At 39.6% G+C, this 144179-nt stretch overlaps 1 protein-coding gene across 1 annotated transcript; it reads right to left on the reverse strand.

Annotated features, from left to right (window-relative positions):
- Positions 1-11575: 11575 nt before the first annotated feature.
- Positions 11576-101167, reverse strand: BICD1 (BICD cargo adaptor 1). Its single transcript, XM_027679611.1, has 9 exons — positions 101156-101167; positions 98900-99112; positions 62146-62298; positions 58240-58677; positions 51481-52575; positions 44904-45055; positions 37961-38278; positions 36819-37009; positions 11576-17411 (listed from the first exon to the last, which is right to left on the reverse strand). The coding sequence occupies exons 1-9, from the start codon at positions 101165-101167 to the stop codon at positions 17179-17181; spliced, it is 2805 nt and encodes a 934-aa protein (XP_027535412.1). The 3' UTR covers positions 11576-17178.
- Between the last annotated feature and the right edge of the window lie 43012 nt (positions 101168-144179).

The following is a 144179-nucleotide window of genomic DNA, read 5'->3' on the forward strand; positions in this document are numbered from 1 at the left end:
ACCAACCCGCTCATCCTCCTCGCGCAGACACGCACGGCACAAGTTGATACCTTCTACTTGTTCAGGGGGGCGAAGAGGCGGAGAAAGCCCGTGGGACCCAGCCCGCCCCCGGCCCGCGCGGCAGAGTGACCCTGCCGCTCCCTCGCTCCCCCCGGGATGCCCGGGATGCCCCGGGACCGCGCTGCCGTCGGTTTGGCCGTCGGGGCCGTTCCTTACCTGCGGGCGAGCTCCGGGCGGGCGGCCCCGCGGGGCAGGTGGGCGCTGCTCCGCTGGTGGCTGCGGACAGGGCGGCGGGAGCGGGGTTGGATTTCCTGCGGATCGCCACCCGCCTGAAGCGCGCGCCCTCGGCTCCGCTCATCCTCGGGGCGGAGGAGAAACGGAGAAAGGCAGATTGAGGCAGAGGCCGGGGGGTCCTCAGAGTCCCCCCCGGCCCCCGCACTGCCCCGAGGGCAGCGCCTCCCTCGCCGCCCGCCTGCATCGCGGCGGCCCCGCACCTGCCCGTCGCTCCCCGCCCTTCCCTTCCCTCGCCGGCACCTGGCCGGGCGCCGCCTCCCGCGGCCCTGCCCCCGCTACCTGCCCAGCGGCCGCCGGCCCCGGGCGAGGTCCCTCTCCTGCATGGTGAGCCCCAGCCCTGTGCTGCCCTGCCCGTCTCGTCCAGTCCCGGGGTTGCGCGGCGACTTCCCCGAGCGGGGCGCCCGCGGAGCGAGTTCCCCCCGCGGCCGCGCAGGGAAGGGGATGCCGCGGGCTCCGCACCTGCTCCGCTTCCTCGCCGGGAGACCCCGTTCCCCTTCCCCCGGGCGGCTGCCAGGAGTGCCACCTGGACCGGCCGCTCACCCCGCTCACCCACGGCCCCACCGCGTTCTTGTGCCGCCTTCTCCCACTGATCGCCCTGGCAATGCCTGTCCTGAGAGGGGAGGCCCAATTCCTGCCCAGTGTATCAGTGAAAGCATAAAACAAGTTGGCCGTAACGCAGTCCCCCGTGTCCAACATTCTCAAACGCATCTGAGTCCTTGCACTTAAAAGCGAGTTTTGGTGCCAGGGATGGAGCTGCAATGCTTTCATCAATAATGATTCCAGCTAAAATGATTAGTTCAGGCCAAAGCTCTTGCCTTTCTCTCTAAATTTTCATCAGTGTTAACTGAGAAAGGCAATCAGAAGTCTATGATGCTGTGAGATGTGGGATGAGGTTTATTTATACAGCAATAGTGTCTGAAAGTACCTATTTACCTGTTTGACCAAGACACGATGTTCAGAGGCAGAACCTGTGGCCATTGTGAGAATGGGTAACAACAGCCTGTAGAGAACTTTTGAGTCTGTCAGGGAGATTGATGTGATGCAGTTAGAGGCAAACTAGTTGAGAAGCACTGCTCCTACCACACAGGGATTTTTCAGGCTTTAAAAACCCCAGGTTTTAGGGCTTCTTTCAAGGTGGCCTCCTGTTTCACAACATGCTGTCTCATTTGCCATCAGCCGTAGTTGGAGGATTCCCTCATGAACGACAAGTGCAGTCAGCTGCACTCCAGGGATGTTACCCCTTTGGCAGTGGTCCAACACAACCTTTAGTTGCCAGGAAGTACATGAATTGCTGAGTCTAGGAAGAAAGTTCTGGGGAAGTACCCCTTCGTACTTGCCCTGCTCTTACATCTCTTTTTGACCACTGTCAGAGATGGGAAGTGGGCAAGTGAGACCTTCCATTTGACCTATACAGCCACTCTTAGGCCCTTACACATTCCGTAATAAGATTTCATGGGCTGCTTAGGCAAGTTGCTGATTTCACAGCTTCCTTGTCTCCCAAGGGAGAAGGGTACCTTTCATCAGTACCCAGAGAGTCATGTATGCAACATGGCCACATCTCCGGGGAGGGGTCACGTGATGGGACATCAGCTTCCTCCAAAGTCCTGTGCTATGGTGTGAGGCTCCTGCTGAGTTTTTTCCAGCAGGCTTTCTTGGCATGCAGAACCTGATGGTAACACACCACCTCCTGATGTCAGGGAGCTACCTGTGTGAAGCATCAGCCGTGTCTGACTCACAGGAGGCACAGAAGGAGAGAGAGGCCGGGGTGGTGCTTCCCATAATCCACACGTAGCAGGGAAGGATGATGAGGCAGAAGTCAGATGAATAAGTCTGTTGCTTTTAGTGTCAGAGAGCAGGTCAGCAATGAGCACAGGGAGAGAACTGGTACAGCTGGGATATCTGCCACCATGTGCCAACAATCTCACTCTTTTCGTCTCTGTGAAATCATCCTCTTCTAGAAGAGCATTGATATCTTACAGCCTCCCTTGTCAGTTCCCACTCAAAATGAAGCAGATCACCTCCTGGATTCTTTTTGTCTGCTTGCAATTGCAAACATCAGGTTTTACTTTTGTAAACATACAAAAAACCAATGACTCAGAGATAAAAGACTGATTTATTTCCTGACTTTGGTCACCTGACTAGGGCTGGGCATATGGAGATGCATATATCACTTATTACTGAACTTTGTACTTGCCTCTTTAAACATGGAGCTTTGCTCCTGAAAGAAAAACAGCTAAGGAAGCAAGGGCAAATGCACACACCCTGCAAGTCTTAACCAAATGGTAGGAACTATGCTAATTTTGTTTTCTGCGATGTTATCAGTGAGTAGTAACTTATTACAGTGCCACTCTGAAAAATAAAGGTCACCTCAGAAAAGAGAATCATGCCAACTCTGCAGAATCAGGAAATTGGTCACAAAGCTCCTTTTCTTGAGAAAATCCTCCTAAAGCACACTGACGTATTTAAAGCGGTGCGGTGACAGCCAGTGATAGAAGAAATGCACACAGACAGTAAATTGGAGGTAATTGTAGAGCATTTGTACACTGCAGTGCAGCACCAGCTTCTCAGAGTAGCTTATTGTCTCTCTTCTTTTCAGTTAGTTACAGCACAGACCTGGAGCAGCTGGTTCAAGCTGGCTCTGAACTGCTCTACACCAGCAACTGGTCTGTTCCGCCTGCTTCGACACGGTGAAATCTGTCCGCCCCTTCTGGCATGACCTTCCTCCTTTTCTATACACTGCTCTCAATCTCTCTTTTTCTCCATCTCCGGGGAGAGTCAGAGAGTCTTTATGCAACATCAGCAAGAGGAAAAGCATTTTTCTAAGTGTAAAAGGTCAATCAGAGACAGATATGATCTTGGAAAACATCTACCTTAATGATTAAAAGATTAGCGCAATAAATGGAGAAGGGATCTGAGAACAGAAAAATAAGCTTAAACGTAAACAGTGCTGCCAATACTGCTTAAAATATATCAAGGTCAGAAAATGGCACTGCCTGAATACTGCAGCATACCTCCCACCATAGGCAAAGTGCAGGAAGAGTTACAAACCCCTCTGCTGCATGGTCACCAGAAAGCCCCAGCTAACCCATTCAAACCCGGGCAATAGCTGGGCCATCTGGCTCCAAAGCTTTCTGGGGGAGTGGTGTGAAACGCAGTGGTGGAGATTTGATTTAATTGTACCTTATTTGCATGTGGGAGGAACAACAGGAACCCTATGGAAGCACACAGAGGTGTAGAAGGAAAGCAAGGACAGTTGGCAAGATTAGCGTCAAGAAAAAGTTGAAAGAGCACTTCTTCCAACTTTCAGGTCTGTGAAAGTCTTGGAAGCATTCATCTCATGCTGTTGGAGACTCAAAGCATTAAAGGAAATAGGACTTTATAGGCAATCTTTGTTTAGCTTGTCAGAAAAAAAAAATCCTGCACTTTGCATGTAAACCATTGTTCCTCCAGTAAACCTCTTTGGATTGACCTTTTCCTAATGGAAACAACCTTCAGAATACTTGGTTTTGACTAACTCCTTGAGCGAGTGAGATTGTTTCTGTTGTTGCCTCTGGTCAAGATTCTTTATTTCTGCTGGAATTTAGCTTTATTTTCTCCATAGTTGTACTATAAATCTATTCCAGGATTCAGTTTATGGCCTCTAGCTTTGATGTCTCTTGAGTTCTGCCTTGTGCTGTACCCCAGAGCAAATCTTCGTAATAACATATTTTTAGAGCATTAATCTACAAGACCCTGAGAAAGAAGATGCATAAACTCAGCACCTAACAGAAGTACGTTAACAAACCTTTCTAAACATTATAAATATTAACTTGTTGGGAGTAGCTTATTTAGAGCTGATTTGGACAGTACCTTCTCAGAGATCTGACAGAAAAGTGCCATTCTCTGTTAGATATGAAACTCCAAATAAAAATTGAATTAAAATGTAGCTTATAATATAGGAAGTCCATACTTAAATAGGTAGCTAACCAAGTCAAGTCCTGCCTAAGTTAGTGTACAGCTCATCAAACAGTTTGAATCTTCTGTGAACTGTGTATGGTATAAGCCACAAACCAGTTCTGCCAGCAGGGAAGTATAATGAAGAACAAGAACCGGTATAGCAAAAGAGCAAGTAGGATACTAATTAGAGAAGAATCTCACTCATCTCAGACCCTCATGCACATTCCAGACGAAAAGTCTCTTCCAACAGCAGCAGCAGTTGTGATCCACAAAGCAACTGCAGCGTGTGAAACAGATACACAGAGTAAGCAAGCAAATTCAAGGCAGATACTTAATCTCCCTTAAATCATGATGCAGGCAAAGACACGATATGACTTCCAGCCTGAGGCTGCAGACTCTGGCTTCTTAGCCTGGGGAGTGGCTTACAAAGATGAGAGGGACTCAAGCCTGGTGCTTGTTCCCTACACAGCACCCAGTGTGTGTGTCAGAACAGGGTGGGGACCCTGAATGTGTGACATTATCTCGGTTTACACCAAAAAATGCACTTGGGCTCTTTTGTTACTTACTGATGTATCTTAGGAATGGCTTTACTTCCCCGTGAGAAGGAGCTGCAGGGTCAACAGCAGGAACTGGGAGTCAAACATCCGAAGTAATTCATGCCAAACAACCTAAGAGAGGTCAGACAAATCCTAAGTATTAACTGCTGGAACAAAAATGGACGGGTAAATAGCCCTCAGAAGAAAATCCATGGCAGCTTTTTTTCGTCCAAACAATGCTGCTAATAAAAATTTCTGTTCTCCCTTGAATGCCTGTGTAAGAGGGAACAATGTTGTGCTTAATCTCCCTGTTTCTGCCTGTGTTTCTCCCTGTTGTCATTTTGGGCCCCATTGAAAATAATTATGGGGACTATCCAGCAGCAGGTTTTGTCCACTTCCAACCACTGTAATAGAGAATTCTACTCATACCCCCTACAGCCAGGTCTTCTTTCCCTGTCACACAGAGGGACACCAACATGTAGCTGTAGCTCTGCAAGAACAGATAACCGAAGAAGAAACATTCCTCTGCGTGTTGCTTTGTTGTTAATTTTGTCTCATCCCTTTTTTGCTGCATGAAAGCATTTTGTCTATTGCAAACAAATTCTTGGAATTTATTGAAAACATGTTGAGATAAAGCTATCAAACATATCCCTTAGTTTTACTGAAGGACTGCTCCTTAGAGGGAGTAATTGCTCCCTCTAATCAGTTTTGTTAGGCAAGTCTTGCAAAATAGCACTCATCTAACAGAGACTGATTGCTTTCAGAAATTAGAATATTCTTCATTATCACCACCACAGATTAATGAAATGTTTCTCAGTATCCAATTGATGTCAGACATTTAGATACCATTAGCAACAGTGCTTTAGCTTTGATTTGCATTAATTACAGTGAAAATAAACTTCCATAAGGTCATGTTAGCAAAAAGGACAGAGAAAGCAAAATATGCTTGAGAAAATGTTCTTCTCTTCTCATATATTTTTTCCTCTGCACTGACAACAGCCATGGCTAAAAAAACCCCAAACAAACAAACAAAAAAACATGGTAATTTGAAACATTTTAGTGGGGTCTGATTCCCAGGGCAAGAGTGACAACTCTTTTAGGTGTACTCCACATCCAAAATCTAACTTTTTGCCAAATCAGGTTAAATTCACTGTCAAACACTGTGAATTAATAAATTAGGGAAAACTGCTCATAATATGGCCCACCAGTTCCTTGTGATCAGACAGGAAAATGCATGCCAGCAAGATCCTGGGAGTGTTTTTCCCAAAGGTGGCTGGGGACCTGGTGGTGGGCTGTGCTAATCTACTGATAATGGCAGCAGCCAGCTCCTACCCACCATCTCTTCTTCTCAGAAACTCTGCAACTTCTCCCTTTTCTTAGAGGGGCCCATGCCTGGTGATGGGACAGTTGGTAGTGACTTCTGGAGAAAAGAGGATATCTTGTCTGGAACGAGTTAGTTGGTGGCTGCTATGAGTTGCTCCTCTGGCATTTTCCCTGTGTGGGACTCACAAGCTCTGGGATGGGCTGATGCTGGGAGCAGGGGCTCTGTCCTCATGGAAACGGGTGACCATGAAACTAAGTACTCTTTGCCACTGCTTTGCATTTATTCCCAAATCCTGCCCTCTTTCATTAGTGCTGTGATGTATGGGATTGTAGAATCATAGAATAATAGAATGGTTTGGGCTTGAAGATGCCTAAAGGTCACCTAGTTCCAAACCCCCTGCCATGGGCAAGGACACCTTACACTATATCAGGTTGCTCAGAGCCCCATCCAACCTGGCCTTGAACACTTCCAGGGATGGGGCACCCACAACTTCTCTGGACAACCTGTCCCAGTGCCTCATGACTCCCACAGTGAAGAACTTCCTCCTAACATCTCATCTAAACCCACCCTCTTTCGGTTTAAAGCCATCACCCCTTGTCCTATGACCTTTTATAATGTCCCTCTCCAGCTCTCTTGCAGAAGCCCTTTAGGCACTGGAAGGTGCTCTAAGGTCTCTCAGGAGCCTTCTCATCCCCAGGCTGAACACCCCCAACTCTCTCAGCCTGTCTAAAGAGTCACGTACTGCTAAGGTGCTGTATAGATTAAACATCAACCACTCTCTCTCTATAAATGCTTACCTAAAAACAATAAAGCAAAATGTTTTGATTCCCTGCTTAACAAATCTACACCCGAAGAGCAACTGGCTGATAAAACATGTTGTGAAAATAAAGGCGTAATTATTACTTCCAGCTCTGTAAGAAAATATACCAGTCTCAATATTGCAATACTGCATTAACTTTCTTTTCCTTGTTGTAAAAACCAAGCTGTCAGGTACTTAAGATTGCATCTAACGAGGCATATGGTACACGCACAGGAGTTCCAGCGTGCTTCTGAATAATTTATAGTGACTTGAAACAGAGAGACTTCAAAGTTGTCGCTGCATTTGCAGAGTCCTCTAAGTTTTCCTCCCTTGATTTCCTTCGTTTTGTTCTGCATTCCACAGATTCCTTTGGATCTTTCTGGGCTGAAATGTGATTATTACACGACTGTGAAAAGGATACAAACGCTGCTTATATTCCACTTAAACTCACTATTTTATCCTTAATCTCAAAAATAGCATTCTATTCATACTTACAATTTTAAAAATGTATTTTTACCTCCAGAGACCTAATATTGTCTAATTTTGGAACTCGGTATTTCAAACAAACTTTATAGTGTATATATCCAAAGCTTTATGCACTGCAAACCATAACATATGTAACTTTCCATAATGAAATGTGCCATGCATTTATATTCAAGCATAAATAGCATTAAGCATAACTGCCCAGACAAGGGTCTGAAACTTCAGAACTTTCAGAATCTTAATTTGGGCTTTGTCACAGACTTATATTCATGGTTTTGAATACACTCTTTAAAGGGTTGTAGTCACTTTAAAGGAAATCCAAGCTGTCTACCAGAAAAAGAACATCTATATTTTACTGAGCTAACACTGTCAGGGGAAGAAAAGCTTTCCCATGTTTAGGCAATGTTTTCCTCTTGGGTCCAGTGAGTCAAATTGCCATTTTGGTTTACAGGCCTGGCAGACAGTCAGAAGGAGGGCATAGTTCTACAGAAATTAAAACCAGAAAGTGGATGTTAAACTTCAGCTATTTATAGTGAGGATCTATTAATATCAAGCACTGAGGAAATACAGAACAAACTCTAAACCAACTCCAGCACTCAAGGAATGCAAGTTCTGGAGCAATGTATGCACCACATGGATTAGATAACTCACCTTACTGAGAGCATCTGGCCACTGCACCTAAAACCACTTTGGTGTTTGTGTGTGTGGAGGGTGGAGAGGTGAAGGATTACATGTAAGAAAACTTGGCTCACTTTATTGTGTTGATGTTTTCCCATCACAGTCTTAATTTGTCTATCTGTAGGTGAGAGATAACAGTACTCAATTTGCAAAGATGTTTTGGGAATGAATTCATATGCATAGAGTGCTCAGAAGTTAAAAAGAGTAACTTTGTAGTTGTCTTAGATAATAAAAGCCTTTGAAAGCAGCGGTGGCTTCACAGAGGCATTTTCTTTTTAAGCAGTGTAGGAATTTGACATTGTTGGTATTTGTATCAAGTGCATTTATATAAGTTCTAATTTTACAGCTTGCTTGGCTGAAGTTAAATCACAAGCTGGTCACAAAAGCATTCATCAGTCACATCTTCACATTGTACAAGATAATCCACGCTATGGCCACAGCCCTGCCATCTGCTCTGTGTACGTAAACGCCCAACATCCAGACAGAGCCCAGTAAAGTCCACGGCCTTTACTCCAACCCACGGATCTCTTTAAATCAGATTTCAAAGGAACAAACAATGGCAGGTCCACTCATTCAGGTCAAAGCAAGTTTCCCAACCACCTGTGAATGGCATTGGTCAAACTCCACCTGATTCTAAGGTAACTTCCCTGGTCTAGGACCTGATGGTGCCATCCATACATCCATGAGGAACAGCTGCCACGTCATCTTAGAGCATTGACAAGCAGTATCACTATAGAAAAAACTCCCTTGGATGGGTCAGCTTTGAGCCATCTGACATTACCAAGGTCTATCTCTATCTCTGACAGAGGTTTCTTATCTCTATAGCAAAGCTATAGAGTCTTGTATAGGGGGATACAAGATGACCTATGTGCTTCAAAAACAGTAGCTCTTTTTCTCCTGTGATCATAGGTCTTTCCCATCTCTGTGGAGAGGACAAAATATTGGCCCCCACAGCCTCTACATTCAGATTTTGATCTTCAAGAAAGCTTTGTACTGATGTCGCTCTCCATATTGTATTTCCAATCTGAGTAAATAGCCTCAGTTTTAATACCTTAACCAATGTGATGCCATTGAATAGCAAAAATCAATTTCCTTGAAAGATATAATCAACACTTAAAAAGATGAAAGCCATCCCCAGGTTGGGGATCCTATGAATTAATTTTAATGGATACAACCGTCATTATTTATTTCTAAAGTTTCCTGATAACTCACTTAAGGGATATGAAAGGCCTTCTTTTCCCCCTCATATGGAGCTTTCTCACAAATAATATTTTCTCAATCATAAATTAAATATTTTTTGCTCTAAAACCAGCCAACAAACCTTATTCCTGAATTTCGATACCTCCAATATAAAAGAATTTATAAATAATAATGAATGAACTGTGTGTTTTCTAATACACTACTCTAGTCAAGAAGGAATCATTCTTGCGAAGGTCAATATTTTTTACTGGGTTATTAGGCTTCTGCTGAGTTGCCAACTATAGTACTGAGCCTTATTTTTGTGCAAAGTTAGGGCTTTCTTCTTTCAATCAGGCAATCACTCAGACCTTCCACTGAGAAGAAAGCAATTGTGCCTGTGCCTTTACCACAAAAAAATAGATGAGAACTGGCTTTATTCCAAATATTTTTTCCCAGCATGCGTATAATTAGTACTACCTATTTTAGCTCCATTTCCCTCCCCGCATTTGGTTCTACATATAAATCTTCTTTTTCATGTTTGTCTGTCATGGGCTGCTAGAAGATGTGACTGTCAGGCCCTTGGATATGGCCCTCTTCATAATTAGTATCTCTGTTCTTACTACTGGTCTCATGAAACGCAGTTTTCAACACTGTTCAAACTTATGCAGTAATTTTTCCTGCTTAACCTCAGTTGCCAGTGGCCCGTCAGTGTTTTATGGTGTTAAGAGAGTCAAACTACAGCTCCTCCTGCCCTTAGGTATAACTGGGAGCATTCTGCATTTCTTTATACATAACTGCAGGATTTATTAAGGTATCCAGAAACAAAGACTTGCCGTGGCAGTCACTGTAAACTTAAGCCTCAGCATCTTTGCCATTATCATCTGGTATATATATATATATACACATATATATATGAAAAACAATAGTTCATTTGTCAGAAACCACCTCTTGCTCCAGAATAAGGGGTAATGGTGGTTCCCAAGTGAGAAATTACACACAGGTGTTTTCTTTGGAGACAAATTTTATTTTGAAAAAAGAAATTAGTTTTTTCTTCTTAGTTTTGGTTGGTTGGTTGAGATTTTTTGGGGTTTGGTCATTTGTTGGTGTTTGTGTTTGTTTGTTTTGGTTGTTGTTTGGTTGATTGGTTTTAGTGTTTGTTTTCTGTTTGATTGGTTGTTTGTTGTTTTTTTTTAACCCAGACTACTCCTACCATTGCCTCTCAGAGTGTTGCACAGGACCAGCTGAAAGGATGATACAGAGGAAGGGGAAGGAGCAATATGGGTTTGAATTTTTTCAAATCAGCTCTGAAATAAGAATGTTCACATAAGGAGAAACCCTCTGTGAAACTGATTTCAGAACAAATACACTAAGAAAAGCCTGCTTTCCCCTTCTTTTTTTTTCTCCTTAACTCTTAAAAGAAACTCTTTTAATTTAAAATTGAAGGAGAGGAACACCCAGTGTAAGAACATTCTATCCAGAGCAGTCACACTCCTGCTAAAATGATCATGGAAGAGTGTTGCCAAAGGCACTTCTGCAATGAGCACAGATAACGTGTGAGACCTCCCCCAGTTGGATGAGAAAAAGGAAGAAAAAAGAGAAGTGGAGAGAACTTAGACAAGCAACAGCTCTTGAACCCCACTTCTGTCACCATGCACAAATCATGTTGCTATCCAATGCACCTCTCCAGCCAGCCAAAAACAAACCCAGCCCTCCAATAGTTCCCATTGAGTCAAACACCACAGAAGGCCTGGAGGTGTAATCATTCCTCCAGGCTCTTCCTGACCGATTTCTGAAAGCTGGACATTTTCAGAGACCCTCAGAGACCCTGCAAACAGCAGCCACCCTCCTGCCAGGGCTGAGCTCCTGGATCAGTGTGGAGGGATTTTCACCTCCTTGCATTCAGAACATGGTAAAGGATGTTTCTTACTGTAAAAAAGTAGGTATGGTACCCTGCACACAGCACTCCCAAGCCAATTTTATGCCAACTTCAGCTCTTCCTTTGCTTCCACATACCCTGAGGGTGGAGATTTGCATCTTACAAAGCATTCTTCTACTGAAACTTTATGCAGATGTTGCAGCATTTCAGAGATGACTGAAATTTGTTGGAAACATTATATGGGTAAACAGTATTTTAGTATCTTCCTCCAACTCAGAAAACAGAGGAAGCATCTTTGCTTTAATTTTTAATCCCTTTTCCTTTAATGTTGACTTCCATTCTTAATTTCCTGTCTGATGCCTTTTAGACTTACAATTAATGATCTTTAAAAGCTAAATGATTGTGAAAGTCTAAGCCAAGTCTAAGCACTGCAAACTGCTGTAAATAGAAGTAGACCAGACAGAATGGTGTTAAATGAACAAAAATGGCCAGTTTATTCACTGGAACAGTTATGCATTACACTGTAATTTTAATTGGAACATAAAGATGTAAGAATCAGTATATCAGCTTCTTTTAATTATTTTCTTCATCACTAGAGTGTTTTTCCCAACCATTTGACTGCATGATCATATTACACATGTACAAGCACAGACTTTATGAATCCCTCACAAGGCATTAATCTAGGATTGTCTACAAGGACAAGGAAGAGTTAACATGGGAATTACTTCAATTTTAAAAACAAATGATGCACTTTTGGAAACAAGAATTATTTAACTTTTTTTGCTTTTAGCATAAAGTAACAACAAGAAGAGTTTCCAATACTCAGTCTTTAGCAAATGAACATATATACTTTTATATTTTCTTCACCACCTAGAAACACTTCATCATTTAACCCCAAGAAGGCAGGACAACATAATGTCAATTCAACATAGGAGTAGCTGAGTTATTACAGCAGTAAACATACAGTATACAAATTTGTGTTTGTCACAAACTCCACCAATGTTAAAACTCTTTTGAAAGGAACACAGCAATCTGTATGGTTCATTAGATACAGAACATCATGCAAATGGAAACATTCAATAGATTACAAAAGTCACAAAACATCAGTTTTCTTTTTTTTTTTTAATTGTTTACAAAGGATCAAGTTAATTAACCCTTTAACAGTCAAACCACAGGGCTGATAATAAACAGGGCAATAACTAATAAAATGGACTTAATTTATCCACTGGCATAGCACACATAGCCATATCTGTGAACAGAAGAAATAATAATAAAATAAGCTAGATTACTCTTATTTCTTGTTCATAGCTGATAAAATAACAACTCGGCTAGTAAGCCAGTCTACTTGAAACTTTTATCAAATTCTTCTGTTTATTGATTTCCAACATATTTCTGAAATCAAGTAACCACATAATAAAAACTCAGAATACTAACGTGAGAAAAAACATACTCTTATCCACCCTTTCTTTTACAGCAGATCATAATAATCAAAACAAATACAGAGCTTCGTAGAGAGACATTTTTGAAACACAAGGCTCTATCACCCAGAGTCTGCCTGCACATCAACTCCAGCCACGAAATGTAGGATTTTTCCTTTACTTTTTGTCAGTTTGTCACTTGGTTGCCATTACATTTCACAAAGGGGATTTTCAAGAACTCCGCAGGAAACAGATTAAAAACCAATAAGGATTTAAGCCGTGCGCCTCCAAGTGAAAGATACAGACTCTCTGTATAGTTCTCTTGCCCTTCTAGCAAGAGGAATAAGCATATCACACAAGAAATAAGAATTTTCTAGCTTAGTTAAGGATAGGGAGAAGCTACACGATGTTAACAATCTCATGCACACATTTTACATTGCATATTTTGATGCATTTGTGCCTGACGGCAAAAGGCAATTGCTTTTTTATTTCTTTTTCCACAGGATGCTTAATTATACTAAAAAAACCCCTTAATGGCTAAAAAAGTCTGAATAGTATATATCCTTTTCAGACTCACTGCACACACAGCAAAGGAAAACTGAAGAGAAGTGATGACTGGAATTTCTAAAGAGGTAACTATAGCAATTATCTTACTTCAAAGGTAAAACATCAGCGCCTGCCATTCTCAAATGAACATTTCTGAAGTACAAAAGAAAGAAATTTACTGTAACCTCAATGGATACGCATCTTCTGCCAAAGAAAGGAACAGACCTCAGAAAGGCTGATGTAATCTGTACCTTATGATGATGATCATCATCAATCCAACTATAGCGGAATTGGTAGCACAACTACTGACTTTGGCATTGCATGATTGAACAATAAGGTCGGTATCAAAATAAGGGCCTGGACTCTGGGTGTTGTTCCCAATGCGACAAGGACTGGGTCAGATTTTACTAACAGTTTACTTAAGTATTTCCAACATAACTATCGTGAGCAGCCTTCATAGGTGAGGTCATATTTCATGAGTGAGGTTATATTTCATAACATAATCTCCTTTATGTACACACATCAATATGGCAAATGGCTTAAACAACGTTATAATTTTTTTTTAAATAAAAAATAAACTGAAAACCATCTTGGCATTAAAACTTGCAGCGTTAATTACAGTTTCATTCTACGAACTCTACTGTATAACTATGGTTACATTAATTTACTGTGGAAAATGTGGATAGAGAAAGCACAGAGAAGCCAACCTGTCAATCAGATCAATCAGAAAGAATATCACTATTGCCTCCCTCTAGAAGGCAGAAAATTCTATACGATTAGCATAAAAAAATGGTAATATGTCCTCTTTCTGTAAAACCTCCAGGTAGCTTCTGACTGATAGAAAATATATTTTCCATACTATTACATTTTACAATTTATTTCTTCATCTTTTTCTGCCTTTATATTTGATTTTTTTTTCTTTTTTTTTGTTTTTTCCCCACACATTTACTATAAACTTGATTTCCAGGAGCAGATCATTTCACTGAACAAGGAATATTTTTTCACTACAGCCGAAAAAAAAATCAAACCAAAATGCCCCTATTTTGACCTAAATAACCCTATTTTGAGTAGCTATTTCAAATCCAAAGAAATTTCAAGGCCATCATAGAGAACAAAAGCTGCATTTCAGACACAAAAGTCAGAGCAGGATTTGAATTGCTTCCTTACTGAGTATGACACATTGCAGTGCTTCTGAGTATATTCAACCATTAAAAATATATGTATAATTTTTCTTAATCTTTAAAAAGCAGAATAGATATCAACACAACATAAATTCACTTTAAATGGGCAAAATATAGTATTTTGCAACCCTTAGAAATCCCAGGTTTTTGTTTCTGGTTTTGTCTGCATGTAAATATTTCCTACAAAATCTCTCACAAAGTTTTATGTCATCAATCAACATGTAACAAAGAATAGTTTATCATCTTAAGTTCAAGGCATGTATTTTATTTTGTATGGATTAACTGACAAAAGTTGTCCCAGGGACCTATATAGTTTTATAACTTACAATGCAATAACTACAACCACTTGTACATTTAAGTTGGCTTTTTTCTAGTTATCTTACACTTCCAACACTTAAGTTTTGCTACATATAAAAAAATGTAAATCGAAAACTTAGAAATTAAGAATTTAAAACTTAAGATAATAAAAAATTTATTAGTTCTATAAAACGGGGCCACAACTTCTATAGCACTGGATGCTGTTTCACAACCCTTGATCCACATGGACATGCCACTACAATGTTTTGATTTCCCAAAGTTGCTCTGCAAATCACAACTGGATAAAAATATGTTTCTAAACTGTCCAGATACAACATTTTTTCCCAATAAATTTGTATCTGTATAGAAAGGAAATGTATTTCACTGAATTTCTGCTTAACTAAAATGGAGGGAAAATTGATTTGGATATGAAAGTAGGAAAAACTATTCCAAGTGCAGTCTGTGGTAACTGTATTCAAAGTGCTAGGAAAATTCCTTTTCTTTTTAACAATATACAGTAGCTGTCTCTGTTGGATGCAGACATGACCACTGCATGATATTCTTACACCAGGCAAACAGGGTCAGGAATCTGAAGATGCTTTTTGAAGGCTGAATTTGCCTCAGACAAAATATTGGGTTTTTTAAAAATAGCAATCAAAATAGCAGCTAATCTCAGTCTCAGACATTATGATAGAGCTGAACAAGGTTTCACTTGACTTTTCTATGACAAGACAACAGTTTAAGAATGATGCTAAATAGTGATGTAAACATCTATGAGGAGAATCATGCGAACCGCATGGAAACCAAAGTCGAAACACTGTTGAGTGTTGTCTGTTTGATCTGATCAGAACTGGATATCAGTTTGTTCCTGTTTTCTCTACCTCTGGATGTTTTGTTACAATAGCTCAGCTGCTTTGCCAAGGTTACACGACAGACGTTGATGACATAGAATATTTCTATTTACAGCACCTTCATTACTGGTACTATGGTAATAATGATTTGTTAGGCACACTGAGTGGTCACCGATTCTCTCCTCTGCTGATGTTTTGTGTATTGTAACATTTGGTAAGCACTGTTACTAAAAAACTGACTTCATTTTCTCAGCTCCAGGCAGAATTTGAAAGAGTTGTTCCAACCACACCTGCAGCAATTGTTTTTTTCCCCAGCTGCTCTATACCTCAGGCTGTACTGTGTTTCCCACTTGTAGGTCGTACGTGTGCTGCAGAGAAGGAATAAAGACATGTGGAAGTATCTAAGCCTTTCTTCTGTAAATAAATTAAGGCCACCTGACAAAACAAGGAGCCTGCTAGTTACCAACAAGTAGGCAGGTAGGCAGTGCTGCAGACTTGTTTTTCTAGCTGATAACCGGACGGGAAGCCCAGAGATGCTGAAACACAACCCCTTATTTAGCCGCTTGCCTTGCTGCCAGGTACTGTGCAAAATAAATTCCTCTATCCTTGATTTTGTTCTGAAACCCACTGCTTTTAAGAAAAGAACAGGCTTACTCAGCTTTTACAGGAAAGAATCTTTAACTAGGAACACTGTGCACTGTTGCGATAAAGTCTGCGTAGTGTAGATCACCTGAGTATTTGTCATAAACTGACATGAGCTAAGGTTCTGTGTCTGTTGATTTTTGGCAAGGAAAAAATGCACTACAGTAAAGTCCTACTAACTTTGACCCACACCTTTAACCCTACCTGCATGAGTTCTTTCACCACAGAATACTTCACACGAAATGCATATGACTTCACCATTCATACTAAGCCTTCCCTGGTAAGGCCTCGAGCTAGGATCCTGAATATGGGAGTGGGAGGAAAGAATGTTTTTAATTAGCACACAGCATTTTACTTGTTTTAGATTTTCTTTCTCAGATACCAAATAGAAAGTAATCCCAGAAAACAGCACCAATTCATCTACTTGTCTGAAATGCAAAAAATATAATTACAATGCAAGCAAACAACTGAAAACAAATCAATACATTATCCTTTCATCTCCTTCTTAGGCTTAATAATTATCTTTCAGTGAAGAGCTAGAACAAAACCAGAAGCTAGTGTAATAGGAATTAAAAAAACAAGTGCATAAACAATATCAGTGCAGCAGCAAAATATACAGTCATTGTTAACATTTCAATTCAACCCATTTCCAACATTTTTGTGCAATAAAAATTGGCCATATGCTGGCCAATGCAACAAGCCTCTTTTTAATATTAACACAGTCATTCTTCACTGAAGCTATTTCTGCTTGGTTTTAAAAAATAAAATCAGTTAAATACAACTCTCACAAAAAAAAAAAAAGAAGACTGTATTTTATAAACACAAAATTCTGGTGCAAATAAAATAAGAAATAAATATCACACCCTTGAAGACAAAAGGAAATTTGAACTGGTTCCTATGGCTGAACTTGGAGTATGTGAGGGTAGGATTTTTGTAACATATTTTTTTTAACATTGGCTTAAGTCTCTCATGATTTCAGAGGTAAAGCCAAGCAGCTGGGAGGAACATTTTTGTTGAGATGTTAAATTTCACTACACTTCAGTTGTGATAGCACAGTTTGAGTACAATCAGAGGAACCATAAAAAGTCTTCTTGATAGGTTGGGCTCTGTGCTTTGTGTTCTTCTTCTCAACCTTCCCTCAGTTGCCAGAGCAGGGGATATGAATCCAGACTTGCCAATGCAGCAACAAGGCAGGATTGTCCACCTGCTTGCTGGGAACAACCCCAACTTTTGTTGCACGAACTCCACTCTGTTTGCATTTTCTCTTATGTTGCATATGAAGATTAGGGCTAAGGAGGAGGCTTAGAGAGACAGTTGAGAGGGGCACACTGAGAGCTGGAATGTGGCTGCTCTTCTGGAAGAGCATTAGGACTGAAAATTAAAAAGAAAAGAGAAAAAGTGCTTAAAATACATGGCAAACGTTTTACATCCACGTAAATAGTACAGGGCTGGAAATGAACTTTAGAAGGGGATGAAGCCTCATCTCTAAATCCGTATCCTCAGACACACAGTACACATAAAGAAAATCCTCAGTGTGCATGCATTCAGTGACACCTGGATGCAGATGTGAAGTGGTCCAGATATCACACTTGCGAGTTCCTGTACACAAATGCTGTTTGCATGCTCTGATGAGAAACGCTGTGTGGAGAAAAGAATGCATGTGTGAAATGGGAGAGCAATTTTGAAGGACAAGATGCAGGTGCCATCTTTATGTGAGTATTAAAGATTTTCTATATGCAGCTGATTGATTGTTTGAAATGAAGGACAATGCCAGGATGGAAATCAGGTTTCATAACTTTGTGAAAACGTGATCTCTTACTGAATGGGACCTACTTACTAGTACATCTGTAAAAACACAGTGTAACCTTCTTCATCAGGCAACACAAGCATTACATATTTTGTAATTAGCACTCCCAAAGGGTGGGGATTTTTTTATGTTTAGTTTTGAGTTTTGTGCTGTTGGGATTCTCTTTATTCTGTCATATACTTCTGTCATTTGACTGTTTTTCATGTACAATTTGTCTGATAACAGCATTCACTGATAAACCTCTAAATGTGCATTTGTAGCATTCGCTGTCACATTGTGTAGAGAGGTCTGAACCAGCTTTCAGCAAACCAGGTGGGGCTGGAGTAGCAGCCAAGATGAGGGGCAGCTAACACAAACACACCCCACTTCTTGGTGCAGAGTTCCAAAGCAGCAAAACAAGATACCAGAACAAAATGCAAGTAAATGTAGTTTATAAAGAGAAGAAAAACAATGCCACAAAACTCAGATCTTTAATGTGTCTAGGAAGATTTTTTTTCCTTAATGCTTCAAATGTTCTACAGTCTTGAAGTTATTCCAAGCTCAACAGTGTGATATACGATAAAGCACAATCATTTATGTCTCTGTCTTCAAGAGAATTTGCCTTTTCTGTGTTCCTTCTTTAGAAACAATTCTTTTATGCTTTTACATATTATCTCTGCAGCACAGACTATTGGAGCACTGGCTGAAGGAATGCAATTAGTCCATTGCTGGAAATGAATCAATTTGAAATGCCAGAGGTATTTGAAAACCTGCCACTGGAAATGCCAGTGGTACTGAAAATGTCTTTAGTTCCGCATATAGCATTTACTTTAAGAAACAAAGAAATGACACTGTGTTTGACTGAAGACAGAAAGAAGTGTGTGCCATCATCATTAAGTTGATGGCAATGTCCACATTTTCAGATTCGAGAAGCCTAGGAGGGTATGACTACAAATCCACAGGTATTACAATTCAGCAGGAGCTACAGTCCTTGCACCTCTGAGCTTATTTGAAGATCACAGAGTTGCGTGTCTTAATTTGATTCTGTTTCACATTAATGCTCCTGAAGTTTCCCAATTGTAAAACGGCTGGTGAGAGTGTTATACAAGTTCAGGACCTCACAAGTTTTGTTTTATGCTCAGCTGCCTGAGTAGTTCAGCCTCAAAGTGTGTAGTGTCATGGACTAAGATGCCTCAGTTTATATATTGATTTAGTCTAACTCTAAGCACCTAGGCATAAATATTTAACCTAAAATATTTTCTTGAAGTTTAGTAGTTGGACTTGTTTAATCAAACACTGAGAAGACATTAAACCTGTACTCGCTAAGTAATTATTTCCATGGCTATAACTATCCCTTTCTCCTCCCATATTCTGCCACCTGCAGATGCAGATACAGCATCTAAAGAGAGATCTGACTGAGATTTTTGCCTACTCCACACAAACAAGTGTTTCAGGAGTGACTGCAGATGGACCCAAAAGGTCTGTATTTGCTCTCAAACTCATCCACTTATCAAGAGCCAGCTCCTGGTTTCAGCACCTCCTAAGTTCTCAAGATAGGCTTAGGAGAAGCACTACTCTTAAGTCCTTCAGAGATACAAAAGTGAATTACAACTTTAACATCACATTTGCGGGGGAAAAAAAAGGAGGTAGTCATGTGACCCTACAAGGACTGCCTTACTCACCTCCCTTGCTGCCCCATTTCTTTTTTAACAGGTCTCCTATAATTGCCAGAAAGGAACAGAAACTCAACACACACATTCCTTGTTCGTTAGCAGACATGTGTTTGTCTTTTGGGGCTTCCTTCCCAGCTTTAAAAATAAGCAACAAAAGACATTTGTGCTCTGAGGGAGAGGACTGGTGAGGAAATGGCCATAGTTACAACTACTTATGTACAGCAATGGCCTGAAAGAGGATCTTTTGAGACACATAAGATTCTCCTCTACACAAATATACACAACCATAATAATATGGCATGACCTTCAGTACAAAGTCAGCCCTGACTGTAAACACTGTAATACAAACTATCCCAGGCTATGCTCAGATTAGCAATTCTAAGCACTGTCCTTAGAATTATATTAATTTTCTCTTCATGGTAATTCTTCATTGCTTCTTACTTTGAAATACAAGCACACTTCTATGCACAGAAGAAAGAGAAAACTCTGTCTCACTATCTCCTTTTCAACCAATAATAAATATTAGGTGAATTAGGAAGAGAAAAAAAATTACAAGGCTATCAGACACCTTTATAGCAACATATATAACCATGTCACTTCTAGTCCCAGTAGATTTAAATCTTTTCCTATAACTCTACAGTTATACGATGCTCTCTTCAGAAACATAATACATCCAGTTCATTAACGCAGATTGCTGTAGCAGTATTTAAACCAAAAATACATCAGAAATATGGCATTCAGTGTGCTTTTCAAGCAGGATAGGTGCTCGTGGCAGCAGGTCCTGGAGCTAAGCTATCAGGCACATTGACAGTTGCAGGCAGTAGAGGATGGCAGGTAAGATTAATAACACAAAGCAATAGAGAGACATGGAAGAACCTGAAGCTGTTGACTATTAACTGAGAATAAGGAAGAACATTGTTACATCCCTCCCATGGGATATGTGCAGCTTTTAAAACATTAGGTTTTAACAGACATTTTTGTAAACATCTCTATATAGGCTGGTATCATTTGGGGATCTATTCATTCAATCGATGAAGAAAGTCTGTGTCGCTTTTTTTTGTGTCAGTATTATTGTATGGTTTTGGGCAGCTCTTTTTTTCCCGTGGCACTCAAAATGCTAATCACGTATTTCTAAAATCAATTGGAAAATAGTGTGCAAAGCACTTCAGTGTTTGTGAGTACGCTGTTCTCTGTCTTAACAATGCCATTCACATGCAATATTGTCTGGCATTGATTGTAACGGAAAAATAATCAGCAATGGAAAGTATAAACAGACCAGTAATATTTTCAGAATGCAACCAGTAACATTTTACATTATTTAAAATTTATTTCCTATTTTTTATAAAGAAAAGCATTATTTCTTATTAAATGTGTAATATTAATTTCATTTGAAGTATCAGGAGATTGTTTGTTTTGGTTTTGGGTTTGGTTTCATTTTGGTTTTAGTTGGTTTTTTTTCTTTTTACTAATAGATAACTTGGGTCTAAAGTTTTGGCTTCATTCAACTTGAAACTGTGTACAGCTTATCTAGTGAGACCTACCAAAGCCTATGTACTGGAATCACAACTACTAAAAATTCCAGAGTTATACGAGTCCCACTTGCAAATCAGTATAGATAATGGATGAGGGAATACTCTGTGAATCTACCTGTGTTATGGCCAGGCATATTAACTAGTTTGATCATGATTAGACACTGCAGGATGTGGAAAACATCTGTGTGAATCACAACTTTTAACAAGCTCTTGTTCAGTCCTGACTGAAATGCCACTGAGGGGTCACATTACCTCAAGGATTGTGTCAGAGACTTTAAAAACAAACATACCCCTCTCTTAAAATACATGACTTCAGGGCTGGGCAGAGCTTTCATTTGCCTCTTGGTATCACTTTGTGATTGAAAGCATGCACCACACCTGCACAGGTTGTCAGAGGATGAGGAAGGCAGGACAAGCTCCTATCTTCCTTCTCTGATGCATTTAGAAAAGCTGAACCTCAGTAAGTCTAACTGGTTCTTTAAACAACTTCAAATTTTATTTTATATTTCAAATTTATTTAAATAAATAAATAAATCTTTATTTAAAGAACTCAACAATTTATGCCATCATGCTGGCTTGCTTTTAATCTCTTGTTATGCTTCACTGCTTTACAAAGCTGGGCAGCTCTGTGGTTGAGGCAAGCAAGGCAACAAAGTGAATATACCAAAAATAGTGTGTTGTTTTCACCTTACCTGAAGAATACCAGTCTAGTAAACCACAGCCACTTGACAGTCAATTTTTCAGCTGAGTATACAGGTACGTTGTTTCTAGGATGACTGATCTGAAGTTTTTTAAAATTTTAAATTTTAAATTATCAGAAGTTAAGGCTTGTAGACAAATGTATGTCAGTAGCAAACCAGGTAGGTCTTCCATTCTGAGAAGAATTTTTAAAATTGCAGAAGCAATTGTTTGTTTACATTTAAAGAGATATTAACATTAGTAGTAGAGCATATTCTTCAGAAGGAGAATAGCTCTGGAAAGAACAGAGTAGAATTTAGTGTTAAAATAAGGGTTAAAATTTAGGGTTAAAATAAGGCTTGTTGACATTAAGCTTCTATGTATCCAGAGCATCTAATGATAACCTCAATTTGCTGTACCATCTAAAATACAGCAGACATCACTTCACAGGCATTTTAAGGATTTTAAATGTAACTTATAACTTTTTTTCAATGTGCTGTAAAACTCCAAAATGCAAATCAGTAAATGATACTTATCAGTTATAATGAGCTTACCCTACCTTCTCAGTAAAATTTTCATATAGTAAGGAAGATAATAATATTTCCACTTTGTAGGCTTTAAAAGAGAGGCACTAATGAAGCAGGTGTTTAAGGCCACCAAGAGACCCCCTGTGATTGATATGTGGTCTGAAAGCTGTACCACACCCCTTCCTCAGTGGGCACCATGGCAGAATTCCCCACAGGAAGTTTAGTGTAGCACTGTGTGGGAAATAGTTTCATTATACGTTTGGCTATTTACCAACTTGGTCACTACAGTTCAGACTAAGGTCTAAAATTAACGTAACCTACTTCAAATGACAGCATCAGCATAAGGAAATATATGCACAGAGTGTACCATGAACTGATAAAGAAAATCATTGTATCTCTTTTTGCTTAGGTTTGGTTTTGTGCCTTGATTAACTCAGCCGTCTGAGAAGCATGATTTGGCCTTTGCACCACCTATGAGCAAGGACACCAGGCGTTTACTTTTAAAAACAAGATTAAAAACTGACTGCATTGGGTCTGAGTTTCCAAGTCAGGGAGAACTTTCTTAGAAGTGTCTGCTAAAATCTCACAAATGCCTTTAAAATGCCACCTTGTGAAAGGGAAGCCTGAATCTACCCCTAAAATTTAAAGCCCCCTCCATTTAAAAAAAAATTATGTAGCAAAAAATAAAATCATTACTATTTTGGCATGATTGAGAAACTGCCTGCATAAAAAAATCAAATGAGGGCTGTAAGATCCAACTTTGCATTTTTTTCCATATTTTTACGTGAAAGCAAGTGCATGAATGCCGTGGTTCGTGTTTGTATTGTCACTGCAGGAATTATCACTGTTCCTTGAGCTGTTAAAAGTTTGCTGTTAGAAAAGTGTAGTGAAGAGCTTTTGTATGAGGAAGAGGAGGGGAGTCGCAGGCGTGCATGCAGCTATGTGCAAAGAGAAGAGAGTTAGTTAAGTTTACCTGACAGTCTGGCAATCTGGCCCCCTGGCTAGTTGTGAGCCGTGTGGCGGTATGGAGGCAGCAGGCTGCTGACAATCTACAAGAAACTGATAAATTAGACATATATACAGAGAGATTACAGAGCAAGGGGTTAGTAACGGTACTACACAGGCTACGCATCTGATGGAGAGATTTAGTGAGGAATGTGTTCTTGGTTCCTTATCTGACAGAAACACCTTTTTTTCTGATAACAGTAACATTGGCTGTTTGTTGCCTTTTTCCTTTTTTCTCAAGAAGCAGTGGAAGAATTTACCTTTCTTTCCCTTAACACTGGCAAATTTTTGTTTAAACAGATAGCAATAATGGGCTGTATTCAGGGTCTGGGTTTAAACCTTGTACTTCTCATTCTTCTGCTCGTGATGAAGTTGTTTTTCTTACATCTAACACAAACCATGTCAATAAAGCTACTCAAAATTTATCCAAAAAACTTACATCCATATAACAACTATTACAGATGCCATCTCATTATAATGTTTGAGAAAAAGCTAATAAGAAAGTCTTCACAACTTCTAAACAGTGCTTGTGAGATTGGTTTTTATTTTTGGGGAAAAGGGAGAACTCAATACAATCGGTTTCACTGTTCTGTCTAGATTATTATATCAATTCCCTGCCAAAGCAGTTTCCACATTAATCACTTGCAAAGCTGTATTCTTGTTCTTAAATTATTAAATAACAGTAAAGCCAAATAATCCTTCGTTGCTATGTTTTTACTGTGATATTTGAAATATGAAGACAGCTTTAAACACAATAATATTTGTGGGGCTTCATGAAAGTAGTTGAACAGGACAATCTTGCTTTCTAGCTCACTAGTTTCTACTGAGATTTCCAGATCTCAAGATTTGCTCATTTTCCCTACAGCAGTCTGGCCTTTCATTCCACTGTCTATGTGATTCAGATTGTCAGACAACAGAGTCATCAGGGTCCTCTCAAACATTAAAATCTATGGGTGAAATTCTAGCCATATGAAAAACTACTGGAGATTATTTTTTGCCTCCAATGGGATTTGCAGCAGACCTATCATCCTTTCTGACTGCTTCAATCTGATTCTCAACCTGACTCTTTGGTGGAATGGAGTTACTTTCCTCTGAACCTTAAAAATGAGACAAGGGGAACTTCACGTACTTGGAAAGAATTTGATTCTGGTGTTTTTTCAATTGGTTGCAACTTAAGGAATCATTTCTCTTTACAATGTAGATGTTTTCCAAAACCCCCTTCTATTCTTTGTCTCAATGAAGTGGAAGAACGTGCACATAAATTTGCTGTAAGGAGTCTTGAGATGACACCAGGTACAATGCAGAGCAACACACCTTCCTAACAACACCAAACATCACATCCACTATCATAACATTTCCCTTTCATATCAGCCCAGAGTGCTTCTTCCTAGTTCCTGAGAAGATCTGTGCTGACCTCCAGTGGGTGGAAGCAAGTGTACCCAAACTGCTGGTTTCTTCCTACTTCAGCAAATAGGAGAGGGGTTTGGCCTTATTTTCTAGTACACAGGTATCCACATTAGAAAAATATGTGCAGTTAATGCTGGCACCACTGCGTCCGGAAGCAGAAATGATACTCTGCCATTCTTTCATTTACCAGGGTTGTCACTAGAGTCCTCAGTACATCTTTTAGCAGAAGAGTGCATGAGTATTTGAGTCATGAATAGAAGAGTCTGTCAGGTCAGCACAAAGCTCAATTAAAATAAGAGGTGTCTGGGAAACAGACAGACGAGGCTAACTGCAGGAAGAAAATTATTACTGAAAAGTAAAAAAAATTAATGTCTTATTCTAAACAAACTAGTTTGCAGAAGTCCAAAGCAAAGTCATCCCTGACAGCTCATACAAGGCAGTAGTCAGTGAGGAAAGGAATAAAGAATAGAATGCTGTGTAATGAAAAGGTGTGGACAGATTTCGTAAATACAGAAGAAATTGTTCTGACAGGCTTTTCCAGAACAACACAAATGCCTGATTTTTGATCCTATTCTAATATCTCAAACATGGTGCAAATATTTGATGTTGCGTCTTCATCTGCTACATTTGGCAGAATGCACGAACAGCAAGCCAGATTCTGCCAGCATTATTCAAGCTGGATAGTAACTGTTTCGGTGAGAACAGACTCCCCTGACTTCATATGAAACAACAATTCTAGCTGGCGTCAGCAGTTCACATGCAATCCCGGCTCACACTCACATCAGGACCAAATCTAGTGATCCACGTGTCTTAAGATGATTGAATCGTGCTCCTACATCCTCCAGGAGTGAAGTTTTTGAGGATTATGCTAGGAAAAAGCTAAGCAGAATGCATATGGCTTACATAGACACATTTCAAATTCAAAGGAGCTTCTTATCTACTTATGTTCAAGTAGCTGTGCCAGAGCTAACTTTATTCCTTCTATATTTAATCCTTTTAAGTATTTTGGAGGGTTTATAACGTTATTCTCTAATGTCATGACAATCATAAAATGACTTCTTTCTACTAAGGAACTCCTGCTTGTTTCAAGTCAATGTTTTCTTCTTTCTGAAATACTGTGCTGAAGGCTAAAAGTTTCAAAGATGTCTTTACTAATTCTGTGGTCAATGTCACATGCCATAAAGACAAGGTAGGAGAGACATGCTTTACTTTATTAGAAAAATAAAAATAAATTTTAAAATTACATTGGAAGAAGCCTGTTCCCTGTATTTTTCAAATCTCAGGGACCACCAGTCAAGCTACAGAGTGAAAGGACAGTTTGTCATTTAAGTAGAAGATACTTGGGGAATACACAGATTACACTTTCTGGGGTATCTTCTGAGACTATGAACAAAAAAATTATTAAGAAAGTTGTTAAATAAAGACTATCTTAATTCTCCATCATCTTCACTTACTGTGAGGAAAGAAACTACTTAGGAGCAGCAGCTGGGCTGCCTGATCCCTTTAGAGTCCTTTTACAATTCTATGAACCTTATAACAAAGAAATGAATTTTAGTGATCATTTCAACCACAGAAGGCAAAGAGGAGCTATTGTACATTGAAATTCACATGCCAGTTTTCACTGAATTCAGCAGGACTTGAGGCTGCAGAGTCCTGTGGCAGTATTAGACAACATTCACCACTGGATCTGTTGGAGCTTTGAGGCTTGACTTGTGCTATACATTAGTCCTGCTTCGACTTTCCAGTTCTTACCATTTTAGCCATTTGCTGGCAATGGTGGTGTAAAGGGCTCAGAGATTTCCTCTCTCACTGCTTAGCCACTGCTGATTTTTCTTTGGAATCTAATGCTTAGTCCTAATCGGGCTAATCAGCTCCTGATGTAAGAGCATTAAAAAAAAAACCAAGCTCAGAGAAACTACATCTGCTCACATGAGCACTGAATGTGCTGCTATGAATTATGTGCTGAAAGCAAATCTCACCAAAAAAAAACCCCAACATATTTTCCTGTGCTTCCCTTTGGCTCAGCCACAAACCCAACACATTTCCCTTGTGTCACAAGGTGTGCTCTGCCCTTCAGTCTGTGAACTGGGTGACTCTAATCAACACAGGTCTGCTTTACTGGGTTATTACTGTCTGGGAGATGGGCATGCCTTCTGTTGACATCAGCAATGTCCCCAGTGAAAAACCTACATGCAAGCATTTTCAGTCCCACCTGCTCAGGACCCAGCACACTGCAATGGAACATTTCAGCACATTTTGTCACTCAGTAAATTATTAATCTCTACACAGTGCTGTCAAAGACCGCAATAAAAAGCTTTCTTTTTTCCCCCCTTTTATCTGAAAGGGTAAAACTGAGAGTCAGAAACCAAACCAATCAACAGGTACTGTTACATATTTAGCATTTCTGACATGAAAACTTTGGGAAAAAATCTGTTCTTGATAAATGAAAAGCTTATGACAAAATATGAGATTGAGGTTTTTTCAGTCTGTTAAAACAAACCTTCCCTAGAATCCCATGGACCACATCAGGCCAACAGAAACTCCTTCTTTCCTAGTTAAAAGTTCTCAAGCTACCTTTGTGTTACACTACCCAATGTCAATTGAACTTGCTCCATCAAGCTTGAGGAATTTGATAACATGTCTATGAAGTTGGTATTGGCAATGTACTTGAAAAATAAGCTGTCTCCATTAATATGGTAATGAATAGTTTTCTTCCCTGAGGTGTCAATTTAATGGGAAAGAATGAGTGGTTAATAGCATGAGCTGAAAGTAGTGGGCAAAGAACAAATCTGTAGTCTTCTAGTTGTGCAGAGGTAGAAACAGAGTGAGACCTACAAAGACAATAAATCAATCCTCTTTGCTCAAAGACGAAGAACAAGGAAAATTTCAAAACCAAAAGACAAATGTGAGATGTCAAGAAGAATGGGGTAGAGGGTACTAAAATATTTGCCCTCCTTGCTGAGATTTGTAGAGATGCTTTCAAGCTGCAATCTGATAAGATGAAAAAAGTCCCAAAACTGTTTATATTCAGAGGTGATGGGGATATAAGTTTATAAAGTTCTTTGACTAGCTAGTTTCATTTATAATTTATCTTCATTTTTCTAATGGATGCCAAGAAAATTGACCTTCCTCAAGGCTAAGAGGAACTTTAGGAGGTAATGGTCATCACAAAGAACAGCTAGTGAGGGGACAGATGTGACACCTTCAGAAAAAGACACAAACAATGGTACAGGTCAAAGATTAGAAGAGCCTCTCCCTTCTCCTATTTCCAGGGTCAGTTTGGGTCTGGATATAACACAATTACCTCTGCCCTACACACAGCCCCAACTGATCAGTCTGTCAGATGCAAACTGGATGCAGCTCTGTGTTTCTGCAGGCTGCCACTGGAAGGAGAGGACTATAGTGGAGCAGCCACAGGGATTCCATGCAGAGCCCAGCTGGCCTAACTAACCCCAGCTTACTCACAGCAGGATTGACTCAGCTTGTCCCGGCCTAGGAGCAAAACTAGAAGCGCGAGAGGACTGAGCCATTGTACCATCCCACGAGAGCCAGCCCTGTCCCGGCACAGCTCCACACGGGCAGCTTAATAAAGTTCACCAGGTGCAAGTTAGCTCCTGCACGTTTCCCAGCACCCAGATTACCTGGGATTTCCCACTGTCTGAGTTTTACTTCTGTTCCTATTAAACTGAATAATGGATGACTGACTGGACATAGACAAATGTATCAACCAAATATTAGTTTCGCTTTTCTTCATGGTAAAGCTAATCTACTATTAAATCCCTATGACAAGTCTTGCAAGTACCCAGGTGACTTCACATCTTAAGCCTGCTACTCAGAAAACTTGGTGTCTCAGATTACTTTTGTTTGGAGAAGTTTCAACAACAATCAGTTCTTCCACTATTTATTTCTTAGTCTTCTCAAAAAGTATTTGAAGAGTAAGACGTGAGCATGCTGCTGAACTCCCACTATCTACCAATATCTATATATTGCCCTAAGAGGCAACAGAGCAGCAGTAGGATGCATCTGAAATCCTCATCTCCTGTCATCTCCCCGTGTCCATTCTTTTTCTTGCAAAGGAGGCCCAGGAATATCCCACTGTTTCTACACTCCCAAGTTCCTTACACGGGTCCTTCTTTTGCTCCTCCTCTCAGGTCTTTACCTTTAGGACAAGGTCAGACAGAGTTAACGTAACAGGGGGCTTTCTGTCAAATGCTTCTCAAGAGTAAGAGCAGGTAGGGAATTTAATTGCTATTTGCTTATGGCGTTTAGGGAGACACTATTTATCTTGCTGATTTCCACAAACCAACCCATGGAGCATCACTAACAAGTTCATGCACTGCCTGGCACACAACACTGACAGACATGGTTTAGTAGGTCACTGGTTCAGTGGTTTTCCAGAACATGTCAGGTCTCTTGGCTATGTTCTAGTGAGTTCTTTCATCTATACAACAGCTACACTATATGGAGTGCTTTTCCAATTGATTTATTTATTCTGCATGACTTAATTTCTACTTTTTTTTTAGACTTGAATTATCCCAAATCTGTTCCCCCATCAGTCTATGTTTCAGTGTTAATGTGTCTGCTAGCTCGAAGTACAGTGATAAAGCTATATCCCAGCCTTGCCCTCTCCTGTAGCTTGTATTAAGAATAACTTTTAAAAAAGAAATAACACCTTGTCATTAATAAAATTAGCAAAATGCATTTTTCTCCAGTTAAAGACTAAGAACATTAAGAGGTTTCTTATCAGCTCTGTATATTTTTTCACATTTTCGATGTCACAATGTGTTTATGTTATTTCTCAAATGGTTTCTATGAATGCTTTAAATAATTCCTCATTAAATCTACTGAGAAGCTAAATAATGGGTTAGTAAAATAGCAGAAATGGAAATGGTAGAAGCAGAAAAATATATCTTCAGTTCCTTTCTTTTATACAGTTCATAAAAGCACATTTAAAAAGGTCTGATGATTCACGAAATACTTACTAAAAGACACACACATTTTAAACATTTCAAAAAGGGAAAAGAAAGGTCTTAAAATTACACAAATCATCTCACTTTGATCTTGTTATTTACCATGGAAACGTAAATCAAGGATACATTTCAGATGGTCACAAAATCATCCAGACCAAAAATGCTTGCACTATTTTATGGGGAAAGAAGGGCCTGATCCAAAATTTGAAGTCAGTGGGAATGGTAACTTTAGTAGGCTTTGGAAGAAACAACATAAGTTACAATTTTAAGGTTCCATATCCCTAAAAAATGCAGACAGAGAGATACTTACAATCAAGGATACTAGTCTTGATTAAAGAATGGCGGTGAGCTTACTCCATACACCACAACATCCCAAGGAACTGCTCTATTAGAGAGCTAAAATATCAGCATGTCTATTTAAACAGAGACTCATTTCAGCTTTGCCTATTTTATGAGGAGAGAAGCCCAATATTGAATATTCCTGTGCATTTTAATGGCAAAAATCAATAAGTCATGAAACCACATTAAACCTTGTCATAAAAGAAGATAAAGATGGATGACTTTTGTTGCCAACATTGTCAAGATATTTCAATCTCTGTTTTAGTTAATTGCTGGGACTGGACTCCAAAGCCCAAAATTTTCATAGAAAACAACAAATATCTGGAAACACACCTTAATGATCTGATGTGTCACCTGCATACCTGTTTAGTTAGAAACAACCAGAAGTCTAATAAGATTTATTGGAGAACTTCAACAAATGATGTTAATATTAACCATTCCATCCAGCAATGATGTCATAGCTTAGATACAGAGAGAAAAATGTCAATAGCCTTTTAATGAAAATATACAAAAGTAGGGCATGGATTTCACTGCAATCTTTTTGTTTCATTGTTTGTTTGGTTGGGTTTTTTATGTTTTTTCAAACAGACAGGAACTTCTATTAAAAATAGGTTTTGTTTTGGAATTGCTTTCTACATATAGTGAAAAAACATCAGTAGAAATTAAATTAAACTTGTAGGACTGCAGTGAATTCATGCAATAATAGCTAAATTATATTGAAGTAGCTAAATTATATTGATCAGCATGAAATGTATGGGTTTGGTCTCATCAGTGATAATTGGAGAGCTAAATGCAAGAGAGGAAAAGCACAGAGTGAAAAGGTCCTGTTCACAGTGGCACCAAGAGGTAAAAGTACATTTAGCCAGCTGAATCCTTCATCAGTTACAGCCAACTAATGTCCTCGGCAAGGACATTGTTCTTCAAATTCAAAACGGCCTCCACAAGAACAACATACCATGCTTGAAATGACATAAATATGCAATGCTCATTAAGCTTAGTTGAATGAGCATATCGAATGCAGGACATGGCCCTGAGAGCAGGAAGATATGTACATATATCTGTATATATGCACTAATACCGCTCATTAAACAATGAACACATATATACACAAATATGGCATGTTTACAAAACCCACAGAAAACAGGACAATGCAGAACAAAAAAGAGAACATAGATAATAAGTAAATAATGACTGAGTTATCCTTTTCGTGAAGAGCATCATATTCGGGTTAAAAAAATTCTTACATCTGATTTTTAAAAAATCCTACTAAAAACATATAAAATCCATTTTCCATGAAGAGACAGATTAGGCCAATATTGCAGGAGTCTTACAACAGCCAGTAGCCTGCCTAATTGCACAAGCTCAGAGACATCTTGCAGGTACAGGATCACCATCAATGCAAGTACATTCTCAGTAGGTAAAATACAACATACTCATAGCCAAGGATTCAGAAGAATCATCCATGGATCTCTAATGAAGCAAAGGGCAATTTGCACTTGGATAAATTTGCATTGCCAGAATAAAGTTGTGGGGTTTTTTTAAAAAAATAATGGTTCTGAAGAACTTTCATGCTTTGGATTGCTTGGATGAATCAAAACAAACTTTCCTGAGTGAACAATTCAGAGCAGACTAGCCTGACTAGTTATATATTATATGTTTCCATATCCTATTTAGTAGCTGTGCCTTGGTTAATCACCTATCCTGCTTTTCAAGAATAAACTGTTTCACCTAATATATAGAAAAACTCACACTGTTTGGAACTCAGAATAAAATTATTTAAGATAAAATCAGCATAGAAGGAGGTCTCTAGATCCTAGTCATGTTGATTTTCCTCTTCATTAATCTATAAAATTCCTCCACAAAGGAGAAGTAAGAAATATTTGAAACTCTTCACTGGGTGACCTGAGCAATCATAAAGATCTACAAAGCACCCTCCTGACAAAATTTAGTTCTGAGTTGTTAGTGTTCCTCAAAGGACTTCTTTCATAACCATTTTTAAAGGAAGCCGTGCTTTCCTCTGTGTGCAGATTTTTAACAGTCCTGCTGTTTCAAAATTGAGAAGTGCCTGAAAAAGCGAAGTTGTGGTACTGAAGTAATGCCTGTAGCAGCAAGATTTAGAAATCTGTGAGGAGCTTTCTGACATTGGTACCTAAGCTCAAAAGCAAAGCTTCTGGAACTATTTTTGGCAAAATATTCCTAAAAAAAAAAAAAGTGCACAGCTAAAGACCTCTGACTTAAACCCTTTTCAACACACAATGAAATGCTATAAAAAAATTTGTTCCCCCTGCCTTTCCAATGGTGTAAGGTACACAGGCACATGTCTACAGACAGCCTCTGCTGTGCAGAGTGGTGTCAGCCTGAGCCTCCCTGGTCATCTTCCCAACCCCTGCATCCAAAAGGGGAGGGTAAAGAGAGCTTCATTTCCTATCAAGTGCTTCTACTCACTCCTTTTGAAGATGCTTTCCCGCATCTTCACACTACCTAAACAAGGAGGAGCTGAAACCAACAATCTTGCCCCACATGTTAAGTTCCACTTTAACGGTATTTTAAGAAAAATACAGAAGAAGGAACATGAGCTTCTGATTACACAGAGAGTAACCTTTCACAGAATATTTCTGAAAGTCACACCCTACACACTATACCTTGAAAAACCTCAAAATCCAGAAAGAAAAAATTAAAATACCATTAGTGTATTCCTCATCCCTTGAGCTAGGAGAGGTTACTCAACACCTCACATGACTTATTAAAAGCCCTTAAGTCCTTATAACACTAAGGGTCACCCTACTCAGAAGACCCTGTTAAATTTTGTTTGTGCTACATCAAACAGATCAGTGCATTCCTAGGTTTCTCAGCCATTCTTCACATGTTAAACCAGTTCTAGTGTAAGTGACAATTAGCAAAGACAACTCTTAAGCAATTTCCCTTGAGTTCCAGCTGAAAGATTCAATTATAAGACTTCTTAGGACCTCAGCACTTGGGTGATTGACATTTTGTATTTTCATTTTCCTTGTTAGCTTTAAAAAATACTGTCTACCTACAGACTGTGTAAGTTAGCTCTTGGTGACACCCTACAGGAGTTTCCTTTGGGATTGAGTTTTTACAAATTAAGTTAAATTTTAAGGTAAGAATGCAAACCGACAAACATTAGTCATTTGTATCCTATTGTGATTCATATTTGATTTGCCTGTAAGCATAGAGCTACAGCAGAAATTAATCTTAGAATACTTTTATAGTAAGAGTATCTATTAAATACTATAAATTATGCATGATAGGTGATGAGTTTAGTGCTTGAGCAGTTGTGATACTGTTATGTAGCATTCCTTGAGTTGTCTTTGTCTTCCCCATTAGTCTCATCTTGTGAGAATTCACTGCCAGGCTGTAAATCACTCATGAAAGACATCTGAAAAACAAGCAGGCTTTCAGGTTTAATGTGCTTTCAGAAATGAGCAACTCCATAAAATTACCTACTTTTGCAGTGGTTTTTATTTTTAAAGCTTTTAGAAGAGCCATTTTATGAAATGCTCTTGTAACAATGAAGAACAATAAAATCTAAACCCTACGAAACAAAAACTTGGGATTGCAGTAAACTAGCACAGTTCTGTTGAAACCCATGGGGCTAGACTGGCTTATGTCAACTAAACACCTGACCTCAGCTGGGCTTGGAATTTGAGAGAAATGTGTCACATTTTAGGGCTACTTTCCTTTTTTCTATTTTGATAAAATGAAATATATGACCATAGAGAATCCTCTAAAAGGAAAAGGATTGCCCATTATGATCTGAATTCCTTCAAAATATGAAATGCTTGACTTTTTGCAGCGTTTTCCTGTGTGGGACTTTAAATACCAGACATAAACAATAGGGAAAGAAGCATCTACCACAGTTTGTTTGGGGGGCACTCCAACAAAGGAGACTCTCAGGTGGTTTGTTGTTGACCCTGTTTAAGGGAGAATGCTGCAGCCACTGGTTATTGTCCATTTCATAAGCCTGTTGGGAAACCTTTTTCTTCAGGTGCATCATCTACACAAGGATCTTGATTTAAATTTAAGCTAAAATAACAGAATTTCCATGCAAAAATATCTGACAGAGAAGAGTGATGTCAAAGCAGATACTACAGGAGACCTTTTTTGGCTTGGTCTTTCCTTGAAGAGGTTGAGAGAATCATATTTCATATTTGGGACAGTAGTATATTAAGAGGCACCTAGTGACTGTATATTCAAGGAGTTTGAACACAACTGCAAAGGTAAGGTCATTTTTCATAGTGTTTCACACTGATGAACCAAGCATTAGGCTTTCTATATGCCCTGACTTTTTCATGTAGTTATGAAAACAAACACAAACACATGCAAAGGTAGGCTAGAATTGTGCTGGACACGTACGAGCTGCTTCTGCCTATCAGAAGAATAAAAACTTGAAAGTGTAAAAATACATCTTAGCAGAACAGAAGCAAAAAAGTAACACACAGCAAAGCCAAGTGCTTACCATTACCTAGGAGAAATGGAACATGATACTTTGAAAAAGGACTGAGTGGTATTTTTAGCCCCTGTGGGCACTTAGGAGCTATTAGTTCAATTAGAAAGCCCAGATCAAGTCATGCTGTCACAGCTTGATGTCAGAGAGACATGCACGCTGATTTAAAGGTGAGGGCAATCAAACAGAAATTGATGAGGAAATGAGAATCTCTTTCTTGAGAGATCTTCAATTCAGCTGGTCTTCTTCTGAAAAAAGCAGCAAAAAGCAGTCCAGCTTTCCCTTTACTAGCAGTAGTCAAAGCTGGGCCCAGAGCATAGTGAAGGCAATCTCTTCTGCCAAGCACCAAGTCCAGAAGAAGGTGCCAAAGAAAGACAGGCACAGCTTGCTACTGCATGGGGAGCATGGGGCAGGGGAGCCTGCCGGGTTTCTCCCTCTGCCAACTTCAGCTATTTTGGCTCTTGGTCTCCATCAAATGCCTTCCCAGCTACAGCCTCCCAGTCCCCACAACACTGAGAGCTAATGAAAGGACAGGGCATAGATTCACTCACATAATATGGCTGAAATATTTGTGTGAAGGAAATCGTTTGCAAATTTAAAGAAAAAACACCAAAACATGCTTCCATTTAATGTAGGTTTGATTCATTCTTGCTCCACCCCTGAGGACTCAGCCTCAAGCCAAGCTACACTTTGCTCCATAGTGTTTGAGTTTGGATGCTGCTTTTTTGCACCCTCTCTGATGAAGAAGCAGGTGTGGGTTGCTACATTTCTTGCTGGCTTGCTTGACTGCACAAGTCATCTGAGAACAGAAACTCCTTCTGATACAAGGCTTTTAAACTTTCTTTGTAAAGGCAGAAGAATAACATTCTTCACTGTTCCTTCACGAAACAGATAATTAGACAGATGGCAAAAAAAATCCTACTTGGTGCATCATTCCTTTCATCTGTTAACAACAGTAAGAAATCTTCCAGAAACTGGTAAGAACTGAAAAATTCACTACTTAATCTTCAACCTCATTCTAACATGGGCCCTGCTAACACTGGAATCTGAGTGCTCATAAAAATCTCAGGTCTGAACCTGTCACTCTCACAAGCTGAGCCTAAGGCCATGTGATGGTGTAAAATTCTGACAAATGCATTCAGAAAGCTGGGACTGTTGTAGATTCCTAAGGACAACCATAACATAAATCAATAACTCTGTCTCAAGACCCTTATACTCTGAACATGTAGAGATGTACCTAAAGTGACAGATAAGACTCCAGGCAAACATAATTTTCTGGACAATTCTACTTTTCAGGCTGCTTTATCCTTTGGCCTCTCTTACTGGGAAAAAAAAACTGTGTCAGTGTTTCTCAATCTGTGGTCCACGCATCTGTGATGTTCTATAAGATGCTTCTTTCCTGCCACTTACACGTTTTTCTCCTCAGGAGACAGCTCTTTTGATTTATTTTCTGCAACACTCCTTAGGAAAATGTCTTGTTTAGACTGTCTGCAGTTTTACACTTTTCTTTGGAGTGGGTGTTACTTACATGGTTCAAAGGCAGCTGTGATATTGATGGCACTAGGTGAGAAATTTAACATACTATAAGGTACTGCTCAACTTTCCAGAATAAGCATTTTTTTGAGCAGAAACCACTTTAGGGGTTTAGCTTCTATGTTTTCTACTTATTCTTTTTTGTGTATAACAAATTTCAAAACAAATAATGAAAAAAAAACCTAACAACCAAACAAGACTGAGCACCTTTAAAGGCCAAAGGTTCTGCTCAGGCACAGAAGAAAAGTAATTATTAGCTTGTCTGTCAAGCAAAGAAAGATGTCTCAACCTTTGAAACGGCATTTCCTTTCTTCACCTTGTTCCATGCGGATACTACATTTTGGCAGGAAATTAGGAGCAAAAGCTTCCTGCAAAGATAAACTTCATGATTCAATTTATATAAACTAAGCCTTCTGTGAGTTTAACACTACGCTTCAGAAAAACCTGACTGAGTGCTCCAGGGTGAGCTGCATAGGCTCCTGCACACTGCCAGTCACTCCCTCGCTGGCCCTCACACATCTGACTCCTCTGTCCTGTTGGGTTTGTGTCTTCCAAGGGGACTACCAACATGACCACCAGACTAAGCTCCACCCAGGCACAAGGGTGCAGCCCCTGCGGATGCCAGTGGGACTGCACCCACCTAATACCACAGCAGGACTTTCCCCACTGCATCTGAAACCAGTTTGGGCCGCTGCCAGCAGAATGTCATCTCCTGCCACAGGTGACGTAGGAGGAGATGACATTTTTGCTTTTCAGGTCCCCAAGAAGATGCCCAAATTAGATTGCATCTGCAGTGCTGGGAGGGTTCCCTGCTCTGCTAACCACTCAGCACCACATGCATCCAAGGAAAAAATGTTTACCTGGTATGGCCACGGTTAACCTTTTTTCCTTGCTGAGACGGTGCCCATGGATGAATTCACTCATGGAAGGGGGGCCCCTCAGAAGATATGATTCTGTGGAGGCGGGATGAGGGGGGGCTCTTAATAATTTCTGGAGGTAGGTCCCTGAAGTCCTGGGATGGCTCTGATCACAAAGGGAAGGTGAGAATAGTCTTGCAGGAGATCCAAGAAAAATACATATGGAAACAAAAGAGTTTTACTTTAATTACCTTTCAAAGCCTCACAAATGACAACATCACGTTAACTTGCTTAACAGGTAAAAACCAACTAGTGTTGCCACCCAATGTCATTTCCAGAGCAGGACACCTTGCCTGCCTTGGAAATACTCGTTCACATTAGGGAAGGAGGAGATGAGGTTGAGTTATATATCAGCATCCTGGAGTCGACATGTACAAAGTTCCCTGAATGTTCTCTTGGTTTTGCATTGTGATTAGAGCATATGAGAAAAGGGAATGATTATCTGTACTTCTCTAACAGAGATCCCACACCTACAGAGCTTTGTCAGGGCAGTCACAAGACAAGAACTCACTGCTTGAACAGAAAAATATTTGCATTAGGTTATGAATGGCAGCCATTCCCCTTCAAAAGCTTGCTTGCTCCCATGTAGAAAAACTGATCTGAGTGAACACATCCATATCATTTTGGAACTGATAAAGAGCAAGTGAGCACCAGAGCTTAACAAAGAAATGCAGTTTCTTTTGTGTTAAGCACTGAAATTCTCATAGAGCACAATCCTTTTTTTATTTCAGATGCTCGTGACAGAAAACTTTAAGGAAAACTGAAGGAAAACTTGCTAAAGAAAATACATTCACACTTAATATTAAAGACATACAAGATGCACTGAGACACTGACAGAATATAGTTCGGAACACTGCATTAAGGAGGAGGAAATAACAGTGAGTAGGTGGATCAGAACCACATGTTGCCAGGCTTTGAATTTCATATTCACACCCTCCCCACCTCCTTTTCCCCAGTCAAAGTACAAAACCAAAAAATTAAAATAAATTAGAAAAAAAAAAGAATCATTATGTTTACAATTCAGTGAACGACTTTAATGAAAGTCTGGCTACTGCACTGTACTGTAAAGATCACTGCATGCATACCTTTTCCTCTGAGTGCCACTGCTGACCAGTAAGTTTGGTTGCTGTGGGCCCTGACTATGCAGGAGGAAAGTGTCTATGCTTGGCACGGTGGCTGATGCCTCCTCACTTACTTTAGGGCTGCCGATCTTGCTCTTTCCAAGCTTGCCTTTGCTGCGTCGGGACTGCTCGTGGTCGAACTCTAAATCCTCCAGTCGCTGGGTAAGGGCGAGTTTTTGCTGGATAGCCATGCGCAACAGAGAGTTTAGGGTCTTCTTCTCATCCTCCGCAGCTGCCAGCTGCCGCTGCATCTCATCCAGCTGTGTGACGTACTCATCACACCTGGGGGAACAAACAAGGCAGAAAATCTGTGGAAACGGTCCAAGAACCAGCTCTACCAGTGAGCACATTCCTGGGCTTCATTTACAGAGGCAGATTCAGATCCACGCGTTTGCTGACCCTAATCCCGGAAGCAGACAGCCTGAATTCTTCTGTTCCCACTTTGAATAGATTTGGTCTTGGATCTGAATGCCAACACTTCCCATTCAGCAGGAGAACCTGTATCTATATTGACAGAGTAGTCTATGATAATGTACTACATTTCTAATGCAGATAATAAGCAATTGGAGGGGAGGTTTGGGATTATCTCCATGTTAGACCACAAGTAACAATTTTGGGTGCTGGTTCTGATAGTAAGTCATGATAAGAATGTCTATTAATTAGATAATACTATTTTTCATAGACAGTAACATCCACTTCAAGAAAATACCACAAAAGAAGGCTGCAAGTAGTGTGAACACTTGACACATCAGATTTTAGAAATGAGAAGCCCTCAGTTATTTGCCATTGTTAACTTATTAAAAAGTACTATTCAGAAAACCCCGCATCTGGAATTATTTCACATTTACTGTTGAATATTTTGGAGGTGTGCTCAGATGTTCATCATGGTCACCTACTCCTTTTTAACTCTCAGCCTCTTTTATCTGCATGAAAAACTCCCTTCGTTTGCTTTTGAACTCTGAGAACTAAAACCACCTTTTTTATGATTTTGTTAATATCTAAGACCAAATTAAATTTAGTTCTGCTTTAAGAAATAATTCCTAAAGTTAACAGGAAGAGTAAGGCATTTCAAGATAGTCTTAAGTCATTTTTTGAAGATAAATAGCTTCAGTTTGCTAGCAATAGACCATCTAATCAGTAAGAACCAAGAGCTATAAATGTACGCCAGCAGAGAGATGATTCAGAGATAGCAATACTGTCTGACCATCAGAGATTTGTGGCAATATCCAAGGCATGTTAAATGATGCAGCTTTTGCCAAATCTCCTTCCCACGCAATCTGTATAAATCTAAGTAGCTTTGCTGTGTAATTGCAATTGTGTAATGGATGAGGATGTAACTTTATCAGTATCACTCACAGAAAACAAGCATAGAAAATTATTTTAGTTTTCCTTATCAAAATGTGTGATGCACTAAACATGAATTATTGCAAACTGAGGGATGGAACTAATTTCTCTGAAATTTTAATCTTCCCCTTGGGAAACAGAAACAAAGTATACTTGAAAATTTGCTGTTATTCTTCACACGCAAACACTTACATATATATTGCACTCTCCTTTTGAATAATTCAGGCACTGGAAGTAAAATTACTAAGACACAGTTTCATCTACAGTTTCAGTATTACCTTACTTTCACAGGACCTTAATAAGCATGACTGTTGCTATTCAAGCCTTGAAGTAGAGAGATGTTTATGAAATGCTGGTTGGCTTAAAGACAACTTGCACACCTATTTCTGCTCCAAGCCATGAAATGTCTATTGATGCTTAAGCCAGCTTCCTTGACAGAGATACTAGAATGAAATCAGCATTCTGCAGATTATAGTAATTCCTATTTCAAATTAATTGACTTTAATGTCTGTGTTGCCCGAGTCTTAAAGACTTGTTCTTGTAACCAGATGGATCCTGTATCCACCTCTTATTCTCTCCCGCTTTCCTCTTTGCCTAGGAGACATCTTTTTTTTTCCAAATAGTTTTCTGTTGAAAATTTTTAAAAGTAACACCTGGTTTGTAAAACAGCACAACTGAACAGTTAAGAGACATAAGTGCCATGAAGGTGGCTATTAGTAAAGCAGACTCAGACAAACACGCTTTTTGTTGCCTGCTATGAACTATATCAAGCTGGCTCAAGAAATCTGTATATACTAGATGCTGTTAGCTGGTTTCATACTTGAGACAAAACTAATCACATTTTTCAACCCATCTAATTAATTATATGTCCTTCCTAGAAATCTCCCCATAACAGGAATCCCACACTTCTGGCAGTTCACTGCAGTGTTTGGGTGGTTCCAGTCATCTGACCTCCACCACAAACACACAGTACCTTGTCTCCGGGTTTTGTTGCTCAAGCTTTTTTTTTTTCTTTTTTGAGAAACAGCGTTCAGAAAGGTTAAACCTAAATCAGTCAAATAAAGGCCATAATTAACTTTAGAAACTGCTGAATTAACAGTCTCAGATCTCCCTGAAGTTTGCAGCATTGAAGGTTATTCCATACAATGGGAAGTAACTACTGCCTGCAGCCATAGCATTTCCCTTCACTGAAATATTCCTAGATATGTGCAAGTGTGAGATGAAAAGAGAAGTGTTTCCAATTAAAAAATAAAAAAGCATTACACACATCCATATTGCCTTTCGCCCACGTGTTTGACAAACAATTGTGAAGTCTCACAGGATAATGAAGAAGAAAAAGGTTAAGAGCTCCTCAAAGACATGACTTCTGGCATGATACTGACCACTGTGTTCTGAGCAGGGCTCCAGGATGCTCCAGGGCTTTGAACAGTCTTTCAGAAGGACTCAAATAGTAGTAAATAACAAAAGTTAAGTTATGTCCTCCCGAGTCAGAGCTCTTTCCCAGTTCTTCCCTCACCCCAGGACAGGTGTAGTCTACAAGTGACTATTAAATAACCAGCACTGTTATCTTGCTATCTGCTGGTCTACTCATTGCCAGAGCAAAAGTCAAGGTTTCACCTATTTCTCATTTCTCTTGTCTCAGAAAGGAAGCAGACAGACACATAAGCCCACTTATTTTGTATGAACTGATCCAAGAAGCTTATATAGGATTTTAAGGGATTTCTAGTTGCATCTCCCTCTCTCGTCTAGGAATGTAAACCAAATACCGAACCAGGCTTATGCGTAATTTAGGTAACATAAATCACAGCAGAGCTTGAGCTAAAACCCGGTGACAGTGACAGTTCCCTGCTCTAGCCATATAATCATAACTCTCTTCCGCTCATAAAAGTTTCCTCATCTCCAGGACCTGTCCAATCTTCCTAGTCCATCTCTTCAGCACACTTTTTTCTTTAAATATTAATCATAAGAAAACATCTTGATGGATGAAGAATAAAATCCATGTCTGCAGTGTCAGGACTATGGCAATATCGGAAGTAATATTTCCTGTTCTCTCCTTTTAAGTATCTCCTTTTAGACTAGGAAAGCAAGCACGTGTAGGGACTCAGTAAAATCAGCTTCCTGAATCCCTTTGGGTTCCTGCTTTAAAAGTAGTTCCTTCTCTCCTTCAGCATGGGACTTCCCTTCCTCTCACAGGGCAACATCTACTCTAGACTGGAAAATGAATGTTTTAAAGAGTTTATCCACCCCTGGATGAGTGCTGCTCACTGCTTCACACTCCCACAGCTCCCACCTTGGGTCAGCAACTCAGGGGTGGAGTGAGGGGAAACAAAAGGAGAGGCAGGAAAGGCTCTCACCATTTTCTCTGGTCTGGGAATACCAGAAGCAGCCCAGGATAAAACAAGCAGGCTAAAGGCAGAAGCTGCAAATCAGGTAGGCTACACATGGCTCTGGCATGAAATAGAACCTTCAACTCTGCTTTGCCAAACCCTTATATCCCACAGAAGAGATTTTTTATGGGTTTTTTTTTTCCTGAGACATGGTAGGGGAAAGGAGAGCTTGAACTATATTGAGGACATATTCTTGACAGGTATGAAGTAAAAAAATTCCAGAAAGGGATCACAAAAGTGAAGGAGGAAGCTGTAGAGATCAGAATCCGTTTTTTGGGTTAAAAAGGAGTCCCAGAAGGAAAAACAGAAAAGTAGAAGTACAAGCAGGACAGAAGGACTGTTGAGAGGAAGATGAACTGAAGAAAGAAATTAAGAAGTGGAAGAATGAAAAAGTGTCAGGGAAAAACACAGAAAAAGGAGGACTCCTGCTTTCTGCATAAGGGAGCTTTGGAGATAAGTGCTATCTTTGCTGTTCAGACCAGAAACAGATGTCCTGTGCTCTCCTTATAACATGTTGTGACCTTTATTCAGTGCATTTAAGGAAGAAACCATACAGTTCAGCACCAGAATGAACATCCATTTGGCGACCAACTGAACAGAAAAGGATGGTTTATGAAAGTGAAAGGATATTGTTCTATCAAACAGTATATGCAATCATTTTCAGATTTTTAATACAACCCTACTATCAGAGGGATGATCTCCCTATGGTACAAATTTCTGGAGTAAGTACCATGTGATGCACTGTAACCATGGAAACCACTGTTTTATTCAACTAAAGATGAAACAATTGCTTTTTTATGCTAGAGCTATTGCATCTAATGTTACTGCACAAGAATCTTAAGTGTCCTGTATTTTCAAACAGATTTCTCTTCTTCAACAGACTTCTAGAATATATCAGCTTACTGTCATTTAAACAAATGCTCTTCGAAATGGACTATTTGGAATGAGTCAATGATTTGAACATTTAGGAAGACTGATTTAATTATAAAGGCCATTAAACTCCACGCTAAGGAAGGAAAATGAATATATTACAATGGAAAAATCTATAGGAGCACGCTGATGTGCAAGACCTTGTAGTGAATAATCTTTTATAACTCTGCTCAGAAAATACTTGGCAAAACTTATGATCTCAAGGGCAGGGATATGTTCCATAGGCCATACACTGAGTGTTTAATCACTACTGCATGGAGTTTACCAACAGCACTAGATGCTTTGATTGGGGGTTATCTCTGATAACATTGGACATTTATAAAGTGAATATCTGTAACTCAGCAAGTCACTCAGACTCCCTTTATAGTTCATTGAAGAGAAATAGAAGCTTCATTGCATCCTACACACAAGACATCTAGAAAAGGTTCCTGGATCAATGGCATCATTTAAGCCTAATTCTCATGGAAGAGATGCTGCTGTCTCCCACCAGCTTTAGGATATGCCTTAAACCCACATAAGTCTGCACTCAGGATGCCCAAATAAGGTAAGGAGCATTCAGTACACCAGCACTCTAACATTCCCTTTAATTAACTTCTAAATCTTCGCAAACTACTTTTACCTCGTAGGTTGATGATTTATGCTCCATGCAAGACACTTGTTTGCTTTATGCTCACGATGCCACTCCTCTCCTCCAGAGTTAGCCGCCTTCCAGGGAGTCTTACAGAGTTAGTACATTCATGTATCTCCTAGAGTAATGAGCTTGCAAGTAAAGATCAACACATGCATTTCTAATACACACACACACAGCTTTCCTTTCTTGAAGAAAATCTTTAGATGCCAATGAAATCAATCAGGCTACCTTGGTTCACACCACCTGCTGAGTTGGGTCTTCGTTTCCATTATGTCACTACACGAACTCTTCCGACGATGAACCTATGATGAATTTGTACACAGCACCAATGTCATGACACATAAATGTCCCTTCTCTTTCCTTCCCACCTCTCCCAGCTGCTGCTGCCACTGTGACTTTAGAAGGCTGGAAGTGGTGAGACAGCACCTATATACCACAGGGAGCACTGGAGAGATGTTGACATGAGGCACGACGTCTTATCATTTGTGGACTAAAGCACAAAGAAGAAATCTGCACTGTGTTTGACCATAAGGGGGGAAAAAAGTCCTAATCTAACAGAATAATTTCCTTAGGATAATCATTTGCTTGTGTACTTGTGAATTAAGAGTTTATTGATCAAAATGTTGGATTTTTAAAAAAAATTATTTTTAGGTAACATAGTGTTAAGTTGCACCAGGGGAGTTTTAGGTTGTACATTAGGAAGAATTTCTTCACAGAAAGGGTGATTAGACATTGGAATGGACAGCCTAGGGAGGTGGTAGAGCCCCCTTCCCTGGCAGTGTTTAAGGAAAGACTGGATGTGGCCCTGAGTTGGTCCGGTCTAGTTGACACGGTGGTGTCTGGTCATAGGTTCGACTCAAGGATCTCAGAGGTCTTTTCCAACCCACTTGATTCTGTGACTCAGTGTAAAACCAAAAGCTCCTCTGAAGAAGGTGTGGGAGAAGGAAAGATGAAAGATGATTAATTACTGTCCTGCCAGGATGAACTATGTTACAGAAGATCAGTTAAACTTATTTTGTGAAGGAGAAGATAATAAATTGAACATCACAGTGAGAGAAAATAAGAATTCATGCTGGAGTGGGAAATTACAGTGGCCTTACAATTATTAGTGCTGGATTACAGCATAGGCTGGCTGATGAAATAGATTTTTCTAGTGGTAAGTAATGAATCTCATTGTAATGAAAACATGAGATTCTGAAGATCATCATTAACCGTACGATAGCTTTACATGACAGAATCACTGCGTACTTCTGAATGGGAAAAGCAGCCACGTAAATCTACTATTTGATTTCCACTTTAAAAAGCTCTATAAATGCAAATATACGGCAAGCATATATTGGCATTTATAACAATTTACTCAAGGTTGTATTGACATTGCTATTCTCCAGCTTTATTTTCCAAGACACGCAGCTCAGTAGCACTTGAAAGCTTCCAAGTTTTGCACAGTGTGCATTCTAGGACTCATTCACCTTCATCCAGCAAACCTCTGACCTTGCAGAAAATAATTTCTCTCTCCTCCTAAGCACCCAACATACATGGCTAAGGCCGTTGTCACTTAGTACACACATATTTGTTTTTACAGTTCTGAGCCAGACGGTGACACCATTTCCCTTACCTGGTTGCAAACATTGCTCTCAAGGATGAGAAGGTTGCTGCATCTTCCTTCAAAGCCTTTAATTCATTCCGTAGTTTGGTCATGGTCTCAGTCACCATTGCTTTTTCATTTTCATATTTATTCTTCAAATTGGCTAGTGCCACTTCAGCTGTCTAAAAACACAAACAAGGATATATGCTTATGAGCCCGATATCTGATAACACCTAAGATGCCATGTCTGATTTTGGTTTTGATGTCCTTCTTCATTCACACAGTAAAAAAAGTTAGACCTGATCGTTGTTGTACTGCACACTTTAATGTCTTCTTTTAAGTTGTACTCCATGCAACCAGGAAAGGGAGAAAGTAGTTGAAAGGACAAAGCCTGTTTCAATGCACAGGCAACAACTCAACACTTTAAGCGTCTCTGCAAAACTGTGCAGGTGCATGTTGAGGACACAGGCAAGTGAATATGTTACTGCAGCTTAAGGAACTGCTACCATGTTGTTTGAGCTGCAGCAAACAAGCAGGTGTGTCCCCTGGCCATGGTGCAAACAGGATGCAGAGCACATGAGGCTCAGCCTGTGCAGCCAAGTTATGACCACAAGTGTTTGGCCTCATGCCTCCTGCCAGTTGAGCCTTTCCTTGCGTGTGGGGACAGCCAGGACCTGACAGCTTGCTTTTATGTTTGGGAACTGGCAATGCCTACTGCTGTGCAAACTAGCATTATTTTGGCAGTTTTAACCACTACAAAAAAAAAAACCCAAAAGCAAACAAAAACCAAACCAAAAAACCCTGTAAATTACAACTGTCATTTAACAGGAGAGCAAAGGGTTTGTATTTGTCCAATTCCTAAATTTTTGCTGCTCCTTTCTTTCCTTTTTTTTTTCTGTCTCATCCATTAAATTTCTTTAATTTACTACCTTACTGCTTTTAATAGTTACATTTGTCTTATCCTTGCAAGACTTGAGCTTTCTGCTATGAGTTTAGTATTGTTTTGAAGTTATTCACAACACACAGTTTTATAGAGGCTTTATACCTACTGCTGCTTTGAGACATTTAAAATTATCGCTTTTGAATGAGATAAAGGAAAATGTATTTCCCTTTACATTTACTCAGAGAGGGTTATGGCTGGTTTTTGCACTTTGTTTAGTGCATAAGTTGCAGCATTTCATATAGGCAATCAATTTCCCCTGTTGTGGATTCTTGAATCATCACCAGGGGAGAGAAGTGTAGGAGAACATTAGTTTAAAGCAATCAACAAGGGAACAGGACAAAATACAGTAATGGCCAAACAGCTGGAAACTGATTTCAAACTCAGTTTTCTGAAACCCAATACATTTCCCACTAGCAGTGTCTCTTAATAAAAGGACATATTAGAATCTCCTATCAAAATACAACTTTATTCATCTGTGTCTGGGGAAATAGCACAGCTAGCAATGGGAGCATTAAAATAATTTTTTAAATTATTTAAATTGTATACTAACCAATAATATCTTCTCTGCTTTCTCTTAATTTACATTAAGAGAAGAGATTTTAAAAAGTCACTAGTAGTAACACCTGCCATTTTAAATAGATTTTTTTTCCAATCTAAATTTGATATCATCAACGACACATGTTAAAAATATCAACCACTTTGGGATATATTTAAATCATTCAGCTTTTTTTAACCTTGCTCATATATGCTTTGGTTCAATGTAGACACCATCCTATGCCTTGGCAGAGTAAAGCAGAAATCATCAGCTTTCTTTCTGTTTTCAGCCATGACCAAAAATGTAGAGTCATAAATTAACATAGAGAGGAAGGATTAACTATGTTTAATAAATCCACTTTTTTGAATGGAAATCCAGGAAATAGTGCATCAGAGGAAAAATTCCTATTTAACAGTTATGATTAAATTAGATTTGTTTGAATTTTCAGGTCACTAATGACGTAGAAGTGATTTATGAGAGCACAGGTGGACTCTATAGTTCAAAATGAGTTCTGCTTTGCCCCTAAGGCAGGAATTCAGACATCTTTGCTTTGTAAGAGAAATACAGCCTCATATCCCTTAACCTATCATACCTCATCTTTGAACACAGGATTCACTTAAAGATTTTTTTGCTGTTGTTTAGGAATGAAAATGAGTTAAAGATATGTACCACCTAATGCTAGTCTTATTTATATTTTTTTTAACTGTTGCATTATTTCAGCAGCAGGCTTACATATTCCATGTAAACCCAGTAATTTACACATCACTGAAACACATCACTGTGCAAAATGATCAGACAGATTGTGATCCCTACGTTTTATTCTGGATGTCAGGGTAAGTTAAATGGACATATAACACTACAGGATGAAAAATAACTTAGCAATATAATTTACTTGGTGAATAAAAGTAACAGAGGAAGGATTGTGTCAAATCTTCAAACCTTTTTTCCTTCCTTTTAAATTTTCCTATAAAACAACATATAGAAAACAAAGTATAAATTTAAAATCTTATGGAAAGTGTCTCATGGCTCTCCAAGCACCAGCCAAGCTTTTGAGCACAGCCCAGTGCAGGCTGTCAAGGGTCCCCCTTCTGAAAGCCTCCAAAGTGAAGAACAAATGGACCCAAGTGCTCTGCTAGAGGAGCAAATAAAACTAACAGAAAATTTGGGTTTACAGCAAGAGAAAGAAGGGGGAAGCTGAGGAAGCTTCTGCTGGAAACCCACAGTCAGGGTCAGCTGAGAAGTTGAGGAAGTCCTTGTAAGAGCCAGTGGGCACCAGACAGTGCAGATGCTCAGGTTACCCACAGCTCATGGGTTTGGGATCTGGATGCTGACTGAAGCCAATTTCTGTCAGACTCCTCAGCTCAGAGGCTGCCATTTTATAATGCAGCTAAGCCAATCTATACTGGCTAGCTGCCACCAGAAGAGTAATTACCCAGCTTTTCCCCATCCCTACCCTTTGCACACCTCCTGGTTTTTTTTCTGTGCTTACTGTGAGCCAGTTTAGGGAGCCTGAAGAGGTAGAAAACCTGCCTGAATCACCCTGAAGCCAGAATGTGTGATGGGGAGTGGGGCTGAGGGCAGAAGAGGAACTCAGCTTCTGTCTTACAGAGGCACTTATGCATCTGGTCACCTCGGCTGGACTGTTGGACTGTGCCAAGACCAACAGGGACAAATTGAACTGGAGCCACAGCTTCATTCTACTCTTCTTCCAGCACCAGCTATTGTTGAAATTATTTGTATTTGTTCCCCACCTCAGCCAATCTCCAAAATTGTACCCGTTGAGCCATATATGTGTGATTGTGCTTGAAATTGGTTCTGTGGGTTAATCTAGATTTAGATAATCTAGAATGGTGCATTCAGAGAGTGCTCAGAAAGGAAGGATGGGGCAAACAAGAGCCTGCATCTCCAAGTAGTGGGTGCCAGAGGGAAGCAGATGCCCAGGACCTGGCTTTGATTTTAACAGCTCTTTCTGAAGCACTTGGTTTCAAGCTGTGGTTAAGGACAAAATTCTATCAGAAAAATTAGAGAACTTTGTTCCACATAAAAATGCAACCTCTGATCAACAAACGAGGAAATGGGGAGCACAAGAAAAAAAGATGAAAACACAGAAAAAAATGCATGAATACTCTTCACTGAAGTAAATAATGCAATAAGACAGCAGAGGTGCTAATGACACTCTTGTCAGAACGGTCATGCTGAGGAACTGGGCAAATGACTACTCAGCCTCTCAGCCTGTCATGCCTGCAGACACAGGATTAATGGCTCACAGAGCACGTAGTGTTTGCAGAGCAGGAGAAGTCACCTAGAATTGACAGCAAGGCTGGGAGGGAGCAGAAAGCTCCAACACCTGGACTCCAGCAGAGTGTGAAACACTAAAAAGGAAAAGATTGCTGGGGCACACAGAGCATAGCCTCCCTCTCTGTCCCCAAAACCCACGCAGCCACAGAGCTGCATAGGCGGAGGTGATGACATCTCAGCCCCAGCACCCCAAGCACTGCCAAAACTAACAGCATCCTTTTCATCCCACTGCTTTATCCTTAAAGAGGAGATGTTTGCCTAAACTCTGCTGCCTAAAGGTTGCCACCTTCATCCTGAAATCCATGAACAAATCTCATTTTCTAAGATGACTTAGTATCCCATTTACTTTACATTATCAGTGTGAGAAAGCAGACCAACTAAAAAAATTGTTGCTGAATGAATATTAAATCCTACGGTGGTAAGTGCTCTTTTTTTCACACAAGAAAGCAGAAAACTAGCCTGTTATTTTAGTGCTAAAATTGTACATGGTACTGGGTCTTATCACTGAGACTCACTTTCCCAAAGAAATTCTACTGTATTCTTTCTATATAATATCAGGGCATTTTTTTGTAGATAAGGTTCTGTGTGTCTGGGGTTATCAAGTTATTTTTTCTGAAGGACTTTTATGAGCATCTCAGTTATGGGAGCTGAAGACACCATAGTTACTGCTAATGCACTTGTGAAAATCGTGCTGACTCCTTCTCATAAAATTATTTACCAATGAAAACAACCAATCAGTTCTCCATCAGAACTTCAGGATATTAAATTCCCATCATAGCCAGCTTTGCTTTCTGATTGCTATTAGAAATCGAAATCAAACCCATTATTGAACTGATCCTAAAAGTTATTGCATCATTAATTTGATATTACTTCCTTATTTATGCTACTTGTTAATGTTTGCTCCACCAGTCTGGTGCTGACATGGTAATTATGGCTACAAACAAATGGACACATAAATCAAGACAAGGTAAACAAGCAAGATCTTTGTGCATTGCTTTCTTGAGTAATTGATTTAATAGATTTAATAATCCATTTTCCCAGTCTTAGGTTTGCAACTTCTTAGAGCAAATCTTGCTCTTTTTTCATGTTACAGAGTTTTGTGTAGTCTTTTTAAAGCCCAGCCTAAGACTAAAATGCTTATTTGACAATATTACTGGTGGTAACTAGGTAGCACCTGTGCTTCCCCAGTTAAGAGTGTTTTTTCACTACTTAAGTACAGTCCAAAATATCAGACCCAGGGTCTGCTGCTGGTCTTCACTCCCCTGCCCAGATCTGAATGGTGAGATGCTCTAGGAAGGCCAGGTCTTGCATTTTTACAGTACATCTGGCTGTGCTCATCCTCCTTTCCCATATTACTTCAACTAAAAAGCTTCACCTAAAGTGTCTCTGTCTGGAGTGCTAACAAATACAAGTGTTTTGTAATAGTATTGCAGAGCACAACGAGATGAGATGTGGCTGCTCTGGAGGCTGAGGACGGGCCAGGTTGTCTCTTTGAAAGGAATTCCTGCAGTTCTGCACTGCTACATTTGGCACCAGCAGTGTCTTACCACGCTGTGTAAGGGGTGAAAATGTCATATTAATGTCAGCTTCACCATGACTCAGGGAAGGCTTTTATTTATTTTTTTTTAAAGAATAGCTCTTGTGGTTACAGAGAAAACATGAAAAACTGAACCAGATGTACTCTGTAGGCTCATCTAAACTGAAACCCACAAGGGAAAAGCATCCCCAGCCTATTGCTGCTTAGAAACTTATTCTTTTGAAGGGGAAGAGCTCAAAGGGATGAATCTTAACTTATGGTTTTTTGAACATGAGATGTACTTTGAGTCCTGGGATACACCCACCACTTGAGGCTGGCACATAATAAATCACTCTCCCACTCTAACCTTAAATTTCTGCTTCCCTTTATATTATTATGTCTTTTAACTTAAAAGTTTGAGGAAGTTGTTATTAGGTTTGCATGAACAGTATTGCAAGTTTCTGTGGCCAATTGTACAGTTACCAATATCTATGCTGCTATCCAATAAATAAAAGTTTAGTTAATAGCAGCTCCTTTGTCAGCAAATTTATCTTTCCCATTTCAGTGAGCACGCCTTAGCATAATTCTTTATTTCTGACAGCAATAACAGAGTGAGACTGAGCTAGATTTTATGGTAGTAGCAAAAATAAATGATAGCTCTATGCTAATGGGAAAAATCTTTAATTTGGAATCACATATCTAAACCCATATACATCAATTCCATCTTAATTACGTTTTAATTACATGGAAAACCCACATATAATTGCTCAGAGCTATTATTGCTTAGCTAGAGATGGTATTTAATTACTTGAGTTAATATTTAACATGTGTTGTATCAGAGGGGGGGAAATGCTATAAAAGACTCAACGTATGTTGAAATATTGTTGCAATTTAAAAATCCCCAGTACCCTAGAAATGCAGTTACAGATGCAACAATCAATTAAACTCAAAATTGTAACTTCAGAATAGCTGACTATTGGGAATTTCAACATCCCATCACTGTCATCAGCTAATAGTATGCCAAGCTGTTAACCAGGATTCATGCCCCCATGTGGTGATCACTGCACTTTTTAGATGAGAAAAGACACAGGCAACCTGGAACAATGATGCTGCAGCCTCTTGCATTCCGATGAGAAAAGCAGAGCTAAAGTACTTAAAGAGGAGGCGGGGAGGGAGGGGACAAAGGTCTGCCCTTGCCGTGATGGTGATCGAGTGAGAGGTTGTGAGTAAAACCTCACCTCCAAAATACTCCTGGGAGAGCTTGTAAGTGACCCGTGTAAATAACACTTTCCTGGCTGTTTTATGAACACCTTACCTGCTTGTTGGCTTTCAGCACTGCTCTCAGGGTCGCGATCTGCTCTCGCTTTGTACTCAGGAGTGATTTCAGTTTCAGTATCTCTTCCATTAAGGCCTCCTTGTCCTTATCGATCATGGGCGCCAGCTCCCGAGCCGCAGCCCGCTGGCGCGACAGCTGCAGCGACCGATCCACAGCCTTCTGCAAGTGCTTGATTTGGTCCCTTATTATGGCATTGAGGTTGTAGATGTTCATAGGCTCCTTGCGGATGTCACTGGTGTCAGAGACGGGGGAGGAAGGAGGGGCTGTGATGACAGGAGAAATGGTAGGTGTTTTTGTTGGGCTCTGTTCCTTGCCGGGCTCTGGGGCTTCCTTAGTCACCTGCTCGGTCGGGGTCCTGGCTTCTACGGGTGATGCCACCCCCCGTCTGGCAAGTCGTGGGGAAAGGAGGCCTCGAGGGTCGTCCGGTCCTTTCAGGCTCCCGCTGCGGGTGACTCTGCTTTGCCTGTAATAGTCCAACATGACCCTGTTTGGTGTCTCATTGTTGCACAGGCAGACGTGATGGTAGAGCTGAGCCAGCTCCTCGCTAAATGTCACCAACTCGTCCTGGGCAGTGTTGAGGGTATTGTGGTTTTCGTTTGCTACGCTTGTCATCCTTTGTAACTCCTTTTCCATGTGGACCATTTTTTCCTGGCTTTCCTTGGTCGACTTCTCCAGGCTTGTCACCTGCTCATCATATGTCTGGATTCTGCTCTCATACTTGGCCTTCTCTTCAGTGTAGTTTTCCACGTACTTGTTATATTTCTCCTTTAAGGCTTTGATTTCTGCTTTAAGGTCTATCACCTCAGTAACAGCTACTTTGTATTTACATTCTAGGATCTCCAAGCCATTGATGTCCACTTCATAGTCGTGTGCTTCCTCACCAGGGTCTCGGCCCTTCTCACAGTCAAGCTCAGCTTTCAGCTCCTTGTTGCTCTGCAGTCCCCTCATGGCATTGACGTGCTCTGTGAGCCTGTGGACTCGCTCGTGTTGCTCCGTCAGGGCTCCCTTGGTGTGCTCCAGCTGCGTCTGAGACTCTTGAAGGTTGGCCAGGAGAATGGCCTTCTCTCGCTCCACCTGCAACACAGTCAAAGTAAGACACCCAGGACCTCATCCTACCCATGCTGAATACCAAGCTCTGAAATCACATTAATTTCTTCCATTCCCACAAGCTGTAAACAATCTGAGTGCTTTCGAGAGATTTTAGCCATATACGCCTAAACCATAAAATTAAGTCATAGATCCATGTAACTCTCAGAGGTTTGGGAAGTCCCAGCCTCTGTTACAATTTGCAATATCACTAGGTCACAATTTTACATGTTGCCCACTGAAGAATTACTAAGCACTAAGTGATTTATTAGGACATATGTTCCCTGAACAGAGGAACTGCATCACTGTCAACTATAAACCATTCTACTGGTACATACACATTTCTCAATAGAGTTTGAATTTACATTTCCCATTAATAGTTCCACCAATCCTTCACAATATGCATTTATATCTTTGAACTGTTGCAAACTTTCATTATGGCAAACACAGTAAACAAATAGCTGTGTACATTTCCACAGATTAAATAACCTGCTGTGTGGAAATGTAACACAGACCAGGAGACTGAGCATGTGCAACTCCCAGGACTCCCCATCCCCAGCCACTTAACTGTAAGTGAAATTCATCTGTTTAAGGCCAAACCAGAAAAAGCAGGACTTGTGGTATCACCTTCTGACCTAGTAAATTCCTTTCTGAATACCCACATATAAATGTGGATGTTGAACAAAAGAAGAGGTCATGGAGGACACCTCTAGAAGTTTTAATGCACAGCATCCTAAAGTAAGTGAACAAGACAAACTTACAAGTTTGATCTACTCACATATTCGCTACTCGTGATAACACCCCTGAAAGACTCGCATTTCAAGTTTTAAGTGTAATGCCCCAACTTTTCTCCTGTGCCTTCATCCTGTTCTGAGTCGTGAATTGGGAAGCAGAGGAAGGCATATGGAGTTAGGATCCTATTTGCTTTCATGGCTTTTGTATAGGACCCTGGGCCTACCAAGTTTACTGCTCTTTCACTGCTCTGGCTGCAGTATCTCAGCCCTGTGTTTATACATGCAATGAAAATGGCATTCTCCACATTCCCTTTATGAGTGGTGGAATTACTAATTCTGAGAATTAAAAGCTTTCAGTTCTGAAAAGAACCTTTTTAAAAAAAAAAACCACCAAACCTTTCCTTCCCTTTCAGTAGTATTTGGAAGAGAGTCAAATTAGCCACCACGAATCTCAGTAAAGGAAAAGAAAAGCCTTTTAGAAACTGAGAGGGTATTAATGCCATCTCAAAAAATGTTCCAAGCAGTGATTCAGGCTCCTGTTTTCTCAAAACTAGGCTTTTGAGCAGTGGCTGCTGCTCAGAAGTACTAAGACATTAAAGCATATGGTGACCCCCTGGTTTTACAGACAGGCTTTCAAAAGATGGCCTCCATTAGAATCTGAAATCAACTGCAGGCAGAAACTGTACGAATAAAAATAGAAGCCGTGTTAAAAACATCTAAAAAATCAGCCTAGTTTTTTGTGAACAGGGGACTGACGACTTAAGAATTTAAAAACCAGAGCCAAACCACATTATTATTTTATGAATCAGGAAGAGTCTATCTCCTTAGATATAAGGTGTTCCATTTTTGGCACTACATAGTCTATGCGGAAGAAGACAGCCAAGAACCACCAGTATTTTGGTACCCTTCTCTATTTGTTGTTCCCCTGTCACTGTCCCTGTGTGCCTCCCAATCTCATTGTTGCTCAGCCCCCGCCACTGACAACAGTCAGTCCACTCTTGTTGAGAAAATCCAAAATAAGGCAAAATTCCCCTTTGCCAAGTGCATCTTCTTAAAAGGTGACCACTTCCTACAGATCTCTTGGTCAGATCTGTCCTGGGAAACCTCAGAGATCAACCCAGCAGAAATCTCTTCCCTAGTTTTCCTGGGTTCTTTTCCACTGAGCTGCCTGAAGGCTTCAGTGTTAGATACATTACCCTTGTCAGGTATTTATTCCTTCAGGCTGGTAAGGTGAGCGATGCATATTCACGAAAAAACTGTGTTTTGACTAATTTAAAGGACCATCTCACCTTATAGTGAGAAATTGTACGGATAATAAAGAACACACCAAAAGCAGTTGGCTTTATAAAGTGTATGGGTCCACTGTGGGTATGTTCACACCAAAGTAGGTAATTCACTGTAGATTGCACTAGTGTAAAAATAAATACAGAGCTTACAGAGCCAGAGAGCCTTTCCCTTGAGATAACAACTGGGTGTGAAGGCAGCACAGTGCTTCAGTGTCCACTTAAATTAATCAGAAAGAATTGATCCTGCAGGATTACTGATCTCAGCCATCATACTCTATCATGAAGAAAAACTGTAACTGAGCTAATTTGGATCCTGATGATAATTTCTCTACTGAACATAAATGTGTTCTGGAAACATACTACTTTCAGATAGAGAGGATTCTTCCCATAGAAAACGTGACTTTTAAAACCCGTATATTAACTTGGACAATAGGCAAAAGGAAATACATAGATCTACTAAATGTTATTCATTCTGACCCAGTAATAGAAGCCAATACGCTTCCATTTAAAATTTTAAATGCGTGCTCCCATTTCCCAGGGAAAAAACCCCAAAGCTCCAGCTCGGCCCTGAGCATACCTTTTGAATATTAATGACTCTGCTGTTCCCAAGTATGGTAATTATATTTCTTGTTCTAAACCATACTATACTCTTATTTCCACCACAGCAAACTTACGGGAATTGCAGTTATTTTTCAGTCCAGTTGGTGGGAGGGTTTTTAGGTATTGAAACTGGTAGCTGCATAAAGGTTTCTTATAATCTTAAAATTAAAATAAAAGCAATTCAAAAGTACTTATTTTGCAATGCATTCTCCCCTTCAAAGATTTCAGTTTGAGGAGATTTTCTTCCCAATTTGCTCTATAGTTTGCAATTATGGAAACCAATTTTACCCACCTTTTTTTTTTTTTTTAAATAACATCAGAATTTCAGTGAACAATTCCTAGAGGAGTCTGGAACAAACAAGAGAACTCAGCTTAAGAACCCTGAATCTCAGCCATATCATATTTGTCAGAGAGTACAAGGGAGCTGAAAAGGAGTGTCAGAGACTGGGCTGCATGAGGGTTTTTTTAATTTCCTTTCTTAACAGAACTTAAGATAAGTTTTCCAAATATGATGTTGGCCTCAGGAACAGGGAAAGCATGAGCACAGAAAGAAGAGAGGAGCCTTAGGCACTGGACAACAAACACGAGGGGAGAGCAGAAAGCCTTGAGCTATTCTGAGAAAATCTCAGAATATGAGAATTTTCAGCAAGACATTTGTTACATTGAGGATATAAAATATGGAAAGGGAATAGTTGCAAATAGATATCTCCTAGAGACCAGCACAGCTCATGAAGCAGAAGCAACATAAAGCTGCAGAAGGAATTATATCTGTCATACTAAGTGTTCTAGTGAAAGCTTCCTTATGAGATTGGGGAGTTAAAAAAATTTGCCACACGCACTTATAAAATTGCAAATCTGAAGTTTGCTTCTCTCAAAAAATTGAAGTTGCTGTCCTATAGACATAAAAATAGTTCCCAAAAAAGGGTCAGTTCTTTGAGGAACTCTGTCATAGTGCAGCCTCTTCGAACAAAACAAGAGGAGCATGTACCAAATACTGAGATATGACTGAATGAACACTACATGGCAAAGACTTTTTGTCAACTTGAACCCAATTAAGTCTCCCATTTATAAGGAAAACTTTTGGAGGAATTTTTCACATTTAATTTGTATGACCCAAGGTGAGCTGATGCAGCTCAACAGTGAAGATGACCACCTTTCACAAAGTACACACCAGCAGTTTGCAGTCAGTCTTTTCAGTATCTAAAGAAATCAGGCTTTCATCTAGGTCTAATCCTTCTTTTTAAACCATAAACCTTTCAACAGGATGAGAATGCCAAGCAATGGTGGTGACTATTGGCATGGAGGTACTGGAGCCCAGCACCAAAAAATGTTATGACTAAAATGGCTATAAGTATTTTCTGGGGTCCTAAGTCTGTGGCTAGTGACTGTCAGAAGGCTGCCTCTTTGTTTAAGAGATGTAAAATAAATAAGTTTTTAAGTCAGAGAAGATAACACCAATTCCGGGATCTTTCAAGAAGAAATCTGCTGACTCATCAAGCTCAATATTTAATTTAGTACAATCAAGACAAAGTATGACCAAAGCAATCCTTTTTTTTTTTTCATTTCTGAGAAGCTTTCACTCCAAATTTATATTGCATAAAATTCATGATAAATTATGGTTTAAAGTGCTTACGCTGTATTTTAAAATATGAACATTTCAAAGCATTTCCTTTGAAACTGTGTTTTCAAAATTTTTAACATTGGATTTCTGAACCAAATTAGAAGCTACATATAATCCATATGTGCACATATTACAGAGATACATGTATATGTACTTACACATGCTTATTTGTATATATGCATACATATACAAAACATACACACTGTACCTTTTGACACTGGAAAATTTTGACAGAATTTTTCACTTATATAAAATTCTAAATTTCAAGCTTTCCCATTTAAATTATGTATGGTTTGCATCAAAGTTATTTGTGCAAAGCACTAGATGTCATCAGTGTTCACCATGTCGCAGCTCAGATCAAAACTTCCCACAGTGAGTTTGGCAATGAAGTAAATAAAACAATTAACTCTCCAGCAAATAGGACAGATGACATAGGGATTTATTGTTCTCCAGCAAGCACTGAAAACTGGGTTTGCTCTACTTTACTTCCAAATCACCTTTTACATTTTAAGCAGTCAGGAGTTCACAATTACTCTTCTCTTTAGAAGAGGCACTATTTAGAAGTCTGAAGCTAGAAAATGCTGGATGTTTCCTTGAGGGTGCCAAAATCTTTCAAGCTCTTGTGGCAGACAAGATGCTCAACAGCTCGGGCAGCAGGACCCTTTCTCTGTGTGGCACTGTACCCCTTCTAAGATGATGTCAACATCGGGGCTGGCAGCTTGAGTTTTTCTCTGGCTTGCATCCCAGGCTCCTGTTCTGGTTGTGCCTGGGCTGGGCTTGGATGCACAGAGAACAAACACTCGCTGTACGGTCCCCAAGGCACCCCCTGCAGCCTGCGCATCCACCGGCACTGCCAGCGCGGACAAGGGCGCTCTGTGACATCTCACACGCCACATGCTCTCCCTGTGCACGGCTATTAAGAGGAGTGCTCCTCTCCTTTTGTTCTCCCTTGACATTATGCCAAACCTCGTTCAAGCTGAATTTAATGGCAAAAACTCCCTCTGACTTGCAAAAGGGAGCATAACCAAGCCTGCCTGTATTTTAGTGGGGTTTTTTCCAGATAGGTTTGGTCATATTGAAGAGTACTTTATTCCACTTGCAATTTCAGGGACATCTGCCGTTATCAAAGCAGGGAAAAAAAAATCTAACCTTCTGCAACCCCAGCAACTAGGTCCCTTTCTGCTCTTTGTACTAAATATCTACTCAGATCACATTGACTTTTTTCCAGACAGATACTGTGTTTACTAGGAATATTTCTAGCAAAACCTGGATATAAAAAACCCACCAAAGTAGAAGTCTGAAAAAAGCACACGTGGTCAAGAACGTCACTGGGAATAATCATTCTAAAACTGGCACTAGGGTTCATAGGATGTGTGTCTAAACACTTCAGGACATTAAATTCAGCTCTTACCTGCATGAGCTGCTGCTTCAGTTTCTGTATTTCTGATATGTTGAGCTCACTGAAGAGGTCAGAGACGGGATGCAGAGATTCTCCTTTCCTACTCGTGGGAGTTCGGTAGTCACCGTTGAGTTTCACGAGAGGCCCGTGGATGTGTCCGTTCATTTTGTCATCATTGTTGGGCTCTCCCCCGTCCTCTGAAAACTTCAATCCATCTACTGATATATTAATATGGTTATTATACATACTATCATTGAGGTTGATATACTGGGAGAGTTCCTTCCTCAGATTGTTCTTTTGCTCTCTTTCATTTTTTAAAGTTTCCAGAGCTTCCTCCAGCTGATGCTCAGCAATCTCCTTCAGCCGGATGGCATCTTCTAGCTGGCTATTAAGCAACACTGTCTCCTCCTCAAATCGTTTAATCTCATGCTTTAAGCCTTCATATTCAACCTGAATTAGACAAGACAAAGAACATTCATAATACTAAAACTTGAGTCATGAAAACCTGCCATTTATCAGCCCTATTGAAATATTTCAAACTACAGTTTGAAATACCAGACATTGCCTGCAGCTGCAAAGAACTGACTGAACAAAAAAAATGCAAGAGGAGCTCACTCTGTCAAATACTTCAGTGCTCACTTTTTCAGCATGTGAGAATTAAGAAATATGATACCTCGTTCTGAGTAACTTATGATAAACAACGTACTTCATGGAAAGATGGACGTTTAGTAGCAGATGTCCTGGTAGCCACAGATTTACTATGAATTGCTCTAAGCAATGTTGATTTATCATGGCATGTATAGATCTCACATTAATATAGCACGGTTTATGATTTGCAAGTATTCTGAAGATGACTTCATATCTAAATTCTTACTAAATATAAAGTCACTCAGGCAGAGACACTCTCAAGTATCTTAAACGCTCACAAGTATCTTGGTGTGTTAGTTTTCAAAATATGGATGGAGGGTACAAAACCAGTAGAAAAGCCTTAACTCTCTGTACTTTACAAGGGTCTCCATTATTCCAGAAGCATTTAATTTTAAAAACTAAACAGCAAATTATTCGTACAATCAGTTTAAAATCTAAGATGCCCCAAAATTGTTAGAGATTTTTAAACTACCAGAAAAATGTAGTGAACAGCTCATTCAGTCCCCCACAGCCCTTAAACTTTGTGTATGGATGCCATTCTGGAGCATGTGGCAACCTGTTGCTCCATCCACACTGCCTGAAGTGTGTCCCAGTGACCTGGTGCAGCCTCACCAGCACTGGAGGGACTTGCTGGTCTTTCTCCTTCTCAGAGGGCAGGCTCCCTGCCTCACACTGAGACAAGGTATTTTATCAAGGTATTTATGGGCACTGTGGACTGAGGAAAACAAGGAGCTTCTTCTCTCTTCTGTAAAGCACCTCCCGTGTTTATGCAGTTCTCTCTATTTCACCTCGCAAGAAACCAAGCCCGGAAAAACCCAGTCTAGTTTGAAACAAGTGGATCAGAAATATCTAGACAGTGCAGGAGATCCCCACTGAAGAATACTGTCCTTCCTCATCTTCTTTTTCACTGTTGGAAAATCCCACAGCAATGAAAAGGAAGACTTTTGTTTATAAAGGTCCATGTCCAACATTCATGCTATAGCTTGGTGAAAGGGAAAAAGAAATGCTGAATTTTCATGATTCCATCAAAAAACCTTTTTACAGTTGAGGCTTTTATAATTCAAATGCAGTAGTATGCATTACTACCTACAATCTTAAGACATTGTCTAGAGTATTATTTTATTTTACATATCTGTATATTTTAACAAACTAAAACAAGATTCTGGTAAAAATAAGAAAATCCACCATTCTTATTGGAGTAGAATATTTATCAACCTGTCAAAAGTTTTGTATTCGCAAACCTCTGGAAAGACAAACTTAAAAACCAAAGCCCTAATCTTCAAATCCAGAAAGTGGAAACATCAAACAACAAAGAAAGTTCCAAAGTCATACTGGGGATTCTTAAAGACAAAAGGAAAATCCATAAGAGTTTCAAATCTCCATTTAGCAACCTGATATCTTTTCTGACTAGAGGGACAGGTACATCTGAAAAATTATGAAATGCAATAAAATAGCTATGTTTATAACTTAAGGACATTAAAAAAAAGCCAAACCCAACAAAACAATCAATACTTTTTCAATTTTAAATCCATATGCAAACCACAAATCTATATTATCTATATGGTTACCTTATCATAGACTCTTGCTTAAAAAAGCTACAAAAAAACCCCAACGTAGATAATGATATTTTAGCACCAAGACTTATAACATATGGGTTTGTAAATTCAAGCATTAAAGTATAAAATGCTCTTAAAATTTTATCTTGTAGATCAAAGTTATTTTAGGAGTCACAAGTGCAGGGATATGTGATGCAAAATGACTGATTTTCAAAGTTATTCAGTATATAGCAATGCTTTTTCTCCCCAGACTGCTGGCATTCGGTTTCAGTAAGAATGAAATATTATGACAAATACAAACACTTGCACACAGATTTTATTTTGGGGGAAACTAGAACAGTCCATAAAGCAGTCTTTTGTTTCCTGATAATGTGAAAATGTCTCCTATGAGGTTGGCGAGGAAAAAAATTCCATGCCTCAAAGGGGGAATTTGCTGGCTAGGTAAATAACTCTGACACAAAGATGATCTGCTATAAATTCAGCTGCAGGAGTGTGAAAGCCTAGGCATCTTCATAAATAAGGAAATTATGTGCCCGTTTCTATTACCTGTGTATTCCCTGCAGCACAGCTCTGTTGTTTTAACTGTTTCCATTGCATTTGTGCCAGAGCAGTAAAGCAGCAGTAAAAAAGACCTGAAATGGCACTGCTGATTCCTGCAGGAATAAAGCAGCTTTGTTCCCAGGCTGCCACTGGAAACTGTGACAGGGCTGGCTCTTTGATAAAAGCCCTGACTGCACTAGGCACAGGTTAGGACATAAGCCAGGGGCTGCAGTGCAGTGCTGTTACCCTCTGAGAGCAGGTAAGGAAATGGTGCTATGAAGTGCAATGTGATGCTGGTCTGGACAGTGTCTAAAACACTGAAATCATCCAACTTGGACACTTAAATATCAACCACAGCAAGTTAACTCTTGATTCTTCATGGTACATACACAGCCAGCAGCAAAGGAAGTGTGCTTTTGTAAGGAGGACAGAACAGACCCCATGACTGCTTATGCCTGGATGTAACAGGGCTGTTGTTTATTGAGGTTCCATAACAGCACTGCAGTGAGAATTACAGTGTTGGTTTGCCATCAGCTGCAAATGAAGAAAACAAAAGAAAAACTAGGAACACCTGACATCCCTTTGCCTATTCCTGAAGCTTGCTACACTTGAGGGTTAGCATGGCTGACAAGAGAGCAATGCCAGCACAGGAAACCCAAGGGGCAGGAAAAGGAAAGAAAGAAAGAAGAAGGGAAAGAAGAGAAAGGGAAAGGGGAAGGAAGGGAAAAGAAAAAAGAAAAGAAAGAAAGAGAGGGAGGAGAGGATTATTGTCCCTCTTCTACAGTTCAGAAGAGGAAACAATGTACAGGAAACCAACCAAGAGGAAATGGAGGGCAGAACTTTGCCACTGGGCACTGGAGTTCACTGCGCAGGGAAGGAGGACAGGAAAAGCAGGAAGCAAAAAGATGCAATTCTATCTATTTTAAAAATTCCTCTCTGATTACATAGCTCTGCAATGAAATATTTCACCAGAACTTTTCAAAACTGAGCTAAGGGCCTCCCTATATTTCAAAAATGGCCAGTAACACTGTCTTAGAGTAAGTGATCAGCAAAAACCTAACTGAAAAAAAACATAAAACGAAACTTCTATCAGTGCTTTACAGGATCGCATTATGGAAACTGGAGAAAATGGTGTCACTTTACAGTACAGTGCCTTGAATCTTTTGATACTTACTTGATTCTGTTTCAGTGTGGATACCAGCTTCTGTAAAGTGATGTTTTCTTCTTCAAGCTCTGTGTAGTCCTGCAGGAGTCTCGCCTCTCGGAACTTGTACTCTCGAATTTCATCCTTCATTCGTATCCTCTGTAGTTCCACCATTTCGTTGTTCTGACAAAAGAAAACACAAGTACATCATCCTTCAGGTACAGGCACTTTAATGATGAACACTACCTCTAGAAAACACCAAAGAAAAGACTAATCCTCAAATAGAAATTATTTAACAGTGCATATCAAAATGGCATCACCTATTAATCTGAGGCCAAGCAATAATTTCAGGTGGGTGGTGGCAATGCTGAAACGAGAACATCTGATAAAGAAGCCTGATTAAAACAGTTTCAAGATTAGGTGCTTACTGAAACAGAAAACCTGGCAAAGCTTTAGCATCTCATCAGTTTCATTGCTCTACAATGCAGTGGGGTTTAAATGAAGTTACCACCTGTTTTCCACCAAAGGATGCTTTCTACATTCATGCAGAAAAGCAGTAAGTACTGCCATCCACCCTGTAAAGACATCTGCTACGAAGCAAGGTGCACTCACACATTTGTATCTGCAGGCACTCAAGAGGCACACAGGCAGGCAGACAGCTGGAAAGCCCTTGTCAGAAAACCTGACAAACACATGCCTGTGCTGAGCAGGATCACACTCAGCACTCAAGGGCACACAAGGTCACCATTTTATTTCTCCCATTAGCCCACACAGTGCTCAGGCAGCCTTACGAGAGAGGGCGTGAGGGATCAGTTTCACCAAAAACTGCTTCCATCAGACTCCAGCTCTGACTGAGTTTGACATCAAGGGTCAGGTCATTCGGGAAAGACTCTGCTGGCATAACCACGATGTAAAATGCACTACAGGAAGATGGAGTTAACACAGCTGGAAGAGAACAGTGACTGATACGGTCGGTTGGCAGGAGCAACCTCCCACCCTGCTTTGAAGAGAAGCCTGCATTTGTCTGATTAATAGAAATAGGTGTAATCAGTCACATCTTATTCCTGCCTGCAGGAGGATCCTGAGCATTGCCACAGCAGCTGGTGGAGAGACCTTATGGATGGAGCCCTGTCACTGCTGGGATGTCAGAAGGAGCACACCTGGGAAGCAATAATGAGTTTCTGTAAAAGATTCCAGTGTGGAAGGAGGGCAACCCCTCCACACTGATAGCTACCAGGCCTGATAGCTACCTGGAAAAAAAAGATCAAATGTTTAACAAATCATTACAGCAGAAATTGTAGTCAGGGAGCTCTAAATCGATCAATTTGCATAACTCACCGTCTTGGTGCTTGGAGGATAAAACCCCACATTCTGAATTGAGGATAAATACAACTTTGCTTAGCATCTAGGTCAAATAAATAATTACAAAACCCCGGAGAAGAACTTTGCAAAGCATAAAAAAATACGTTGATGCAAAGTCCTTTTAAAAATTAAGCCTTTCTGCTAGAGAAAACTAAAATCCATCTACTTCCTCCTGGCAGCTAATTAAGAAGAAATAAAGAAAGTACCTAATTTCTTATCTGAGGGCAACTGAAAAGATCCCTAGTGGTAGAAGAGTCTGTGTAAACATTCCTAAATCTATCACTGCCCAATAAACCTCTGAGTGATGTAAGAGGAGCAGCACAACTGATTTCACAAGGTGAAGGCATTTTATACCCCCAGGCTGCCTTTAAAAGCTTTGTTTCTGCCAGCACAGCCCCAACTCTGGCAGTACTTACTCTTGCTAAGTGTGGGTACGTGTGCAAGTCTGAGGCAGTATGTGGACAACACCAAACGCACGACTCCACCGTGCCAAGTATAATTAAGCTGCTCTGCAACTCTCCCAATGTTTAGAGGATGATCAGCCCAGGGAATGAACTGTCTGAAATCTCTCCAATGCTGACAGGAGTCCTGGGAGAAGGAGGCCCCTGACAGGAGCCCAGAAGAGCTCTGTTCAGTGAGCCTTTCCCAGCAGTGCTGCCTGCACCTCCCTGGGGGGAGCTCACCACCAGCACCAGCCAGGACAGACCTGCTCGTGATCCAAACTGCCACTGCTATCAACTGTTGCTGAGTGAAAAGAAGACCTCTCCAAAAGCCCAGTTTGGATGTGGCTTTGAGTACCCTGGTCCACTGGAAAGTGTCCCTGTCCATGGCAGGAAGTTGGAACTAGATGATTTTTAAGGTCCTTTTCAACTCAAACCACTCTATTATTCTAAACGGGATGAATGAAAAAGGGGGCCAGAAATGGAGGATGTGAACAAAGAATTTTTACAGAATCCTGATATAATATTTCCTGATCGAGTACAAGGCATGCTACTTTGAAAAAGCCTTGAAAATTAATTCTGTAAGGTCTGAGTACTCCTTTGTCTCTCCTGTTATTGCAAACAGCAACAGAAGACATGAGCTACCACCTTTCTGGAGTGCACCACCACTGCCTTAAGAGTGCAACCACATTTCTTCTTCACTTGTAACTGCTGCTTCCTACATAACCTTGGAGGTATAAAAAGAACCACTTATAGTTCTCTTAATATTCTTACACACAGAGAAGTTATCTTTGCAGTGCAACCTCTATTTGTCATTACTCGTGGCATTTCATCAAGAAAGAAACAGTAGGAAAAAGGAAGGCTCTCCAGTTGGAGCATCCCGTCTGCCATGCCTGCCCGAGCACTGCCTGCCACAATTCCCATGGCCAGGGCCAAGGCGTCTGCTGGAAGTAATTCCACTGCTTTGCCACAGATAAACTCAGCACATTACAGAATATGGTCTCACCTTTTCAAAGTAGTGTAATACGTGTATTTTGTCACTTCAAACACCCTGGAGTTATTCTCCATGCTCCAGATTCCTTCTCCTATTTGCAAACATCTGCATTATGCTGCAAAGTGCTCTAGTGCTCTCACTGCTTCCCGTGAAAGGTGGTGATTCCATGTTACTCAACAAAAGCCTGGTATTATTGAGGTTTTCAAGTGAGTAGCCACAGGACATGCTGGAGGGCTATTCTGATTTCCTTTACATAAGACTTCTATATATTTTCTGGAAGAACTAGTCCTGAATCTATTAAAAAAAATTCATGTTGAATTTATTATCTGTTACTGCTAATAAGAAGGATATATTTGTTTTCATCAAATGCTCTGATTAAATACATTATCTTCTCACAATTCCATTGTTATTTTGAACTATTTAAAATACGTATTTCTTTAGCAGAACATTTGCAATTATAGAGGAGGGAGCTTGATGTACTGATACAGCAGCAGTAAGATGCAAACTTTTTATTTGGCCTCTTCTGAGGTGACTTGGACTTCTATGAAAAGAATATGAGAGGATTTAAAAACACAAGGCAAAAGGAATTTGTCAGCAGGGCAGTTATCTATATGAGCCACTAGAGGACAATGTAACCCATACTATTTGTGAAATAATTTGTAATTAAACTTTACTGGTAATCAAGCACTGAGCATTAAACTTGCAGGACAAAGGAATTGAGCCAGATGCCTTTATTAGGGCACTGCCTCAGGACTTTTTACATTTCCAGAGCGAATTCCCCTACAAACTGCGTAGTGGATCTGTAAAAACCAAATTAATCCAAGAGGTGGAGCTGATGATACACGAGCAATGTTTTAATGGCTGAAAATTATTTTCAGTCCTAGCCATCAGCTGAACATGGTGCAACGGTTTTGATGGATCAGTGCCAAGGAAGAAGGAAAAGGCCTTTCAGTGAAGCTATAGAAAACAACAGAGTCCTTGTCAGCATTGCATCTCATTATACGTGAGCACTAATTGTGAAAGATGTCAGTCACATAGCATGTCTAATGAACATACACATAATGGAGCAGACCAAGAGAAATGAGAAACAGAAGGCTCAGTCGAGATAAAGTCTGTTCAGCTCACCTATCTACTAGTGCTTGTATATATTTTCAGGATTACCATATATGAAAAGTGAAAGACATTTCCAGGTTTTGCAGAGGCAAGGATCACGTCTGCATAGTACCACCCATCACTTCAATCCTGACAGGTCTCTGAGCATCAGTGGAATATAAAAAGTTTGTACTTCTTAGCAAATTAAATGAAATGTATACAAATATATTATTCATTTTTGATTCAGCATAGACTTTTAAAATGCTGTATTTCATATGCTACAAGTAGAGCACATGGTAATAATGGTGCGTGGATACATTGTAATACATTGTCTAATATCAATTAATCGTAAGCAAGAAGGTACTTTAAAATGAATGAATGCAAATGGCTATGTTGAAAACTATGAGAAAGAACTATGAAAAAATGCATGATGCCCTCAGGTTAATTTTTATGTCAGAACACCCCCAGTGCTGCCCTAGGAAGCCACTTGTTATGCTTGTGTCCTGTCAATACACCTAATGAAAGCAAACCGGGCAAGGAAGAGAGACCTGAAGCTGGGTACTCTCATCTCCAAGGTGAGCAGTGAAGTCCAATGAGCTTTTGGTTTCCTGAACTCTGAACAAATAAACTGAACTTGTTGGAAAGTGGCAGTGTTTTGAAGCCTTCTTTAGAAAGTGAATGCAGTTCCATTAACTATTGTGGTTCTCCCCTATGTTGGAGTACATAAAGGGCTTTTTTGTATTTCTGGTTTTTGTCTACTAGTTTTTATTCCAAACAAAATTGGAGAACCAGTGTTTGAGCTTTTTCCATACATTCCATTCAATCAAATTTTCATTAAGAGATTTCAGGTCCTTACTGCAGCAAAACATACTATTTTTCACACTGAAAAACAGCCATATAATCATCAATTAATTATAAACCCTAAACTACTCAGACTAAAACCCTTCTTATTTGTTAGACTATGTAAGCCATAGCACGATAGTGTATGTAACTTTTTAACTTTCGTAACTTACAAGAGAGTAAGAGAACAACAGTAAAATTGTAATTTTATAGCATTGTATTATAGCTGACGCAGTATAAAATCCCATTTGATCTGATGACAATTTTATTGCATGAGCAGTAAATTGAATATAATAGAAAGTTTATGCTCAGCTTAATATCCATGATCTCATGTGTTTGTTGACAAGTCTCACTGTAAATTTGTATGTCATGTTTACTTTACTCTGCAGAGGAAAATAAAAAATATATATTTTATGAAGAACAGTAATAGTGATATCATAGAAAATACAATTTAACAGGGGCTGAGAGAAGAGATGAAAGTGGTAATGTCACTGAAAATCTTCAGGAAGAAATTAAACCCTCCAATACTGCCTTTTAAGTGTTAGGGAGCCAGGCATTACTTTATTCTGGCCAGAGATATGTAGCAAATCATTCCAGCTACATATATCCCTTTCAAGGCTTTTCACGTATTTATACATTTTAGCAAACAAAGAAATCAACATTCACTGGTTCTAAGTTACAGAATTCCCTTCACTAATTAGTATTCTAACCTTTATTGGCTATTGATCTCTCGTCCTCAATGCTAATTTGGTCCTCATGCTTTGGTCCTCTTATCATTCTTCCTCAGACAGAGAGTCTCCAACCCTCAGGCTGTAATGTCTTTGTTAATCTCCTCTGTATCTTCTGGTTACTCCAACGTGTCTTTGAAGGACCATAAATTTCAGATCCAATCTTCAACTCCCTCATGCTTTGTTTATTGAAGCTTATCAGAGCGAGTCCAGAGAAACCCAGAGCTTCAGTGGTTTAAAGAAGATCATACCAACAAGAGTCAGTGAAAAGAAACCTAGCCACCTGCTACCATTAATTAAAAAAAATTAGGGAAGTCATATCATTTCCAAAAGCAATAGAAGAGCAAAAACCATTTTCTTTATTTGGCATCAAGTGTTTTAAGTCCGCAGAGTCCTCTCAACTAGCCTTAAAGTTTCCCTCCCTCATATACAGTAATATTTAACTTGAACTGAAAGAATGACATTTTCCACGCTTCCAGGTATGTTTAAAAACATAAAGGGATTTTGTAGATGATCTAATGTCACCTGGTCTGACCCTTTTGCAGAGTTTGCAGCCCAGTCCTCCTGATTCATACATGTAGATGCCCAGCTAAGCAGGGCTGGAGCATCTCTTACAGAACTATTATTACTTTCCTTTCAATACACTATATAGTGTATTGATATAGATATCTCTATATCCCAAAATAAATTATTTCAAATATTCTTTTTCACCACTGTTAGAAGTTTGCATCCTTCTTTTTAACCTGAATTTGTCTGATCTCATCCTTCCAAAAGTTTCATTCAGGTGGCTTTACTAGAGTTCATTATATTGTGTCTGCTCTAAGCAGTTGTACTGGAATACTGCTTTAAGAACACAAATGCTATACAGCTCCTAGTGTTCAGAACCAGAAACTACTAAATTTTGAAATTATGTACAATTCTGACATTTCTCAGCTTTAGATATATCACTCATTGTCTCAAAACGAGGAAGAAAAAAACCCCACAACCCAGACATACTATTGTGCACAAGATATTTTTGAAAATATATCTGTAGCATAACATAGGTACCTTTAATCTTTCCCTTCCACGGATTTACTTGCAGAATGACAGCACTATCAAAGACAAGGATGAAAAAAGTCATATATTTGTTGGCTATAGCATATTAAATAGAAGCCAGATCATGATAATGTATGTTTCAAATTCCTTCACCAGCAACGGGTCTTAAATAAAACATTTACAATACATCTAATAATTTAATCATCTGAAATGCTCAATGCATTTAATTGGAATAGCTAAATCTAAAGAAGTAGGGTGAATTTCTACCAAGGGCAATTAAATGGCCCATTTATGTACTTATCACAGAGTTTGAAACCCATAATATTAAACATTGTAAATCCTCCTACATATAAATCCCTACAAATCAGCTATTTTATTGACTTTAATATACAAGTATATATAAAAAGGTAGAACTAAGGAATGTTCTGGTAGTATAGGTATTAAATTTTCCTGTTGAATATCATGGTCACATAATAGGATAGTAACTTCTTTATAAATTGCTATGAACCACAAATGTCTAATCATGCATGTTATCTGAAAAATAATTGTTTGATTTGACTGCATTTATAGCAATTAATGCATTCATACTCCTGCATTAATTATACATAAATCATCACTTAATGTATTAATTATAATTAGTTATAATTAATATTAGCACTCTGTAACAAACACTGCCATAATATCCTTAATTCCTTCAAAGGAAGAGAAACTTCACCAAACTAAACTTTATTTAAACAGTGGGAAGGAAAATCCAGACTCCAGGGTTAGAGCACAGTTCAGTTCATATGAACCTTCCACATATCTACAGAATGACATCATATATGGACATATGATCACTGCAAATGGCAAAATATCAATTGGCTGGAAGAAGTTTTGCCATAAGGAGGACATTTTGGATGTCATTTTGTTTAAATTTAAGACTCTGCTACTCATCTATCTCCTGCAGCTCTAGTGGCATTAAACATATCTGAGAAGTGGGAGGATTTATTTCTAAATTCCATACTGGATAAAAGAAAGATGATGACACATCTATGCCTTGGAGCAGGCTGATACAATATTCTGCAAACACAGCACTCCCCACAGGCCATTCAGGCCTAGACTAGCTTTCAAATTTCTCCAGGTACCAATGGACAAAACCATGTTCACCCACACTCCAAAGGCCAGTCCCACTCCCGCTTATAGAATCACAGAATCATTTAGGTTGGAAAAGACCTCTGAGTTCCTCAAGTTCAACTGTTAATCGAGTGTGCCAGAAAGGCTGATGTGCATCAAAGTCATCACAATCATCACAGCTCCCCCATCTCTGGAATGCATTAACTGTGTGAGCATCCAGACAGTTCCTCCTGCAATATCCACACAGCAAACCACGCTGTCCCTCTGACAGCAAGGAAAGGGGGAGTTGGTGGGGGGAGGATGCACACAAAGACCAAAGACCTGATTATCTTTCATCACCATCACATAGACCACTGCCAAGTCCACCACTAAACTATGTCACTAAGTGTAGCACCTACATGTCTTTTAATTACCCCCAGTGTTTGTGACGCAACCACTTCCCTGGGCAGCCTGTTCCAGTGCTTGACAACCCTTTCAGCCAAGAATTTTTTCCTAATATTCAATCTAAACCTTCCCTGATGCAACTTGAGGCCATTTCCTCTTGTCCTATCACTTATTACTTGGGAGAAGAATCTGACCCCCACCTGGCTACAATCTCCTTTTCAGAGAGCAGTAAGGTTCCCCTGACCCTCTTTTTCTCCAGGTTAAACAACTCTCATCTGCTCCTCATAAGACTCATGCTCTAGACCCTTCAACAGCTTTCTCCATGCTGTGCTACTGCTGCCATCTGCCCAACCCCATTGCTGTGGGAGCAGGATGGGCTCTGGTCAGGATGAGAAGCACAGGATGGGAGTATATAGCCAGAGGTGGACAGGGCACTACACCTCTTAAAATCATGCTTTAGCTGAATTATTTTGCCTTGTTATTCCCACTGTGCTGAATAGTGCCTGAGTAACAAATACTTGAGTTTGCACTCTCTGAAGCAAGTGCTGTTGCCCATTATATCACCAATTACCTCGTGGCTGGCTAAGTACTATTATAAAGATACCAAACCCACATTGCTCTTACCACATTTGACCAGGGGGGAAAAAAAAAAAAAGGGGTGGATATGAATAATTTTGGACCGAATGGTAATTTGTACTTTTTTCCCCGAATTACAACCTTTCCTATGAGGTTGTCACTTCCTATCTGCAATTTAAGAAGCCAACAGCAGTGATTCTACATGACAATGCCTCAAGGCAAGCTTTTTGATGGAGAAGCTGCATGGGCCTTTTCAAGCTCATCAAGAGGCCAAGAGCTGGTTTTAAAGCCTAACTGATTGCTTAGGAGAGGCATCTGCCAGTTATATGTATCTCTTTGAGAGGCCATCTGTCAGGTCCAAAATGCCAAATTTCCTTCCAGACCCAAAGGGACACTGGCTAGCCAACAAAAGAGAAGTTGTGCTCACAGGGTGCAGGTCTGTGATCAGTTTAAGCTCAGCAGTCCCACAGCTGCTGCTCCCAGGTCCTGACCCTCCCGTGGGCCAGCACTAGCTTTCACATCATCAGGCAGATCAAGGGCAGGAAGCCATCCCATAAAAAACAAACAAGCAAAAAAAATTAGTTTTAATGGTATTTATGCTCCCTGACACTGCTGACAGGGGGGACACACAGATACTGGTGCTAGCAGGAGGTAGAGAATAGGAAAACATGCCATTTCTAATTTGGATATGCTTACTGCTCATCAACAACTGTCTGATCTGTTCCAAGTTCCAGAGGTGGAAACCCATTCCCATCGATGTAAACTGCAAAATTAATACAGCCTCCAGCAGGACTAAGATTTCATGATATGCACTGAAATGCTGAGGAGCCAGGAGCAGTAAAGTGAACTCGTGAGGGTGGAAAGGAAGAAGGAGAAAAGACACTAAAGCACACAAGTAAGAGGGATGAGCTTTACTATTTTAGGCCTCATTATGCTCGGTTAGTATGGAAAAATATGTCCCTGTTTATTGACTGCTTGTTTTCACATTGCTTTCTTCTAACATTTGATGTCAGGATGGGTTTCAGTGCTCCCTGTAGTAACCCATCTCCGAGCATGCTGGGCATTCTCCCACGTTTCAGGCACTGAGCTACACTCCTCCTAAGCTTTCCATTCCCCATGGCAACTGTCTCCCCTCCTTAGGACTTGGAGCTATTTTAATTACAGCTCACTGCTAGGTCAATCCTACCTTCCTTATATTCCTTATGCCAGTAATCAAGCCATACTGCCCAGGGATGCACATGCCAGGCCCAGGCTCTCAGCTCAGCATCCCCATCCTGCACTGTGTTACAATACTGCTCAAGCTCTGATTGTTTTCAATTTGCATACCAAGCCAATCTTTGGTCCTGTAAACACCAGCTAAAAATTGCAATATCGATGTCTGTGAGCAAATGCCTCTGCTTTCTCCTGCTGCGGGAGAGCTGTGCTGCAGCGCTGTGGGAGAGCTCAGAAAGCTGAGAGTGTGTTGATAGGCTGGGCAGCAGCACTAATGAATCTGGTCCCTGGGACAGTGCAGCTAAATTAGTAGTGGGCTGAGCTCAAATTAATCAGACATGTAATTAATCCTGATCCTCAGCTCACCAAAAATCATAAAAATCATAAAAAATGGATCTCAAAGGGGCCCCTGGGCAGCTTCTAGTCCATTTACCTTTCCCAGGATAGGAGCAACTACATCTATGTCATCCCTGGTATCTGTCTAATCTCTTCTCAAACACTTCCAATGACAGAAAGCATCACCTTTCCCAGAAACTTGTTTCCTGGCTTTACTTTTGGCTTTGTCAAAGATCTCTTTTGAATGCCGAATCTGAATTAGAATCTTTCACACTGCAAGAGGAAAACAGCATTTCCTCTCCTACACACAGGAGGCAGGAAAATAAATGTATCTGTTCCTCCCTGCAGGACACTCCATTCGCCCACCGTATCCATCTTCAGCCACTTCTCTCTCCTCTACCACCAGAAGGGCATGTAAGAAATGAGGATTCCAGACAGCTCCCACCACAGAGCAAACTCGTTGGATGCCCTTGCACGACATACAAGGAGATGGGCAATTAAGGACAACAAAAACTAGATGGCAGGGCAGGGCAGAAGGGGAAAGAAGAAGAATAGGAGACCCCAATTAACACTATATTCCTTCACGGTTCCTCACGGTGGACTGGGAGAGGAGAAATATATTGAAAGAAATAAAGAAGAAACCTTTAATACTTTCTAGAAAGTAATGTGAATAAGTGGCCAAAGGATACAAAGAAACTATTCACACGTATAAATCTGTTTCAATTGGTCATCTGCTGGCACATTCTCTATTGTGCTGCAGAGGAGCTGCAAGAGCTCAGCATCAAAGGAGCTCCATAAACCCATGCTCATAGCAAAGCTTTCCTCGATAAAATTATTCTTGCAGATTGTCAGCTGCAGAGGTGTTTTGAAAGCTCTTTGTGAATCTGCACCCACCACACTCCCAATGATGACAGGCTCTTTCAAGTTCCCCTTGAAAAATATCAATACAGTATAAAGGGTTGTTATGAAAGGAGGACCAACAAGAAAGATAAACTTCAGTAATTCTCCTTCTTCTCCAGAAGGGCAGAGGCATGGCATCTTTAAACAAACACATCTGTGCCACAAATTTTAAATATAATTATGTGGCCAATTTCGTCATTATTAAGGGAGAGTATTTCCTCAAAGCCAGGAGCAATTGCAGTAATTAAAAATCATGTAACATTACCCATCTGCTGCAACAAGCAGCACAGCATTCTGCAGCTTATTTGACCTTGTGTGCAGAGCACCCACCCACCCCCACTTATTCTTCTGTGACATGAACAGAAATATCAATTCAGAAACAGCAGTTGAATAGTATTAAAAATACGAAAATGGTTCGATGACTAATGACTTTTTTTCCTCAAAGATTTAGGATTTTTATTTTAGAGCACATATTTGAGTGACTTAGATGGCAAATACAGACAAAGATAAGTACCTCATCTGTCTGTAAACTACATCCTTTAGGGACGAATTTTACACATAATTTTTACTCATTACAGTGCACACGGTGATTCATGAATACAAATGCCTACATAGAAGATTTGATAAGGTAAACTGCACTGAAGGTTACTTGAATTTATTGATATGGGCAGTGAAAATACCTGTACTCATGAACTGTGTCTGTAACACTGTAGTACTCTTAACTGTTCAGTATAAATTGGTCTGAAACCTGATCTTGGCTTTTACAATCTGCCTTTTTCTTTTAATTTTAATACAGACTGTAAATCTCACATATTTACTTCATATATATAAATTCCAGTCAGCAGTAGTAATTTTTATGTTGACAGTTTTCTGTCTTCTCCTTAAAAGGCTGAGCAAACAAGATTCTTGCTGCTTAGCATGCAGAACTGAAATACAGATGTATGCCATAAGAACACAGTACAAGGGCTGACTGTTAATACCATAACTCTCACAGAGATAATTGAAGCATGTTGCCTATGGCTGCAAAGCCTTAGAATTAAATTATTCCTTTGGGAATTGAATAAACACTGAATACTATATAACTGCCCGCAATGCATCAAAATGAAAAAAAAGCCATAAAATTCTGTATTTACTCCGGGAGTAAAATATCAGGCAAGTTATGGGATTGTTCACCTATGGATATTAAAATTATGTTTAATTCTATTTTTTTCCTATTCTCTTATATTCCCCCTTAAAACAACTGCAGTTTTTGTTTCACCATGTGTTTCTACTGGACTCTCACTAAGCTCCCAATGGGTGTTGGCCTGATACAGACTTCTGCTAAAACAGATTATTGATAATAAGATATGGATAAAAGAACTGAATTGGGAACACCCACAAAAAAAAAGCTTCAAACAGCTCTTCAGTAACCTAAAGATAACATTCACTAAAGCACTGATAATTTTCTATAAACACCTTGTGGCATGAGGCCAGTATCTTGTGGCAATTATCTAGTGATCTTGATGATCATTATAGCGCATGTGAGCAAAGGGACTGGGAAGCTCTTGGAGCTGGGCTGCTGCGGAGTCCCAAGTTAGCAAGAAAGGGAAGTAGTTTTCTTGTCCTCGCTCAAGTTGCGCTCAAGGACCTTGATAAAGCAGGAACTGCTTTCTTTCCACATTTATGGAAATCTAGAAAAAAAACATGTCCATGTGGAAAGTAGAGGGGAAAACATCGAATTTCAAAGGCATGTTCACTTAAGTCTTCTCTATCTCAATATCAGTGTTTCCAAATTCTGAACTCAGCTTTTGCTCAAGCCTTCAAGCCTGCCAGTGACAGCTGGGTGAGACGGGGGGATGCCAGACCCCACTGCCCAGCCCTGGCAGGTTTGATCACCTGGGGGAGGTGAGGGCAGCATGACAGCTTCCCCACCCAGCCCTCAACAGCAATGCCCCCAAGGTATAAGGGCACCCATGTGTGACACTGGAGTGCTGGACTGTAAATCTCCAGATACTGCTAAGAAACTTCCATGGCAGTGAAGGATTGCAGTCCAAAGTCTTAATTGCTCCCTCTGCTTCCTACATCCCAGCAGACCACTGCTGAATGATAGATCATGCTCCCTTTGTTTTCTTCTGATTTTTAATATAAAATATAAAAAAACATTAGAGTACGGCTCCAAGTTCATTACAGTGTTCTTAAATCTCCTCAGAGTTTTTAAAGTATTCAACTAAGATCTTGATGTAACACCATTACTAACGAAATTCAACATCAGTTTCATCAAATAACTATTTAAATGCAAGTTTTACAGTTCTTATTCTGTTGTAATCCCAATGGTTTGATAGAGCACAACTGAATTCAGTGCTACACTGCAAAAAAGTGCACCAGAATAATCAATCTAGTAAAACGACAGCCATCCTCAGGGAGAAAAAACAACATCACACTTGAACTAGGTCAGAATTCAGACAAGCAACAGGACTAAGATGAGATTTATGAACTCCCCTTTGGTAATTGATCAATATATTCTATGTCATACCTACACAGCTGTGGACTATTCTCAGGTTTTTCATCATTGAAATGCTGCTACCAGTGTCTACAGTGAAGACAATCCGGCCTGATAACAATTCCTTCAGCTCTTGTTTTCCTGAGGTTGAGTTTACCCAGCATCTCAACCAGAGAACAGACTTGGCATCTTTCTGATCTTGTGTGCCTACATATAAATATATATATGGGTCACGGGATACACAGCACACCTACACACTTGCACCATGCTCTCTGTGCAGTGTAATGTAGGACATTGCTTAACAGAAGGGCAGAATGAGAAAAATCCCCCCAAACAGAACTTCTGATGTAATCACACCTTTTGGCAGTGTATTACCCCTTGTCTAATAGACTCTACCTTTGATCACATCAAAGCTTCTGTAGCACAGGTAATTTTTGTTCAGCCTGTACAGAGTGCAACTGCCTCTTGAGAAAGCCAAAAACAATGAGGATAAAAAATTAACCCTGCAGCCATACCTGTCTGTTCTTTGCCCTTATCCTCCCTCAATTATGGAGGCTCCTTAAGACCAAGTGGCCAAACTGCCCCTGTATAAGAAATTAAAGTGCTACCCATTTTAATGTTCCAGAGTATGGTGGCTATCACTTTGCAGCAGTTTGGTGTCTGCTGCAGGAGTGACATAGCTGCAGCAAGCACAGGGAAGAGAGCTGAGCTGCTTTAGGAAAAGAAAATCCCCATTACGAATCAGAGACGTTAATTGTGTGGGAGGCACTAAGTCAAAATCCCTGGGTTTCCATGAAGGTACAGATTTCTTTCTATGTGCAGTTCAAAGCCTCAAGTTTAAGCTAAAAATCCATTTCTGGCCTTGGTCCTCAGAAAGTAAGAACTGTGCCTTTCCCTGTGGACCTTCCCAGCTCCCATCACTAAATGGGAAGCTTTTGGAAACTGCTCTCAGATAGCAACAAAAGGATAAGACATCAGCCTCTGAATCCTAAATAATTTTTCCACACACTCTTGAGTCCCCCAGAAATCATGGCAGTTGAGTTTCAGGGGCACCTAGACAGAACGCAAATGTACTCGTGGTTATTAACCTAGCACACTATGGTATTGTAATAAACACAAGCCCTAAATTAATCTCAGCAAAGGAAACAAATGGGTTAATGTAACCTCAGGAAAGAAGAAAAATGGATAGTAAAACTTAATTGCTCCCCCATAAAGGCATAAAACAGACCATCACCTTCCCTGTCCTCCTAGCCAGGAATTACGTCCGAACCAGGTCAGGTCAGTAGCATGCTGGCGCCTTTTGTCGAAGAACATATGGATTTATAACTTGTCGTAGAGATAACAAATTAGTCTTAGCTGTAAAAATAAACATATGTTGAATACCTGGAATGTGATGTAAAATGTGTATGTAATGAATATGTATGGGATGTTTGAAATAAATATCAGATACACACACTGTATCAGGGTGGCAGGTTTAGGAGCAAGACTCCTTCTGTCACCCAGCGCTGCTTGTTCTACTATATAATAAATTCTAATTTGAAAAATTATTTTATCATGAGACTCTGCTTCTCACAGTATCACAACTACTTCTGCCAGGCCCTTTCTGTAAATAAATGTAGCATAAAGCCTAAACATTTTCCTCAGCCAATCCCATTAAGGGGCTGGAGTTGCTGTAGCACTGTTCTGATGGGCTGCTGTTTGACCCTGACCAAGCTGCTATTTTATTTAGAAACTGCTTTTACTCAGTAAATGACATATTTCAGAGTAGGCCTGCAAGTTTCCTAACAGACAAGAAAGATTTCAAGCAAAATTGAACAGTCCTGTTCCAAACAGACTTTAATTTTCTTTTTTCTCATTCTCTAGGGGAAGTGTTTGGGTGGCCCAGAGAAATTCCAGTAAACCATTTTTCTCAAATCTAAACATTGTACTGAAAGGTTTTCTGCCCTGACCTGTTCTAAACTCAGCAACAAAAACATCCCACCCTGCCCAACACTACCACCAATTCAATTTTTTCTCTCCTCTACCATTTTTAGTCCTTTTTCTTCCCAATAAGGATTGTCAAAATCTTTTCTTCTTCTGCCTCTCCTACCTTTCCTTCTTATTCACCATTTTTTCAACAGAGGCACGAGTGTGCTGAACCTGCATTAAATACTAGTTTCTCCCCAGTATCTGCCATTTGGGTTAAACAGGAGTTAATGAAATACAAACAAATAATTTAAAATACCTAAATTTTTAATAACCTTTTAAACTTTTAATAAAGGTTGAAAGAAAATTTAAAAAGATTGCTAATCTTGCAGGCTGCTCCTTTGCCAAACCTCATCAATAAAATGCATTAGTACCCGAGTCTTGACAAATGTTTTAAGGTGTTTATTTATTTGCTAAAAAGAAAGAAATTATCACACCCCAATAACAAAAATCAGAAGCAGAGACCAAAAGCAGCAGTTTATGTCACTATGCTCTCTGTCTTGTGGACAGAGAGACAAACCAGTCTCTAATACTCTTTATAAACCTTAAGATATCCGATATCCTATGGTAGTCAAAGTCCTTTTTTTTTTTTTTTTTAATTAAAATGTTCTCCCAAGTTACCCCTAAATTTTAAGACCATATTCTCATATTCACGGGGGAAATCTAATTAAGAAAAACAAAATAAAACCAACTCATCATTTTGAAAAAGAAAACCCAACAGTCAGTAAAAGAGTTGTCATATTCTTGGCTCTGAGCTCAGTGGAAGGAGAGGCTGGGTAATCCCTATGGACACAAATTTTTGTTTCCATATTGCAGACCTGCCCAGGTGAGAATGCATATTTTAACATATACCAGCTAGTGTGTGTTAATTAGCCCACATTAAAAGCACACAACAGAAAAAGTCAGTCATAATATCCTATCATATATATATATATATTCTGTCATAAATATCATAATATGCCTTTTCATTCTTTTTATGTTTGACAAGGCTCTGAATGATTGCTTGAAATGAAGGGTAGTAAATCAAGGTCAGTCAGAGCTTGACTAATCACACCCAAATCTTATTTTTTCCTCCTACTACGGAACTACCTTCACACATTTTGCTTAGGTGTAACAGATTGTGATAAGAGATATTCCACGCCACAAGCTCTAGCATCAGCCCCTTTCTCTTCTACAAAAGTCTGATTCAAATACAGGATATTCAGGGGAAGAATACAGATGGGAAGCTTTAAACCACTGTCAGTTTGGTGAGCTTTTACTATAAGATAATGACCCATCTTCGCGAACGAAGATTTGGGGAAAGGTCTTTTACCTTTCCAGCCTGCGCAATGGATTTTTTAGGTGAGACACAGCCTGCGCTGAACTGAGCCCACCCTTTAATCCTAAGGTTCATCTGCCGGGGCCAAGCAAGCTTGGACAATGGCAGTGAGGTCCTCAGGACGTAGGTTTGTTTAGAGTGTCCTTCTCATAGATGGATGGCCACACAGGGCTAACGACCTCCATCAGGCCAGGAGACCGGGATTTGAACCCGTGGTTGCAGCAGTGAAAGTCCTGCACGCTAACCACTAGGCCACCAGGGGTCTCGAGCTTTTACTAGGAGCCCATGTTTCTGACAAGTGCAAGACTGGAAGGGATGGGTAAGGTGGCAGCAGAACACAAAACCTACACCAGCCTGTGGCACAGCTATTTTCTTGTACTGGTCTGGATGTCAAGCATCATCTCTCTGTCAAGCTCTGCACAAAGTCCAAAGGCTCCCCTTCTCCCAGCCCTGGGAAATGGCTTGGAGATGGTGCTCCGACAGTACCGCGTATTTCATCACACCAACACTGGTGCTGATTGTGCATTGCACTGATAAGGACAGCCAAGGCTCTGGATAGAGCTCAGTACAGGTCTCTAAAAACACTGAAATGCTGCAGTACTTGTTTCAGACAGGAACTCTTCTTTGTTTTCAAAGGTGAAAGGGGACTGTTTTGTATAAGGCAGTCTCCATTAATATGGGCTTTCACAGGAGACAAAAGCCAGTGATGCAATTTTTCCTGCTTAGAATCTGAATTGGCAACTTGGATTTAGCATTGGTACACAGCTTTGAAAGGAATGGGGAAATGGAAGAAAAAGAGTTGATACAGAAGGGATTTCTTAAAGTGAAAGAAAAAACTTTTCTTTAAAAAGAAAGACAGTTGTAATACTCTGTAATCGAATAACAAAACAAAAGGATAGGTTGTTTAAATACTCCATCAGGGGAAATACAGAATGTTGCTAATTATTTCTGTGTTTAAGCACACAAAATATATGTGAAACACAGTTGGTACCTGACAGTCTGGGTCTTCTTTCACAAGATATAAAGAAGAACCAAATAGATGCATACTACCTCTGTTAAAAGCTCTTCAATACCAGGAACACTGGAAAAAAGATTACAATATACCTTGGGTAGGGAAAGCAGTACTCTTGAGTTAGTGTTGTGGATACAAGAATTCCAGGAATTTCTGAGCTTTAGGATGCAACTCAAACTTCCTCCACCATCTCACATAGATCACCAAGCGTCAGAAGAACCAAAAAATGCAAGAGGCCAGCCAGTTACTAAAAACGGGGATCTCTTTAGCCAGATACTAAAAATTGAGCCTCAGTGCCTCAACATCCCCATTAGGGGAAAAAATTCATCTCATTATAACGAATTTGTAAAAATTATACACCTTAAGAACTTAAACCATGTTTAAAACTCAGTGCAAAATTTTGATCAGCTGTCAAAACAATGAGTGTCTTCATATACAGAGGTAGGAAATTTGCAAAACATGTCTTGATTTAAAAAAAAAAAGTCGTATTGCAAACAGAATTTATTTCCATACTATTTTACCCCTCATATGAATAAGATAAATGTGCACTATAAGAACAGACTAGTTAAATTATCTCACCAAGTAGGCAGGGAGCTGAACAGATGGCAGCAGGAGGAACTGCTAGTCCTCACTTATCCAGATGATCTTTATAATTTCCATAATATTAGAAAATGATTCCCCTATGAAATATAATGTTCTGAGGGTAAGTCAGAAAATTTCACTTCTTTTCCCCTGGAATCAAAGATTATGGACTGCCCAGCATTATAGTATTAGTAGTTCTAAAAGGAAATCACATACACAGATACCCCATTCCTGCTAATTCGTGGGCTTTCTTTTTTAAAGGACCACTATTCAGAATGAACGTGAACTATGTGCAGTCTGCTTGTAGCTACCTCGGGTTTGGTTTCTTCTAGGCAGGGTTTTCTTTTGCAGAAGATTATCTTGAACAGCACATACACCTTTATCTTGCCAATAAAGAAGACTAGTTTAGAGCACAATTAGTATGCCCAGTCAAAACACGTGTGACAGCATTTATAGACAGCCAAAACCTTAGCCACAGAAGGTAAACCATGGTTGGTTTGGGGCACTTTTTGAATTTATACAATTGTATGAAACACATGGGGAAAAAAAAATACCTTGGTCAGAGAAACAAAGCTTCCTTCTTCCTGCCTATTTGTCCCATCCTGCCATATGTTCCAAAGGAGAAACGCCTTAATTAGAGCAGTTAGTGGAGTATTTCCTTGCCTACAGAGCACAGCACAGCCTTTTCAGAAAAAGAACTGGTTTTATCACTATTATTGTTAACAGCTAAAAACTCATTTGTGAGCTCTAAGTGCAGTGTTGCACACAGAGGACAAGAAAATTAGTTCATCAAAGAGAGGTGTTGAGGGTTTTATCTCCTTGTTTTTTCTTTGACTTAGCATGCCACTATGCAAATGGTTAAACACCAACATGTAGCAGTTTTTAGGAGCAATTTTCAAACATTGAGGAAAATATATATTTAATCTAGTTCATCAGAAGTCAACAGTGATGCCTTAGGGCTTAACTTTGGTCAAAATCTGTAAGTATACCATGCAGACAAACAGGTCTTTGATGCCTCTTGATATCCAGATGAGACCCGTTCTGGGGAAAAAAAGCAAAAAAATAAGGAAAAAAAAGGAAGAAAAAAAACACAGCACTTAGGGTCTCAGAAACCTGTTCCTCACATAAACATTTAAAAAGAACAAGTCAAATAAGGCCACAGACTACAACAGAGCTTCTCAAGTCTTGGCTGGCACCAAGTAAAATGCTTCTTGTAGCCAGTTCTCTTGTACCATAGAGAAAAAAAGCCTTCCGGGGTAATTCTTGCAATGTAAGAAGGTTGGAAATGTTTTCCACGTTGCAGAACTTTATTCCAATGCAAATCCTGCATTAGTTTTTTCCACAGTAACTCTGCGGTTTAATGTCCTGGAATCAGGGCACAAAGCTGAGGGACGGTGATTTTTCTATAATGGCACAGTGCTGAAGGGTATAACCACTGCATTCCCTGAATAGGGAATTTCTTAACTTAGTTGAAGATGGAGTGCATGCCTGAGTCTGCCTTCAGGCTATTTTTACACCGAGTATAGTTGAAAAGCATGTGTCTGGCCAGCGTAAGGCATAAAATTATTAAAAGTATAAGGCTGCAAAATATATGAAAGTCAATAATGCACAGGTAAAGAAAGGAATGCAGTCCTCCTGGGAGGGGATGCACTGGAAAGATGTTTGAGTCTGCAAGAGAAGACATATCTGTAGTTCTCCCTTTACTCAGAAACAACTGCGAGTGAGGTCTGCAAAAGCCACTTCCCGGCTGATAAAAAGACCTGGTGGTATCAGCTTTGAATGTATTTTCCCTTATTAGCTTCTCTTAAAACACGGAACACCCAATCCTACTTACCTTACACAGCAGTGATCTTGGCAAACAAACAAAAGCCTACCATCCCATCAATCCAGAGACATCCTCTTAATGTTCATTATCATAATCGGGAAGGACGATCTATTAATGCTTTGGTTGTTCTTTCATATCCACGTCCCCTCAGAACTTGACTGCTGTCCTGCTTGTCCACTCCCAGAAAAGCCACACTGGAGCCACAGGAAATTCATTCCTCTCCTCTGGGATAAAAATCCTCTTCGAATAAGCCCCAAGTACTATCATTAGCTGCCAGCCAGCTACCAGACAGCACAGAAAACCTCTGCTAGGACCACATTCCTTGCAGTCCGTGCTCTCTGAAAGCCCAGCCATGCACAAGGGAGCTCAGCACACCATGACACATCTCCATCACCACAGTTAAACCTCTCAGTACAACTGTACCTTAAATCTGGCTGGATTTAAGAGAAGTGGTGGGATGTGGCTTGGACTATGTGACAATAATACGTGATGAATAATTTGTTTTAAAAGAAGTCTGAGGCCTCTTCTGAGAAACACTAAGTACATAAATACAGAAAAATGTTCACCTTGGGAAAACTATCTCTGCTATTAAAAGAATTTGTTTATTCTTTATCTATCTGCATAGCTTAAGTTCTTTAAATAAATGACATTTTTATCTTTCAGTAAAGCTTTTCATTGTGAAAATTCCAGACACTAGTGCTGCAATGGGCTTGTTGTTCTGTTGGTCAACTGTGTGAACAGGGTACCACCACAGGCATCAGAGGCTGCAGCACGGGAGGAAAGGTGAGGGTGAGAGAGAGACAGACATTTCATATTACAAGTGCACTTTGCTGAAGCGTCAAATTAGTGTTTCAGTGCTTATTGTTATTTTCTAAAAGCAAATAGAAAACTTTAGGAAAATACTAATTTTTTTTTTTTAAATCTATCTTCTGAAGAACATGAAAGTGCTTCCCAAAACAATCAAAATCAAAATGCCTATTTCATATACAATCTCTCTCAGACCTAATTATTTTTCCCCACCCTTGGTTGAACAATAATAGGCTATCAAGGCTGTGCAATAAAATCCTACACTATAAAGTAAAAATGAGAGCAAGGAAAAAAAATCTGAATTTAACTGGAGAACAGCCTAGCTGAAAGCACAGGTTCTGTCTCTGTATTCATGAGAGAAAGCAGCAATAAATCATGTTTAGAAGCTGACCCCAATCATGCTGAAATAATAGAAGTTTCTAATGGATTACAGGCAGGAGATGGAAAGCAAAAAGAGGAAGAGGGCACATGGCTCTGCACCCCAGCAGCCCCTGAGTTATGTGCTTCAGTGGAGGAAGTGACATGTGTTTATTTTACTTTACTGTTGTTTCCACAACCCATTTTACCACACCATTGAATGACACCTTTATAGGGTCTGAACTGTTTTTCAGCTGCAGCACTAGATTTAAAAATACTTTGACGTTCCAGACCTAGGATGGGAATGATGCTTCGAGCTGTCTCCACTATTACAAGGCACAACTAAGAGACAGAGGTTCCTTATAAAACACAGCATTAAAAAAAATCCTGTTAAACAATAATGCTTAAATACATGTAAAAAAAACCTGACTGTGGTTTTAGTTTTCAGTAACAAGACCAGCATTGCAGGATGGTGTAGCATATACCAGCATTTTGTTGCAGTGTTGGACAGAGAAGAAATAGTCATGGCTATATTTCTTTAAGCAGAGACATGTAATAAAGAAGAAACCAGCCTATTTTGGTTTTAATGTTTTGGGCTTGCTTACAACCCCTGAGGAACAGGTCAGTGCAATATGATATGAAAAACAGAATGGTAACCCAGTCTTTGCATTTGCTTCTTGATGGAATGAAAGATTATCTCTCCAGTTCACTCTGAGTTATTGCCATGATTTTTAAATAAATGACAACAGGGATGAAAATAATCTCCAACATATTTGAGACCTTTGGAAGCAAGGAGTTTTCCAGTTGTTGTCAAAACCCTACATTTTTTGCTAACTATTCTGCCTTTAAATAGACGATCATGGCTCTTTCTGCCTCAAGGCACAGAGTTACAGAGGCTATAGCACTGGTTATTCTGACTATGCAAAACATCATTATCTATGAGTGCAGCTAAGAACAAAAATGTAGACTGTGGTAGGGGAACTTCAGAGTTTCGGTTTGTAACATGCATTTATTGGATCTGAAAAGGAAATACGATTCCCCAAAGTAAATGGTAAAAGAATGATTAATTTACATAAGCTGAGCTGGGGGCTGATTTGCCTTGCCTCTCTGATTGCTGCAGTGGGAAGCTATGTATCAGTATTCATTGAATTCCTGAAAACTGGTCCTCAGCTCACCCACGCAATCCACAGCCTGCACTCAGCAGGAGGCAGGTGGTGCAGCTGCCCTGTGTTAGATATGACCACAAAAAAAAAGAGTTTATTACTATTGATAACATGCTAAAAGGAGGAGGTTTTCTTAAATAGAAATGTTTCTTATTTTAGGTTTACAGACCTACCTAGTTTTCTTTTTCCTTCCCAATGCTCTGAAACTTTTTAAACTTCAGAACATCCACTGCCATTACTCCTTTCCCCTGAAGATGTTAATATAGTTTCAAGTGGACTAACAATACAGAGGTGCTTTTAAATTCTATTACCAATTTAAGGTTCAATTTCACTTATAGCCTATGAAGTGACTTATTTTAAAATAGATTTATGGCAGTTATGACTCTTGCATAAAACTCCATCTCACAATGAATTTGGTGAAAAGAAACTATTTAGTGAGGTTAGGAGGAAGAGTAAGTCATAACTTCTAGAGGACAAGAAAAGTGGTAATCGAAAACTCATAATTGGCTTTTTAAAAGCATTTGCAATGGACAAAAACATAAAACACTGCAAAAAAATATGAAAGCTGTCAAGGGACTGACTTCAAATCACCACTGACATTTATAGAGCATTGGCAACCCAAGTTGCATGAAAAACAGCTGTATGTCCTAGCCTCCAAAACAAAAGTATTTTGATGATGACTCAAAGATCTTCAATAAAATTAACACCAAAACCACATTAATCACATATATCTATACCTATAGCTATGTCCTACTTGATTAATAACTTACTGTGCAGTAAAATGTTTATGAGAATTGCTGCCAAAATAAGGTGAGCTCCAGCTCTACAAAATGTCTATGGACTTTTCTGAATATATCATCAGTAAACCTATCCATAGGCTGCTTTAGATATCTTTTATGTTTCTGCTTCCAAACATTTTTAGATGTCTTTGTGAATTTGAACTTCTTTTCCAACATCTTGCAAAGGAGTCTGCAGATTCAGTCATTCTTCCACATTGCATTTATGTCTTGCACAACAAAACAAGGCCATCCTTTTCCTCTCAGATTTTTGGAGCAAGACAAGGCAGAGTGAGTTTAGGAAACCTTGTTGCTGACTTGATATAGGCCAAAATATTGAATTTTTCCCGTAAATATGTTGCTAATTATTTGACAACAGATCCCTGCCCATACTTATTCTTTAGATTTTTTTACTTTTTCTTCCCTGCTTCTCTTATGTGCCTTGAGCCCTCTTGCGTGCCTCATCAGACAGTCACTGCACATGAACCACCACTTGAGAGAAACACTTTTCTTTTTCAAGACTGACCAGAATTTTGCCCCTGCCATTTTAATCACATCTAGCTACTAAGCAAAGAACCAGAATCCAGTATTTTCTGGCTGCTGTTGTGTTGCCATTTCCCTTAGGAAAATGAGATGTGGGGAAACATGAGCAGCAAACACAAAATACCCTGTATCAGTAGCCAAAACTCACAGTATTGAATTTTTGTGACTAGGTATGCAGGACTGATGGGAAATGGCCCATTTTTAACTCACCTCACTCTGAAGCTGCCACTGTAATGCCACTCCCATTCCTCACCTACAGTTCACAGCCAGTATCAGAGCAGACATCCTGACCGTTTCACTGAAGTGAAAAATCACATATCTATGATGATGCCTTCAAGGCACATTTAACTGAAAGAGCCACCACACCATGCTTCAGGAGAGGAAAGGCTATATAGGCAGAATGAATAAGCACTGAAGACAAAAATTGCATTCATATCTAGTCCTACCTATTTGATGGGTTTTTTTAAACAATAACCTCACAGAAGCAGAAAAGCTCTGATTATGTATGAGCATCTGCACGTACACGTCTAAAACATTTGCCAGCAAAAGTGCATTTCTCTCAATCCTGAAGCTTAAAAGTGGATTTGACCATCACAATGAAAGGGTGACAACACTGTCTGACCTCTGCCTGACTTGCTGCCCACCTCCTGGATGCTGACTGGCATTGACTGTTGAGAATAACTAAAAATAACCAGCTTGTCTCACACATTGTAATAAGGGCAAAGAGAGAAAAAAAGAGGTAGCATATTTGAGGTTCTTGCTGTTCACCCTTCTGTCACCTTCCTCTTATATTTTTCCCCTTGAGAACAGAGTTTGTTGCAGAAAGCACAATTAGCACAGAGGATGGGAGCCAAGAACTTATTAATGATTTCATACCAATGACACACTGGTAATGAGTTTGAGGCTTTGAGGTAGAAGGAGGGAACTGGAGAACCTACTCCACAGAGGACCACCTTTAAGAGTAGCATCACATTGCCACACAGAACAGGTTTCATTTTTGTAAGATGTAGGCGAAGGAATCCAAATCAGAAAATGCCAACATATAGAGCACAAAAAAATTAACCCCAAAGACACTAACTTTTCTCATATATTTCAGGGTTTCATAGGTTTTTGCTTCTTTTTTATTTTTTGTTCAGTGGGGTTTTTTGCCAAAAACAGTAGCTGCTAACTATCCAAAGGCATATATCATATGTGTTATGCTCCATCTCACAGCAACTGCACCTCGCAAATCATCCACTTCTGTGGTCAGGTCATGGGCAATACTCCATGTCCTGGTATCCAAGACATATCCCTAGGAAAAGGTAAGTCACATTTCCCCAGATCACCTAGTACATCCCAGGAGAAACCCTTACAAATAAATCAGTATTGATTAAAAGAGAAGCAAAAAATACCCTGAAAATAAATATAGTTTTTGAACAAACAAGAGCAGATATGGAAGGTCAAATACCTCGACTGGTAATTATTGTGCACGTGTGATTAGCATGCATGAGTTTCTCTCAAGGTCCAAGTGCTAATCACAGCTCCAGAAGAGATTATTAGATTTTTCAGTTTTGCTTGGTGGATCTCATCTCTGAATCAATAACTAGTCAGTGCCATCAGTTCTGCTCTGCTTCATCATGAGCAAAAGTTTAGGAGGAAGCAGGTATAGAAAACAGGTGGTGATGCATCCCAATGCAGAAAACAGGAGAAAATCAACAACAGAAGGTACAGTCAGGTAGAGATGAGATGCACATGGGGACATCCAGGAGAAGAGAAATGCAACTGCACCACTTGTGTACTGATGACTGGGAATGCATCAAGATTAATGTTCTGTAATCCCAATGAGTACTGAAGGCATAAAACACTCAACAATTGCCAGGCACAGTCTAATACTGAATGACTGGAAGAACAACATTAGTCTCTCAGAGAAGCTTTGATTATTTTTTTTTAATTGGAAGGAAATTAATTGGAATGGGGATAACAAACTTACCTTCACTCTTTATTTAATACTCTTTATCAGTGACATGTGTCACCAAAATGTATGCTCTATTTGCTAATGCACTTAGGCAGTGAGGACTTTCAGCAAAAATTTCTCCTTCTTCTTATGCCTTTACTTTATCTGCAAGAACGCTCAAGCTTTTGGACTCAAGCTTCAGAAAGTCAGCCACCCAGGGTATTCTTCCTTTCCCACTTAATCCCAGGCAAATGAATGAAGTCACAAGGTACAAGTCAACACAACTCCTGGGCTCTTGCTCCTGAGAGTCCAGATCACATTGCAAGGATTCTGTAAAAATTGGCACTGCAGCTAATCACAGCACTGCCAAAAACCATCTTACTCCACACCACTTGAATAGACAAAAGCCCAAGTTATTTTTAACCAGCAAATTAATACTGAAAAGAATGAGTCAGCACAAGCAGTTCTTAAGAGGGCTTCCTCATCTAGAAAAAAAGCAAGGCAGCACATTTTAAAAAAGTTAAGGCCACAAAGACAAAAAAATAATGTTTTGACAAGTTCAGAGAGCTGCAAGCCCAACATCCAAGGGGCTATGCATCACTCACTGATGCAAGATAGCTGAGAAACAGGGATGTTGTACGATGATACTTTTCCCGGCATCCCCTACCAGTCCTGGGTGCTGGGACCAGATCTTCAGGTGTAAGCAGCACTGATGGCCCCATCCTCCAGGAAATTTGCCTTACTCTCCTTTAAACCCAGGTGTCCTAGTTAGAACAGCTGGGACCAATTCATCACTGGATGGGTGTAACCCAAAACTGTGTATTCTATAGCCTTCCATGCCATTTCCCAGAAACTGTTGTCAGTAGAGGCCTGCGAGATAGGAAGATGTTCCTGTCCTCATACCCTTTTACGGAATTCCCCGCTCTGAGGAAAGGACTGAGCGTCCTCATACCCTTTTATGGAATTCCCTGCTCTGAGGGAGGGACTGAGCATTCCCGCCTGAACTGGAGAATATATAAACTTGGGGTTTTGGAACCTTTTTACCACTCGTGGGATCCAGAGGAAGACTGCAGACCACCGCTCTCAACCAGACTGAGACCACCACCCTCAACTGGACTGCAATCATCATTTTTTGACCAGACTGCAACAGCTCTCCCACCAGCAGGTTTTTCCCCTCTCCCTTTACTTTGGACTCGGCGGGGGGGCAAGGAACACTACTTTTGTTCATGCCCTAGGGTGCTGGGTTATACATTTGGGTTTTGTGGGTTAAAACCCATTGTCTGTCTGTATAATTGTACTTATTGTATTATTTTAATAAATTGTTATTCTGACTTATAATCTCTCTTTTGAGTTGAGTTCATTTCCCCTGCTGGTTAACTTTTAAACCAGCACACCAGGTAATTACTTCTGGCTTCCTCAGCATGTGCTCACTCAATACCTTGCACAAGGGGGTTCATAAGGGGCTTTGAAACACTACCTCGGCAAAAATAAGGGGTCATTATTTCAAAGAACTTATGTAAGAACAAGCACTGCCAGATCCTGATTTGATTAATTACTGCCCAGAGATTACCAAGTGCATCTGAAAGTGCACCCCCTTTCATTTTCTATTTGAGGCCTTGCAAAGGTCCCTTTCTGAAAGAAGGAGCTGAGAATTTGAGTATTTATAATAAGGCACTCTGTTATTTATGCAACAGTCCCTCGGTTATGCTCCATTATCCCACTTGGCCTTTTTATGACCTCCCTACTGTCCATTGTTTGACTCTATTCACAGCAGAGCTAAATGCCTGAACCTTGCCAAAGAAAACAGTGTCATGAATGTGTCAGATAACAAGTTTGCATCCAAAGTCATTGTTTTGGACTCATTAACAAGAAACACAACCACTCAAAGAAGTGGTTTGCAGGTATATTCCAGGGTGAGAACCAAAGAACAAGCAGCTGAAGATTACCCTGAGAAAACAGTGATACAACAAAATGTTTAACAAATTTAAACAAAATTTTTCCTGCACTGTTGACCTTCCTATTCTATTACAGTTGGGGGATATGAGGAATATGAACTTGGAAACACAGGCATTTTATGAGTGAATATCGCAATTTAGGATTATAAACCACATTTCAGGAAACGAAAGGGTAAGTCTTTACCACGGTCATCTTTGGTTTCACCCGAGTGGATAGTTGGCCAAACTGTGAAGCAAGAACCAGAAGAAAGTGTTTGGCAGTAACTAAGGAGAAGATGGAGTTCAATGGCAGATTTGCAATTAAACCTTTGTCAGTTAATAAGGTCACTCAGAAGCATTTGATGCTGGACAGGTCTTGCTGCCTATACTCAAAACACTTTCTTTGACAGATGGACAGCATCAGTCTATTAGTATACCTATCAATTTCATAGCATGAGAAGAGATTTGTTAGGATTACAAGTTACAGCTTTCCTGTCTCCAATACAAAGAAAATAATTTTTTTTCTTTTCAGAAGTAAAGTTCTGTGAACAGGGAAAGTAAATGCACGGGGCAGAGGAAACCATTAAAAAGCACCAGCATCTAACTCTACAAAATAACACCCTCACAAAACCACTGTAAAAACTACATGAAAATGAGTAAAAAGGTTTTGTCAGCAAACACTCATTGATGACAACTTCCACAGTTTTGCCCCTTCCAGGCTGCCCTGGGCTGCAAAACAAAGCTTTAAGCTTCACTGTGGTCCGCTGCTATTTTTGACTCATCACAGCCCATAGTGGCACCAGTCACCAAACCCATCTGCATACTACCTTCGTGGCCTGTTGGGAGAAACTCTGCAGTGGACCTCTTTCACAGGGATTACATCTCAGCCCACATCAGTCTGAAGAGAGCAGAGGTAGGCGCTGTGTAGAAATAGCAATACTGATATGAGCACAGTATGAAGGGAAATGCACGTGGAAGTGTCAGAAAGACAAAACAGAACAAGGGTTAAAGGAAATGCCTGCAGTGATGGTGAACAGCACCACTTGCAGTCAGTGCACCTGCAGCCCAACAGTGCCCTTCACTCACTGGTGATTTTACGGAGACTGAGTCAAGAGGACAGCAATTTGGAACAAGGACAGTCACTCTTCACACTGTTAAGCCTAAAGTCCCCAGAGGTCCTGTAGCTCTGCCCAGTCTAGATGGAGCACACGTAAGTGCCTTCACAGGGAAGGCATCAACACCTGAACTGTTAGCAGGTTTGTTAAGAGGTCCAGATAAAACACAAGTGTATACTGGACTTTGATTTGAAGCATGTCAGCAACATCTAATGAAATTTCCCGTGTTATATAATATTATACTATTATATGACATTTTGGATTAAGCTCAATCTGAAAATTGAAAGAATAAGGAATCCATACATTTTTAGCAAACTTTGCAGCCTCTTAAGGCAAAAACACCACCTGTTAACACTGTCATCAAGGGAGGGAGAAAAATTTGTGAGTGTGGCCTGGCATCAGCAGGCTGGAGAATCTCCCTTCAGAGGGCTTCTCTAAAAACAGGAGAGAGAACACAAAAAACACCTCTCAGTGGGCAAAGTAACAAATTGATTTATAGGCCTAATTTAGTGCTGGTTCTAACCAGTTGACAATAACTCCCAAAACAAAGCAATGTAAATATTGTCAATTATACTATGCTAATAATGCCCTAAATTGTGATGACAGCACTCTTTTGACAGAAGGAACGGTTCTGCCATCAGAACCCAGCTCTACTTTGTTTCTCAGACAGCTCTGACCCCCACAGTCATCTCCATGGGCTGCTCTAGCATCTCATTCCTACAGCTTCTTTTCAAAAAGCAGTGCTTGCATGAAAGTACATTAAGATGAGAACAACATTAATGAAAATACCATTGAATGCTTCACCATATTTTCTTAATCATTCTCCTTCTAAAAGTTAGAGAATCATTTAGGTTAGAAAATACTTCTGAGATCATCGAATCCAATTATTAACCCAGCACTTCCAATCCACCACTAAACTGTGTCCCCAAATGATACATCTACGTGTCTTTTAAACACCACCAGGGTTGGTGACTCCACCACCTCCATGGGCAGCATGTTCCAGTAACTGACCACTCTTTTCGCGAAGAAATCTTTTCTTAATATTCAATCTAAACTCCCCTGGCAACAACAAGAAGCCAATTCCTCTTGTACGACCACTTCTTACTTGGGAGAAGAGACCAACCCTCACCTCACTACAACCTCGTTTCAGGAAGTTGTAAAGAGCAATAAGGGCCACTCTGAGCCTCCTTTTCTCCAGGTTAAACAAATCCCATTCCCTCAACCACTCCTCATCAGACTTGTGCTCCAGACCCTTCACCAGCTCTGTTGCCCTTCTCTGTTCATGCTCCAGCATCTCAATGTCTTTCTTGTCATGAGGGGTCCCAAACTGAACACAGGATTCAAGGTATGACCTTACCAGTGCCAAGTACAGGGGACAGTCACTGCCCTGGTCCTGCTGGCCTCACTATTTCTGATACAGGCCAGGATGCCATTGGCCTTCTTGGCCACCTGGGCACACTGCTGGCTCATGTTCAGCTGGCTGTCAACCAGCACCCCCAGGTTCTTTTCCGCTGGGCAGCTTTCCAGCTACTGTCTCCCAAACCTGTAGTGCTACATGGGGTTGTCATGCTCCAAGTGTAGGACCCAGCACTTCACCTTGTTGAACCCCAATACCATTGTCCTCAGCCCATTGATCCAGCCTGTCCAGATCCCTCTTTAGAGCCTCCTATGTTCCAGCAGAGCAACATTTTTACCCACCTTGATGTCACCTGCAAACTGATTAAGGGCACACTGAATTCCTTGGTCAAAGGCCATTGCTACAAGTGCCAGCATAATATCAGCAAGAAGATAAATATTTATAATACAGGCTTTATCTAATTGGTGTAGATGTCAAAGTAAAGTTCCATTCTTCAGTAGATTGAGTGGGATAAAGCCATTGAAGCAGACACTGGGAAGCACAGGACACCACCACAAGGGAGTAGAGATCAGTAAGGATGCTGCATACATTGTCAGAGTCAACACTGCACTCACTTAAATCACATCACTGTTGAGGGTAATCATCAGAGCACAATCACAGGTTCCCTCTTCAGTGCATGAAGAAAATTAGACAACTACAAGGAAAAGCAAGCTAATAACATCAAAAAGAGTTCACTTTATCACTACAGCCAGGCAGCTAAAAGGTGCTTCCTGCAATACGTGGTTCCTAGCAGTGATTCCACTTCCAAACTTAGCTTTTCTGTCTTTTTTCAACACAGAGTTGGTAAAAGTTGCCTCACTTGGTAACCTGGGGCTACATCCCTCCAAGAGCTCATCAGTCAAACCACCAGCCATGGGAGATCCAGGCTGAAGGATCATGCTCTCTCAGGAGGATGGAAACAGCTTTGCTGTGGGCTGCCACCTCGCAGAGGAGAGACTGGGGTTCTGGTCTCTGCCCCAATTAATATTTAAGTATTTCTTACCAAACACTAATTGAAATAGGGACTAGAACTAGTTCCCTATTCCCAGCTGAGTGGCTTAGCCTTTAGGCTAAGTCATTCTTATCAGCTTGCTCCCTCCCACTCTCCCTGACCCACAAAATACTATCCCCCAACAATGTGGAACAGCTTCACCTGAAGAAACGAAGAGCCTGCCAACTGACTTCTATGGTACTTTCTTCAGAGGAAGAAGTGGATTCATATATCCTAGGCTGGAGAAGAAATTGGAGCCCCAAACCTTGCCACAATCACAGAGACAGAGGGAATCACAGAACCAGGTGATGAGGTCAGCTGGGAAACATCTCCTTAGAAGATCCCGGTAGCACCTACAGCAGTGCTCAATATGTAGCAACAGTGTTGTGAGAGACCTCAGTCCAAGCCAGATGTGTTCCTGAATGCATGTAGAAACAGAACTCTAGATGCACAAAAAATTTTACAGGTGGAAACTTAGGCACATAATGACTGCAGAAGCTTCCAGTACTAGATGACAACTGAACATACAAAGGATCCTAGTTTTGGACTTAACTATATCTTACATTATATAGGAAGCACTATGTAACCAAGTCCTGTTATAGTCTAAAACCAGAGCAACAAAACCAGAACCTGAAATTGGTATGTTTATCCTGGTTAAACAATGACAGGTTATTGACTACATCTATGTTCACATTTAAAGGCCTTAGGCTTTACTCAAAATTGTCAAAAATGAAAAAAACCCCAAAATCTTCAGATTGAAAAACTATAATTTCTAAATAGGAAATAGCCAATTGGAATTTAAGCTATATTTAATATAGAAATATTTAATTTTTTAGATTAAAGTCAACTTTAAGATGATGACTATAAATTTTTTTCCCTTCTCAAACATATGTTCCCCTCAAAAAAAGTCCAGGCTATCACACCCATACATTTCCTGATTAGCATGAAGGGCAAGATTTTTGTACTGCTGAAGTGAATAAATGTTTAGCCATTGATTTCAAGGGCTGCACAACTTCATCTTAGATATTTTTTCACCTGGTTTCAGCACATAATATATCACAAATTTGTATTTTTCTTCCCACCCACTTGTCCACTGCCCTCATTCCTGTTTTTGCCCTCCAGAAGCCCAGGTGTGTGCTGTTTCCATGGCCCATTAACATTGTCATCACATAAACCTCCCTGCTCATCCGTTATCTCACGGACTGCCGGTACTGCAGGTACCCAGGTGCTGATTTCTTTCTGCAATCCCTGCAGCTGCTGCAGTGACATTTATTGGAGAGCCTATGAGTTTTAACCCTTTTCTTCCTTTTCACTAGTCTTAATGGGAAGAAAGAGCTGACCCACACCTGCCAGCCTCGGCAGACACAAAAGCATTCATCTACCCACCTCACACAACTCCTAATCTGAGTCTTATAATACCTACAAAACTCAAACAGTACCATCACCTTTCATCTCTGTTTTCTACCTGCTTCCTCTTTGCTTCATGCTCTGTCCCTCCTCATTGCCACCTGTTTTGATTCAGATGCCCAGCATCGAGGCATCATGATAGAGGAGTATGATCTATACACTGACACTGATATTACCTATATATGGAGATCTCCTAACTGTGGATATCACAGAACCACTTAGGTTGGAGAAGACCATTGAAATCATCAAATAATGGAGCGCTTTCTGCTCCAACCTCTGAGCTGGGTCATCTGTGCTTGCATAACCACCTCTGTCAGTTATCAGTTTCTCGAGGAAATGGTTTCACTTCTTTATGCATCTATAAACTGCTTTTTGTTACCATAATAGGTTTTTCAGTGGCACAAATGGAAAAAACAGTCACTCATCTCCCAACTATAACTGGTTTTAAATAGGAAAAAAAAACAATTCCAGAGAATTAGAAAATTCTCTGGAGAATTGTATTTTTAAAGAAGATTGTACAGAAGATTGTATTTTTAAAAAATGGTTCAAAAAAAAGTATTTAACATTTATAACTGCAGACAATTCATATGCTGTTAGAAAAGGTACATGAGCTAATAACCATAGTGATCTCTCCATACAGAGAGGCCATCTACCATAAACTATGTGGTGCCTGACATACAGATTTTGTCAATCTGGTCTCTGACTGCTAAAAAATGTTCTCTCTGGCCTCAGTTTTCAAATCAGTACATTTTTGGTTCAAGTTAAAGCAATTGTAAAAATCTCCAAATAACCATCTATGTTCCCTATCTGAGGTCTTGATGGGAGAACAGAAAGAAAAGGGCTACCAGCTTTCCAAAATGTATGTTTTATTTAGTTAGGTGATAGTTAATAGTATTCCTATCCTTATGGGTCCCTTTCAACTTGGTATATTCTGTGATTTTTATTACATCAAAAATAATGCTGCTGGTGTTTTACTCTTTTAATAATTTTAACATGAAGTTAGAAAACTATCTTGTACAAAGATTCCTGGTTCATTATTCACCATTAGGGAGAAACAAATGCTCAAGTTCTCAAAGAAAATATGTCTTTTTCTACATATGAGTATTGAAATCACTTTGTTTGCTTTCCCAGACTGAGATGCATAATCTCCAGAGACCTGAGCCTGATACATTCTCTTTTATAGCAAGAGGGATCCAGGTCAAGCTGCCCTGAAGACATCAGCTGTGACTGTACGGCGGATACTTGCTAAAATGCATGAATTTTTAAACTCTAGGGCTATGGAATTCCCAGGATTCCTAAAAGTCATCAGCATTCATATGAGTGCATTCTGACGGTTCACAAAATGCTCATACACATTCACATGACTGTGGACTTCTGTGCAAATTGAGAGAGCAGTACATATTCATAAGATAACTCCCATGACAGGCTAGAGAGTGGAGAAGCACCAATTGTATTATTTAGGGACATGATACAATAACAGGGGTCATTTTTTGAAAACCTGGCTATCAGTCTACGGTATCATAAGTGCCGAGTGCGTGGATAAACTACCATAAATTTCTGTCATCCCTGCAAAAACACTATTCCCAGAAAAACACAGCAATTACAGTGTTTCAATAACAGCAGTTATTGAAAGCTTTTATATTAAGACTGAAGGTGAAAGGAATGATTTTTTTTTTGTTTACTTTATAAGATGCCTTAGTAAGGTTTAAAAAACAACTATAGAGCATATTCTCTTGAGGAGGGTGGGCAGGGAGAGGAAAAGACAGGATACAACCGGGTAACTTAGATCCAGAATCTATCTTTACATCATTCAGTCCAGTTGCTCACATGAAGATCATCCTGTTTTCTTTCATTTTTTTTTTCTAATTAAATTTTCAAATATACAGGCTAAAGAGACAAAATGCTTCCTCATTGTAGCAATCCACCCATGACAGCATCTAATTCTGGCTTTATCCAAAAATTTACCAGAAGCTTCATAATTTTTTTCCCCACCTTTGTGGTTGTGAAAATCTGGAGTAAGTGAAGTCTGGTTTTTCCTACTTAGAGTACCCAGAACGAAGCAGACAAAGTTCACAAACACTTAGAGAAAAAGGGTATCTCGTTTCTGCAGACACTTGGATGTCACAGCTCTAGGATTTACGTGGTTGGACCAAGGTATACCAGGCTGGGTACAAGGGTGAGACTCCTTTGAGCACAAAGTAAAATACCAGTGTAATTCAGTGTGACAAGATCCCAAAGAGCCCGAAGTAGGTGTCAATCACCCTCTATCTGTTATTATTATTCAAGTAATTAATCACAATTGTGTGTGGTGTAATCTGGATAATGAACTGACTGCACTAATGCCATTTATGTTTAGATACATTGGTTATAGTAATACAAAATAAAAGTTCAATGTAGTCAAGGACTTTCTATTCAGGATACAACATCATCTTAATGGCAACAGTCAGTTTATTGGCCTTATTTTTATTCAAGTAAATTCCTCTATTGCACTTTAATTAACTACTATGGCTTGTTTCTATGTAGCATTAAAACAGGAAATAATTGCAGCCGGCTTCACACTAGGGTTTACTATTACCTCCAAGGAAATGAGGACAATCAATATTCTAGGGAGGACAGGTACTGAAACTGCCTCCTGAACAACCTACAGATCGATAACCATGATAGAAAATGGAAGGGAGATTTGCATTTGAAGGAATCCCAAGGAGATCCCAGAGGAAGGAATCAAATATAAAGACAAATGGGTATTTTCTATAACTGTTCATTTGTGACTGAACCCCACGTCATGAGGACCTGTGAACTTAACCAAATGGTTAGGCAGGTGTGTCAGCAGCTGGTTGTCTACCACCAAGAAGATTTTGGGATAAGTAGATATAAATTTGATACTTTTCTTGTTTCTTTACCAGTGGAACGGCAATTACAATCACATGTTTTATTTGTAACTTGTGAATAAATGGCATTAATCTACTTGTTATTGAAGCCTGATTTGTATTATGGGCAAGTCCAGTACAACCACTAAATAAGAATACTCAGTGGGAGTAAAGGACTGTTCCAGGGATACTCTGTTCCAGGGGTTTCTGTAATATTTCACTCAGCTACAGAAAACATAGTAAACTTTAATATTAACAAATTAATGTATTAAACAATCACTTTCCAGAATCACCTGGGAAAGATCTCTTCTAGCAGCTGGACAGCGGGGAGAGTCCCCATGTTCAAGCATTCCTGGGGAATGCAGGGAAGATGTGGGATCACTTCCACGTGCATCTTCTCAGACACAAGTTGGAAAAACAGCCTACACTGAGGACTTATCCTCCATTTCACCTTAACTAACTGGCCAAAGTGGGACACACGCATCTTAGTGAGTCTAAGATGTGTGTGTCTAAGAGTCTAAGAAAGGGAGCAACAGCCAATTTGTTAGCAAAGCCAAAGGAAACAGCCACCTTCCTCTTGTGTAGGGCTGGTGTTGAGCTTTAGTTGGCACAATTCATGTAGCAATCATTGACAGAGAAAGCATAAACTCATAAAATTATATCGGTCTCCCACTAACTGGGATATAGAAACAACAGTAAGCAAAGTAACTTTCTATAACTTCCAGATTTCAAGGGGGAAAAAGGCAAGTTATTAAATATTACTAAATTCTCCATTGAAATTATTCATTGTCTCATATGGCCACTAACTACATCTGACTTTCTTACTGTTACCATTTTCTAAACATGAGCATGTATTTTAATTTTGCTTTACAGGAGAAGAAAAATGGTGAAAGCTTTATCTAAGTCTAGCCAATCCAGAATACCTGAGAAATCATGTGAATTCTGAGAAAGAGAGGAGTTGCATGAATCAGAAGGGCGCAGAAAATGTGTGTATGTAAAATTCACTTATATGTAGGTGCTATAAAATACAATGCAAAATGCTAAGAGTGCTTAGGAAATTGTAGCTTCCTGAATTGGGTTTTATTATACTCATATGAATTTGTCGTTGTTGTTGTTTAAAAATAATAAAAGTTATGTTTTTCCCTTTCTGAATTGTAGCCTTTTCAGGCCATGTGGTTTCAGGGATGATCACAGACCAGAAGGTGAGCATTTTTACTTGTATTGTTTTCCTTACTCAGAGCCATGTTATCCATGATACTCCAAGGAAATTCAGCCCCTTGCTCCCTGCACACCCCCATTTACCTCTTTCAAGTCTTGGACGATGGCAGTGAGCCTCTCATTCTCTGCCTGAACATTGGTGACCACCGCCCTGCTCTGTTTGAGCTCATTCTGCATCTCCAAAATCTTCCCAAGGTAATAAGCTTCTTTTGATGCAGATTCCTGGAGCAGAGTCTCCTCCCGTGTCTCTCCATCCTCAGCCACTTTGCGGTGAACGGAGAAGGACTGTCCAAACGCCTGCAAGAGGAAAACAGCGCACAGTGAAACAACTACTGAAGCCCTGGAAAAATTATCAACAGTAACAAGCAGCTGCAGAGCCAGCGGGAAGAAAACAGATCTGCAAGTCCCAAACTCTGACCTAATAAATACTGCCTTAGCAGCCTCCTAGCAGCTGAGGGCCACCATCTCATTTAGCTGAAATGAAGCATCTTGGAGCTGGTCTCATTTGCGGTATGGATTTATGGCCCCCATCCAGGCGACCTCCACTGAGATCAAGATGGTGCTCTGCTAACTAGCCATTAATTAGCACCAGTGTTTAACTCTCCTGCGTGAGGCCAGCCGATAATTCATCAACTCCTTTCTTCCCCAGTTCTGCAAAATAAACGCCTGGTTTGTGTTGTTTTAAAGAGCATAAATAGCTGACAAATCTTTCTTAATTGTTTTCCATTTCCAACAACCTTTTATTATAGGAACTGATATCATGGTATGGAGAAAAGCTCCTGCAACCTGAAAGAAAGATAAATGAGTACCAAGCAGTGGCCATCTACACCCCTGGTATGCTAAGCACACAGTTTGTCAGCCCCTTCATTTCATTTGTGCTCAGTGTTTTCTGCTGAGAAGAAACAATATTTAGTGTTCAAGATGTGTCTAAATATATAGATAATTTCTAGTGATTCTCTTCTTGCTACTGGCTGGGACTGATCAATTTAATAAGGCAGTATTTCTCAGTGACAATTTCTGATGTTATTTTTGACAGCTCCGGAGCAACCTGAAAGGATGCAAAGAACAAGCCATGACAGTAGACACGATGGAGATACCATTTAGCTATGAAACACAGAGGGGAAAACCCAGCAATAATATAATAACATAAAAAATAATGTAATAAAACAAAATAATATACACACAAAAATAAAATAAAAATAAAATAATACAAAAAGTAAAATAAAACAAACCCTTATTTGATTGTATTACCTTTAAAAATAGACATTTAGCTGAAAGTGACATGACCTAATTCTGGAAAAAGCCAAAAGAAGGTATCTAATGTTAACAATATTTGGCCCAACATAGGCAGAAGTTGTATCATACATCTTAATTCAAAGTGAACACATTTGAAAGACCATGACTTTTATTTTTTTCCCTAATGCATGAGAGAAAGATTTAAGTCACAATAATATGTTATTTCAGCAAAAAATTATCCCTAAAAGCCTGATTTCTACTCAGTTCTATGAAACCACAAAGCAGAGTACACACTTGTACCCACTGTTAACTGTGGCCTTCTTTGCCTGCCTATCGATAAGACCTACTTGCCAAATTAAATCCATTGTTTTACTGCTGCTATTTAGAGCCTTTCAGAACACATTCTAAGTTTTACTGGCACTATAAGTGAAGCAGCCCCTTAAAAACTTCAAAGTAAAACCCTCTTCAAAAACTTCTGTGCTTTAAAGTCTACTTCACTTAGAGAATCCTGTGAACTCAGCATTAAAGGATGCTAAAAATACTCAATAATGTATTAACCCAGCTGTCTTCTCGAAAGACAGTAAGTTACTGAAATAGCAGGCGTCAGCAACTTGCCAAATAGGATTTTCCAAATAACAAGAAATTCAATTTAATGAAACTGTTAAGCACTGGTTCAGTCACTATATCTGTACATCTAAGATGACTGTCTCAGGAGGGCTGCTAATAAATTATATCTTACTTTACATACTTATACGCAACGGCTCACTGCTCCTAATTTGAGATAGAGCAGAAAGCACCAGGCCAATGATGACCCTACACGGCAAATGTAAAGGCCACTGACCCTGGGGTAAAATCAAAATACAGCAGAAGAGCAGGTAGGACTAAGAGGGATGGAGAAGTTCATGCATAAATGGGACCTGAAGTCCTCCCTACCACTTAACTATAGATAAATACCAGTGCACAGTGATGACAGCCTTCCAGGTGCATACTGTATTTTCCTCAAATGTATTTTGAAGGTGCATTTGTAGCAGATGTGATATTTAGAATGGCAGTGAATACAGATTCTGTGGAGGGTGCACAGCATAATGGAAAATTACTGCATACTTTACGTTCCATTGTGCCTATGACTACAGAAAATAAACTTTTTCTTTTTCCTATGAATCCAAATTTGAACATTACTGTTTATCATACTATTCAATTTCTTTCTTAAACTGCTATCAATATGTTCCAAATCAGGGGAAAGAAAGCAAGGAAGTATAGTTTGCTTTCCATATTGTTGGAAATTATGCAGATCCATGCAAACAAGGAGAGAAATATGAGATGTCTTTTAATATAAAGCAAGCAAAAAGTTCTGCTTCTGTATTTCATGGTCTGTATAGAACATCAAAAACTTTAAACTGTCCAGACATACCCACTTAAGGCCTTGCATGAGACTGACCACTTTTAAATTAAAGCATATATCAATTCAGCTGGTAGCCAAATATTTGTTCTATTTTGATTTTATGTTTTAATAATTTGTTTGATACATTTACTTATTTCTGAAACCTTATAATCTCGCTATGATATAAATATTCCAATTAACTGTGCTCACTTATTTCACTGAAGTCACCCCCACAGTAGAAGAAGTTTACAGGTCATCTAACTTTACAACAGGCACAACGATTGCCCTCCAACAACAAATGGTTTCCAGACCTGAATGGGACAAAACACCTCACACATTACAGCCCAGACACCACACAGCCAACAGCATGAACAGACTGCAGCTGGGGAGAGCTGGAACAGCCCCCTCCAGCCTTCACAATCCCCTCCTGAACACGTTGGACATTAAAGAGTCAAAATGTTCCCAGGAGATGGGAAATCCATATCAGCAAAATCCAGTAATGGACAAGATGGGAACTGGAGGAGCATTTGGCACAGAGGCATTCATTTGTGAGAAGCGCATGTAACTGGCATTGGCATCAAGCATGGAAGAAGGAAGCAGCAGATGAAGCTCAAAACAGAAGAGGCTGACAACCTGGACTGCAAGATAAAGACAGTTCACTTGCATTTGGGTCAATTATTGGATAAAAACTGGTATGTTTGCAGATGTCTGCAGATGCAGATGTTCCCTGCATTCACCATTGTATAAGATACTGGTATTTCCATAGAATCATACAATGGTTCGGGTTGGAAGGGACCTTAAAGATCATCCAGTTCTGACCCCTCTGCCTCTAAACCAGGTTGCTCATTTTGTTCAGATATTTATAGCCAGGGTAAAGAGTTTGGCTCCTGAAGAGATGCTGTTCCTGCCTAAAAGTACTTGTTACTTATAATTAGTACCACAGCAGCTTCTCCCTCAGTCAAATTTCAGGTGATGTCAGGACAACAAAAGCAGGGACAGGCTCTTCCACACTATTTCATCTTTTCAAATGGATTAGGACAAGTATGTCAACGTGTCATACAGAGTTCTCTGACCTAGTCTTCGAGAAAGTAATCAGGAAAGCAAAGAACTATGGGTGTAGATGCAGGAACAGTGCCCAAATTGCCTGTGTGATTTCTATGAAGTATTCCAGGTAGGTGCTGTACTATATTGGGCAGCTGTGTCAGTTATTTACCACTGTTGTTTTCAGCATGGTGCTGCCATGCTTGGTATGATTCCTCATTAAAACCACTTAAAAATCACTACTGGTCCCTTAGTGGCTCTTAGTTTCAGTAATCACAGTGTGGAGCTTTTCCAGCATAGGACATCATTTTCCAGATTCAAGTTTGGACTCAGAAAGGGCCGTGTAAACCTCTATGGCCTCTGCTTCCTTGAGAAACCTGCTCCTAGTGCAGACACAATAGCTTAAATCAGCTGCAAAGACTGAGGCACATTTACTGTTTTGACAAAGACTGTCCTAACAGAGATCAGTCTGAATTTCATCCTACACAGGTATTGTCACTTCTCTTAAAATTTTGCTTAAAAAGATGTTCTTGTCTGAGTGAGGTGATACTTTTTTGTAAGTTGGTCATAAAAGCTGAGTAACAAGATGCCATTAAACGTTGTATACATATTCTGAGACCTGAGAATTGTAACAGCATCCTGACTTTTTAGAGGCATCTTAAAATTTGAACTTTGAGAACGATAAAATAATCATCAGCATGAGGTCATGACAAAGAATGGCAACAGTGGGCACACACAGGGAAAATGTCAGTCTGACCACGGAGAAAAGTGCAACCTTTGAGGAAAAAGCCATTTACCACTGAACTCTAAATAACCCCAGATGGAAATTCCAGTGTCAGAAGCAAACTAGCACGACAGAAATAATGCTGTGAACAAAATGGGCACAGATTTGTAAAAGAACAATAGAAAAATGACTGTTCCAGACAACATGTCATATTTATATGCAAATATAAATAGCAGTAGAAAGCAAATATTCAGCGAGTGACATGAAATTATGTCTGTAAAACAAAAATTATATTTAACACTTTAAAAAAAAAAGGAAAAAGAGAAGCTAGATTTCTAATTTAGGTGTAGAAAGCAGCACATATGCACATATCAGTTATAAACATAAGTAGGTAATGAAGAATGCTATTTCTGAGTTTCACTTTTATTTTTACTAGCCACCTCCTGGGACAGGAATTCTGAAGTGTTTGCATAGAAATTAATTCTTCTAGTCTGTGATGATTAATAAGAAATAAAACATGACCTGACTGCTATCAGAAAGAGGCACCCTGCCTTTATGGCTTTGACACTTAACGTAGTTTTTCTGATGCATAATGCAACAGCATCGAATTGTTCCAATGATCGCCTATTTCAGCTGCTAACTTGCTGCAAAGCAGAATGTATTATGTATTAGTTACCTCCACATTCCTAACACAAAAGCAGGGAAAAACCAGCCTGGGATTATCCAAGAGGGTACCATATTTCCTAGTCAAATGTCAGTATGACACCACAGATGGAAATCTTTGCTAGAGATGTAAGGGGTTGAGGTCAGGGACAGGTCTTGTATTTTATGGCAAAACTGGAATGCCCACTTATCACTGAATATGCCCTTAGTCATTTGCAATTCCATGCCTCTCAGAGAAGATGAGGGGTTTTAAGCTTTTATACTTAAAAAAAAAATTCACAATTGTATAAATTTTAGTTTTCTTTTTCACAATTCATTAACCAAAGCTCAGAGTTCTTTGAAATTTTTCTGCTAAGGAGCAATCAGTGGCAGACAGGTCTGCAAGGGAATCCCCTCTGGACAAGACCAAGCAGGGGAATGAGTGGTTGAGCAGGTTCTAGCCCTTCCCTCAAAATCAGCTGGTACAAAACTGCCCCCTCCATAAGACATGATGTGTCTCCATTCAGACATTATTTCCTTAACTTATCTCCAGTATTTTATACCCTGCTCACCTGAAGGCTGATGAAATCAACCTGTGTGTACCAGTTTTTTTGCTAGCAAATCCAACCCAGACTTCAGCCTAACTGGTAATCTCTCTCTCCAAGGGCTGTCTTACAGGTGTATGCTCAATGCTCAGTTCTGGTCACTTGGTTGTTTGTCATTCCCTGCTCCCTTCACACTCTGGGTGCACAGATTGTCCAGTGTCTTGGACAAGGACTGCATTTTACTCTTGAAGAACACAGGAGGAGGCACCGAGTCTAAGCCCATTGTGTTTCTTGGCAGTGCAACAGCAAATAATGCCTTTGCAGAGGTGACTGATGGGCTCCAGTCATATTATATCTGCTTTCTTAAAACATGGGAAAGTTTTAGGCCTCTAAAACCTTTTCATAATTTAGGTTAAATCTTCATGCAGTTGACATGACCTCCTGATGGTCATTTAAGATGGCTGAGAGAAGGCAATAGTTTTCCTTTTGGAACCCAATACTGAAGTGATTAAAGCCTTCAAATGCAAATACCAGGCATACTGCAATCAAAACACAGGCAGATGCAAGCTTAATGATGACAGAGAAAAAAATTAATAGGTATTGTGTGGATAGTGCATCTGAGATGGACAGCCCATGCAGGGAAGCAGATTGAAAAGTCAAAAACAGATTGAGAACACAGCCTGAATCAGCATGGGCATACAAGCAAGAAAACTAGATCATGAACTTTTGGGTTGACAAGCTATTCGAAAACAGCTTGATATTTTACAGCTAGGAAAGTGTCCCATTTGTCTAATTGCTCCTGTGTTCAAGAAAGCAGGATGTGGAACTCTCCTACAGAGAGGCAGAAGATACAAAGATGTTCAACCCCATCACTATTTTATCTTTCAGCTGAGAGCAACAAAGAAGGTTCCTAGAGTTAACCAGTCCCCCAGTTAAGAGAAATATGAGATAACTGATCAAAATTCCACTGTACCCAAGCAACTGGCTAAGCACTGGTCATTTCAAAATTTCCAGACTCAAGATGATCAGTTTTATGATCTATGGAACAAAACATGAACAGGATTTGTGTGTGTTTGTTTGGGGTTTAATTTTTTTAAAGTAACAACATACCTTTTACTTCATATGCCCCATCTTGCAGAAAAAAAAATTAAATGTTTTGTACTCTGTTTGAAGCAAGCTAACAAACTAGATTTTCCTTATTTTTTTCTCATGCAATCAGTCTGCCTTTTGAAAATGGTGAAAATTAAACTTCAAAAGACAGGTTTTTTCAATTCATGCTTTGCTAGAGACACTTGATGTGACCTTAAGCAAAGTACTCCTCAACTTCCCATTTGCAAAAATGTAGAGGACAGTATCTGCTATGTAGTGGAAAGGGCGTTATGATAGATCCATTCATGACCTGAAATAAAATGTCCTGTAGTTATGACAGGACAAGAAGAAGTGGCCTCAAGCTGTGCTGGTGGAGGTTCAGATTGGACAGGCAATGGAATGGGCTGCCCAGGGAGGTGGTGAATCACCATCCCTAGAGGTATTCCAGAAATGACTGGACGTGGCACTTAGTGCTATGGTTTAGTTGGCAAGGGGGTGTTTGTTCAAAGGTTGGACTCAATCTTACAGACCTTTTCCAACCTTAATGATTCTATGAGCATAGTACAGTAACTGATAAACCTATAAATGCTACTTGAAGAAGCTATTTTATTGCCACCTAAAGGTAGAAAGCATTTAACTTTATTTCCAAACACCAGCTTACTTAATCAATTCAATAATAATGCAAATGCTGGTGCAACGATAAAGTAATGTAAGTTAATATCTGCATGAAAGATTTCACCTGCAAAAGTGGCTTGCAAGCCAACGTGCTGGAGGTTTTAGCTGTGCCAGAAATACTGAGGAGATCAGATACACAGAAAACATAAGTAATACTGAGTCTGTTTACCAATGTAGAGCAGTAGGACAAATGTCAACAATTCATAGGCTTTTCCCCAAGGAAGCTTTGGATAAAAGTGTGAAGGATGTGCACGCTTCTGTTTGTTCTCAGTGGATCCCTTCAGTGTCTACAGTCCTCTTGAAATTCATATATCAGATGCTAATCAACAAAGCCTTCAGAAAATACAGAGAGAAATGAGCATTTACATTCAACTCAGCTACAGGCACGGCCACACTTCTACAGTCCCAGTACATAGTGTGCTGATTTCAATCAATACATGAAGCCTTAGGCAACCGTGCTGCCTTTTTATAAATAAGGAACAAAAATATGCCTAAATGTGATGGTTAGGAAATATTTATAGACAAGAAGAAAGTAATACCATGAAAATGAACAGTCAATGCTAACCTCCATTGTTCATCAGCAATCCCGTAAGAGGGGGAGTGAATAAGAATTTCCATTTAATTGCCTTTAACAGCACTCTAGATGAGGATTTCAATTCCCCAGCCCTGAGCATTCCCTCCAGGCACAGAAAATACAAGAAAGGGGAAGCTTGTAACAAAGAGCACCACTTATCTACAACACAACTAATTAGTTTCATGCTGGTAATTTTAAAGCAGCTCCGTTCGAAATGAAAACGTCCAATAATTAAATAATTTCTATTAAAAAAAATTCAACACCTTATTAATGAAACATAAAGTGGCTCAAAAATTTACACCAATTACTATATTGGTGCTTATGAGTTTACACTGCTACATGATCAACCTCCAGCTATTACAAAATTCCAAGTAAAACCAATAGAAGCATTACCAGAACAAGCATGTAAGACTGTCAAAGACTTTTTTTTTAACAAAATGTGTCTGAAGGTGGAGATGAAATATGCCTTCCAGTAACAGCAAAATCCCTTTTTTACTAAGATTTTTTAATCTATTTTCCCCTTCTCTAACTGCTTTTCTTTTTTTCTATTTTTCTGAGTATGAAACGGCTAAGATAATTGCAGTTCTGTCTCCTGTGCTTGCTTGAATAAAGCTGCAAAGAATGCATGCCAAAATACAACTCTTAAAGAGTTGTCAGCCTGCTGGGACATTTTAGTTATTTCACGTTAGCTCCCCATATGTAAACTCATATTCCACAATGAGAGCACCTTTTTAGACCATTTTAGGAGTGGTCTAAGGAAAGTCATGTTGGTAGTGAATAAAAAAAACAAATAATGAAGTGCACCAAGTGCATTCTACATTGCTGCTACTACTTCTGCCACGATTTCCCGACGGAGAGAAGTCTCAATGGCAGCATTGGAGAGGTAAAGATTATTTCCAGCTGCATGGGCATAACAAAGGAAAGGAAGGAAGGACTCCTATCACAACCAGTTAGCGATATTCCAGACCAGCAAATAAGGGGCAGAGGCTCCATGCCCAGAATGCCTCTTCTCCAAGAGGAGAGAAGAAATAAAGAGCAGGATCCAACCGCATCAAGTTGCACGGAGCAAGGAAAAAGAAAGCTGCTGCTTAGAAGATAATGCTCTTTGCACATTACAGTAAAAAAAACAACGGAGCAACTCTCTATCATTGACTGCTGCAGATGTAAGGAGTATGTCTCAGAACACTTACAAAAAGTGGAAAAACTTATTGACATAATATTAGGTTTGTGCTACCTTTCAAGTAGATGCATGAAATTTAAAAAACTAATTGTCATTTTCTCATTTCATCCCTAAAGAACAGAACTACTTACACAACTGCTTATTAAATCACCTGAAAACTTTAAACTAGCAGGGCCTCACTTTATGAGGATTTCTGACATTTGTTCTCAGATTCAGAAGGAAATGATGTTTGTCTGCTGCAGAACACTTAGCTGTATTTACATATATCCTATAAGCAATAGAATATCCCTTTTATTTATATCCTCTTCTTTTATTTTTTATGCTGGTTTTTTTCAATTAAAAAGAAGGTAAGGTCCCTTTCAAACCAAATCATTTTAAGAGTCATAAATCAGCCCCCCAGGGTTTTAAAACTGTGGATTCTGAGCATAGGGTAAGTGGTGTTATTGTTGCTAAGCAGCAAAATTAAAGATTTACTTCTCAAAGAACAGGAAACTCCTCTTCTTGAACAAGAAAACAAGTAATATAGTTACCATCTTGTCCTCAAAGCACTGTAGTGTCACCCTCAGGCAGAAGTCGTTACCCTGAGAATACCTCTTTGTCATACAAACAAAAGAAATTAGAAGCTACAACAGGAAAAGAGAAGGAAAAAACTCCTACCTCCTTTAAGGTATTTTTGGGACCCACAGGAAAGATCTCCGATTATCAAAACAGCAGTATATTATGCTTCAAGTGACATTTAGAGACAAAGGAAAATCCATTCTGAGAGAGGCATGGCACCAAAATAAGTGCCAAGAGTGTAACCTCCATCCTTGGATACTTTCAAAACTTGTCTAGGACAAGACCCTGAGGAACACAACCTCAAACTTCAGCCAGAAGACAGATAAGATAATCTTCAGGAACCTATTCCAAACTGAATTCTATTATGGATTAAAGGAGCAATTCCATATGCTGGACAGACTGGGACACACTTTTCCAGGACCATACAGTTGAAAGAGCTATGGCTGGCCATTTTCTTAGCTATCTTCAACACCAGTCTGAAATTGAAGATGACCATTGTGGTTTTATTGTAATCAACAAACTTGATCATTTAAATGGAACACACAGAGACAGGGAAATTTCAATGACAAGCATAAACGGATCTTGAGTTTTACCTGTTTGAGACACCAGCACTCTCAACCAGTTTTATTGCAGCAGTCATAAAAATCACAACCTGAGAGCGGGGCTCAGTCTCAGCCAAAGTCATAGTAACGAGGCAAGACGAGGCTCAGGTCTATAGCAGTCAGGGCAGTAAAAGATCATCTTCCAAACTGATAAAATCTCATGAGCAACTATACTTACAGATTACATTTTTCCTGTATATTCCACAGAAGTACTCCTGCTTATTAAATTTAAAGCCTTAATTTGTTTGGCACAACTTACATTCCTATTCTCTGCAATTCTTTATGTGAATTGCCAGCACAGCAGTTCTCACCACTCCATAGGTGATTAATAAGAATAAACTCTCTCCTTGTGACCACACATGACTTGCTTAACATCAGCATGTGGTAACCAGAGTTGCACCTAGCACAAGTATCTTGGACAATGGAATGCAAGGAAAGAGCTCCACATTCTAGTTCCTGGAGCTGGAGTACTTAAGTGGGGTGGGGAGGGAGCACACATTAAGTTTTAGAAAAATAATTTCTAAACTAAAGGTTTGAAAGGAGAAAGAAAGACTATTCAGAGATTTCTACTGCTTCAGGCATTTATAGAACCTCCAAAAAATTTAAGTTGGAAAAATCTCTAAATAAAAGCATGCCCTTCAGAACAAGAGGCCAAAATTACAGACCTCTCATTTATTTTCAAAGGAAGGTTTAATTAGAATGCTGCCAGCTACTCATTTACCATGGGGAACTTTTTGCTTCCATTAGCATTGATCAGTGCAGTGCACACAACTGTTTCACACAATGCTACTGCAGCTGGGTGCTTACTGCAAGTGCTGGATAATCTCATGCCTCCAGAGCAAGTGAGATTTTAAGGCATATGGTGGTACTGATAATCATTTTACAGCAACAACAGCTTGCCTACTTAATGCCCCCAAAAAAGTAAGACTCAGAGAATGGGATTGCCATAGATTGTCCCACTGCAATCCTTAGAGAGATGTAATTCATTTTGCACAGAGTAAGAAGAAAAAAAAAAAAAGGCAAACCATCAAACCCAAAATACCTAACTAAAAAACCTGCCCATTTATTCAACCAAAGTAGATGAAAGTGGTTTGGTGTACACTGCTGACCAGGAGATCTACTAACGAGGAGAGGGACTTGTCTGACACATGAGGTTGCGTGAGAAGGTAGATGGCCTGGCACTCCTCCAAGTATCTCTGCACCCACACCAAATGTGTCTGTCTAAAGTCAGCCTGACAATAAATTGAAGAAGGCAGACCACGCCCCATGCTGTGTACTTGCATACCTGCTTGTCTAAGTGCAGCAGGGCTCCAGACTGATCCCACGTGTCACCCCAACAAGCAAAAGGCAATAGCCCCACAGAGATTTAGCTTCATAAGCAAGAAATCTGCAGTCTAAGCCATGTGTCCAACCATAGCCCTCCCAGTGCTTTTGCCCAAGGGCTCGGTTGTCCCTAGCACTACTCGCCTTTTAGTGCATGAACACAGAGGAAGTTGTTGCAGCAAGGATGGGATTTGAAAACCACACGCTAAACAGTGAGATCAGGAATCAACAGGCAACATCCAGGGCTGCAGGCATGCTTATAGGATGGGCTCATCTTACCCCAACCAAAATTTTAAGCAGTTCCCAGTCTTCTTCTCTGACAGCGTTACATACATAATATTGCCTGGTGATGTAAACTCCCATTTGTGAAATAAGTTGTCTCCCAGTAAGCAATTCGCAAAGGATAACAAGTTTAAGAGGATAATATGCTTTTGCTTTGTCAGCAGCTTTGTCTCAGGGTGACCTATCTTCCAGACTGTAAAAAAACTGCATAAGCGTATGCAAATTGAGCACCCGCGACTTACCTAGTTCTACTGAGAAAATAACCAAAGATTTCATTAGCTTCAGTGAAGCCCATGTTTTACCCTTGGGTATATATTTCTAGATGACATACTGTACTCTGGTTCCTGATTCACTATATTTAATCATGTGGAAGTTGCCAGCAAATTACAAACAGTTTAAACAACTAACTTATTGCAAATCAGCAAAACCTGTCACTCTCAGCTCGTTCAGTGGCCATCTTATTTGCACAGAAGCTTTCACCAGCATCATCAGCATTTTCTCTTTAAAGTCTTCTTTTTCACAACAGCAGTTTTCGTGGAACTGAAAGTCTCCTTTCCTCCCCTGACACCCATCCACAGGAGCAACGCCCATGCTCCCACAGAGCAGAGGATCAGCAACACAGACAGGAGAACACCTCAGTCAGCAGCCAGCAAAGGAGTGCTTAGCTAGACCAGCTAAATCTGTCGCTGCACCGGATGCGGGAGCTTTCCTTTTCTTTCCCAGAAAGGAAGCTTTCACACATCTCTGAACTTGATACTTAGCAAACTGTAATGGAATGTATCCCAGTACGAGTTGATGGCCATTTGCACAATTGCACGATCAGAATGCAAATAAATATCAATGCTTTCCACAAATGATGGAGAATGATTCGTCCTTTACAGACAAAGAGCCTTTGGAGAGTGTCAGGCAAACCCACATTGGGAAGGGATGTCAGTTAATTTAAGTATTTTACAACAGAAGGGGACAGAGAGCTCCCTATTGACTCTCACTTGAAGGCAACTCCTGAGAGAGTTGAAGGCTTCTTTTGTGTCTCTCTTAATCTTGAACCTCTGAACTGCAGCACATCTATGAGTGCATTTGTAGGAAACACTAAGTGAAAAATACATAAGGTCATCAAACAACACATTTCTCTTGCAATGGATTCACAGATACTCGTTTGTGTCAAAATATAGTTATAACTATATTTACTGTTGGGAATCTGTAAGCCAACTTTTAAAGACAGTGGTAACTCCATATGAAATCTATGCAGATGATGTTTAAATCAAACTTTACCACTTTCAGGTCTCAACGTACCCAAAGGTGGACATCACAGAACAAAACAAAAAATCCCACCTCACCTACATGACTCTAGGAAATTGGAAGGATGTGTGCTTCTCAACACACTTTTGAAAATCCTGTAGGTACAGTTGTGTGCACAGCAACACTGACACCCCGTGTGGCTGTGCAGTGCCCTGTTAGCCAGGATCCCTACAAAGGCAGGGAGGAGACTCTAATGGAGCTCAGCACCATCAGCCAGGATGCGATGTAGGCAGCAGTGAACCAGAAAGAGCGAGCCCTGCAGGACCTGGCCTGACTGCTGCCACTCCAGCCAACCTGCTCTGCACCACACTTCCCAGCACTCCACGGGCTTGTGAGCAAAACAAAAAGGCTGGATTTAGAAGGCCCAAGAAGTATGATCTTGCACTCGAGCTGGTGAATGCCTTCAAATAGCAGAGCGCAGTCAAAAGGCTCCACAAGAGCCAGCAGGATTTTCTTCATCCAATCCAATACTGGCCAAGCCAACCCAGGCCACCTCTATAAGAAGCTCATCAACCATTCCTGTACCACACTGCCCCACAATACTGGTTTCTGAGCTAGCCTCTCATGACAAGAGTTGCCCATTTTGCTCAAAAGACTGAGTTAGTGAATCCAAGCTACCTCCAAGAATTTCTCAAGGGTTGGTTTCCCTTTACAGGATGAATTGCAAACTAAAATTGCTAATGCTCCACTGGGAGTTGTGACAAGATCCCATGAAGCATGTCTGTGAAGGAAAAACCAGGGAAAGAAGAACAGAATGAAATATTTTTAGTAAATTTCTAGTATAATGCTATCATACATTTCTGCCCTAATGCAAGTTAAAGAGGCTGGCAATATACAGAACTCAGATACTTAGAATGCTAGATCTCTTAAAAGAAATCAATTAGGACAGAGTTCAAAGAAAAAAAAACTGAACTTAACATATCGTGACTCTGCTGTTTGTTACATGAATAACACCAAGACACTGTTGAGAATTTACATGCATTTACCAGTGCATTTACAATCACACACCAGTGATGATGATTTCGGAATGCTCCAGGAAATGGAGATGGATTCTTGACTTAGAAGACTGTCCAAAACCCTAAAGCTGCTTCGAAAATAGCAGCCCATATGGTTTTATTCAGGATTACTTAAGCCATTTTTCCTAACATGCTCCAAGCAAATTTATGAAAGTCTGTTTGGTAGGAGCGCGTTACAGCTCAGCTGGGCCAGCCACGTGTGGCATGCCATCTCACAGCTGAGAAACACAGGCACGTGCTGAAACTGTGCCCAGAGAGATCACAGGAACAGTAATAAAGGTGAGAGGAATCAATCATCTGGAACCTCATCATAGCCATGTCTAGGGTAAAAATCCACCACTTACGCTGTCGTGATTAAATACATGTGCTAATGACAGAGAGATGATAAAGGTAAAGGAAAACGGAGAAAAGAAAAGAAAAAAATCATGTAGCATAGCAGAAGATATTTGAATTACTGCCTTTAAAAGTTCTTCCAGGTAGTACCTGGTATGCTGTAATTTACAACTATAAAATGCATGTAGATACTGTGCAAGAACTCAAACTGAACACATACTAGGTTTATTGAACTGTGCTCAAAAAGCTCTATCATGTGTAAAAGTAAAAGAAATGCAAAATGTTAAAATATTTGCCTTCTTGAAAAACAGCAAACAATTGAGACAGCTCTGCTGTCATAGCAGTATATTTATTATGAGACTAGTCCCAATGGGTCAAAAGGTTAAATGTCTGAGCCACTGTGAGAATTACAGGAGGCAGGAAACTATTTCATTAGATCCCAAGATAATCATGTTTCATTGCTGACCCTGGCAATACAGCACAGAATACAAATATTAGAATGACAGCACACAGCAATCCTCAGTGACAAAGAATAGGTATATTTGAAAAAAAACCCACAGTGAAATATCAGAGAGGAAGGTCTGAGCTTTAGGCAAGGCCAGAGTAAGAAGACAAAATATATGTAGAAACAGAATAATGCTATTTGTTGAAAGCTCTGATGAGCTAGGCTTCTCAGGACAGAGCCACTGAAAATAAACACAGAAAAAGTGGCAAGATTTCATCTTGTGATACCATCATAAAATTTGCTACTATTCAGACTGAGATTATATATGTTTTTATGTTTTATATGTCCTGCACTATGCAGAAGAGTAGACCAAACCTTTGTAACCTGCATTGCTGGAAACATTTCCTACATACAAGATTTTAAATGGTGGCATGGAGAAACGCGACTCTAATGAAAAAATAATTTATTAGCCTCCTTTTAGAGGGGTCACCAATGACAGTCATCCTGTTTAACAACGCTGATTGCTTGCTGTGAAAAATGGTAAGTTAAATACCTGGGAACATGTTACTCACTGGATATGTCTAAGCAGAAGCAACACTTCACATGAACTACCAGCCTGTTTCAGCAGGGACCTGGTCAAGTCCCTTTCAAGGCACTGAGGTGGTCACTCAGGTCCTCTGACTGAGGCCATCTCCTTTGTCCATCACACCTCTGAAAAAACCTCAAACTTTGTCCCTGTGGCCTCTTTTCAACTAAATTGTGACTACCACTATGAGTACAAGTGCATTAATTAACCAATTACATTAATTATTCAACCAATTAAGTAATTTTCTGAAATAAATCTCACCTTCCTCTTCCAATGAGGTCTCTCATTGAGTTCCTGCACTGTGATGGGTGATCTATAGGTAAACAAGCTGAAGGAAGACAAGCATCTCCATAAGATGAAAAAACACCCCAAAACAACCAGTCCGATGACTCATTTAGACTGCTCATAAAATGCTGCAAAATCTACCCTTTTATGCTTCTTTTCTTTCAGCACTGGGTCCACAGAATTGTTCCTGGTCTGTATCAGTAAACATGGAAGTTTACAAACTGGGTTTGCTCAGCTTTGAGAAAAGAAGTCTTAAGGGGAAACCTTATCACCATGTTTTAGTAGTTAAAGGGTTGGCTACAGTGAAGTGGAGACATCCTTTTTACAATGAGTCATGTGGAAGAGACAAGGGACAATGGGTACAAGTTACTCCTGGGGAGATTCCAACTGGACACAAGAGGAAAATTTTTCACCATGAGAACAAACAGCCATTGGAATCATCTCCCCAGGGAAGTGGTGGATTTCCCAACATTGGACAATTTTAAGATTCAGTTGGACACAGTGCTGGACCATCTTGCCCAGAGTGTGTTTTTGCCAAGAACAGTGGAACCAGATGATCCCTGAGGTCCCTTCCAATCTGGTATTCAATGACTCTATGAAGGATTGTCCCACTATTGTTAACAGGCAAATGTAGCTCAAGTACTTGATCTTAAGTTTACTGATTACACTTGGTACTTCTGGTTACCTACTTCTGAAGACTACTTGTAAAGCTTGGATGAAGCAATTGATAGAGACTGTGAACAGTCCAAGCAATTAAGGACTGCTATCATGAGGATAAAAACACTGCAGTCCACAGCAGCCTCAACAGCCTAAGTGATGAATGGAAATGAAATGGCTTTACTGTCAGTGCTTCACTGCAAGGTTGTTTGAAACATTCAAATAATCTACATGAGTACCACGGAATTACCCAGGGGGTGGTGACCTGAGCAGCAATACCCAGGAAACATGGATTGAAAGATCTCCATCCTTTGTCTTGTCACCTCCAAAAAAGGGCAAAATAAGTCGTCAGAAGCACAGATGTCTCCTTAAGGTTCCAATTCATGGACAGTGGATATTTTTAAGTGGCAGTTAGGAAATGCAGAATGATTTTTTGAGAGCCTTAAAATAAACAGGAAGTGGAAAATTGAGTTAGCAACATCTGAACAGCATGCCTTCAGACGTTGTAGTGTATGAGAAAAGGAGCCAAACATAGGAGCTGAAAAATAAGACTAAAAAGGTTGAAAATAGTATTAAAAACAAAAATACTGAAGCCCCAGAGAAGTGGAAGTTGCAACAGCACGTAGAGGAATGCAAAGCCAAAGAATGTAATGCAATAGCAGAAGGACTGTGAAGAGGACTTTGTTAAGACACATCCAGGAAAAGGAGGCTTCAGCAGAAAGGGGCAGTCATCTTTTTTAAAGTGAGGAGATAAGAATGAAATATCAAAAAAAATAACATTAATTGAAGCATGCCATTCATGCCATGATGGAGGTGAAAAAGAATCAGGAGGAGACTGCTAATCACGTACTGGGTAATAAGCAAATACCAAGTTCAGAAAGTTAGCAGGAAAACAGGTGCAGTAACAGCCACAAAAGTTGGAGGAAATTTTAACAGCTAGAACAGAAACACCTAGTGTGTATCTTGCAGGACTTGGTCTTACAGAATATAGTACATGCTCTCCCCACACACCACTAGAACAGAAATAACCCAAATGCAAAATCTTTGTGACAGAGAACATTATGAAATACAGAGAGCCAGGGATCATAAGCAAAGGAGAAATGAGCAAATTATTACTGAAATGAAATTAGATGCCAATCAAGTTAGAACTGTACCAAATTTCATTAAGCATTTAAATAGGGAGACACAAGTGATTTGCAATGGAAGGGTAAAATATAGATCAAAATCAAATTACTCAAGGAACCAGAATAATAGATGACAGGGTTGGGCTCAATTCAGAAATGCAAGCTAATCAAATAACTAAAAATGAGCTAATAAGATGGACTTGATGAGTCCTGCAGTGCTTTAAAGGCTTTGCTATATTATCAAGACTGCCTTAATGCTATACATCCCTCATATCTTGCATTTTCTTATCGCTCTTCACAGAGAACCAACTGCTGGGAACTGCAGCTGTGTTTGTGCTCAAGAACCAGAGGGAACATAATTAAAATGAAGACACCTTCAAACTAACAGTATATGAAGGATGCAGTCACCTCTTAAAGGTGATCATTGCCTCACCAGACATAAGCAGCTTTCTTGAGTGAACTTGCAGATAATTTCTGAAAGGTTGAAATGTTTTACAGAAAGACTGTAAGATGCACTTTTTGAATGCTTTTCAGTAAGGATGAAGAAGAGCCTGTTCAAGTGATATAATCTATTACAACGAAGATAAAGCAAAATTCATGGATGAAGAGGAAATCAAAATAAAAATATGCAAATTAACCTGCATTAAAAATTCTGAGCATATCCTTAAATGATACCAGAAACTGAAACACTGGGTAACATCTGGCAATAACTAGAAGGATGTGGAGAAGATACAGCTGAGATAAGAAACCAATGCTTTCGTGAAGAGTCTCAGTGAAAACAGAGGGACACGAAATACCAAAGATGATGGTTACAGAAAAAAAAATTATAATCAAATTAGGATAGCAGTAGTTGTTAATTTGGGAGGGCAGGAAAACTAAATAAATCCCAACCAGAACCACTCCTGCACGAGTTGATTCCACACTCCTTTTGCATTACCTCTGTGTGTGCATCAGCCCACCTCTCCACTACTTAAGTTAATTATTCATTAACTAACAAAAATTATTCTTCCTCCTAGATAGCTGAAACTTACAGATACCACTTCAATATGAATAAATAATAGCATATTGACAGGAATACGGTGTTCATACGGTCAGGAGGATTGTGGAAATAGATCAATGCTCATTTTATACACTAAGTAGATACCACAATGATCATGGCTTTATGCACCACCACATCATTTTGATGATGTTTTTCAACACCAGAGAGAGGACAATACTCAATATTTTTCAAAGAGTAGAAAGTATCTATATTTACGTGCCTCAAAGGCCTTTGAATCTTAAAAGCCAGGCCGTCAATGCTTTCTAAATATGAAGTCCCTCGTAACCTAGTTTCAAACTGGTCACTCATAAGTAATTTATTGATGTTATTTTGGAAGCTTCCTGGAAAGATTAATGCTAGTTAGTATTTCCCCTCAAAAGTGGAGCAGAAAGCCTTCTCTAGATCTAAGACATTTCATATTAAATGCAAAAAAAATATACTAAGCTTTCAGTTTGAAGAGCATGGGGTCTGGGATCTGGTGAAGGGAAAGAATCCAAATCCCTTCCCTACATTCATCTTGGCAATCCATGACTGTGTAAACATCTCCTTATTTCTCCAAAAAGGTGATGCTATGTATCATACTTCGGTTTTGTTGTTTAAATTATCAAATAGGATGTGTTAATGTCTTTAGTCTGGTTGCTTAATTTTCTATGGAACTTCTGTTAAGAGCAGTCCCAAAACAGAAGTTCTTAATCTGTTTTTAAACAGACACACGCTACAAGCCTTATTAATGCCAGTGACAGTAAATTACAAGTAAATTACAACTCAAAAGGAACAGTTATGCTCTTTATAAGTGAGATGGCAGAATACATTTTGCTTAAAGAGAAGTCAGAAGTTTTGCATTCTCTCTCTCAGATTACAAAAAATCTTTACTTCGTAAGTAGTTTGTGTGTGTACAGATCATCAGTTGATGCTGCAACTTTGTATTTTTACTGACTTTTCAGAATGCTTCAGAAAACCCACATCAGTATTTGAAGGTAAATCACGTAGCAGGAAGGACAGAAATGCTACCACAATTCTCTGTTGACAGAATTGTGGTCCAAGTAGGCAAAATCATAACAGTAAAGTTATACAACCAATTTTAATGCTGCTGAAATAGCCTCACAATTTGCAGAAAATATCCATGTTTTTTCCCCAAAGTACCGTGGATGTCAACTGTGACTATTACCCAAACCATAAGGGTTAGTGCATTTCTGTACACAGAATTTAAATTGGCAAATCCCTATTACAGAGAGCAGTTTTGAGATAAGCTAATTAGATTTTAAGCTGTTAAAACACTGACAGTGAGTGATGGCCTGGCTGCTTGCCCTATTATTTCTGCTGAACCAGGAAGAAACCCTTATGTTAATAACAGTACATTACTAGAAGCATTCTAAGATAAGACACTTACCTGTAATAAGGAGCTCCCATTAGTGCAATCTCAAAGCACTTTACAATGGCCACTAAAAGATCAGTGTATTAAAAGCCAGCACTGGTGACATTCAAGCTGGGATTTGTTGTGAAGGACAGTGGTGAAGTTACAAGTTCCCAAAAACTCTTATAGTAAAATGCACGTAAAAATATGTTCAAACAAAATCAGTAACTGGTGCAAAAGGAAAATCCAAACCAAACATGAACTTGGAACGGCCAGGAAAAAAATCCCTGATGCTATTTCTCTTTCTACATTGAGGTCCCACCTGATTTTTTACTCAGCTGTTATTCACAGGTAGAACAAGCAGAAATCATAAGGAAGACCCAGTAAGTTTCCCTAAAATACCGTTTACCACATGTACAAGGAGCTATATGCTCAGTGAAGGGGGTGTTTTTTGGCTGTGTTTTTTTTTTAGAGCAGTTCTCCAATTATCAGTTAGTGGAGTTTTCATCACTGATTTTTGGGCATTATTCTGTAAAGTAACATTCATTCTTGTTTCCACTGAGTTTCTTTTGCATGAACTTGCTTTATCTTCATTTCAAGGGGTTCACGAAGAAGGAGATAGGTAATAGTAATAAAATGAAGAAAGCAGAATGGGGAAAAATAAATTATATTTTATATTTGAATGTTTTATCACAAGTCTTTGCCATATTTTCAGTAGCCACAAAATTAGAGTCTAAAAAACTATCACGAAAACTAGACAATTCTACTACAACTTACATATATATGTGTGTGTATATATATATATAAATATATACATACACATGTAAGTCCATTTATAGAAGCAGAAACTAAGGCAAAAAGGAGGTTAATGCCAAAAGTCTGAACCCATTAACAGCAGAGAGTTCCAGGGGTGCCAGTTACAGATTTCCCTCACTTTCTTCACTAGGACTAATGTAAATAAATTATTTCATTTTAAAAAGAGGCTACTTGCCTGAATATATACATTTTGATGTTAGTTTCTAGCCATATATTTGCTTTCCCCATTTTCTCACCAACAGTGTACCTAACATCCATTTTGTGAGAAAAGCTATTACATGGCAACAGCAATTCATCCACTGACATGACAGAGGCAGCAGCATATTTGTGCATCCTAACACCTTGATCAATTTTATTGAACAAAGCTCCTGGCCATTCTAAAACTGTATCTGTAGGAAAATACCCTGAACTGTTCCTTTTAAATAAGTTCAACCACTGCTGAATATTCTAGATCCCTCTTCAGCAGAGATTTCTTGTAATTTTTGAAGTGAAATAAGGAACGAAGCTCAAACATTTAAAGTCACATTTCCTCATCCACAAAAGCATCCTCACCTCTTCAGAAAGATGGGGAGCTAGGCAGCTTCTTAAAGCACATGAGATGCTGAAACAGACAGCTAAAGCAAATTCCGATTCAAAGCTGGTTAGGTTTTGACTTTTGTTTTCGCCTATGGAAAATAACTGAAGAACCACATTTCTGAACATGTATGAGAAGAAAAGTAAACAGAAAACCACTCAGTAATTCTAAGTGCATTTCTAACAATTGCAGACCAATTTTCTGCTTTCAGTTGTGAAACGTCACTCACTCCCTGCATGTCAAGGCCTTTATATGAAGCTGGAATCTCACACCACAATAGGTGAAATGAAAAGCTCCTACAAAGATGACCATTCCCCTACATTAAAACTGCACCTGATATCTGGCTCAGCTGGAAATATGCCCACAGTGTCAACATAGTGGGCAAGTCAGCCTGCAATCTATCTTTTTAACACTAAAAATAAAAAAATCTTTGACAAAAAAAAATTCAGGTATTTTGTTTTCCATTTACTGTCCCTTCTTTCCCTTCTAGGAGCCAATTAAAGACTCATCAATTATATTTTCAAGCTGCTTTGTGATAAGTGCACTTTCACACCTAATTACTCTGCTTACTCTATCAGCCAGAAACCATCTCATTACCTTTTGCAGGTACCCTCTGGGTTTATTCACAAGATCTCCTATAAAGGTCTGGGACAGAATTCATCTTCCCTGACTAAACGAGATGTTTTGAATCACCTATTCTTTTCTATCTATTACTTCAGAGCATCTGTCCTAGTATTCCACAGAGGTTTCATGCCTGCACAGCCTGTATTTTCACAGCATCAAATTGACAGCATGAAATTCTGCAGTTTTTTATTTTCCTTGTATACATCAGCAGCATCCTAGAAAAACCAAGTTGTAATACCAGAAATGTTTGCTTTATGACAATGGTAAGGAATACTTTTCAATATCTATAAATACTAATATTTGTGGATACGTATATATATGTAGTAATTATAAACAGGGATATTTACTGCAGTGAGAGCATGCAAACACATTTAAGCAGTTGGATCCTGTATTTAATTGAGCTGGGGGAGGGAGACAGGGGAAGGACTGCTTGTAAGAACTCCCTTCCCTGCTTGGATTTTGTCCAAGTTGACTCTATAATACAAAACAGCCTAATGAAATACTAAAGATTATTTTCCATGCATATATTAAGCATGGATTGCTTTTAACTTCTTTTGAAAAAAAAAAATCATATGGCTTATCTACAAAACAACCATACTCAGATATTGTACCCTGCACATTTTAGGCTAATTTTATAGTTTGTGCTGTTCACTTCTAGTTATTTGCTTCACTATTTTAAAGAATGCATTTTTCATTAAGGGGAAAAAAAAAAAGCCACCACAGAGAAGAAGTATTTTCCCTCCCACTCACTCCTCTACACAATTTATTCATTCAGCAGTCCTGGAAATCCAGCAGGGAATTATCAGCCTTCTGTTCAGTTACAGACCAGCTCCAGGGACACAAGTAGGAGGGGGAGAAAAAAAAAAAAAGCTGTGAATTGTGGTTGCCATCAACACCAAATCTAACTGAATGACCTTCCTGATAAATTGCAGGAAAGAAGATAAGACAGAAAGAATATTATTTTCTTTACTGATAAATGCTAAAGAAATAAGACAACAAAGACAACCTGAAAATTCAGTGAATGAGGTAGTTCAATAAAAAGGAGCTCTGAATGGCTTAAGAAATCAAACCAATTGTTCTGATCTAAAAGACTTCAAATAACTGCTGTACATGTCCTTGTGCACTTAGCCCTGCTGAAGGAAGGTAGGGCACAGCTTTATCTTTTACCTCTGCCAGGGGAGGAAGGCCAGCCTGTGATATCTGGCAGCCCCCTGCTTCCCAGCTGGTGCCTTGGCCATGGATGAACTAAGGAGCACAAGGACAGATGAAAGGATGGTTAACTATTTAGAACTCAACCAAGAAAAAAGTGTTTATAGGAAGAACAAGTCACCGAACCTAAAGTAGCTTAGTATGGTACCTCAGGTGGCCACAGGATACCCATGGTCCCAGGAAGTGACTGACCTTTTGTACTGGGAAAAGCTGCTACAGCCACCAAGAACATCCTTCAGGTTCCAAGGAAAGAGTGAGCATGAATTACCACCCACAGATGAAAATCTGGCACCATATGAATATGCTCAAAGTAAAGTTCTCTGCTAAGAAGTCTGGGCAAAGGTGGCTTGATTTTTCTGTTTTGGTTTGTGGTTTTTGTTTGCTTGTAGGTTCTGAGGTTTTATTTTTTAATTATCCCAAAGACACAAATACACTCACTACCTAGTGAGTGACACAAAAGCCTTACTTATAGTTTAAAGAGACAGGTTGTACTTGTACCAGCCTCCACCAACAGGATGGGGTCCACAGGAACACAACTTTGATAGCACACAAAAAAGCGAGAACTAAGACACTGTCCAGTGCCATATGGATGCACCCAAACAGCTGTGAACAAGCTAGCTCAGGCACTAAAATGAGTGTGAGGTGGCACAATGCACAGCTTGGGCCCTGCACAGCTCAGAGCTCACTGTGGGGAGCCACAATAGCCTACTACGCTGCTTCCATGATCCATGACAGGTCCAGTCATGGATCCCTCTATGTGCCACCTCATTGTGCAGATGTATCTACCACTCCCCTATGGACAACCTCTTCCTACTGATGTGGGAAAGGAATTAGCCTTCAGAAATGTTCAAAAGCATCTATGTACTTAAAAGCTGAAGGGACATGCCAGAAGAGAGATTGCTTACGAAGACAACCATTTCCTCATGCTGTTGCAGTTGCTATCTTAAATCATTACATGAGCATCTATCACAGAAAAGTCTCCCAAAGAGCTGATGTGGATTTAGGAAGGCTGACATACAAATGTATCAGTTTTTAGCCACAGACAGTCTCAAGGAAAGCCATAAGAACAAAATCCAGACCTTTGCTCAGTCTCTGGGAATGTCATGAAAGCTTTTGCTCCAGTCATCTGCACCTTATTAAGTAAAGCAGGTTGCCCAGAAAAGTCAGCTAACAAGTCAATCCTGCCAAGGTACAACAATCAGTCACTGAAGATGGGCACACCTGAAACCTTCTTCATTTGTTCTGCTAAAGAAAATAAGAGTATATCCTACTTTCAGCTTTGCTTGGTATATTGTTCCCCTTGATGCTCCCAGATGTTTCCAGGTTCTTGAGTAAAGCAGTTTTCAAGTAAATGATTAATTGCAGTTTTTGCTACCCACAGCCCACATTCTTACAGGGCTCAGGGTAAGGATATATGGACTGTGAGGTGCCTAATCTTAGAAAAGGAAATGTATCTGCCCACCTGAAATAATTGATGTTACAGAGCAGCTGAATGTAGCGGCAAGGAAAGAAAAAGAGAATTTCTAATGATGTCTCAAACAAATCTTTTCCAACTAGTTGCAGAAAGGTAAGACAGAAGGTGAGAATTAAGCAAGGCAACTGTTGTTCCTATATGAGAAAATATCTCTGCCAAAAAATGGTTTTAATAGTGATATGTACCTAATCTAACACAAGAAACTAGAATATCTGGCCATGTTATATTACACTACTTATTCAAGATTATTTTTACCATCCCTTATACATTGCTATCTTGGAATAGAGTTTTACCCATAGGGTTTTGAGATTCCTGAGAATCAATTTAGATAAGCAATTTCCTGCATTTATTTTCTTCCTGGTACCTATAAGAACTTTGCAGTAAAGTGAATTTAAGTCAATTGACATCATGACTACATTTAGGTTAGTTACTTGTTCACCCTCTAAGAGAATTAATTTCAGAGCTGCCAGGCATCACTAGATCATCACTAGAGCATGCATTCAGAGCCACTCACAAGGTCTCATTTAGGCAGTTGGATTACACGAACCATTATTACAAAAATTTTTAAAAGTTACTGGGCTCCACAGATTTTATCTTGCTATGTTTTCCTTTAGGTCATGAAATACAGTTTGACCACAAATAATTGCTACGATCAGGTGACACAATTTAAGGTATGATTAATTCTTTTCCAGAGGTATGTTCTCCCAGTGAGGGGAACATCACCCCTGCTTCACCCACTCCAAAAATTCCCCAATGACAAACAAATATCCCCTCCCATCAGACAACTTTCCATTAAAGATATTCCTTTCCTACTACAGAAATAGCTAATGCCCTCTACTCTACAGACATGATGTGCTATGCAGATAAAATTTTTTGTGGATACAGAGACCTCATTCCAAAAGCAAGTCAGATGTAGTAATTACTATATTCACTTAAACAAACACATTGATCAAAGTCTTTTTAGGGAGCTGGATTCATCCCACTGGCTTAGGCCCAGGATCAGTCACAGGTGAGGTCATATGTACTTTCAGAAGTCTTGACTAGTAACTCTACTTATGCTTTGAATTTCCAAAGTGAAGCAGCAACTCGAGTCCCTAGTGGCTAAAAATGTAAGAATAAATATATACACATAAATCTTGTTTCTTCAGGACACGGTTGTGCATGTCAGAAAACAAACATTCTTCCATTTCATCTGCCCTCCCACTTCCCCCCGCCCCCATATAGCTAATGTTTCTGTTAAACATGATTTTTATCTTAATCTGGACCTAGAGAATCAAGCATCTCAAGGCTAACATGGATTTTAGAAATCTCATCCATGCCAAACTTAAATGGAAGCTTGAGACATCTCAGCTTACGTTTTAGGATGCAAATTTACTCTCTCTACCTGATAAAATAGACAAACTTAAAGACCATATGAAGTGCTGGTGATTTAATTTGGCATGCAAGATGAATGGAAACAGAAAAAAAGTTAATAAGCTCCCTGCACTGACATTGTCAGCAATATCATCATCCTTTAGGCTTAAGAGAAGCATTTCATCTTAAAAGGGTTGAAAAAAGGAAGCAGGTTCACTTCAAGTCATGAAGAAAAATAAAACCACTGCAGAAGAGATTCAGCATTAGCAGCACTGCAAACCCTATTGTAGGAGCCAAAATGGCAACCAGATTGATCCAGTTGTTTTTTAAGTGGATTTTCAATAAAGATGCAAAAGAGGTCTCAATCCAGGAAAGCACTTACGCACGTGATAACCTTAGCATGTAAATAAGCCTCCGGGTTTCCATGGCACTAATAACAAAGTTGATGTTCCATTGGATTGGGAAAGAACTCCTTATTTTATCCTTGCAGCTATTCAAGTAATTATTTCAGGCTGAATAAGGTCTGGGATATTCACAGACAGATTCACTAATAGCTGAAAAAAAAAAGACCAATCAGATATACCAAACAATATATTATCCTGGATGTATTTCACAATCCTAAAACTGCAAATTTCTGTTATTCCATTTGCAGGAAAACTGACACAAACTCTACATATGCAATATGAGTAGTACAATATCACCTATAAAGAACTTCTTTTTTAAGTTGCTAAATAAAAGGTGAAGTAACACAATTTTGGGTACTTCAATTATATTTAGTCTCCCCTTGATATTATTTTGGAAGGAGCAGATAATTGCTTAACTTCTTTCAAAACAACTGATCCTCAAACTATCTTTTAGAGACAGTATATATACAATAATGAATATTTCACAGAAGAAATGGGTTCCCCCGGTGAAGCTTAGTGTTCAGTTTAATACAGAAAGACAAATGCCTGCCTGTTAACAAAACTCTGTGTTATTAGTAAATCAGGGAAAGTAAATATCCTTCCAAGTGAGCAGCCCTGCCTGTTGAGATGGGAATCCAATCACAACCTACCCCTCCTCTGCAAATTTATTTCTCATGAACACTGGAATCTGTTCCAGTCAGTCACATATCTATTGCCAAGGCTGATTTTTCTACAAGTAACTTTTTCTACAAGTAACACACCCCTCTAAAGATGTGCTGAATCGTTGGCATCCTCCAGCAACCTATTCAGAAGTGTACACGTGCCAGATAACCCCAGCTGGTTTTTGCGGTTCTACTACTGCAGGGTTCATGAGAAGTAAGCTTAATAGGCTTATTTCATTGCATTGCTAGATGATCTCATAAGACTACAGCATCTTTTTTTGACTAATTGAGTTTTATTTGCCATCTGCAGTTAGTACAGCTCAGTTGAAAGAAAAAGCTGAAGTAGTGTAAATGTAAAAATTCAAAACAAGTTAATTTGTTTTCCTTCAGCAACAAATTCAGGAAACATATAATCCTGAGCAAACATATAATGCACTTAAGTTTCTTTTCAATTTGTCCTACTCTGTCATCACATCTTGTCTCTTCATATGCACAAAAGATTACTTTAACCTCTATACTTTGCTCTCAATAGTTGAGAGAGCAGCTTAAGAGTTCCTCTGGCTTCTTCCAATGATGATAACAAACAAACTAAAGTATTTTACAGCACTGTATTTGACAGAAACAATTCCAAACATTATCTTTAACAAGAAAAGCACTTAATACGTGTATTATGTCTTTACTGAGGGTATCCAGAATAAATCCCTAGAATAAAAGACACATCAATATAGCTGATGAATATTTTATATTTTTAATGTAATCCAAGCTTGTTTATCTCAGTGAAACTTCCTGTTCTCTGCATATATCCTGAAATCACTTTTCCTGTAATACGATACAGTATAGCATCAAGTTCCTCATTTTGGTACAATCATCTATTTACCTCTCATACAGGTCAAACTACAACAGATTCAAAGTGAGCAATGTGGAAAATATAATAGCTCTATGAATCAATAAGGGTATAAAGGACAGTCATTGCCTGGAGATCATGGTCCAAGAATTCTTTCTACTGCACCTCTCATTTATCCAACACCTACCTGTGATGACAGCTTTTTCCTGAGTCAATTTATTCTTTTGTACCTTCTCTAGTGTTAGAGTCAGCTAAATCATGGAACTTGAGGCTACAAGATAGAATTGCATGAGAAATACATTTGCATTGATTTTACTAACACGCATTCAGCGGGATCAGAGGAAACCTCTGCTCAGCTGGCAGAACGTTTCACTCAACTTGCATACTTCTGGCACATCTACAATTCCATTTCTACCTCCTTTTTTAAAAAATGCAACAAAAATACACAAGTGAAAGCAATTTTTTGCAATTTCCTTCAGAAGAGAATTAATGCATTTGACAGTGGCCCAAACTGAAAAGCTTTCTCTTCAGAAACCACTTAATGAATTACCATCCCTTAATATTTTCAAGGAACTATATGCAGATTACTTTGCATCTTTAATTCAGGAGTGTAGAGCAAGGAACAGGAGAATTGCAGTTGCTGCCTATGCATCTATTCCACCCATTTAGAAGTAACATGCTCTCCAAGAGCACCTACTATATTTCAAATATTCTTGTATACTTCACCATTCCAATTCACAGAAATCAGATTAATCTGTTTCAAATATTTCATTTATTTATAAACATAACTAATATTCCTGTAGTATTGCTGCTGTAGCTCATGGAAGGGAATAAAAATCTATATTGATATATTATTTTTAGCCCATTATTGAATTCTGACACAAGGTTTCAGCCAACCAGCTCCAGCAAAGGCACTGCATTGGCCCCTAACACTGGCCACAACTAACAACTGTAGGATGACATTCTTGAGGCAACATGTGAGCAACTGAGATCCTACCACTTGCTCGCAAACAGAATAGAAGTTTTTTAGGGGGCAGAAATTAACTTCTAAGTCAAGAAGATGAGGTTTTTATTAACTCAAATGTGTTATGCATTTTTATGGAACTAAAATCTTCTGTGCTTGAAATTATGCACATCCGTATTAATAGCCAGTTTAAGAAGAAAAAGCAAATTATACAAAGGTAATCTTTTGAGTAAGATACTAGTAACATGAGACTGTATATAAACACCATGAAACAACCCAACTAGTGCCTAGATTGGTTTGTGGAAATACCATCCATGAGATATACTCAGTATGGCACCTGTTGATCACAAGGAACAGAGATTCTTTTCCATCAGTTACTTCATAACAACAGAATTCAATTACAGCCATAAAAAACAGCAGCAAATTGCCCTCTGCCTGTCAGCTTCTTTCTGCAACAAGATTAAGTACTAGACAAAAATAAGGATGAAAATACAGTTAATTCTCATGAAGAAAAAGGATTTGATTTACAGCATCCAAAGCCCTGTACCAGCTGCATGCATAAACCTTGATTTAATTGGCAGAAGTGGAGATTTAAGAAGCTGTTGTGATAAGTACACAGATGTGAAAGGAGGAACTCATAGGCAGTGCTTCTGTCTGGAGGAAAAGGAGTTAAGACACTGAATAATAAACTTTTCTATTGCCTAGGTTTTGATGGTTAGATTGCTATGGTTATTGCCTCATCAGATATTTAAAAACTTAACCTTGTCCAAAACCACAGATATGGAACAAGAGGTAAGCAGTGCATAGGGGTTACCTAGTACTAATGAAGATCCTTGGATTAGCCTGAACTAGCACAAAAGCGAGCAAGGATGGAAGAAGCCTTGCAGTCTCTGTCCAGACACAGATCTACCATGGCTGGTGGAATGGCTGATCAATATTCCCTTCTACAATTGCAATTCACTTCTATAATGACAGCACTGATGGGCTCATTTCACACATACTGCCTTGAATAAACTTCTGCCTTGAGAAGGTTGCAGCCCAATCTGTCTTAAAGCTGAAAGACTATCCTTGAATAGTTAAGCTTGGAGTAATGTAGATGAAAAAATAAAACATAATGCTAGGACTTTCTTGCACAAAAATCCTGCCCAAGTTATTTTATGGATGAGGAGCTGGGTATTTCATTCTTCCCTCTTCTGCTAGGTGCTTGGGGGGGGGGGTCACAGCAATACACCTGAAGTTTCCCAAAGCTTGTTGCTTTCTTAAACTGATTCTTTCCATTGCATTATGAATGTGTTTTCAGTCTGTTTGTTGAAGACAGAGCCCTCTCCCTTACTATTGTCCTCTTTTGTTTTAACTGTCTTAGTTAATTTATCTGAAAAAAATGCATAAATTATACTAGCTGCAGCTCTGATAACTTTGTTTTCCTCTCACCCAAAAGATAAAATTCTTATTTTCTTTTTAACATTAAGATCCTCTCAAAGCTGATATTTCCAGTGTATGCCTTAACTGAGATGTTCTTATAAAGGCTTTAGCAAAAGTTGCATGATTTTTCCATATTGCAAACAAAGCTGATAAAAATCACATTTAGCCAGAGAAGGAGTCCCAGAACATGCATCATATCGGATGGATAACTCCCAGCATGACTGGAGTTTTCAGTAAACACAGTAAATGACATACTAATAAAGTAGATGATAGATTTGGCACTCAGAGAGCTTTTTTTTTTTAAATTTTTTAAAGTCACTTCTTTGTACTGTACCGCCTATCCTTTCCTCTATGGCATATAGAAATCAGACTAAGGAAAGACAAAGCCCCTTGCCAAGGGCTGTTCAATGACATGGGCAGGCTTCCACCTGGCTTTCCCTGATCTCTCAGCTAACAGTGTCAATTAGTTTCAAACACCAGCATGGAAGACCATCTTGAAGTCCGGCTTAAAATCCAGCCATTTCATTATTTAGGCCCTCTGCATCGTTCTCTAAACCCAAAATCCCAGATATCTTCACACTCATGAGAAATGCAACCCTGCAATATCATTAAAGACAAAATGCCAATTTAATTTTAGTTCCTGAGGCTCAGCAGTGATGGCTTGTGACAAGGTAATCCAGGCATGGTATGATTTCAAGGCATTAGATCTGAGCTGGCAGCCCTGGGTAATGTTAGTTCTGCTGCTTCAAGCATCCCTGGAGAGGAGGACACACCATCCCTTGGGTCCTTCTAGTCATACACTACTTGCAGCTTTCCTTGCCTTTACCCTTCCCAGAGCTGCCAATATTTCTGGTTTGCACTGCTTGCAAATCCATAGTTAGTTCATGTCTGTGTTTGAACCCTGCCCTGCACATTCACCACTCCTCAGGACTTCTCTCATCACAAGAGCACCTCAAGTGCTTCTGCTGTTTCAGCTATTGCTCCCCACAGTAGCCTCAGCCTTTCGTCCTCAGCCTGACCCTTTTGTCCTTCTTTTTGCAGAAGAGTCTGTGACAGAACTCAGGCAAAAATAATTTTGATTAAAAGAGGCAGGAGAGATGAAAATCAGCTCTTTGTGCTCAGTCATTTCTGTTTCAGCCTGATACCAGGATTTTGATGATAATCTGTTTGCTTCTCTTTAGATTAAGAGATTCATTTTTTCCCTTCCAGGTCATGGTAATGAAAATGTTTTCTCTTTCTTTTAACCATTTGAAAAACACTACTAAAATTTGAAATAGGGGCTAAGCTATGAAACTTACCTGTTCAACTTAAAAACATTTTTAATCAGACACAGACCCTTCAGTGTAGGTAGTATTGAGACATGCAACAACACCTGTGTACAGCTACACATATATATACCCAAAAACAAATTTCAGCCATACAGAATGAGGCACTCTCCAAAAAAACCACTAAAATCATTGATTTTACATAAATCTTGAGCACATCATATGTCAACACTACTTGCATATACCCTGATGATGAGATAGTGGATGCCAGCAGGAGCCCCTTAATTTACTTTGGAGGATCTTGACTCAGGCCTCAGTGTTGTCCTTGCTTGCAAACATCCTCACTTGCTGGCCCCAGCCAGCAGGTAAGCATGAAATAGAGAGCTCTGGATATCAAATGACAGATTTTAAAAAAAAAAATCTATTCAGAACACGCCAAAAAAATGGAACTCAGTATGTTTAAAGAATGTACACTTGCAAAATGTATATTCACCTACAGTTAGTCTCCTCTAACTTGCAGCTTCTCCTGAAAGAATAATTTCCATGTGTTTTAACAACGTCTGAGATCAAAGATTGGCTTGATTACATCTTTTCAGCACGAGAACATTGTCACATATATAAGAAAAAAAGAGTCAAAAAGTCAAATTTGCATTTTAAGCTCAAAATAACCATCAAACCACTAAATACAGAAAGACAGACTTTACCTCAGCCATGTCACATGAAGCTGTCCTCAGAGGTACAGCCAAAGAGGGTGGTAGGTGGGTGAAGTTCAGCCTAGAATTTCCACAGATTTACAGTAGAGAGGAAGGCAGGCAGAATCTTTCTCTGTTTCCTTACTTGACCATCTCAAACTTATTTGAAGGCATGGGATAGCATTGTTATTGGCTGTCCCAAAAGATCAATCATCCTCCCCTTGACAGACGAAATGACTTTCCATTGATTTTATTATTTGCCATTACAGTTTTAAATGGTTTAACCTCAGACAGCAACTAAGTCCCAAACAGCTGCTTTCTCACTCCCCTCCAGAGGGATGGGAGAGAAAATTGGAAGGGCAAAAGGAGAAATGGGTTCAAATAAAGACAGCTTAACAAGTAAAGCAAAATCCACACACACAAGCAATGCAGAACAAGGTCTTCTTTCCCCCTAGACTATATGCTGAGCATGATTCCATATGGAATGGAATATCCCTTGAGTCAGTCAGGATCAGCTGTCCCCGCTGTGTCCCTCCCAACTTCTTGTGCACCTCCAGCCCACTCGCTGGTGTGAGAGGCAGACAAGGCCTTGACACTGTGCTACCACCACTCAGCAATAACAAAAACATCCTGGTCTTACCAGCACTGCCTCCAGCACAAATCCAAAACACAGCCCCAACACCATCTACTGTGAAGAGAAAAAACTGTCCCAATCCAGACATTCTGTTTCTGCTTAAAAGGCAATTAAGGGCATGCACTGAGTTTACTAACAGAACAGTTAACTGCCAAGAATGAGGGTTATGAACTTCACTACAGAGGAAAGGAGAGGAAAATATTGAAGATTAATATTTTAAATCTCATAATAATTGCAGGAAGAACAAATTCTCATGTTTAACTGAGGATACTAGATTTGAAGCAGTAACGGAACGTCTTTATGAAGTTGAAATAAAAGCCAGACCTCCTCCAACCACGCAGTAAAGCACAGTAATTGTATCATAGATGGTAAAGAACCAAGAAGGTACATCTCACCAGTGAGACTTATACTTCAACAGGCTAAATTTCTCATTCTACTTCTCCCATTAATTGTGTTACTATACCTTCCCATCTTTCCACAGGACTCAAAGTACTAGTTTAAGAAATCTGGATGTATCAAACAGTTCCTAACACTATGTCAAGGCATTGATTTCATCATTACTTGATTTTTGCATATGCTTGCCAAAATCAATTGTCAATAAAAAGTCAAAAAGATGCAAAAATACAAGAAGGCGCAAATATGGGAAGATTTTGCTTATGAAATTTGTTCTCCATTTGCTTTAGTAGATACAGGACCAAACTCTATTTCAAGGAATTTCTTACGTCATTGCATTGTACCAGTTACAGAAATAATACTGAAAATAAGCTGATCAATTTCTCTTAAATAATTTTTAGTACCATCCAGAAGAATGCAAACACTAAGTGCATGTTCCAAAGACATATTAGAATGCTAAACCCAGATCTCTGGCAGCACTGGATCTGTTTCTCCTTACCTTGCAGCATGTCACTTTTTTGCTGATAGAAGAAAATCAATGACAGAATTATTAGATCAACATTGCATTTACTACATAATTTCTGCTCTGTACTACTTCAACAGAGGAAGTGTTAGAAAGTCTGCTAAATGGTAGATTATTCAACTACTTGCCTCGGTCAACCTGTTAGGACTGGCCGCTAAGGTAGAGTTACCCCAAATTTACATCAGGTATCACCCGACCATGGGACTGCTCTTGAGGACTCTGCAGTGCCCATGACACACTTTATATGCTCCCTGATATTTCCAAGAAGAGAAGGGGTACCACAAAGCCTGAAGAGGAATTCACATAAGGGGAATAACACAGTGAAGGACAATGCAGGTACGGAAACACGTTCTCGCACACACAGAGCATCAGCCTGCTCTGCACCCCTGATCAAACAGGGGGGAAGTTAAATACACCTTCTCCTCCCTTTCAGCTACTTCCCCTTTCTTTTACAGAGCTTAAATAAAATACACAGCTTTCCCCCCCCAAATAAAATCATCCATCCACCTTAGTGAGGCCTTAAAAGATGTGGCTAAAGAGAAACAAAAGAGTGCATAAATAACAGGAGGAGCAGATAACATGGTATGTTTCCTTTGACACAGCACTTGCTGCATTTAAGACCATCTTTAGAAAAACAGATCAAAAGCAAGGTTAAATCTGCCCAAGTCCTTAACTTTACCCTGTAATCTCACCTTATAAATTCTGAACTATTGTGATGCTTTTGAAATCTTATGCAAATTCCCTTTTCTACTGCAGTAGAAGCAAAAACAACAAAAGGGAGAAAAGGATACTGGTGTCTTCCAGAACACATTATTTTCAATTTTCCAAGTAAAAGTTCATCCAGCTGCTAAACACAGCACCACATCCTCTGCATCAATGAACTCCAATTTAACCTTTATTCAGCATCTAACCAAGGAAGCAGACCAAGACCACAGCAGTCTAAGTTTTTGGTGAAAGCATGCAGAGAGCTGTAATACCCACAATCATCAGAGAACTGAAGAGTGGAAACAGACTCCCACTAAAGCTGTCACTGAAATACAATATATTAGGTGTTATCATGAATGCAGTGTACATCAAGAGAGAGTTTCATTTTACGTGATGTGACAAACTCGCATCAGAGTGAATTAATACGATGTTAAAGAAGGTGTTACAGTGCCCCTTCATCTGAACCTTTCCACATGAGATTCGTTTACAAAACCATCTGAACCAAATTTGTCCATTAGATATGCTGCATATGGACATTTCAGTTGTGGCAATGAACAATTCATACGTACCTAAGAAAACACAAATGAAAAAAAAATCCAGTAATGAAAGTTGCACGCTCGGCAAAAGTATAAAGTTTGTCTTTATTAAAATGGACCATTTTTTCTTTCCATTCCTTACATTTCATCTGCTCCAAGTCTATATTTCAGAGAACAGTAAAAAGGAAGCCATGTATTTTCCTTCTACCTACTACCCACAGTTACAGTAAGTTAAATGAAAGCTTGTTAATGTTAAAGATTGCCCTCAATTAAATATTAGCTTACAGATGCTAATACAAACTGTATCTTCAAATTAACCATATCATGGTATACTGGCTGCAGCTGGGATGGAGTTAACTTTCTTCACAGCAGCCCTTATGGTGTTGGGTCTTATATCTGTGGCTAAAACAGATGTGGTAGCTCACCAGTGTTCTGGCAATTGCTGAGCAGTGCTTGCAGAGCATCAAGGCCACCTTTGTTTCCCAGCTTGTCCCCCAGTGAATGCGTTGGGCAAGAGGCTGGGAGGGAATGCAGCCGGGACAGCTGATCTCAACTTGCCCAAAGGGGTATCCCAGACCACATAACGACAAGCTCTGTGATTAAACTGGTAGACAGCCTGCCCAAGGTGACAATCACTTATCATCAGTCTGATGTTGGGAGGTGGTGAGTGATTTCTTTTGTATCACGTTTGTTTTCCTCCTCCTAATCACGGTTTGGCAAATCAGTGTTACTTTTTGATTTGTGGGGTTTTTTTTGGTTTGGTTTTTGTGGCAGGCTACAAAAGGCCATGGAAATGACTGACTATATTGTGAACTGGGTTGCACTGTGGAAGAAACTCAATGGGCAGTCAAACACAAGTGTCTCTCAACAACTCTGTCAAAAACAGAGCTGTGCCCAAGGAAGTGAGGGAACATCCATTTTAGAAAACAAAATCTGTAATTTAAATTAGAGGAGCCAACAGCTCACCAGCAGACAGATTAAGTAGGGCTGCTGCAGCTCAGCAGTCACAGTACAAGCTCTGCTAGACACACATCATGCTAAATGCAATGAGAAACTACCAGCAGACAAGTCTATCAAATCATTTTTTGAATCAGATCATGAGTCAAACTGAGCTCCCAACTTTTTCTAGTCTTCATCAAGCTGAAGCCTCCTAAGTGAATGAGACTGAAAATTCAGTTTCCTTCCCAGCTCTGCTGCTGATCCAATCTAGACATAAATTGAAATCCATCAGACCATGACCAATTAGCAGACCGAGTGTGCATTGCCACAGCCACACTGCTGGGCTCCACCTCCAGCACTGCACCACCTCCTTATGCAGGTGTGAAACTGCTTGGGCAGGCTTTAAGTCTCTGCTTAGCTACTGCTGGCTATAAGATTCCCAGAGCACTGTATAATTCCCACTGATTTAATCTTTAAAGCCAGAAGTACCAGAGTAACACACACTGCTCTCCACACCCACAACATTAGTTTTTTCTTTACTGAAAGGCAATTAAAAAAACAAACAAACCAGAAAACAAACAAACAAAAAACCCCAAACAAAACAAACAAAAAAACCCCACACCACCAAACCAAAATACCACATAAATTGCTTTTACTATGACAGAAAAACGTTAGTAAACAATTGTTACCTCACAACATCATATAATTATGTTATATCCTGATTTTGGGAAGCTAGTGTTCTTGCCTAAGTAAATAAGAATGTGAAAGCAAAGAACAGCAGAGCCCACATGTCTTCTGCCTGCTTGTCCTCTGCCTTCAGTTCACCTTGTTTATTCTATCTTGAAGAGATTACTATATATTTTATATAGTGCTATAATCTTGCACAGAGACTCCAGGCTTCAAAAAACTAAACACATCAGTAATAATAAAATTATAAGCCATATCAGATTCAGAAAAAGTCTTCATCTCAGCAGTTTTTAAACCTCTCCTGTAAAGGATTAAAACCTTTTATTTATTTATATACATACATATGGCATGTGTATACACATCTTCATACCTATACATTTATGTATATTAAACACACTTGTATATGTACACCCCATACACATTTTCCACATTTATACTCTATAATGTTATAAATATTATATATAATAGAACTTACAAAATTTTACATATATACATATACTTCATATAAATTTTATAGTATATAATGGTGACTGGTCACCTGCTTCCTCCAGACTGTTAAATCAATTTCCCTGGAGAGAATCAATCCTTTTTCAAAAGGAAAAACACTGAGGGTACCAGAAGCAGAAAGTGACTGAAAAGTCCAAAAGAAGAGAAGACAATGACACTGATCTCACCTCCCAGCAGGAGGACACAGGCAGCAGGAGCAGAGGCCCAAAGCACAGATGGCTGGGAAGCCTGAGTGGGTACCACCACTGGACCGGGGAGCCTCAGCTCACACGTTTCCTGATGGAGGATGACAGGAGTGCCTGGGAAGCCCATAGACCACATTCCAAACAGAACAGCAGGAAAGAGTCCAAAATGAAGTGTTCCAGAAAGGAAATTTTGCCTTTAAAACTTCCCAGCAGCCTTATTACCTCCCTTTTCAACTTGCTGCTTTATAAACCAGAGACAAGGCACTAAAATGGTGCATTTGTGCACTCTGTGGTGCTGCATAAGCCTATAACTCAGTAGACTTTATGACTCCAAGTCATTTGTATTGATTTATTTACTTCATTACTGAGGGCAAGATGTAATTCTGCATAGATGGAGAATCAAATTGAAGAAGGAATAGCTGATTAGCCATTTTAAAATCACATTTTGTAGTGAAGTTTCTAATGACGCACCCATAACAGAGTTAAACTATCTAAATCTATAGTTAGAAACTTAAATCACTGATCTGATCTGTAGACAAATGAGTTATGCAGCTGCTTTCACAAACCCTCGCCTTACCTCACCTACTTGATAAAGTTTTACAAGACCTGCTAATGTAATTATGAAAACTCTTTAATTGCATAAACAACATTGCAAGTTTTTACTCCTGGGCTTGGAAGGAACTGTGTTGATTGAGATCAACAGTTTCCTAAAATCAGCTGGATACTCAGTTAGGGAAGTCCCTTCCTACCAGGCACTGCATACGATGCAGTAAAAATATTGTGCCTTTGAAATCCAAACCATTTTGGCATTTTCTGTTGATGTAGCCTCTCCAGCAGTACACTGGCGTAATTATCATTAAAGCAGTAATTTAGCAAGCATGAAACATCATCTTCAAGTGGGAAATTAATCTTCCCAGAGTAAGAGACATAAATATTTAATTCTAATGTACAAGAATTAATATAAGAAGTGGGAAAAGGACATGAATCTATGAATAATAGTACTTACCACCTTCCCGTTGGGCATCTCAAAGTACTATAAAAAGATAAATAAGCATTATTTTCTTGATTTACCTATGGGGAAGGTTGAGTGCAAGTTGCTCAAGGCCACAGAGTGAGCCAGAGGCATAACTAGGGAGCAAAGCTGATGCTCTTCATTCCTGCTCCAGTAGCCTGCTATTGCATCACACCTCAACATGCAAATCATTACAGAAACAACAACAACAAAGAAATCCACTGTCCTGTTGACCTCCCCAACATCATCCTTTCTTTTTTGGCTTCCTACAGATCACTCCCAACCTACCTTACCCTTTTGGATAACTCAGCCATCTGGGAAGGCCTGCAAGCACTGCCTTGAGCATCGCAGCCAGCACCATGCCCAGGACAGTCAGCAATGCTGGGACATCCCGATGGCTGCAGCCTCCACAAGGATAACTGGGCAACTGTAGTGGGAAGCACAGCACCGTGGAAGGAGGCACAAGGGAGGATCTCCTGAGAGACTGAAGTTCTCAGGAGGGCTGAGTCAGCTCTATCACCACCTCATGAAGATCCAGGAATGGACATAACGAAACATGATGTCAGCACTCTGAGAAAATAATCTGTCATATCAGCCTAATGCAGCCTGAATCTTTAATGTGATATTGATTTCACTAATGTTCCTCCATGCTGCTGTCTGGAAGCAAAATACCTCTTTGTTATACAGTAAACTACACTCAGGGTCATGCAGTACAATAGCCAATATCATTATGAAGGAGGGGTTGTTTTGTTGCCTTTTTTTTTTTTTTAAAGAGCACAAGGTATTTAAAATTCCACATTCAAAGGCAGTCATTATTTGCATTAAGAGCAAAACTGGTCAAGCCTAATTCCAGTCATTCTGTCTTATATCGTCTAAGGAGAAGACACGTCAACACAGCAAGCATGTCCTAAGAAAGGGGGCAAGGAGAGTTGCAGGAGTTACAGAACAAGGTGCTGCAGCACTAAATCAACATTTCAGTGCTCTGTTCAAGGGCTCACATGGTCAGAGTTTTTGTTCTTTTTATTCATCTCTTCTCACTATACATTCAAGCACTATTTTTCCCACCAAATGGCTAAAACTGTATATCCACTGTATTTAAGTTTCAGGATCACTGCTTTAAATTGGTTGAACATTGACCATTTGCCAGTGATTTTGGGAGAGCTGTATTATTTCTGTTACCATGTAGCAGACACAGAAAACTCAGAACTAATTGCAGAGATCAGGGAAATTCTGGTGGCAAAATGTTTTGCAACTAGGCTTCTTCACCAAAACCAAAACCTTTTCTTACCCTTTTCTCCCCAACCCCCTGTAGAACCAGACAAGAAGTCTGGTCCCATCCATTCCCTCCTCAAATCACAGCCAGCTCTCCTTTGCCATGTCACAGCCTTCTTGTATCATCATGATTAAATAGAACCATGTTTCTAGTAAGGAAAAGAGAGGCTAACAAACACAATTTTTTTGGGGTGACCCCTACTAGGTGTCCAAAGAACTGTCTTTTGTCTAAGTCTTAAAAATTGCAACATTTGTTGTTATTTATCATCTTTGCCTTTTACACTGTAACTGCAGGCAGGCAAACTCATAATTCACCTGTTTTCTGCTTAATCTCAGACACCTCATTATGATGTATTTGGAGCTATCCCCTTCTTCCTCCCCCACATCTGATACATGTTACCCCTCCCACTGACTTCCTCTGCAAATGGCAGAGATCCACAGCAGGTTTGGAAAGCCAACACAATGAGAAGAGCTGTAATAATGCATCTTGAGGTCCTGGAGCAGGTCCAGAGGAGAGCAACTAGGCTGGTGAAGGGACTCAGGCACAAGTCCTATGAGGAGAGGCTGAGGGAGCTGGGGCTGTTCAGCCTGGAGAAGAGGAGGCTCAGGGGAGACCTCATCACTCTCTACAACTCCCTAAAAGGAGGTTGTAGCCAGGTGGGGGTTGGTCTCTTTTCCCAGGCAACTATCAGGAAGACAAGAGGGCACAGTCTCAAGTTGTGCCAGGGGAGGTTTAGGTTAGATATTAGAAAGAATTTCTTTACAGAGAGGGTAATCAGACATTGGAATGGGCTGCCCAGGGAAGTGGTGAATTCTCCGTCCCTGGAGGTTTTTAAGATGAGACTGGATGTGGCACTTAGTGCCATGGTCTAGCAACCACAGTGGTAGTGGATCAAAGGTTGGACTTGATGATCTCAGAGGTCCCTTCCAACCCAGCTGATTCTATGATTCTATGCTCTTTGGTCCATCTACCCCTTTTTTGAAATCCTGAGCAGGATCCCACTTAAAGTGGGGCAACTACTTCTTTAAGTGCTGAGAAAATCCTCCTCTAGCAGACAGCTGCCATAACTCCTGTCAGTGAATAAATTATGAAATGCCTCTCAAAAAAATGTTATAACTATAGTTAGAATATACAAGATGACTCATAATCCTGACAAATGATACCCCCATCTGTCAGATTCATAAAGCCAGAAAACTTTATATAGAAATCACACAACTTTACTTCAGATAAAATCCTACTGCAAAATCTGTATCTTTTCTAAAATAGTAAACTGCCTTGTTCTGTGGCTCAGAACACTATTTTTGGACAATGTCTCACTACAAATAAGGATTACTTTCTTTCGTTTGCATTTTATCCGGCTGCAAACAGGTGAAAGCCTGGAGGGAGGGGTGAAAGGAATCACTAGTTGTCAGTAAAGGGAGCTCTGCCAGATGGTCAAAATGAAGGATGCAGTGAGTGAAACACATTTCACCTCTGAGGGAAGTTAACTGTGCAAATGTTTTTCTACTAGTAATTATAAGTACATAAAAAACTATGGCATTCATATGCTGTCTTATTTCCTTCAGAAATATTCATGCAGAAAAGTAGTTCTGAAGATTAATAGTCAAATGTAGTCAAGTTTTAACATGTATTCACACGTAAGACATGGATTTTGTGTTAACACAGGGAAGTTTTTTTTGGGGGGTTGTTTGTCAGTTGCTTTTTGTTTTTTTAAAGATGGCAAAGACTCTCAAGCAAATAAATATACTCTTCACTGATCTCAGGAGCTTCTGCTGTAAAGGTAATAATATTGATACCTACACTTTAGGAAACAGATTTTAAAAAATGTCTACTTAGCAGTATAAATGCTGTCTAATTAGCTACATTATCACTGAAGATGCTATAGGGAACATTCATATGAAAAAAGTTTATGCTCCAAGAATAAGACCTGCAATCCTATGTATGACAACCACAGATTTTTTTGTGATGTTCAGAAAAAAACTGATTTTATCGAACCATTTTACTCATTACTTTGTATGCAATTATTTTTCTCAGGGGAAAAAAAAATCTAAAAAACATACTAGTATTTGCAACATACCATCTCTTTTTCCAAGATCTGAGGTGACAGTTTAGTGCTTTGACTTGGGTTGGGGTTTTTTTTCCACACCTTTGTAGGAGACACCACCAGTGAATCCTCAGATGCACTCTACCTCTCTATTTTAGTTAGGTCAGTCAGATTTGGTCCTGCTTTATATCACAACTCAAGTGTTTCAAAGAGTTCATTTCTTTTTCACTGAAGTGAGCACAGGAAAAAAAGAATAATTGGAATATTTTGTACAAAGGATTGTCTGGGTCATCACAGAGCCAGAACACCTACAGGGAAATGAAGTTGCTCATCATGAAACAAGAACCTTTATTCAAGAAGATTCTCTAAGCAGTTTCTATCCTTCATGATTTATGAAGATGTGTTTCTATAGTAAAGAAAGTTTAAATATAATTTTTAAAAAAAATTAAAAATCTATTACAGGATCAGTCTTGCTGTTTAATTCCTCAGAAACTTCATTGTTTCCAACTTTTCAAGCTTACATTACACAGAAAAATAATCAAGTCCCTCCCCTCCTCTCCATGAACAACAATAATGCTCCAGTAGCTAAACAAGCAGGCAGGAAACTTAGCCTCTAAACCCCAGAGAATACAGTCCCAGAGGTCTGGACTTGAGTGCCAACACCCAAGTTCTATGGGGACAGCTTTTCTACCTGCTTCAGCTCCTGACAGCAGCATCCCCTCAAATGACTGCACCATGGCAATAGCTTACACTATGAGCTTCATCAATCTGTGGTCATCCACATCCAACATGTAGAGGAGCTTAGCAGGGATCAGGTAGCTCCTGCCACAAAGTCCTTAGATTTTTATTTTTTTTCCCACCCTTTTTCATGCAACCAGAAGATTAAATACAATAATAACAGGGGAAGCAAAAAGCAAAACCTGAAAACATTTCTAGCAGTTGCACTGGATAACTGAAAAGAAAAAAAAAAAGAGCTTGTATAGGCAGAAATGTCAGTAATGTAATTCAATCAAAATGTACTTTGCAGCACAAGTAATGGGTTTCAGGGCACCTTGCAGTATTAAAGGAAATGATCGGTTTATGGAGAGGGAAGGGTCTTGCTCACACTCCAGCTCAGTGATGTAAAGAGCTTCACAGACCTCTGCCATGGGTAGAGTTGATAAAAGAAATTGAATTAGCCATGCTAGCTCAATTAAATATACACAAAATTAGACCAGGAGAATTAGTGAAAAACCACCACAAAGCTGATTATACGTTAAGCATTAGCTACTAAGAACATTAATGTTATGAGTTACTGTAATAATTATTTTAAATCTGGACAATACATATTTTGTTCTATAGGTCTCCACTATTAGACATCACCTTTAAGTAAACATTGTCAGCATTTACACATAACTTAAAAGTTCTGCTTTTTGAAGAAATATGTATTATTTTGAATTGTTTTCCTTTAAAGAAAAATAAATACATTGGTTAGGTTTGCTCAAAATTAGAATTTTAAGTTATCCATTTTGCACATACAAACCCTGTACGCAGGTGAGCTTCCAGTACCCTAAATTGTTAGGGACCACAAACACCAATTCCCATGTGCCACATGAAGAGAAAGATCCACCCACAGGAGCAGACTTTAACCACAAGTTTGAGGGAAGGCAACATGCTTTTCAACTCTGTACTGGAAAACACTTTTCTATTAAAAAAACCATAATTTCATAGATCATCATTCCTAATTAGCTGTTGGCAATTTTTGCATTATCTAAAGCTGCTTCTCACACTGCTAAGTGTGTGTTAACTCAGCACAGACTTTCTTGAACCACTACAAAGTTCAGCAAATCACGCAACTTTTCTTTAAGCCAACCAGTGAACTTCCATCATCCACTACCCATCCTCAGACAAGCCTCTCTGTTTCTCAGCCATTTCACTCCTTTGGCCAAGAGGGCAATCCACAGTTTACACTCCTCACCCCATCCACAGCTGATATTTCTGCTGAGGAGCTGAGAGCTTACCCCGGGCAGTGGGGACCATTGACCTATTTTGTATCAAGTGAATGGCCTGTCTCTTCCTATATTTCCTGGTACCAGCCTTATTCTTCTGTTCTACCCTGAAAACACCCAAAATAGAAACCATTTAAAGAGTCCAGCTCTTTAAATGGTTGCTGGGTCGCATTCTCAATGAAAGAACATGAAAGATTTCTAAAGAACCTTTCCTGAGGCTTCTAAGCCCTGTAGCAATTACAGACACAACAAAGTATCTGCAGCCTGAACTACAAAGTACTTATTTTAAAAGTCCTATTGTAAACTGCTGCAAAACCTCTTGTCACTAATAATAGGTTGGTTTTTGTTAGCAACATTTTAACTTAGAGATAGTATTGCGAATGCAAGCTAATCTGTTAGCAAACAGTTTCACATAGGGTTATAAAAGTCTACTTGTTACTTTATACCAGTTTTCAAAAAACAAAGCAATTTCGATTGAATAAATGCTACTTTTGTGCAAAGATTAAGTGCATGTGCTTTCCACAAGCAGGCCATGGCACACAGCTTGACAGAATAAGCCAAGCACCACCTGCTTCCATGAACAGCCTTCCCTGGTCCTATTCCTGCTCCTCCCCGCTCCTTTCACAGTCCCATCAACAGCAGGATTCATGCAGCTATACTGACTAGCAGATCAGGGATCCAAAAACGCCAACCCAATACAAAACTCAAACAAGCCCCCCAAAAAGCAGCATTTAATTCACTTTTCACTCAGCAATGACCTTGTCTACTCTTCAGTGAGCTTGCTATAGGTCAAATAAGCTTTATCTAGAGCCCTACCTTCTTTACCTACAGCAAAGCAGAGCTCTCACCTGCTTCTTTCAAGGCAGTAGCTCTAAAAGTAGCCCTACAAACATAAGGGATGAAGAGAGGATTTATTGCTAATTACTATTATAAACCACGAAGGCTACAGAATAACAGCATAATTCACAGGTATTTGTCCAACACTTGTTTTCTCTTTTCAGTGAGGTATGAAAGGCTGTACAAGCCAGGCAAAAGCCCCCTTTTGCTCTCCAACAGCTGAGCCCTAGGGAATCTGCTCATAAGGAGGCAGAGCATGCCCCAACACGTCCTCAGAATACACGCCAGCTTGTGCATCTGGGACTTCCTGAGCCAGAAATACCATTTTCCTATTTAACAGCCTTCAGTAGATGTTTCTGAAACCTCTTCTGTCATTCTGTGAAACAATGCAGATTACCATGTGACAAGCTCCACAGCCCAACTACGTTGGGCAGAAAAGCATTTCTTTCATGTGCTTTGAACATGTAGCCTACCAGTGGTGCTCAATGCTGCTACCTCTTCTGCTGGAGAGCACAGGGAACTCTCATTCCCTAGGTACCTTCTGCCTGACAGGCACAAACACATAGACCTCCATCATATTCCTGCCACTGCAGCTCTCTTCCAGCCTGAAAAAATGATATTGTAGTTCATCAATTCCCTTTCAGAAATCATTCTGTGCCTCTAAATCACCCTTGTTGCTCTTGTCCAGATCTACTTCACTCAGACTGTGTCATTTTAGCAATGGTAGACATAGGAAAGAGAGGCCAGAACTGCACACGGTGTTCAAGGGACGGGTGCACCTCTGCCCTGAATAGGACCACTGTGAAGT

The sequence above is a fragment of the Neopelma chrysocephalum genome, unplaced genomic scaffold, assembly GCF_003984885.1.
Source record: "Neopelma chrysocephalum unplaced genomic scaffold, ASM398488v2 Primary Assembly neopelma1_59, whole genome shotgun sequence".
Classification (NCBI taxonomy): domain Eukaryota; kingdom Metazoa; phylum Chordata; class Aves; order Passeriformes; family Pipridae; genus Neopelma; species Neopelma chrysocephalum.

Excerpts from the sequence above, each read along its gene's own strand:
- BICD1 (XM_027679611.1), bottom strand. Across the intron at positions 58,678-62,145 it reads CCACACTGAAACAGAATCAA|GTTGAATATGAAGGCTTAAA; the intron begins GTAAGTATCAAA and ends TGTCTAATTCAG. Across the intron at positions 17,412-36,818 it reads GTTAACCGTGGCCATACCAG|TCCTAATGCTCTTCCAGAAG; the intron begins GTAAACATTTTT and ends TTTAATTTTCAG.